The sequence below is a fragment of the Gobio gobio genome (assembly GCF_949357685.1).
Source record: "Gobio gobio genome assembly, chromosome: 25".
Lineage (NCBI taxonomy): Eukaryota > Metazoa > Chordata > Actinopteri > Cypriniformes > Gobionidae > Gobio > Gobio gobio.
In genome coordinates, this window is record NC_137121.1 from 42,058,450 (window position 1) to 42,202,628 (window position 144,179).

At 44.4% G+C, this 144,179-nt stretch overlaps 2 protein-coding genes across 3 annotated transcripts in view; both read left to right on the top strand.

The window, feature by feature from the left end:
• ptprbl (protein tyrosine phosphatase receptor type B, like) overlaps positions 1-1,222 on the top strand; it is a 36,540-nt gene extending 35,318 nt beyond the window's left edge. The window contains exons 29-32 of the mRNA XM_079809154.1: positions 2-165; positions 386-521; positions 760-880; positions 975-1,222. Of these exons, the coding sequence (XP_079665280.1) occupies positions 2-165; positions 386-521; positions 760-880; positions 975-997 (444 nt within the window). The 3' untranslated portion in view covers positions 998-1,222. The remainder of the gene's footprint in view (position 1; positions 166-385; positions 522-759; positions 881-974) is intronic.
• Positions 1,223-8,769: 7,547 nt separating this feature from the next.
• ano1b (anoctamin 1, calcium activated chloride channel b) lies at positions 8,770-68,198 on the top strand. Of its 2 annotated transcripts, XM_079809165.1 has the most exons (27): positions 8,770-8,879; positions 19,873-20,034; positions 27,489-27,812; positions 35,536-35,634; positions 35,714-35,865; positions 37,914-37,968; positions 38,050-38,101; positions 38,242-38,297; positions 38,432-38,473; positions 39,489-39,553; positions 39,624-39,758; positions 40,427-40,587; positions 43,951-44,033; positions 44,459-44,530; positions 46,174-46,248; positions 51,878-52,079; positions 52,171-52,282; positions 54,921-54,978; positions 55,056-55,156; positions 55,254-55,396; positions 55,583-55,735; positions 55,977-56,029; positions 59,653-59,837; positions 59,907-60,012; positions 60,179-61,277; positions 61,891-62,548; positions 67,721-68,198. In XM_079809165.1, the coding sequence occupies exons 2-25, from the start codon at positions 19,930-19,932 to the stop codon at positions 60,401-60,403; spliced, it is 2,814 nt and encodes a 937-aa protein (XP_079665291.1). In that variant the 5' UTR covers positions 8,770-8,879; positions 19,873-19,929; the 3' UTR covers positions 60,404-61,277; positions 61,891-62,548; positions 67,721-68,198. The 2 variants fall into 2 exon arrangements, with proteins under 2 accessions (XP_079665291.1, XP_079665292.1); XM_079809166.1 differs by lacking the exons at positions 8,770-8,879; positions 19,873-20,034 and adding an exon at positions 24,904-25,093.
• Positions 68,199-144,179: the final 75,981 nt, after the last annotated feature.

The window sequence follows — 144,179 nt, forward strand, 5'->3', positions numbered from 1 at the left end:
GGAGGAACACCTGAGCTACTCTAGAGTCGTGCGTCAGTTCCACTACACCGTGTGGCCGGATCACGGAGTGCCCGAGATCACGCAGTCGCTCATTCAGTTTGTGCGAACCGTGAGAGACTACATCAACCGCACGCCCTTCTCTGGAGCCACTGTAGTGCACTGCAGGTACAGCATCCCCTTCATCCTTCTCTACGGTGTCCCACAGGGAAGAGTCCGAATGCCTGAGAGAGAGTTCTGCTCTGATCTAGTGCACCTCAGCCTTGCCCTCACTCATGCTCACTGTCTAGGGTTGTTTATTTGTGAGTTGAGCAGATTGAACAGGAGGTGGGCAATGGGGTCTAAAAGCGATGTGCTGTAAGAGTTGTGTTGTGATTGTGTGTGACAGTGCTGGAGTGGGCCGCACCGGGACCTTCATCGCTCTGGACAGAGTCCTTCAGCAGCTGGACACCAGAGACACGCTGGACGTCTACAGCGCTGTGTTCGATCTGAGGCTTCATCGCACACACATGGTGCAGACGGAGGTGAGACACTCACGGGTTACTCTGTATTCACAGGGTCCACTTCAGACGTTCTACTAACTGTGTGTAAAGAGTCAAGTGCACGTCAACTAACTCTCATTAGAGTATTCGTAGACTGTTAGGTTAGGCTTCGGGTTAGTAGAATAAGCTGACATGTAGTTACTTGTAGTCGCTATAATGTCTGTTGAGGAGCCTCAGTAAAGTGTATGAAATCAAACATATGTGTCATGTGTCGCTCTAGTGCCAGTACTCGTACCTCTATCAGTGTGTGCGAGACGTGCTGCGTGCCAGAAAACTGCGCAGTGAACAGGAAAACCTCTTGTATCCCATCTATGAAAATGTGCATCCAGATCAGCACAGAGGTGAGTGTGTGTGTGTGTGTGTGTGTGTGTGTGTGTGTGTGTGTGTGATGAGTAGGTCTGTTCAGTCTAATCTGTGTTTGTGTTCTTCACACAGATGTGGGCTACTCCAAACGCTGATCTGACAGGGGATAAAAACACTTAAAAAATGTAAAGATTTATCTGAAATGAATTTAATATGAAGGTCATATGCTATGTTTATACCTAGATGTAACAGAATTATATCATGTACATATATTATTCAATATTAATTCAGAGTTTATGCTAATTCTTGCATAATATAATGTACATCACTAATTAAAAGTTGTAGCTTATTTTATATGAATAAAGATATTCTGAAACAACAGTATGAAGTGTTTTCCTGGAGCACGCAGATGAACACGATATGATAGATATGATATAGACATATCTCTGTTCCTGTATGAAGGATCAATACTTTTACATTCATACATTTAGCAAACACTTTTATCTAAAGTGCATTACAAGAGTCAACAATATCCATCAATCGTGTGTGTGCTGTGAGGTGGGGCGAGGCCAGAAGAGCTGAGGTTTATCTCACGTCTGTCTCTTCAGAGAGGTTTCCCAGTCAATCTGGTGGAGGACAAGAGGAACTTTATCAGGACAAGTATCAATAAAAGCTTGATATTCAAATTAAACTATATAAGCTATATAAATGAAACGAGTGGATGCTTTCTCTTCTCTGTACAGCACTTCTTCTCTCTGCTCCCAGTTTCTCCGCTCCCAGTTTCTCCGCTCCCAGTTTCTCTGCTCCCAGTTTCTCTGTTCCCAGTTTCTCTGTTCCCAGTTTCTCTGCTCCCAGTTTCTCTGCTCCCAGTTTCTCTGTTCCCAGTTTCTCTGTTCCCAGTTTCTCTGCTCCCAGTTTCTCTGCTCCCAGTTGCTCTGCTCCCAGTTTCTCCGCTCCCAGTTTCTCTGCTCCCAGTTTCTCTGTTCCCAGTTTCTCTGCTCCCAGTTTCTCTGCTCCCAGTTTCTCCGCTCCCAGTTTCTCTGTTCCCAGTTTCTCCGCTCCCAGTTTCTCTGCTCCCAGTTTCTCCGCTCCCAGTTTCTCTGCTCTCAGTTTCTCCGCTCCCAGTTTCTCTGTTCCCAGTTTCTCCGCTCCCAGTTTCTCTGCTCCCAGTTTCTCCGCTCCCAGTTTCTCCGCTCCCAGTTTCTCTGTTCCCAGTTTCTCTGTTCCCAGTTTCCCTCTGTTCCCAGTTTCTCTGTTCCCAGTTTCTCTGTTCCCAGTTTCCCTCTGTTCCCAGTTTCTCTGTTCCCAGTTTCTCTGTTCCCAGTTTCCCTCTGTTCCCAGTTTCTCTGTTCCCAGTTTCCCTCTGTTCCCAGTTTCTCTGTTCCCAGTTTCTCTGTTCCCAGTTTCCCTCTGTTCCCAGTTTCTCTGTTCCCAGTTTCTCCGCTCCCAGTTTCTCCGCTCCCAGTTTCTCTGTTCCCAGTTTCCCTCTGTTCCCAGTTTCCCTCTGTTCCCAGTTTCTCTGTTCCCAGTTTCTCTGTTCCCAGTTTCTCTGTTCCCAGTTTCCCTCTGTTCCCAGTTTCTCTGTTCCCAGTTTCCCTCTGTTCCCAGTTTCTCTGTTCCCAGTTTCTCTGTTCCCAGTTTCCCTCTGTTCCCAGTTTCTCTGTTCCCAGTTTCTCCGCTCCCAGTTTCTCCGCTCCCAGTTTCTCCGCTCCCAGTTTCTCTGTTCCCAGTTTCCCTCTGTTCCCAGTTTCTCTGTTCCCAGTTTCTCCGCTCCCAGTTTCTCTTTTCCCAGTTTCTCTGCTCCCAGTTTCTCCGCTCCCAGTTTCTCTGCTCCCAGTTTCTCCGCTCCCAGTTTCTCTGTTCCCAGTTTCTCCGCTCCCAGTTTCTCTGCTCCCAGTTTCTCCGCTCCCAGTTTCTCCGCTCCCAGTTTCTCTGTTCCCAGTTTCTCTGTTCCCAGTTTCCCTCTGTTCCCAGTTTCTCTGTTCCCAGTTTCTCTGTTCCCAGTTTCCCTCTGTTCCCAGTTTCTCTGTTCCCAGTTTCTCTGTTCCCAGTTTCCCTCTGTTCCCAGTTTCTCTGTTCCCAGTTTCCCTCTGTTCCCAGTTTCTCTGTTCCCAGTTTCTCTGTTCCCAGTTTCCCTCTGTTCCCAGTTTCTCTGTTCCCAGTTTCTCCGCTCCCAGTTTCTCCGCTCCCAGTTTCTCTGTTCCCAGTTTCCCTCTGTTCCCAGTTTCCCTCTGTTCCCAGTTTCTCTGTTCCCAGTTTCTCTGTTCCCAGTTTCTCTGTTCCCAGTTTCCCTCTGTTCCCAGTTTCTCTGTTCCCAGTTTCCCTCTGTTCCCAGTTTCTCTGTTCCCAGTTTCTCTGTTCCCAGTTTCTCTGTTCCCAGTTTCCCTCTGTTCCCAGTTTCTCTGTTCCCAGTTTCTCCGCTCCCAGTTTCTCCGCTCCCAGTTTCTCTGTTCCCAGTTTCCCTCTGTTCCCAGTTTCTCTGTTCCCAGTTTCTCCGCTCCCAGTTTCTCTGTTCCCAGTTTCTCTGCTCCCAGTTTCTCCGCTCCCAGTTTCTCTGCTCCCAGTTTCTCTGCTCCCAGTTTCTCCGCTCCCAGTTTCTCTGTTCCCAGTTTCCCTCTGTTCCCAGTTTCTCTGTTCCCAGTTTCCCTCTGTTCCCAGTTTCTCTGTTCCCAGTTTCTCTGTTCCCAGTTTCCCTCTGTTCCCAGTTTCTCTGTTCCCAGTTTCTCTGTTCCCAGTTTCCCTCTGTTCCCAGTTTCTCTGTTCCCAGTTTCCCTCTGTTCCCAGTTTCTCTGTTCCCAGTTTCTCTGTTCCCAGTTTCCCTCTGTTCCCAGTTTCTCTGTTCCCAGTTTCTCCGCTCCCAGTTTCTCCGCTCCCAGTTTCTCTGTTCCCAGTTTCCCTCTGTTCCCAGTTTCCCTCTGTTCCCAGTTTCTCTGTTCCCAGTTTCTCTGTTCCCAGTTTCTCTGTTCCCAGTTTCCCTCTGTTCCCAGTTTCTCTGTTCCCAGTTTCCCTCTGTTCCCAGTTTCTCTGTTCCCAGTTTCTCTGTTCCCAGTTTCCCTCTGTTCCCAGTTTCTCTGTTCCCAGTTTCTCCGCTCCCAGTTTCTCCGCTCCCAGTTTCTCCGCTCCCAGTGTCTCTGTTCCCAGTTTCCCTCTGTTCCCAGTTTCTCTGTTCCCAGTTTCTCCGCTCCCAGTTTCTCTTTTCCCAGTTTCTCTGCTCCCAGTTTCTCCGCTCCCAGTTTCTCTGCTCCCAGTTTCTCCGCTCCCAGTTTCTCTGTTCCCAGTTTCTCCGCTCCCAGTTTCTCTGCTCCCAGTTTCTCCGCTCCCAGTTTCTCCGCTCCCAGTTTCTCTGTTCCCAGTTTCTCTGTTCCCAGTTTCCCTCTGTTCCCAGTTTCTCTGTTCCCAGTTTCTCTGTTCCCAGTTTCCCTCTGTTCCCAGTTTCTCTGTTCCCAGTTTCTCTGTTCCCAGTTTCCCTCTGTTCCCAGTTTCTCTGTTCCCAGTTTCCCTCTGTTCCCAGTTTCTCTGTTCCCAGTTTCTCTGTTCCCAGTTTCCCTCTGTTCCCAGTTTCTCTGTTCCCAGTTTCTCCGCTCCCAGTTTCTCCGCTCCCAGTTTCTCTGTTCCCAGTTTCCCTCTGTTCCCAGTTTCCCTCTGTTCCCAGTTTCTCTGTTCCCAGTTTCTCTGTTCCCAGTTTCTCTGTTCCCAGTTTCCCTCTGTTCCCAGTTTCTCTGTTCCCAGTTTCCCTCTGTTCCCAGTTTCTCTGTTCCCAGTTTCTCTGTTCCCAGTTTCTCTGTTCCCAGTTTCCCTCTGTTCCCAGTTTCTCTGTTCCCAGTTTCTCCGCTCCCAGTTTCTCCGCTCCCAGTTTCTCTGTTCCCAGTTTCCCTCTGTTCCCAGTTTCTCTGTTCCCAGTTTCTCCGCTCCCAGTTTCTCTGTTCCCAGTTTCTCTGCTCCCAGTTTCTCCGCTCCCAGTTTCTCTGCTCCCAGTTTCTCCGCTCCCAGTTTCTCCGCTCCCAGTTTCTCTGTTCCCAGTTTCCCTCTGTTCCCAGTTTCTCTGTTCCCAGTTTCCCTCTGTTCCCAGTTTCTCTGTTCCCAGTTTCTCTGTTCCCAGTTTCCCTCTGTTCCCAGTTTCTCTGTTCCCAGTTTCTCTGTTCCCAGTTTCCCTCTGTTCCCAGTTTCTCTGTTCCCAGTTTCCCTCTGTTCCCAGTTTCTCTGTTCCCAGTTTCTCTGTTCCCAGTTTCCCTCTGTTCCCAGTTTCTCCGCTCCCAGTTTCTCTGTTCCCAGTTTCCCTCTGTTCCCAGTTTCTCTGCTCCCAGTTTCTCCGCTCCCAGTTTCTCTGTTCCCAGTTTCCCTCTGTTCCCAGTTTCCCTCTGTTCCCAGTTTCTCTGTTCCCAGTTTCTCTGCTCCCAGTTTCTCTGTTCCCAGTTTCTCCGCTCCCAGTTTCTCCGCTCCCAGTTTCTCTGTTCCCAGTTTCTCTGCTCCCAGTTTCTCCGTTCCCAGTTTCTCCGCTCCCAGTTTCTCCGCTCCCAGTTTCTCCGCTCCCAGTTTCTCCGCTCCCAGTTTCTCCGCTCCCAGTTTCTCTGCTCCCAGTTTCTCCGTTCCCAGTTTCTCCGCTCCCAGTTTCTCCGCTCCCAGTTTCTCTGTTCCCAGTTTCCCTCTGTTCCCAGTTTCCCTCTGTTCCCAGTTTCTCTGTTCCCAGTTTCCCTCTGTTCCCAGTAGGGATGGGTATCGAGAACCGGTTTCAAATTTTTAAAAACATTTTTAAAAATGTTATAGACTTCAAAATTGTTAACAGAAGTGTACATGAGAGAAAATAACAGCAGCATCTCCTGCATTTAAAGGTCAGATCCCACACTGAATGAACAGATCAGAGCTGAGATCAGGAAATGACAGCAGAATTCTCCAGCTGAGTGTGTGTGTGTGTGTGTGTGTGAGTAAACAGCGCCACCCAGTGGAGGATACAGTAATACACTGATTATTCAACACTTTCACACCCCAGCTGCTCTACTGTATAATCCCGTTCATTGGCCTGTGCTACTGCAGCAAGTGAGGGCAAAAACAGGCTTCCTGAGTCCAAGGACGGTTCCATGTAATGGATAATAAAGTCATTAATATTGTAATTACAGTAACCCATGCTGATTAATATTCATGATATTTCATATTCTAATTAGACCGTCTGTTTTGGGCCAAATGTTTGAGACTACAGAGTAATAATAATGCTGGCTTTGCTATATTTTGATCTGTGGCCCAAAACAGCTCAGATGATCTCATGTGCTCATAAATAGTCTCCATAAAGTCCATAATCCTGCAGCCGGATGTGCGTTTGGCATCAAATCACATTCATTTGATCTGCCATAATCTAATCAAGAACAGCTTAAATCACAGAAACGTGAAGCCTCCTGCAATCCAGTATAACTGTATCATTCACACATGTCATGTTAGCAGTTGTGATAGAATAAGTTATGATGAGGGTGTTTAATGCAGATGTTCCACTGTAACTGATGACTGTAAATCATCCTGACAGCTTTTTTATCTAGAGACTGTAAACAGAAGTTGTTGATTGTTTCCAACTCTAACATGGGATGCGATGATGTCCTTCCCACGGTCTGATTCATCCAGGGTCAGATCTCAGAGGAGTTCAGCCACTGCAGAGAACACACACACGCACATTAATAACACACACACGCACATTAATAACACATACTACTGACACACTATATGCTCAGCGAGAGAGATGGAGGGAGGATGGAGGGATGGGTGGGTGGATGGATGGGTGGGTGGATGAATGTGTGGATGGGTGGATGGATGGATGGGTGGATGGATGGATGGGTGGGTGGATGAATGTGTGGATGGATGGATGGATGGATGGGTGGGTGTATGAATGTGTGGATGGATGGATGGGTGGGTGGATGGATGGGTGACCGGATGTTGGATGGGTGTGTGGGTGGATGGATAGATGGGTGGATGTATGTATAGATGGGTGGATTGATTGACCGGATATTGGATGGGTGGGTGGATGGATGGATGGATGAGTGGGTGGATGGATGGACGGGTGGATGGATGGATGGATGGATGGATGGATGGATGGGAGGGTCGATGGACAGATGGATAGATGGGTGGATGTATGCATGGATGGGTGGATCGATTGACCGGATATTGGATGAGTGGGTGGATGGATGGATGGATGGATGGATGGATGGATGGGTGGATGGATGGATGGGTGGGTGGATGGATAGATGGGTTGATGTATGTATAGATGGGTGGATTGATTGACCGGATATTGGATGGGTGGGTGGGTGGATGGATGGATGGATGGATGTGTGGGTGGATGGATGGACGGGTGGATGGATGGATGGATGGGAGGGTGGATGGACAGATGGATAGATGGGTGGATGTATGTATGGATGGGTGGATCGATTGACCGGATATTGGATGAGTGGGTGGATGGATGATGGATGGATGGGTGGATCAATTGACTGGATTTTGGATGGGTGGGTGGATGGACGGATGGATAGATGGATGGGTGGGTGGTTGGTTGGATGGATAGATGGATGTTGGATGGATGGGTGGATGGATTGGATGGGTGGATGGATGGGTGGATGGATTGGATGGGTGACTGGATGTTGAATGGGTGGATGGATGGGTGGGTGGGTCGATGGACAGATGGGTGGATGTATGTATGGATGGGTGGATTGATTGACCGGATATTGGATGGGTGAGTGGATGGATAGAAGGATGGATGTATGTATGGGTGGATCGATTGACCGGATGTTGGATGGGTGGGTGGATGGACGGATGGATAGACGGATGGATGGGTGGGTAGGTGGGTGGATGGATAGATGGGTGGATGGATTGGATGGGTGGATGGATGGATGGATGGATGGATGGGTGGATGGATGATTGGATGGATGGATGGATGGATGGATGGATGGGTGGATGGATGGATGGGTGGGTGGATGGATGGGTGACCGGATGTTGGATGGGTGTGTGGGTGGGTGGATGGATGGGTGGGTGGATGGATGAGTGAGTGGATGGATAGATGGGTTGATGTATGTATAGATGGGTGGATTGATTGACCGGATATTGGATGGGTGGGTGGGTGGATGGATGGATGGGTGGGTGGATGGGTGGATGGATGGATGGGTGGATGTATGTATAGATGGGTGGATTGATTGACCGGATATTGGATGGATGGGTGGGTGGGTGGATGGATGGACGGGTGGATGGATGGATGGATGGATGGGTGGATGTATGTATGGATGGGTGGATTGATTGACCGGATATTGGATGGATGGGTGGGTGGGTGGATGGATGGACGGGTGGATGGATGGATGGATGGATGGGTGGATGTATGTATGGATGGGTGGATCGATTGACCGGATGTTGGATGGGTGGGTGGATGGACGGATGGATAGACGGATGGATGGATGGGTGGATGTTGGATGGGTGGATGGACGGATGGATAGACGGATGGATGGATGGGTGGATGTTGGATGGGTGGATGGACGGATGGATAGACGGATGGATGGATGGGTGGATGTTGGATGGGTGGATGGGTGGGTGGATCGATTCACCGGATATTGGATAGATAGATAGATAGATAGATAGATAGATAGATAGATAGATAGATAGATAGATAGATAGATAGATAGATAGATAGATAGATAGATAGATAGATAGATAGATAGAGGCGTGAAGAGAGGCGCGCGCTCTGGAGGGAGGCTGTCGCCCGCGCGCGCTCTTAAGAACGCGTAGTTTAGAGCGCGCGCTCCAGTGATGTGTCCTCGCGCGGACCCGCGTCACCTGCAGCTCCAGCTGTGAGTCTGAGGCACTGAATCAGATCTGACACACACACACGACAAACCTCGCTCAGACCAACAACTACAACAACTATAACAACTACAACAACTCTGACAACTATAATAACTTTCTGTAAGTTCTGTAAGTTCTGTAATCATAGGTGTGCGATTTAAAACTCTGGATATGTAGTTGTGGATATGATGCATCCTCGGGCTGAACAGGACGCGTGTTCTGGACTCAGCTCATCAGGTAAGCTCTGCTCATTATGATGATGATGATGATGATGAGGATATTACATATGAAGGCAGGACATTATTAGTATATCTTTATATCGCTACACACAGAACGCGTTTAGTTTCAAAACTCTGCTCTTCTGTCTCTGAGATTGGCGATGTGATATTTCACAGGAGTTATTGCATTAATATGACGTTAATCAGAATCACTGCTATAGGAGATTATGGGCTGAACATTATATCTGCTCTTTAAGCTCTGTCTTCACATCTGACCCTGGCTCTGATTGGCTAGAACACTATATCTGCTCAAACTGTGTTATATTAGTGACTGTCATGACTGTGCTTTAATAATCTTGTTCTGATGAACTGAACTGATTTACATTTAAAGCTATAATGGTTTAAATGATAACATCTGTCATTACAAATCATATCTAAATACATGTCATGTTGAAACAGAAAGACATTAAAGTATAGTTCAGCGGATCAGTGTTTATCATCTCATTAATATCCAGTCCGGTGTGAAGCTATATTCACGATGATATGTGTGTAGAATATACAGTATGTCCATAATGATGCTCTCGGGGAAAGTGTGTAAGGGAGGATCAGCTGTATGACTCTCCTCAAGCCCAGCATCAGGTGTGTGTAGAGTCCTCTAGAGCTGCAGATGTGTGTGTATAGAGTCCTCTAGAGCGGCAGATGTGTGTGTAGAGTCCTCTAGAGCTGCAGATGTGTGTGTGTATAGAGTCCTCTAGAGCTGCAGATGTGTGTGTATAGAGTCCTCTAGAGCTGCAGATGTGTGTGTATAGAGTCCTCTAGAGCTGCAGATGTGTGTGTATAGAGTCCTCAAGCCCAGCATCAGGTGTGTATAGAGTCCTCTAGAGCTGCAGATGTGTGTGTATAGAGTCCTCTAGAGCTGCAGATGTGTGTGTATAGAGTCCTCTAGAGCTGCAGATGTGTGTGTATAGAGTCCTCTAGAGCTGCAGATGTGTGTGTATAGAGTCCTCTAGAGCTGCAGATGTGTGTGTATAGAGTCCTCTAGAGCTGCAGATGTGTGTGTGTATAGAGTCCTCTAGAGCTGCAGATGTGTGTGTATAGAGTCCTCTAGAGCTGCAGATGTGTGTGTGTATAGAGTCCTCTAGAGCTTCAGATGTGTGTGTATAGAGTCCTCTAGAGCTGCAGATGTGTGTGTGTATAGAGTCCTCTAGAGCTGCAGATGTGTGTGTATAGAGTCCTCTAGAGCTGCAGATGTGTGTGTATAGAGTCCTCTAGAGCTGCAGATGTGTGTGTGTATAGAGTCCTCTAGAGCTGCAGATGTGTGTGTATAGAGTCCTCTAGAGCTGCAGATGTGTGTGTATAGAGTCCTCTAGAGCTGCAGATGTGTGTGTATAGAGTCCTCTAGAGCTGCAGATGTGTGTGTATAGAGTCCTCTAGAGCTGCAGATGTGTGTGTATAGAGTCCTCTAGAGCTGCAGATGTGTGTGTATAGAGTCCTCTAGAGCTGCAGATGTGTGTGTATATAGAGTCCTCTAGAGCTGCAGATGTGTGTGTATAGAGTCCTCTAGAGCTGCAGATGTGTGTGTGTATAGAGTCCTCTAGAGCTGCAGATGTGTGTGTATAGAGTCCTCTAGAGCTGCAGATGTGTGTATAGAGTCCTCTAGAGCTGCAGATGTGTGTGTATAGAGTCCTCTAGAGCTGCAGATGTGTGTGTATAGAGTCCTCTAGAGCTGCAGATGTGTGTGTATAGAGTCCTCTAGAGCTGCAGATGTGTGTGTATAGAGTCCTCTAGAGCTGCAGATGTGTGTGTGTATAGAGTCCTCTAGAGCTGCAGATGTGTGTGTGTATAGAGTCCTCTAGAGCTGCAGATGTGTGTGTGTATAGAGTCCTCTAGAGCTGCAGATGTGTGTGTATAGAGTCCTCTAGAGCTGCAGATGTGTGTGTATAGAGTCCTCTAGAGCTGCAGATGTGTGTGTGTATAGAGTCCTCTAGAGCTGCAGATGTGTGTGTGTATAGAGTCCTCTAGAGCTGCAGATGTGTGTGTATAGAGTCCTCTAGAGCTGCAGATGTGTGTGTATAGAGTCCTCTAGAGCTGCAGATGTGTGTGTGTATAGAGTCCTCTAGAGCTGCAGATGTGTGTGTATAGAGTCCTCTAGAGCTGCAGATGTGTGTGTAGAGTCCTCTAGAGCTGCAGATGTGTGTGTATAGAGTCCTCTAGAGCTGCAGATGTGTGTGTATAGAGTCCTCTAGAGCTGCAGATGTGTGTGTGTATAGAGTCCTCTAGAGCTGCAGATGTGTGTGTGTATAGAGTCCTCTAGAGCTGCAGATGTGTGTGTATATAGAGTCCTCTAGAGCTGCAGATGTGTGTGTGTATAGAGTCCTCTAGAGCTGCAGATGTGTGTGTGTATAGAGTCCTCTAGAGCTGCAGATGTGTGTGTATAGAGTCCTCTAGAGCTGCAGATGTGTGTGTGTATAGAGTCCTCTAGAGCTGCAGATGTGTGTGTGTATAGAGTCCTCTAGAGCTGCAGATGTGTGTGTATATAGAGTCCTCTAGAGCTGCAGATGTGTGTGTGTATAGAGTCCTCTAGAGCTGCAGATGTGTGTGTGTATAGAGTCCTCTAGAGCTGCAGATGTGTGTGTATAGAGTCCTCTAGAGCTGCAGATGTGTGTGTGTATAGAGTCCTCTAGAGCTGCAGATGTGTGTGTGTATAGAGTCCTCTAGAGCTGCAGATGTGTGTGTATAGAGTCCTCTAGAGCTGCAGATGTGTGTGTGTATAGAGTCCTCTAGAGCTGCAGATGTGTGTGTATAGAGTCCTCTAGAGCTGCAGATGTGTGTGTATAGAGTCCTCTAGAGCTGCAGATGTGTGTGTGTATAGAGTCCTCTAGAGCTGCAGATGTGTGTGTATATAGAGTCCTCTAGAGCTGCAGATGTGTGTGTGTATAGAGTCCTCTAGAGCTGCAGATGTGTGTATATAGAGTCCTCTAGAGCTGCAGATGTGTGTGTATAGAGTCCTCTAGAGCTGCAGATGTGTGTGTATAGAGTCCTCTAGAGCTGCAGATGTGTGTGTGTATAGAGTCCTCTAGAGCTGCAGATGTGTGTGTATAGAGTCCTCTAGAGCTGCAGATGTGTGTGTATAGAGTCCTCTAGAGCTGCAGATGTGTGTGTATATAGAGTCCTCTAGAGCTGCAGATGTGTGTGTGTATAGAGTCCTCTAGAGCTGCAGATGTGTGTGTTAAGGGTTGTGGAGGTCATGAGGTTGGTCAGGTGTGTGTGTGTGTGTGTGTGTGTGTCCAGAAATCTACTTTCCCCAAACTGGCTCTTTTCACCGACTGTGATGATGCGCTTAACGGTCATCGATATCGTAGATCCTGCAGCGTTTTTTGTATTTTCATTTTTTTTTAAATATATGTACATTTATAACACTAATACTTTGTATTTTATTACTTTTGCTTCAAAGTTCAAGTGATGGGAGTGATGGGCTACACCTCTAAAACATGTGCTTCACCCTCTGGGGCTCTTCATCTATGGCTCACACTCAGGGGCTTCGGGATTGAGATAAAAAAAGATTTGAGTAAAATCAATGCAATATAATTTTGTTCAATAATATTTTTTATTTTCTTTTTTTGGTGTTTTGAGATAATTTTATGATTAATAATTAATATTTATACAATAATTATGACCCATTTTTTCGCATTGAATATAATAAAACATTTATATATATATATAATTTTTTACTTTTTTTTTAATTAAAGCTGTATTTCATTTTAGAGTCAAGCCTAGGCCTCATGAAAGCAGTGTTTTTAATGAGATGGTGCCATCCGGTGGACACATTGAGCATTTCTATCACACAATAGCACATTTATACAACTATAGTGGATCTTGCGTTTTATAAAAAAAATGTATAAATCGTAGCTTCATCGGAATGGTCCAAAACTTGGTGACTTTATTGGTACTTGGTATATGAACACCCAAATAAAATTGGGGACAGGATTTGAAAAGTCTAAGTGGTCGTAAAACAAAATAGTCACACTCAGGACCTTCGGGTCAAAAATGACCCCCATAGGAAATGAATGGAGAATGAGTTTTTTTCTGCGTACAATCTACAAATCAGCCAGGATGCAGAAAAAAGACTCAACAGTGAAGATCTCTGAAACATCAAGAGTGCAAAACAGACAAAAAAACACACACACACACACACACACACACACTTACACACACACACACACACACACTTATACACACAAAAACACACGCACACACAAATGAACGCGTGCCATTCCAAAAGCTAATTTTGTTTTTGTTTGTGTGTGTGTGTGTGTGTGTGTGTGTGTTTTTTTTTTTTTGTGTTTTGCACTCTTGATGTTTTAGAGATCTTCACTGTTGAGTCCTTTTTTCTGCATCCTGGCTGATTTGTAGATTGTACGCACAAAAAAACTAATTTCCCATTCATTTCCTATGGGGGTCATTTTTGACCCGAAGACCCTGAGTGTGACTATTTTTTTACGACCACTTAGACTTTTCAAATCCTTTGTGTGTTCATATTCCAAGTACCAATAAAGTCACCAAGTTTCGGACCATTCCGATGAAGCTACGATTTTTAACATAAAAAAACTAAAAAAATTGGGGTCAGAAATGACCGAAGAGCCGCAGAGGGTTAACCTTCATATGAAACTGGCTTCGGCTTCGGCTTCATCCCGCTGTTTAATCCGCAGCGGCGTCGAGCAGAGTCAGAAGCAGAGGTGTGTGTGTGTGTGCTGATCTGAGCTCTCATTGGTCTGTCACCGCTCGTCAATGTCAACATATTTGAGGAAACCAATCAGATCAGAGTAGGCGGGCTTTATGTTCACAGAAGCTGCTGAGGCTGAGCGCGAATTTCAGCAGCGACTCGACGTCAAGTGTGAGATTTGACTAAAGTAAACGCTTCATATCTGAGCTGCTTCTGTACGTCAAACTAATGACAAAAATGTTCAGCCAAAATAATAAACTTGTGTCTAATTTCGCCATTTTTAATTCAAATAGGCCTATGTAATGTGATTTATAATAGAATTAACAAACAAGAAATACTAACAAAGCCGTTTTCTTCAGATTAGGCCTAAGATTAGTAATGAATGTGTGCATATTGTGAATTAATTTATTACATTTAGTTACCTAGCTTTCCTGGTAGCCTTCAGTAAATTAACATGTCTATGAAAATGATTTATAAAACATATAAATATCAGTTAAACATGTGTTTACGGTCTTCACTGATGAAAATGGAGAAACGTTATCAGTCATATCTGCCACTGATATGGTGTTCAAGCTATTGTTATATAATATTTTGGTGTTCAGAATATCTTAAAATGCACATGTGTAGATCATGGAAATCAACATTTTCTCGGGATCAAGCCCCCAAACCCCCTAACTACCTCACATGTGGGATCTCAGAGATTATAAACCTGCCTACAATGTATGATTATGGGATGTACAGTATGGTCATGCAGAATAAGGCATTTATATTTGCTTTATAAGTAATAATAAACAGCCAATATCCTAATATGCATACTAATAAGCTACTAGTTAATAGTGAGAATTGGACCTTAAACTAAAGTCTTACCATTATTTTACCCTCACTGAGGCTGAGCCAATAATGAACATCCTAGAATCGGCCCTCATAGTAAAAATAACTTCTTTCTCTCTTTTCACTGCCGTTATCAATCTCTCACTCTATTTTTTCCCTCTTTTTGAAAGTTGTGAAATCACTTCTGTGGCGTTTTTCTTTTGCTATGTGAGCAAATGGGCACACAAAACATTATTTAATGTATTCTCTCATTCACAGCTGTAATATTTAACCCAACTATGACGACTTCTGCTCAGAGAAACACGGAAATGTCAAAAGGTCTATTGTCACAAATTTGTCACACAGGTTAATGATGTCACACTGGCTAATGATGTCACACTGGCTAATGATGTCACACTGGTTAATGATGTCACACTGGCTAATGATGTCACACTGGTTAATGATGTCACACTGGCTAATGATGTCACACTGGTTAATGATGTCACACTGGTTAATGATGTCACACTGGCTAATGATGTCACACTGGTTAATGATGTCACACTGGTTAATGATGTCACACTGGCTAATGATGTCACACTGGTTAATGATGTCACACTGGCTAATGATGTCACACTGGTTAATGATGTCACACTGGTTAATGATGTCACACTGGTTAATGATGTCACACTGGTTAATGATGTCACGCTGGTTAATGATGTCACACTGGCTAATGATGTCACACTGGTTAATGATGTCACACTGGCTAATGATGTCACACTGGCTAATGATGTCACGCTGGTTAATGATGTCACACTGGTTAATGATGTCACACTGGCTAATGATGTCACGCTGGTTAATGATGTCACACTGGTTAATGATGTCACACTGGTTAATGATGTCACACTGGCTAATGATGTCACACTGGCTAATGATGTCACACTGGTTAATGATGTCACACTGGCTAATGATGTCACACTGGTTAATGATGTCACACTGGCTAATGATGTCACACTGGTTAATGATGTCACACTGGTTAATGATGTCACACTGGCTAATGATGTCACACTGGTTAATGATGTCACACTGGTTAATGATGTCACACTGGCTAATGATGTCACACTGGTTAATGATGTCACACTGGCTAATGATGTCACACTGGTTAATGATGTCACACTGGTTAATGATGTCACACTGGTTAATGATGTCACACTGGTTAATGATGTCACGCTGGTTAATGATGTCACACTGGCTAATGATGTCACACTGGTTAATGATGTCACACTGGCTAATGATGTCACACTGGCTAATGATGTCACGCTGGTTAATGATGTCACACTGGTTAATGATGTCACACTGGCTAATGATGTCACGCTGGTTAATGATGTCACACTGGTTAATGATGTCACACTGGCTAATGATGTCACACTGGTTAATGATGTCACACTGGTTAATGATGTCACACTGGTTAATGATGTCACGCTGGTTAATGATGTCACACTGGTTAATGATGTCACACTGGCTAATGATGTCACACTGGCTAATGATGTCACGCTGGTTAATGATGTCACACTGGTTAATGATGTCACACTGGCTAATGATGTCACGCTGGTTAATGATGTCACACTGGTTAATGATGTCACACTGGCTAATGATGTCACGCTGGTTAATGATGTCACACTGGCTAATGATGTCACACTGGTTAATGATGTCACACTGGTTAATGATGTCACGCTGGTTAATGATGTCACGCTGGTTAATGATGTCACACTGGTTAATGATGTCACACTGGTTAATGATGTCACACTGGTTAATGATGTCACGCTGGTTAATGATGTCACACTGGTTAATGATGTCACACTGGTTAATGATGTCACGCTGGTTAATGATGTCACGCTGGTTAATGATGTCACACTGGTTAATGATGTCACGCTGGTTAAAGATGTCACACTGGTTAGTGATGTCACACTGGTTAATGATGTCACACTGGCTAATGATGTCACACTGGTTAATGATGTCACACTGGTTAATGATGTCACACTGGTTAGTGATGTCACACTGGTTAGTGATGTCACACTGGTTAATGATGTCACACAGGTTAATGATGTCACACTGGTTAGTGATGTCACACTGGTTAGTGATGTCACACTGGTTAATGATGTCACACTGGTTAGTGATGTCACACTGGTTAGTGATGTCACACTGGTTAGTGATGTCACACAGGCTAATGATGTCACACTGGTTAATGATGTCACACTGGTTAGTGATGTCACGCTGGTTAATGATGTCACACTGGTTAGTGATGTCACACTGGTTAATGATGTCACACAGGTGGGGGAGTAATAATGCTGCCTCTGATGTCGTGTTTACCAATGGGAAGTTCAGAAATGATTTTGATACCCAAAGTCCCGAGATGGGCGTGTCGTAAGCTTTAAACATGCTGGCGGTGAGAACTACTGCTGTGGCAGGTGTGGTTTATTAGTTTTTTCCTCAAAACAGCGAGATCATCTTGTCTTGACATTAATGTAGTGCATATTTACATATTCGAGTAATCATCTGAAGCGTATTGTATGTTTCAGGGCTCGACATTAACACTTGTCCGATTAAAGGGGCAAGTCAAAGATCATTTTACTTGCCCGACCGGACAAGTAGTCTGATTATAACATCAAAAACAAAAAAATATCTAGGGAATCACCAAAATGTAAGAATGATTCTGCATTCATTAGTGTAAGTGGCGCTTGCGCAGCCTCAAGGAGAAATCTAAATAAACGAGCGCCGCTCACACACAGAAACTAGGTTAATATACAGCGGTAAAAATGTGTTTAAAAAATAGTTTTTTATATATTTATAACATATGATACAGTTAAGCAACACCACACGAGCAAGAGTTTTCCTGAATATCATCACGACTGAAACTGACACTGATTTCATATGCCAATTCCATAAATAATTCATTAACATCAAGTCACTTACACTTCAGATGCAATATGGACTGTTTTTGTTCTATTTCAGCAGCGAAAATAGTTCCAAACAAAGATCACAGCAGAACCATAACGCCTCTCACAGCAACAGTGTGTGTTACTGAATGATTCAGTGTTTGAATGAATCAGTTGAATCAAAGATTCAATGATCTGTTCATAAACGACTGCCTAATTCTTGAATGAATCATCCGTTTGAATGAATCGACTCAATGACTCGCTCATTAAAACCTGCGCCACCTACTGGTGCTTTAGTTTCATGTCTAAACATTCTTTTCTTATTTGTATATTCAAAAAATATTTACAACAATCTCATAACATTTTTTAATGCGGTTGTAATTTTTCAGTGTAAATTATTTTATTTGATTGGTAACAGCCCTATAGTGTCTTAATCTAGTTTAATTTATTGATCAAATTTAAGAATATAAATTTAAAGCTGAACCATAGCCTATATTTAACAAGATTATGGAAAAAAATGCCCTTTATAAAAGGTAAAAATATCACAAATATGCAGATTTAAATATGTCAAAGCTGATTGAACACTGGTGAGAATATTGCTTCAGAATAAATTACACACACACACACAAAGTAATAAAATAAAAATTTCCGGACAAGCAAATTTTTTACTCTGACAAGTGAATGACAGATTTACGAAGGACAAGCACGTGAACCGGCTTAATGTCGAGCCCTGTGTTTGATACACAGCGTAAATAGCCTCATTTGACTGAAATGACACTCGACAGAAAGCGGACTATCTGGAATGTTTATATGCTGGTCAGTGCATGGGACACTACATATAATGTTGGTTTTAATGATAAATAGGCAAGAATAAACCTGGGATCCTCCGTGATTCCTGTTCATTCCCACAACAAAGCTCTTGAATGCAACAAGCTCGTAATCACGACTTCTGAAGTGGGAATTAGGACATTTCGGATAGCATGTGAAGGCGGCATTACCGCTTCATTTCAGACCGAATTCATGCTAGATTTATTACTATAAATTACGGACATGAGGATATTATTATTATTAGGATTTATTTCCAGATTGAATCATGTGGTGTGTTCAAGTCATGTCGTGAAGATCGAGTTGAACGCACATGAACGGCACCATAAAGTCGTAAACACCAGTGGGGGAAGCTTTACGTGTTGGGGCGTGTCAGTGAGAAACATGCGCAATACCACAATACTTACTAGTGATACTGTCAGGCTTTTCTATTTACAGCAATAGCATATAGTAGTAGATTTTAAGAACCTTGCTGTATTTTTGTGTAATTAATTAAGAGAAAGTACACTGGTCATCTTACTCCGACGAAAGTGACTTGAACACACATGAGGTCGTAAATACGAACATCCCGGGAAGACTTGAACGCCCCATTATTTAGTGGATGCACCAACCCAGAATATTCCTCTAATGCTCAGGATTGGTGTTAAACTGCATTGTGTGAGTTTGTGTGATTGATGCTGCGTTCCAGGCAGGTTTTTGAGCCGGTAAGTCACGACTTCTAACCACGACTCACGACTTTGTAGCGGATGGGTTAGAAACTGATGATTGATGCTCACTGTATTTAAACGATTCATTAACACCACTGAATCAGGTTTCTCGCTCATGACTGCTTCATGTTAAATGGACTTGAAATGTTTTCATTTTGAAAGGACCTCTTTGGTCTTGGTGGTCTAGATCTGACCAATCAGCTTGTGCCATGCGGTGATGATGTGATTGCATGTAAAGAACTAGATATGAATCCAACAAATGGATTGTTCATTCAGTTTATTTGCTCCATTGAGTTATTTTATGCATTTTTAAGAACGATTAGTTCAAAAACCGGACATCAATATTTAGTTTCTACACAAAGACCTTTAAGAGGTGTACCTTTACGAGTGCTTCCAAGGAAGGTATTTTCCTGATATTTTTGACTCCATTAATACTAGGTTTTGTTTTGCATTGGGCATTTTCCATATATATAATGTCCAACCAACCACAAAACATCCCATATCTCAGATTATGATAAATAAGTTTCATTATACGTGGCTTATTATCCTTTAGTTCCTTGGTTTCTAGTCATCTCCTGGTGTTTAGTGTATTGTGTTGGGTAATGTTGAAAGCCGATCACCTCAACCTGAGAACAACTCTCATTTTCATTCTTTCTTGCTTGTGTGCACAAAACATTAAAGTTTGTTGCCATCAATGGTTCCATGGAAGAACCTTTAACATCCATGGAAACTTTCCATTGCAGAATAGCTACTTTATAGTGTAAAAAGGTTATTGTATTATGTAAATGTTCTGCACACTAAGAACTGATCACTGAAAGATTCTTTGAGGAACCAATGGCATTACAGAGAAAACGCCCATTTTGAAGCTTTATTTTACAGAGTGTATTAGACAATAAAGACAACTGGCTGTTCTGTTCTGTTATTTATCTTTTTAACACATGTATTATCCTCAGATGGAATTGGTAATTGTAGTTGTGATGTTTACCTGTATTTCATGTTGTTTTTTGTCTACAGGCTAAACTCTGATCCACAATCCATTGGAGTTCAGTGCTGGAAACACAAACAGCCATCATGAACAATGAGCAGTTTCCTTCAGTAACGATCAAAGTCAAGCAAATGAACATCGTCAGTATCAAAGCCATAGAAGATATTTGCTACGATCTTCCAGATTCTATAGTAAGTTTGTTTTTAAGTCTGTTCAAATTCATGTGCATATTTTATACAAGTTTTATATAAAGTCTGTTTACAACTCGCAATTGCAATAAAAAAAATTAAGAATTGTGAGATTTAACATCAGCATTGCAAGAAAAAGTTGTAAGAATTGCAAGATATTGTCATGGGGTGTGTCTGGTATTACTCCAAAAACAGAATGCAGAACGAAAGATAAAGATACTTTTAATTAAACACCAAGACCATAAAACACTACACACATAAACATTAACGTTACATTGATGAAGCAGAACATTGGACTGAAGAAACAGAAGGCTAAAATACACAGGGAGTGATCATTAATGAAATAGGGAACAGGTGTGCACTAATCAGAAACCATAGTAGCAAACAATGAACAAGAACTAAGGCAAGACAGAACATGACAATGAATCTAAACAAGACATGATCATGACATTACCCCCCTGAAAGCGCATCCTCGTGCCGCAAATGTCCAGCAGGTGCAGGAGGGGGGTTCCAGAGGTGGATGCGATGCAGATGAAGACTTATATGATCCAGGAGATGATAGAGGGAAACACTACAGTTGAGATGATGGAGGGATAAGCCAGGATGGAGCCAGGAGTCCGACCGACTGAGGTGATGATGTGAATGGTGGAGGATCATGGGCTTGGCTGACTGGGGCAGAGGCAGTGTGAGGCCAGTGTCAGAACTGGGAGGAAGAAGGAGCCCAGAAGAGCCAGAGGGGTAAATGGTCAAGGTGGAGCTGGAAATGTAGTGGCCCGAAGCATAGCCAGAGTGGAGCTGGACGGGACCATCCATGATGAAGGAGACTTGGAATTGGACGGGACCATCTGCCATAAAGGAGACTTGGAGTTTGACGGGACCATCCATGATGAATGATCCTTGGAGCTGGACAGGACCATCTGCCATGAAGGAGAATTGGAGTTAGACGGGAACATCCATGATGAAGGAGACTTGGAGCAGAACAGGACCATCTGCCATAAAGGAGACTTGGAGGTGGATGGGACCATGATGAAGGAGACTTGGAGTTGGACAGGCAACTCCTCGATGAAGGAGACTTGGAGCTGGACAAGAACATCCGTGATGAAGGAGACTTGGAGCTGGATGGGACCATGATGAAGGAGACTTGGAGTAGGACAGGCAACTCCTTGATGAAGGAGACGATGACCATCGGCAATGAAGGAAACTTGGACCTGGACAGGAACATCCACGATGAAGGAGAACCATTTGGACCATCCGTGATGAAGGAGCTGGACATGACCATCCTTGGAGCTGGACAGGACCATCTGCCATGAAGGAGAATTGGAGTTAGACGGGAACATCCATGATGAAGGAGACTTAGAGCTGGACGGGACCATCCGTGATGAAGGAGACTTAGAGCTGGACGGGACCATCCATGATGAAGGAGACTTAGAGCTGGACATGACCATCCGTGATGAAGGAGACTTAGAGCTGGACATGACCATCCGTGATGAAGGAGACTTAGAGCTGGACGGGACCATCCATGATGAAGGAGACTTAGAGCTGGACATGACCATCCGTGATGAAGGAGACTTGGAGCTGGACGGGACCATCCACTTGGAACTTGGAGGGACCAAGCACAATGAAGGAGACTTGGAGCTGGACTGAACATCCATGATGAAGGAGACTTGGAGCTGGACAGGACCATCTGCCATAGAGGAGACTTGGAGTTAGACAGGACCATTTGTGATGAAGGAGACTTGGAGCTGGTCAGGACCATCCACAATGAGGGAGAATTGGAGCTGGACGGGACCACGATGAAGGAGACTTGGAGTTGGATAGGACCATCCGTGATGACAGAGACTTGGAGCAGGATGGGACTATCCATGACGAAGGAAACTTGGAGCTGGATAGGCAAGTCCTCGATGAGCATCGGCAATGAAGGAGACTTGGAGCTGGATGGGACCATCCACTTGGAACTTGGAGGGACCAAGCACAATGAAGGAGACTTAGAGCTGGACATGACCATCCATGATGAAGGAGACTTGGAGCTGGACATGACCATCCATGATGAAGGAGACTTGATCTGGACATGACCATCCATGATGAAGGAGACTTGGAGCTGGACATGACCAGCTGTAATGAAGGAGACTTGGAGTTTGACGGGACCATCCATGATGAATGATCCTTGGAGCTGGACAGGACCATCTGCCATGAAGGAGAATTGGAGTTAGACGGGAACATCCATGATGAAGGAGACTTGGAGCAGAACAGGACCATCTGCCATAAAGGAGACTTGGAGCTGGATGGGACCATGATGAAGGAGACTTGGAGTTGGACAGGCAACTCCTCGATGAAGGAGACTTGGAGCTGGACAAGAACATCCGTGATGAAGGAGACTTGGAGCTGGATGGGACCATGATGAAGGAGACTTGGAGTAGGACAGGCAACTCCTTGATGAAGGAGACGATGACCATCGGCAATGAAGGAAACTTGGACCTGGACAGGAACATCCACGATGAAGGAGAACCATTTGGACCATCCGTGATGAAGGAGCTGGACATGACCAGCTGTAATGAAGGAGACTTAGAGCTGGACGGGACCATCCGTGATGAAGGAGACTTAGAGCTGGACGGGACCATCCATGATGAAGGAGACTTAGAGCTGGACATGACCATCCGTGATGAAGGAGACTTAGAGCTGGACATGACCATCCGTGATGAAGGAGACTTAGAGCTGGACATGACCATCCGTGATGAAGGAGACTTAGAGCTGGACATGACCATCCGTGATGAAGGAGACTTAGAGCTGGACATGACCATCCGTGATGAAGGAGACTTAGAGCTGGACATGACCATCCGTGATGAAGGAGACTTAGAGCTGGACATGACCATCCATGATGAAGGAGACTTAGAGCTGGACATGACCATCCGTGATGAAGGAGACTTGGAGCTGGACGGAACATCCATGATGAAGGAGACTTAGAGCTGGACATGACCATCCGTGATGAAGGAGACTTGGAGCTGGACGGGACCATCCACTTGGAACTTGGAGGGACCAAGCACAATGAAGGAGACTTGGAGCTGGACGGAACATCCATGATGAAGGAGACTTGGAGCTGGACAGGACCATCTGCCATAGAGGAGACTTGGAGTTAGACAGGACCATTTGTGATGAAGGAGACTTGGAGCTGGTCAGGACCATCCACAATGAGGGAGAATTGGAGCTGGACGGGACCACGATGAAGGAGACTTGGAGTTGGATAGGACCATCCGTGATGACAGAGACTTGGAGCAGGATGGGACTATCCATGACGAAGGAAACTTGGAGCTGGATAGGCAAGTCCTCGATGAGCATCGGCAATGAAGGAGACTTGGAGCTGGATGGGACCATCCACTTGGAACTTGGAGGGACCAAGCACAATGAAGGAGACTTGGAGCTGGACGGAACATCCATGATGAAGGAGACTTGGAGCTGGACAGGACCATCCATGATGAAGGAGACTTAGAGCTGGACATGACCATCCATGATGAAGGAGACTTAGAGCTGGACATGACCATCCATGATGAAGGAGACTTGGAGCTGGACATGACCATCCATGATGAAGGAGACTTGATCTGGACATGACCATCCATGATGAAGGAGACTTGATCTGGACATGACCATCCATGATGAAGGAGACTTGATCTGGACATGACCATCCATGATGAAGGAGACTTGGAGCTGGACAGGACCAGCTGTAATGAAGGAGACTTGGAGCTGGACAGGACCAGCTGTAATGAAGGAGACTTGGAGCTGGACGGGACCATCGGTGATGAAGGAGACTTGATCTGGACATGAATATCCGTGATGAAGGAGACTTGGAGCTGGACATGAATATCCGTGATGAAGGAGACTTGGAGCTGGACATGAATATCCGTGATGAAGGAGACTTGATCTGGACATGAATATCCGTGATGAAGGAGACTTGGAGCTGGACATGAATATCCGTGATGAAGGAGACTTGATCTGGACATGAATATCCGTGATGAAGGAGACTTGGAGCTGGACATGAATATCCGTGATGAAGGAGACTTGATCTGGACATGAATATCCGTGATGAAGGAGACTTGATCTGGACATGAATATCCGTGATGAAGGAGACTTGGAGCTGGACAGGACCAGCCGTAATGAAGGAGACCGACTGAGGTGATGATGTGAATGGTGGAGGATCATGGGCTTGGCTGACTGGGGCAGAGGCAGTGTGAGGCCAGTGTCAGAACCGGGAGGAAGAAGGAGCCCGGAAGAGCCAGAGGGGTCAAGGGTCAAGGTGGAGCTGGAGATAGAGATGCGGTAGTCCAAAGCAAAGCCAGAGTGGAGCTGGACAGGACCATCCGTGATGGAGGAGACTTGGAGCTGGACAGGACCATCCGTGATGGAGGAGACTTGGAGCTGGACGGGACCAGTGGAGACTGTAGGTCTTACAACATGACATAATCCAGCTCATCACATTGCAATAATTCAGCCCGAACCAGCTCATAGCATGAACCTCAGTGAAAGGGAGCGTGGGCGAGACAAGACATGATCGTGACAGATATAAAGTCTGAATTGCAAGGAAAAAAGTCTGAATTGCAAAAGTTGCATTTACATTTTTTATTTTTTTATTCCGTGGCGGAAACAAGTTTCCATATTACAGAGATTTTCCAGAGGCAAAAACTGCATACCTATCTATGTTGACATAATTCCAGAAGTCCCCTTTACTCAGACTGAGCTGATGTGTGTGAGTGAGGGCATCTTTTGAGGCTTTGATGTATGGCTTTATAGTTGAGTCTAATATTAGCTCCTGGCTCCTCTCACTCCTCTCAAGTAACAACAGGGATCAGTTGGTGACCTGCGGCTTGCTTCAACCTTAAAGACAGAAAGAACAGACAGACAGAGAGAGAACAGAGTTGACGATTAAGGGAGTGTGAGAACAGGTCGGAGGCAGGTATCTTACTGCGATCGGGAGATGGATTTAACCGAGAATGAAAGTGGCTTCTCTCAACCTCAGACAGCCTGCAAGCAAGCACACTTCTTACGGGATGTGCTCTTTCATGGCAAATTTCAGGTGCGTGTGGCATGTGTCAATGATTATTCAGGACGTTTATACCCCATATTTAATAGTGCATATGCAATATCTGCGATTAATGACGACTATTGATAGCTTAATTGACAACTTGATAAAAGTACATGAAGTACATACAGATCAATAGGTACAGTAAATGAGCATGTGCTAGATCTATATGTACTAATGCTTTTTGCTCTTAAAATATGAGTGCATGTTCTCATAAGATGAAGGCGGATGCCAGGGGAAATCTTACACCCCATGACACAGTCAGCAGTTGCTGGATCGGTTGCAGTCGCTCTACAAAAAAAGCTGACCTCATAAATTAGGACTTCACAAAATATTTTCTATCTAAGATTACTGTCGCATAGTGTGTTTGTGCTGGAGTCCAGAGCGCATTTTACAGGGAACACACTGCACCTAGCTGTCTAAACAGTGAAACAGAAACCTGCGTACTTACCTCACATGTGTATTGTCAACATTATATATAACTGTCATATTATTATTTATTAATTGTGGTTCCCGTAGCTGTAATAAGAGCCCATAGTTGACAGTCTCAAGTTCAAGGTAACGCATGTCGAACATGTTTTAACAGTGTATCAGCGGCTGCATGTCATCTTTACGGGAGCTGTCAGACCCAAAGATCAAAACAACATCTCCAGCACTAAAACAGTGTGGTCTTATTGTGTTTATGAAATATTACCGAATCTATAGGAGTAATAATTATGACTTTCACAAAAGGTAATGTTAAACTACACAGAGATGAATCTGAATGACCCTCACGTTGCTGGTCAACACCAGTCGGTTTATTCATAGATCATCATTGCATTGTGCAATATTACTCATGATTTTACTGGATAGAAGAGGAGGATGAGGAGGAGGAGGAGGACAGAGAAAGGCAGGCATCTAGCACACCATTTATTTCTTTGTTTTGTGTAAAATACATCAGTCAAACCTTTCATGATTAATAATATATTGATTTGGCAGATCAAAGAAGGCATATATAAAGCTGGCCCTTATTTTCTGCCATGGATTTATTACAGTACCAGTCAAAAGTTTGGAATAATATATGTATATATATTAGAATGTTTCTGTAATAAGTCTCTTCTGCTCATCAAGGCTGTATTTATTTGGTCAAAATACTGTAAAAATTAGTAATATAGTGAAATATTACAATTTCAGAACTGTGTTTTCACATAATCCATCAGAAATTATTGGTGCTCAATTATGAATAATGATCAATGTTGAAAACAGTTTTTGCTGCTTCATATTCATATTTTAAATTTTTTATTTACATAAAACATGTCACTTTTGATCAATTGAATGTGTTATTGTTGAATACAATTATATATAATTATTTATTTATTATTAATTTTCAACAATAACACTCCAAACTTTTGAATGGTAGTGTATCATACTTTCCACAAAAATAAAACATAAATATATAAGATATATTTTAAAATATTTTCACATAGAAAACAGTTATTTTAAATTGTTTTTACAGTCATTTTTTTAATCAAATAAATAAATATTTTAAATACAAATGAACATTTAGAAAAATATTCCAAACTTTTGACTGGTGGTTCTGAGTGCCTTATAAAGGCATTTACCAAATGCTTTTGTATTATTGGATATTGTGTGCATTTTCATTAACATAATATACTGTGTGCCTAACAACATCTGGTTGAGTTGCACATAATGGACTCATTTCCTAAGATTTCACAGGCTTCTCATCAATGCTTGTGTTTGTAAATACACACTCATCTCTTACACACTAGAGAGGTTAAATAACACTCACACACTGTATATATGCAGCGTGTCAAAAACTAAAACGATCACGTGTGCTTTGCTCCACACACACTGGTCAATGTCCTCCAGTTTGCTTTAAAGATAGAGATCCTGTCCCATGAGTCAGTCCATTTACATCTGTTAATATCAGCAAATCATTCCAGACAAAATGAAGTTTTCTTGAACAATCATTTCCCAGTTTGTGAAATAACGCAGGTCTGAGAATGATGACGCCTGAACCCTTTCTGCTGACTCAACGTTCACTCGTCCTTTTCATTCAACATCCACTGCAAACGTGCCTGTAGTTCTGTAAAGAATATGATAATAAGCCACAATTTCTGTCTGTCTGCCAGCTACTGATGAGCATTTGAGCCGAAGCCTTGAGCTCATGACAAACACAAATGCCATGAAGTGTGTCCAGAACTTCTGACGGGTAATGATCATCCTCATCTGAGTTTACTTGCTCAACTCATCATTCGGGACAATGAGGTCTCGCCAACACTTAGAGCTGATGTGTTGAGTTCAGACGCTGCGATCTTGACCTTTGACTGGCACACACACACACACACACACTCACTCACTCATGTTCTGGCCTCCTCTCTCCTCTCAGCTCCTGAAGTCTCTCACTCCCGAGGAGAACACTCAATGCCGGCAGGGTCTGTACTTCCAGGACGGCAGGAGGCGGGTGGACTACATCCTCACCTACCACATCAAGAAGAGCAGCAGAGCAGCGTCGTCCCGTCTGAGAGACAACGCCTTCACCCGCACCCTGAGGCGGGGCCGACATCCGCCTCCTCCGCCTCCTCCGCCCGACGCCGAGCTGGGCTCGCCCGACCATAGCACGGACCACCACGACGACGACAAGGCCCTGCGGCGGGAAGAGTTCGAGAGCAGCCTGCTGGAGATGGGCCTGGAGCTGGAGCGAGACGAGGAGGTACGTGTGTTTGTCCAGGGCTTTTGTTTGCCGCAGGTTTGTTTTGTCTTTCGGCTGAGCTCAGCTGTTTCTCTTCAGCACAAAACACACATTGTCATGTCACACAGCGGCACTGACTGTGAGACTCAAAACACACATGTTGTTTGCTGTGTCCTGAATGCTGATTGGTCAGTATTGTTCAGGATCGTTTCTGTACGGAGTATCTCCCGCTCTGAACACACGCCACATACCAACTACAGCTCGAATTAGGGGAGCAAGTTACACGTTACACACAGGAACGAATGAGTAAAGCAGTATTAACACTCTAGTAACTGCTAGCAAGAAACTCTGATTCATGAATTAGTAAGAAATAACGCTCTGTTGAATGTGGTAGTTCACTATCAGCTAATCAAGAACTACTATATGCACAGGTTCATAATTATCATGAATAATGCATAATTAATTCTAAAGTGAAGATCAATAGTAGTTAAGATATATAGTTAAGATATATAGTAGTTTTTAGTAATTCTTTGGGAGATTTTACTTTAAGGGGTAATGTCAATTTTTTTATACTGTTGTCTGAGGTCAACTTAATGACATTGGCGTGGTTTTTATATTCAGAAACATCATAATGAATAAGTAATAGGCTATTTTCTGCCCTGGTTTTGAGCCTCTCTCCTGGAACGCTCTGTTTTTATGGGCGTCACACTGAAGACTTGGAAGTAATAATAATAATAATAATACATTTTATTTGTACTGTACTTTACATTTGGAACAAATCTCAAAGTGCTACAGTTAAGATCATTTAAGAAGGATAAAATACTAATAGATTGAATAGTTAAAAGTCATAAGTTCTCCTAAAAAGAAATGTTTTTAGTCCTTTTTTAAAAGTCTCAGTAGTTTGAGGTGCCCTCAGATGGTCGGGGAGGGCATTCCAAATCCGAGGAGCGGCAGAACAGAAAGCCTGATCACCCATAGTGCTGAGCTTTGTCTTGGGGAGAAGGAGGCGGTTTGAGTTTGTTGATCGAGTTGTAGTTGAAGGTGTGAGTAGTTCTTTCAGATAGGGGGGGGCATTAAAGGTCCCATGGCATGAAATTTTCATTTTATGAGGTTTTTCAACATTAATATGAGTTCCCCTAGCCTGAATATTGTCCCCAAGTGGATAGAAATGTTGCTCGGTGTAAACCCGAGTTCTGGCAGTCTTTCTCTGCCTTTGAGAAAATGACAGGCCAGACTAGCCAATCCTGAAGTCTCCTGTTTTGACGTCCAAGCAGGAACGGTTTCCTCCCTTTCCTCCGCCCAGAGAATCTGGCACGCCCATGCAAACGCTCGAGAGATCATTGCGTGTGAACGAGTGAATGCTGGCAGTTTCTCAGTGTTTGGATGTACAAATGAAAACAGAAGTCTTTTTTCAGTTCCTTCTGATCTGTGATCAGTGATTTCTGATGTGTAGCTAATTATTTATTATTCGTGCACACGCAGCGGCTTCTCTCTCTCCAGACAGACAGAACGGTGTTTTCGTGTTTTCTATCTTGTGAGTCAGTGTTTTTGTACGTCCTCGTCGCATCTATCGGTTCTAAAATGTGCATACAGTCATGAGTTTCTGCTCAACATCAGCAGAGATAAACCTCACACACGCCGAAGCTCGGGCTGCACTCACTGGCCGGTGGCCTTCAACATCCCCGACCCCCAGTACTGCATCTGGCCCACAGCGGAGGCACCAAACGCTGCGCGAGATTAAGCAGAAGGGGGGTAAGCGTGAGCATATTCGGGCTAGCCAGCCTAGCCCCACAATAAACTGGATTACATTCGATTACTGCTGTTGTGTCTTTGTTTGCGCTGTGTACTCAACGCGCGTCACTGACGCTTTTATTTTATTTAAAAAATAATGCTATTATCAACACTTACTTTTAACTCGTTCATCTCGACAGCTGTAATGGTGCATTGCATGTGTTACAAAGTTGGTAATAATGATGAAGACGGACTCGTGTTTTTTCAGAACTCTCAGATACAAACACAATAAACTCGCGCTGACTGACAGCGCTCTCATACCTCAGTAGTTACTATAAATAATTTTGTTAGCAATTGCTGAGCTCCGTCTCTGGTACATTAGTGATGTCCGGTTCGCGAACGATCTTTCTTTTGAACCAGTTCTTTTTAGTGAACCGAACCAGTTCACCAAATCGTACTAAATCGTTCTAAACGGTTCGCGTCTCCAGTCAGCCCTGATCCATAATTTACTAAAGTTACTAACTTTCTGACATGAGTGACAGTCCCTCCGACTAGAAATAGACTAATAACCTGAAGTATATGCTGTAACTACAACAGTTCAGACATGCTGAGAACTGATGTGAAGTGAACTCAGGTCCATCATATCTCTGGCAGCAGCTCGTGCCTGCTCGTGCCTCGTAGACCTTGTTAAACCACGCCCCCTCCGCTCATTTAAAATGCAAAGATGTCAGCCAATCACAACAGTGGGCGTTTTTACTGAAGTCTCACAGCAGACACGCCTCTTGAAGCAGGGCCTTCAGCCACAGGGCAAACAGCAGTATAGAAAAAATGCCTTTTATTTCTAAATTATGACATTTTATGATGTAAAAATCATACTAACAATAGAAGTACACCTCAGGAAACATTATAAAATAATAGAAAAATGCCATGCCATGGGACCTTTAAGTAAACGCCCACTGCTATGATTGGATAACAGTTTTGCATATTATAATGAGCTTCGGCTCCCCTGTCAGTACATGTGGGGAATTGTTTTGAAAACTTCCAATGTGGAGAAACGGCAACCGGAATGATCCGCATGTACATGTTCGACCCGGAGTCTGATCCTGAATCGCAGGACAACAACACCTCAAACACAAAGGATACTCCAGCCTGTGACAGCTTGGAAGTTATCTTTAGTTAGACACGTACACAAAATCAATACGATCTGTAACAATGCAACACCTTCACATATAAAAAACATTTACTTACATAGGGGTTGCACCATTCCTGTCGGATCCAGAAGCCACAGCATCATTTTTAATCTCCTCCTGTCTGCAAATCCAGTCTCTTGTTTACAAACGAATCCGCGGTGAAATGAAGGAACAAGCGCTCAATGTCTTCCCCACATGAGCTGGATCTTCTGTAAAATAAAGTTCATCCATGCATTCATAATATTAGAATCCGAAGGAAGCTTATGCGGCATGTTTATTGCTTGGAAGTTTGATCCGGTTTAGCTCCACGCAGGCCTATAATCGGTGGGCGGAGCTACAGAATCAGGCGTTCTTCTTCTTCTGTCGAGGCAGCGTTTCTGACGTCACAGGGATGCACATTCGCAGATCTCTCGTTTGCTGAGCCAGCTGTCAATAAAAGCTTTTCTTTGACTTACAAGGAAGTTTTCAGCTCTGAAACTTAAAGTATATTCTTATATTACCATGACCTTTATATATCAAAAGCTCAAGGGAAAGTTGATTTCTCAATTCATGACTCCTTTAATAATTAGTTAATCAGAGTTTCTTGTTAGTTAATAGAGTGTTAATAATGTGATTCATTAATGACGGAACAGTGTTCTAAAGTATTACCCTACAATATAAAGCAGAACATTTGATTGGTCACCGTAAAGTAACTGCCCACCCACATCTCCATGCTTCCTTATTTCTGAATAGCCTTCCAGTGAGGAGGGGAGATGTTTTAAAGCGAACGGGTTTGGTCACCTGATAGCGGTTTGGCACAGCGTCAACAGTGGGACAGTAGCAACACATGATCCCAAATAACATTTAATCAGCTCCAAAAGGTCAAATCAAATCTGCTGTGAACATGTTTCTCTCTTTTTTGTCATTTGTTAGTTGGTGTACGGCCTTATCAGCAATAATGAAGCGTATTTCTGCGTTTAAAGTCCCCTCACACACACATGTGTTTAATGAATGAGCTGTAGCACATGGGTTATGAGGGCGTATGAGCAGGTATAGTCCGGGTCATGTGGCTGTGTCATTAAATGCCTCGCAAAGCTTCATGAATTTGTTAATTGGCCAGAGTAATGATGATAGCAGCTGTTTGTTTTTTTGGTCTTGGCTGTAAGACTCTGACATGGGATCCGCTGTGCTGGGGTCTATGTAGGGCTCATAGTAGTGCACATGCTCCACATGCAGTGTGTGACGCCTGTGTGTGCAGGAAACCCAATCTGACTCGCCTCGTTTCCTGATTCCAACACTTCTTGGCATTTCTTTATGGCCGTGCTTCCGTCTCTTTAAATACAGGCAGCAACAAGTGAAATACATGTTAGGTGTCATTCACACATGTGGCAGACACTATCACCTCAGTGTATGCAATAAAAACAACATATTCAGTGTGTATAATTATACAGAGTGTCTTTTTACACTAAGTGCAAATAGGCCGGCTTCCAATTTAGGCAGCATCCATTTAATAATTTAAATAAAGATAATCATATACACTCTGTTATTATTGCATATCGTTTAATGTACAACAACACTGTAGGGCAATTAATATCTGCCACTACTTATAAGTATAAATATCATCTAACCACTAGTTTCATGGCTCACAGAATATCTTCTATGAATATCGCAGGCAATATATCAGAAGAAAGAACAGATCCTCTGCTTTATTCTCACTGCACGCATTATTATTTTTCATCAACACTTGAATGTGGGTAAGTTTCATGAAAAAAAGCAAGATTTTGTGAAAAAAGCTGAGAAAATCTCGTATTTGTCAAAGACTAACGTTACATCAGAGCGATGATCAAACACAGATGGAGTAACAGATGGAGTCCATCAACACCCCAAAGCTTCACAGTCCTAGAGCTCGTTTTGATTTAGATGCTGTTTATTGCTGATTATCGTGTTATTTTCCATATGCATCTCCTTACATATGCGATCGCTTGTTTCTGCTTCTTCTTCTCGTGTGTTTTAATCAGGGGTTTCTGCGCCTCCTACCGTATAACAGGAGAACAGGGAAAACATGGAAATATCATCAATGGCAGGGAAGCATTTTCTCCTTTTATACACTCTATAGTTTTGTCACAAAAGACAAGATAACAAAAGAAAAAATTACCCACGGCTCTTGACTGAATAACTTTAATAAGGGTTAACCCTTAAAGACGAGACAGCCGCCCACGGCTAAAAATAACTATTGTTCTAAAATGTTTAATAACTTTTAAATCACTACTCCAATCTGTATGCTGTAAAATGCACCGTAAAGAGGATAATCTCAGCTTTTCAGATGTATCACGTATCTCGTGATTGATTATTCAGAGGCTCCGTGGTGAGCGTGGATGCGTCCTCAAAATCTGCAGCATTGATTCGTCAAGGGAAACGCATGTGGGTTGTTCTCCTGAGCCAAACAGAAATGATTGTTGATCATTAGTCCCACCCTCCCGTGCCCAGATTCGTTGAAACTGTCATCAACTCAACCAATAAACACAGTGTTTGCTCTTCTGAACCACCAATCACATGTTTCTCTGACACAACGTGAAAGTGGGTGTGTATTTGTGTGCATGAAAATAAACGCATGCAGAGCACTCTCACACATAGAACAGAACACACAAGTCAGTATATTTCTCTATTTGTATGTAGTTTGTGTTTTACACCATTTCAGTGTTCTGTTATTATATAACAATCTTTCTATTTACTTTACTCCCTGAACTTTTTTGGACACATCTACACATTGTCAGTAAATAAAATACACATGTTTTCACTCAAAAACGCCTAGAATAATATTATAATAAATGGCTATTACTTGCTGAGGGATTGTTACATGTAGACAAAATTTCATCTGGAAGTCTAAAACAACCAAGTCTAACTTTCTAAAGGAAAAATCCAAACTTCGTGAAGTTCTGTTTGAGCTCAAAGTAAAAACACCACTTTTTTGCTGCCGTTTTTCTGAAAATTCTATGAATTTAATCCATCTCAGACTAAATGTAAAATTGGGACTTCAAATGAGCTAGATGGAAACTTCAGGCCCTCCTGTTTAAAATGATATATGACACTTGATGCTAACTGCTAGAATGGGTGAGAAAAACTAAGACAAGTAGAGGCAAGTCAGGCGCCCCAAAAATGTTCTAGGTATTTGTATTTGTATTTATGCATTTGGCAGACGCTTTTATCCAGAGCGACATACAGTGCTCTTATTACAGGGACAATCCCCCTGGAGCAACATGGAGTAAAGTGCCTTGCTCAAGGACACACTGGTGGTGACCACTGGGATCGAACCAGCAACCTTCTGCGTATCAGTTCCATGGTTTAACCCACTGGACCACCATCTCACATATTTATTGAGGTTAGATGGATCAAAAACAATAACTAGGCCTATTTTATTTCATTTTATTTATTACTTTTTTAGTGGTGGGGCCATTAAAAATTTCAACCACTGGAAAAAATCATTAGCATTGAGCCCTGGTGCAAATAGCCATAGGATAAAATCACTTAGGACACTTTATTTCCACCTTTGGAATATTTTCCTCTCCGAGCTGATATGCGATGGGAAAAGGGAGAACAATGAGTTCAGAAAAGGGCAGATTCAATTACGGGTTATGTAATTCTGGCTTAATTAGACACTGGTGGGTGGAGCTACTGTAAACAGTCAATCAGGTGGCCTATCTGCACTTACTGTAAATAAACACTCCCCTAGCGGTACATATACATACATACATACATACATACTATAGCATATTTAAATGTTTCAATTACATAATATATAATGTAACGTTTATCAAAATATAATTTTTTTTACAAAACCCTGCATTTGTTTTACTTAGTGTGATTGTGAATAGCCAGACTGTCATAATACACATTTAAAATCCCCCTGCCGTCAATAATCGTATCCTTTAAAACTCATCTTTAATCATCAAAATGACAGTTTTTTACTGTGAAAAAAAAAGATTCATGCCTTAAAATAGCTTGAATGTAACTCTACACCCTTGCTTCATTTAATATACGCGGATATATGAATATGCAAATGAGCCCCGCCTCCACTCACTCGCTGCAGCTCAGAGATGCACTCGCTCAACTTTACTGTAGTAAACGCTGCACCCAAGCTCAAAAAAGATCTTTATTAGCTCAAAATGGAGAAAATCTGGGCAAAACCAAACACAGACATCAGGCAGAAGCGCTGGGAAACAAACGGCCTGTGGCAGGACAAAACACAACAGGGAACAGAAGAAGATTCACAGACTAGACCAACCGAGATACAAAACACACTGGACAGGACAGAAAACACACAGAGCATGAAAGACACAAGTGCTACATATCACGTTTTCATCTCTATATGTCATTTCATCATTACTGTTGTCTTTGAAATATGGTTAAAGTTTAATGAAAGTACTTAAGATAATCTAAAATAATGTCATGTATTTAAATATATTTGTAAATACACATTTTTAAAGAAGTTGAAATTCAATAAATGTCAAATATATTAATGTAATATTGCATAACACAGTTAAAATGATAATGAAGTAATGCGCTCTAGTATGTTAGTCAATCAAAATGAGCGTGCTCCTTTACAGAAGATTATGAAAACAATAATTACAGTAGGATTTTGAATGTGCATCAGTGGTGAATACTCCCGAATCATATCTGTGACGCTGGAGGTGTTGTGCTTCAGAAACACTGAGATACACCACATTCACACTGGATTTACATCAGTCCTCCAGGAAATCAAGTTTCCAGGTTTCCGTGTCAGTGACAGTGAAGAGCACACACTGTGACTGAAGCAAACACAGATTCCCCTGCTTGTGTGTTTCCAGACCAAGACTCCTGGAGTGGGCTTCGTGAAGATCCACGCTCCGTGGAACGTGCTGTGTCGCGAGGCGGAGTTCATGAAGCTGAAGATGCCCACCAGAAAGGTAAGGTTTGTGTAGCACACACACAGGGTGTAGAGCAGAGATGTGATGAGTGACTGCTGACGCTGTGCTCCTGCTGCAGGTGTATGAAGTCAAACACAGCAGCGGCGTGATGGAAAAGATCAACGCCTTCATCAGCAAACTCACAGATCCTCTCCATCCCAACCTGGAGGAGAACCGGACGCAGAAAGTGAAGCACCTGTCGTACCCGTTCTCCAGAGAGAAGCAGCATCTGTTAGTGTCCTGATGTCTGATGTGCTGTTAGAGACGCTCAGGCCTGTTCTTAGGGTTCCGCACAGTTTAGACCAAAGTATCCTTCAGTTTTGATGCAAACACAAGTATGAGTACAGACGAACACGCAGCAATATTTACTCCATCTGATAGTGTCCTTGTTACACGTTACATGTAGTTACCATATTAATAACTATACATTATGCATAATTACATGCAACTAACTCTAAGTACATGTAGTAAAGTACTATTACTCAGTAGTTAAATGTGTAATTACACAATAACAACGACACGTGTATCCATTGCACTCATTTAAACTAGTGTGCAATCGCTAGTAAACGCTGCCGTCTGTGGTACTCGTTTGTTTTTTGTTTCTCAGTTTCTTTTCTTGACTGTGCATTGCCGGCCCAGTCCAGTGTTAACTGAAGGAATTAGTTAGCTGAGCGTATAAATGATGTGTAGTTACATACAGTATGCGTGTACTATACTGATGATGACTATACCTGCATCACACACACCCTAGTGTATGTGTAAAAGCAGCCAGGCAAACTAACCTTACGGTAAAACATTTTTGCCTAAATGTCCTCACTCTCATGTTGTCACACGGATGGTTGCAGGATCCAATTGCAGCAGATTTCAGGGTTTCTTGTAAAACAGAACTCAGGATACATTGACAGGAACAACCACTTAAAGCAACGATAACAGACAACAAGACAGGACTAAACACAGGCTTAAATACACAGAGAACTAATCAAAGAAACAGTTGACGATACTAAATAACAAGACACAGGTGACAGGGATAACACAATAAGACACAGGCAAACAGGAATGAAAACTAAACTAGAAAAACACATGAACAGAACTCCAACCGTGACATTACCCCAATACATCAAATGGGGTGGGAGCCCTGGAGGCTGACGAGGGCGTGAATAAGTGGACCAGGAAGCCTTCAGGGTGGGGCCGGCAGTTCAGGGGCCCAGGGCGGATCAGCCTTCGTGGCTTTCACTCTTGGCTTGGCCCCTATAGCCGCAGACGTATAGCACCCCCCCAAAAATGTTCTTGGGGGGAGCCATGGGGTTATGAACAGGAGTGGGCTTTTGGGCGGGAGCAGATTTATGGACTGGAGCCATCTTGGGACTCTGGACGTGGACTGGAGCCATTTAGGGACTCTGGATGGGGAAGACCAAGTCCTCTCTGGACTCTGGATGGGAGATTAAGTCCTCTCTGGACTCTGGATGGGAGACGAAGTCCTCAATGGACTCGGGACAGGGTCTGGAATTGGTTCTGACCAAAAGTCAATGAGCCAGTGGTGCCCTGCTGGTTCGGGAGAGGACTGGTTCCTGATTCCCAGGTACGGTCCTCTTGGCTGAAGATTCAGGCGTGGCGGCCATCTTGGCTGAGGGCTTAAGCCTGGCGGCCATGATGGGACAAGACTCTGGGTTTGGCTGAAATCTGGATCGGGGGTACATGCTCACCAGATACTTGAGGACAGTGTCCCTCCAGCGAAGTCCTCAGGTGTCTGGAAGGTCAACTGGGTGGTAGTAGATCCAGTATAGTGTTCTGAGGGTCTCCTCGTCATAGGTGGATAGGGCGGTGAAACGGCAGAGTTCCACTGTGTAGTCCCCGAAGTTGAGCCCCTTCCGGGCCAAAGCAGCGAATTGTGCTGCTAAATCCATAAGAACGGTCCGTCATTCTGTCACAGGAATGGTTGCAATGGAAGTAGAGACAGGATCCAATTGCAGCAGATTTCAGGGTTTATTGTAAAACTGAACTCAGGATACAAGGACACGGGCAGAACAACCACTTAAAGCAACGATAACAGACAACAAGACAGGACTGAACACAGGCTTAAATACACAGAGAATGATTCAAAGAAACATGACACAGCTGACGAGACTAATTAACAAGACACAGGCAAACATGAACTGAACAATATGAAAACTAAACTAGACAAACACACGAACAGAACTCCAACCGTGACACATGTGAAGTCGGACAGGAGATTTCTAGTGATTTCTAAAAACCGTACTTGTGACCTCTTGTCTTTACAGGTTTGATTTGTCCGACAGAGATTCCTTTTTTGACAGTAAAACAAGAAGTTCATTAGTAAGTATAAAGTATTATGCACAGCAGTGAAGGCATATTAGATCATTTGAATGTTCTGAGTTGTATTGTGCATTGCTTTAGGTATGTGAAGTTTTGAAGCGAACCAAGTGCACAAAAGCCAAATTTAGCATGGGTAAGCTAATGCTTGATCTATACAGTTTGAAATCGATTAATTTTGTGGGGTTTTAATATTGAATAGCACCCCTTCAACATAAGTTTCAGCTGGCAGCAAACCTGTAACTGAGGGAATAATGCTTTTGATATGTTGTTCAGGAATCACTAGCCTGCTTGGGAGCGGCGTTTATCTGGCAGCGTATCCACTACATGATGTGAGTCTCCACTGTTTCTGTGGCTCTGTTCAGAGCTGATCGACACTGTGCCATTACTGTAGTGACACAGACTCAGTTGATTAATGGATGTATTAATAGCACTGGAATGATTTCACTCTTTTCTTCACTAACAGGGAGATGTTGAAGGGGAAAATGCTGAGCCAAATGACAGGAAGGTGAGTTTCATTTCATTTCATTTTAATTTACTTTACTTTACTTTAGCTACCATTGTTGAGTTTTGATGCGGAATGTTGAAGTCTGAGTGTGACTCAAGCTAGATATCGTCACAAATATAGAGGGGTTATATCAACCCAATTAAAAGTTTCACACAAGTGTTAGCAATAAAATTGTAAAAGATCATTATTCGATATGGAAAATAGACTAGTAAATGATTTAGTGAGAAGTTAGTTCACCTCTTAAAATCAACCTATTTATTACTTCCCTTCCTTTGAAACCAAACAACTGAGATTTCTTATTGCATCAAATTGCAAGAGCCCAACAAAAGGGAACACTGATCACCATAATGGTGAGTTCAAACAAAAATATGTGTTCTCTCAAAATGTTTATTTTTATTGACAATTCAACATTCAAGATGACTTTGGGAAATGAGTGAACTAAAGAAAGATAACTGCAGAAGTGGAGTGAAGTCCCACCTCCAAACTCTCTGGCACTCCAACCAATCAATTAATCTTAACCAATCTGATTTCATATTCATGGGATCAGGTGGATTGAGGTGTGTACATGAAGACTTTGCAGTCCGACTGAGCCATCAATCCAATCACTAACTGATTATCGGAGTGTGTGTAAACATAGCTAATGTGTCATCAACTTGAGGAAGCCACATGTGCAGAACACAATAGACGATCCATCCATCACAATATCCATCAGGGTCAATCCTGATCCTGCACTCTTAAAATAAAGGGCCGTTTTCTCAGTGATGCCATTTTGGTTCCCCACAGAACATTTCAGTGATCAGTTCTTAAAGTGTGAAGAACGTTTTAAAAATCTAAATAACCTTTTTTCACTATTAAGAAGAGGTTTCGTGGGATGTTCCTCATGGAAACATCAATGCCACTAAAAACCGTTATTGTTAAGAGTGTGGAGACCCACTGCACACGCTCAGTGCGGCTCATGAAGCTTTTCCTCATGAGCTGATGGACTGAATCAGGTCATCATGTGTCTGTGTTTCAGCTGCTGTATGAAGAGTGGGCCAGCTACAGCGTCTTCTATAAGTACCAGCCCATCGGCCTGGTCAGGTACGTCTCAGACTCTCTCAAACGGCTCTCAGCGCTCCAGCTTCAGCAGTAATCGCTCGCTTCCTTTCAGGAAGTACTTCGGGGAGAAGATCGGCCTCTACTTCGCTTGGCTTGGGGTTTATACCCAGATGCTGATCCCTGCTTCCTTAGTAGGCGTCTTCGTGTTCCTCTATGGATGTGTTACTGTCGACGAGGACATTCCCAGGTCAGTGGATGCCATTCAACACACAATCGCATATGCATTTATTATTATTAAAGTGTAATTACTCTCAAACAGAAAATGCACCCAGTGCTGTATATTGATAAACTATTACATTTGGTCTATTTATGAACCGAGCACTTTTAAAAATAACGCAACAGAACCCAGCAGTCTAACCCAGAGCACATTTTAGAGTCTAGTTCCCCAAAACATCTCTGACATGTTCTATTTTAATAACTGGAACTACTATTAACTCATGTCTCAGTCAAGCACAGTTCCTGAACAGTCTTCTTGCTTTGTGACGCCAAAATCCACTGCTGGGTAACAAAGTGCGAGCCGCCCATCCTGAGCATAAAGCCTCGAACTGCTCAAGAGGAAGTTCATCCTCTGAGAAAGAGCATATAAAACCAAACATCTGTCTGAAAGTCCCTCTGGAGTTTGTTACTGTCAGGATATTATGACAGTCTGAGAAGAGCCTGCTGGAACTGATCCTGCGCTTTTCATCCAGAAACTACACCTCAAACCGTTTCATAGTTATAAAATATGTGATATAAAATCACGATGCTTTGCCCATGAGAGTGGAGACAGAATGGGAGTTGGGAATTGAAATGTGTTAAAGTGTGTGTTGGGCTGAGCCTGAATCCACCTCTGGATGAGTTTCTTCTGTTTGTCAGTATGGAGATCTGTGACCAGCGGAAGAACATCACCATGTGTCCGCTGTGTGACCGCGTGTGCAGTTACTGGAACCTGAGCACCGCGTGTGGGACGGCCCGCGCCAGCCATCTGTTCGATAACCCCGCCACCGTCTTCTTCTCCATCTTCATGGCGCTGTGGGGTGAGATCTGCTCCTCCATCCGCATATAGCCTCTTACATCAGCACACACACACACACACACACACACAGATACATGCGGTTGGGACACGAGTAGGTGTAGGTGATTCACGGTTGACAGACAGGGTCCTTTAAAAGGGTTGCACTTAATTTTACAGTACGTGCACTTACATGTATTTACAGTGAGCCCTGCTAAGAGAGTACAGGGTAATATAAGGGCACTACATGGGTTCAGGGTTAGCACCTAGTTATTACCCAGTAAATGCTATAATAAGTAAATAGCATATGCATGCAGAGCAGGACTGTAAAATAAAGGGCTACCAAATAATGTGTTACCAAACTTCACACATAGTAGTTAAAGGATTAGTTCACTTCAAAATACTCACTCCATCTCATCCAAGATCAGGGTTCCCACTCGTCCTGGAAAACCTGGAAAACCTGGAAAATTGATGACAAATTTTCCAGTCCATGGAAAATTAGAGAAAATGTAAAATGTCCTGGAAAATCTTGTTGTCGTCTGGGAAAATTCTTTAAAAAAAAGTTATTTCTTTAGCCGAGTATAAAGAGTTCATCGCTGGCCCAAACAATTAGCACTAGCTGCAGAAAGCACATTTTCAGGAATGCTGAGTTTGATACGTGTGAGTAGTATTTTGAATAATGATGTTTAGTCTTGTGTTGCCACTTGCAGCCGTTAGATAATGCTATTAACTGCTCAAATGTATGCAGTGAATGTTAACTCGTAAGCTGCTAACTAATCACATCATTTTGAGATAAAGTCACATTTGTGTGTTATATAGTCAGAATTGCAAGATATAGTCAGAATTGCGTGATATAAACTCGCAAGTCTTTTCTTCACAATTGACTTTTTTTGCACAGTTGCGAGTTTATTTCTTGCAAGTCTGACTTCTTTTCTCAGAATTGTGAGATCTAAACTGCAATTGCAAGTTATAAAGTCAAATTCTGAGGAAAAAAGAATTGCGACAATTTTCGCGTTTATATCACAAATATGTAAACTCGCAATTGCGAGAAAGTCAGAATAGCGAGATAAAAAGTCACAATTACCTTTTCTTTCTATTCTGTGCTGTAAACAAGCTTCCATAGTCATAATGTATGATTAAGAGCTCATATTGAAAAATGCTGGATTGTTAAGTAATGGCAATAAACTGGACGGCTTTTAAAGACTTCGAAAGCAATATTTGGCATGATCCTTGTCTTTTATTCCCACCGTAGTAAAATTGAAAATGTCCTGGAAAAGTGCTGGAAAATGGTTGCTGAAATAGAATGGGAACCCTGAAGATGTTCATGTCTTTCTTTCTTTAGTCGGAAAACATTCCAGGGTTTTTCTCCACATAATGGACTTCAATGGCGACCAACGGTTGAAGGTCCAAAGGAAGGGCTTCATAGGCTCCGCACGATCCCAGACGAGGAATAGGGTCTTATCTAGACTAACCATCGGCCACATTTACAACACAAATAAACATTTATATACTTTTTAACCAAGAATGCTCATCTTGTGCTGCTCTGCGACGGCCACGGATTGCGTAATCACGTCGTAAAGGTCACGTCGAAACTAATATTGAATATTAGCCATACATTGTTCACTGCAAAAAAATGCTTTTCTTACTTTGTATTTTTGTCTTGTTTCTGGTCCAAACATCAAAAAATTCTCAAAACAAGAAGCATTTACTAGCCAAATAAAAATTATTGTCTGGTTTTAGGGGGAAATAACTTTAATAACTCTAAAATAATCTGCCAATGGGGTAAGCAAAATAATCTTAATTCAAACAGAAAACAAGATTATTTTGCTTACCCCATTGGCAGATTATTTTGCTTATTTTAAGCAAAAACTCCTTTAAAGCTCCACTGTGTGATATTTTCCTCCATCTAGTGGTGTAAAGGTATATGACCATCCAGTGAATATTAGTTTCTGTTCCTCTCAATTCCGATTTCGTTTACGGTGGCCGATTTAGTCCAAGATTAACATGGCTTCCAGCTCGACCTCGTCCACATTGGACACGGTGCCATCGAGTGTTAAAACGCCAAAGGCAAAGCTTGAATTTACGGGAATGTCCCTCTTTGGCTAATGTACTTTCAAGATGGAGGGGCAACATGGCGACCCGCATTCAAACCCTCACCCGTATGTGTTTACAATGGCATATTATAAACTTAAGAGAATACTTTATTAGTAAATATACATTAATGAGCACATATATTTTTGAAAGAACTAAGTGTTTTTAGCTAAGAATAAACTAAAAAAGTTACACAGTGTAGCTTTAATTTTGAGTTATTTCCCCCCAAAACAAGACAAAAACTTTTGCTTGTCTAGTAAATGCTTCTTAATGTAAGATTTTTTTGATATTTGGACTGAAAACAAGACAAAAATACTAAGTAAGACTAAGTGTGGCCCATAGTTGGAATTTGTGCTCTGCATTTAACCCATCTAAGTGCACACACACAGTAGTGAACACACACACACACACACACACACACACACACACACACACACACACACACACACACACACACACACACACACACACACACACACACACACACACACACACACACACACACGGTGAACACACACCCAGAGCAGTGGGCAGCATTTGGGGGTTCTGTGGCTTGCTCAGGCGTGGTATTGAGGAGGGCGCTGGTTATTCACTCCCCCACCGACAATTCCTGCCGGACCTGGGACTCGAACCCACAACTTTCCGCAAGACCGACTTTCTAACCATTAGGCCACGACTGCCCCTTACTGTCGTACGTTCGTCACATTGCAGCTCATTTTCTGTACATTGCCTTAGAGGTGCGATCAATAATCAGATGTGTTTTAGTGTTTTTGCCCTTTGTGTTAGTTGGAGAATCTAGAGCTGAACGGACAGTGTGTGTGTCCGTATCTCACCGTCCTCTGTTTAAACTAAACATCTCTGGTGTGTTTTATCATCCGTGTGTGGTTTCTCTGCTCTGCTCAGTGTCGTGAGCGCAGGGATTTGGACAGGAAGTCGTGACTTCGGCTCTGTTTGCAGGGCAGAAGTTCACACAGCAGATTTACTGCGCTTCCATCTGTTTGGAAGAGAGACATGACAGCTGTTGAACACAGAGATATGAGTATCAGCGAGGGTTTTGAAGAGCCGCTGGTCTGGATGAACACGCCGCTGTTCTTCACTCGGGCATTTGAACTCTCATCTGTGGATTCGATTGCGTGAAAGTCTGATTTAGCTGCTCTCATCGTTATTAATCAGCCTAATAATCGAAACGTTAATATTTGATCACGTCCTGCTACATTTAGCAGCAGTTCCTCAGGTGTGTGATGAGTTCATTTCCTGCTGTCGGTGTGATTAATGTGTGTGTGTGTGTGTGTTTCAGCTGCTTTCTTCATGGAGCACTGGAAGAGGAGACAGATGCGTCTCAACTATGAGTGGGATCTCACGGGCTACGAGGACGAGGAGGTCTGATCACATGACCACACACACACACACACACACACACACAGTCACATGATCAGCTCATCTCTCTAGTCTGTCATTTAATGTTGTCATCCTCTTCTTCCCCCGCCGTGTGTGTAGGAAGCGCTGAAGGTTTGAACATATTAAAATCTCTGACCTCTGACCCTTTATCCTCAACCTCCCTCTCGAGTCTTTCACAGGATCTCTAGCATGAACACTCACCTGAAGAAAAGCCTTTCTTTCTCTCTTTCTGTCTTTCTTTCTTTCTTTCTTTCTTTCTTTCTTTCTTTCTTTCTTTCTTTCTTTCTCTTTTCTTTCTTTCTTTCTTTCTTTCTTTCTCTCTCTTTCTTTATTTCTTTCTCTCTTTCTGTCTTTCCGAATGTTTTTGAGTCAGTTTTATCATATATATTGTCATTTGTTCGTGTCAGGATCACCCGCGAGCCGAATATGAATTCAGAGTCATGCAAAAATCTCTGAGGAAAGACCACAAATCACAGAAGGTAATTTTGTTATGAATATGTTTCTGTAAAGGGAATAATTACAGTTTAATATTTGCAATATTTGATAGTACATCTATTATTTAAAGGATTTAATAAGAGTTTTGATTTAATATTTTAGCCATAGATTACTAGATTAAAATAAGACACCTGACCTTGCCAACACTAAAAATACTCCTCTCTGATGTGAGAGAAATTATGATCTTTCTGTCTTGTTTTCCAGCACAAATATCAAACATTCTTAGTCTATTATTTGTATTATGGTTTTCAAACATCAAAAACAGACAATGAGACCCTTCATATAACAGAAATCTGTGCAATATGGAAAATGAAACAAAAATAATACCAAAAAAAGGGTGACGATATACAAAACCAACCTCTGCTACAAAGTATAATGACAATAATTGCAGAAAGTGATTGATAAATAAATAATTAGTCCTTCTGGTTCGACAAAAAAGTAAAAACTGGTTCCCACATTTGGTCAAATTTTCCAGAATTCCCAGAAATTCCCGGAAATGGAGTGTCTAATTCTTTCCAGATGTAATGTGGAAGTGAGTCCAGTTAAAGAAAAGAGGGGCCTGGTGTTTTTCTTCCACTAAAGCAAGATAACGTTCTTAGCCACAATCATACCATAATAAACAGGTGACCGTACCTTTGGACTGAGAGACACCAATGAGTCTGACCAACCAAGAATTGCTGTCATTGGGTCAGGAAGTAAAACACAGTTATAACCTTGGCAAAAAACTGGAACATTTCTAGCCAAAAACTCTGAATTAGAACCAGAAAAAGATGTGCCAGCTTTACACTCATCACATATAGGGGTGTGTATCTGTGTAATACCTTGTACTGAATAAATTGGTGTTCTGTTGAATTTACAGAACAAGAGTAAAGGCGTTTGTCCCAGTTAGTCTCAGAAACCTGAATCCCTAAGTCTTCGTCCCAAGCAATTATCAAATGAAGGGTCTGTATTATCTTTAAAAGCATTTACAAATAGGGATGTTAGGCCCTTAGCATTCGGAGAGTAAGAAAATAAATCAAACATTTTACATTCTGAAGGCAAAAAGCGTGTAATATTTAAACAAACATAGATCCTGACTTGAAGATATCTGAAGAAATGAGAAGAGGAAGGTCAAATCTCACTGTGTTGAGAAAAGGAGGGAAATGCATTATTAATATACACATCTTTCATTCTGAGAATTCCTTGCCATTCCCTAAAAACTGTATCTGTGAGCGAGGGTTTGAATGCATGATTATAATAGAGGGAAGTACTTAACATTCTCAAATCAAGACACATTTACTGGAGAAGAGAAGTGACTGAAGATATTAAGTCTTGTTTTATGAAAAATGTCTCAAAATGAAGTGAGTTTTTGCTGAAAACAAGAACAAATATCTGCCAATGGTGCCAGAAAAATAACTTTGAGTTAAGGTTATTTTTCTGACCCCATTGGCAAATATGTGTTCTTGTTTTAAACTTAAACAGTTTTGATATTTATTCATAAAATAAGACTTACTGTCATCAGTAATTATGCTTCTCCAGTAAATGTGTCTTGATGTAAGAATGTTTCGATATTTGAGCTGGAAAGCCAGACAGAAGCACTGAGGAAGAAGCTGCTCTATCTGACATCTCTTGATCTTTTCTCCTTTAGCCAGAGAAAGAGAAGCTGACATGTAAAGACCGGTTCCCAGCGTACATGACAAACCTCATCATGATGCTTCTAATGGTAAGGCTTGTTTCATATGAATCCTTACATCCACGCCTCCGGGGAACACTTTACCATAAAGTCTTATTTGTTAACATTAGTTCATGCATTAGCTAACGGCATTGCTTAACCTTCATGTTATTAATAGAGTTGTGTTCATTCACTAATGTTGACATAATGTTTGATACAACATTTAAATTTTGTTTTAGTATTAACAAATGCTGTAAAAGCATTTGAACTAATGTAGTTAACTAATGCTGATAAATGAAACCTTACTGTAAAGTGTTACCCCCATCAATATTCATATTCAATCCCGCATGTGAATATGAATATTTAGTCATAAACACACGTCATGATTTCATGTAACCCTCTGATGCATGGTGTCCACTAGAGATCTTTACAAACCATTTTAACCATCCAAACCACCACGGGTGATGAGCTTTGACCCTTACCCATCGCTCTATATGACTGTCCTCTTTATATGTCGTTGTGTTCTTTATTTATGACAACGTAAATTCAACATGGCTGACGAAAGTGCTGAAGCATCAACTGCCTCTGGATTATCAGCTTCTGTCTTTTATTCCAGGAGATCCAGACAGGTAAAAATACACTTTTCAATAAGAATAAGATCTAAGGAACACTGAGTATTATTAATGTGTTTGTTGCTGTTCACCAAAAACACATCTGTTGTAGTGGGCACCATGCATCATGTACATCTGTTCACTGGACATTTACAATATATACTAGCATTCAAGAGTTTGGGGTCAGGAATTAAGACTTGGATTTAGCATTCAATTGATAAAGTCAAAAGTGACAGTAAAGAAGTTTTAATACAGTGTTAAAAACATACAGATATGACTGTAACCCTGGTTCCCTTAGAAGAGGAGCAATATGCTGTGTCTTAGTATTACGCTATGGGGAGCACAAGTCAACTAACGCCAATAATCATTGGCAGACGGCATGATGTCACATGATGTAACTCAGGGCGCCTGAGTTACACGTCATCAACTCGTTTGTCTAAAGGAGACCATTCCCCTTCGTGCCACCGTCTCAGTCGTAACTTGAGATGTTCCCTTTAAAAGTGCTTCTTGGTATTGACGCTATAGGGAACCAATACCCACTACACCATACTGAGGGAATGCCTGCCGCACTAGGCTGTGAATATGCACAAACATAGTGAGCATAGCATACATTGACTACGGATTACCCAGTAGCAGTCAGCACCAATGTGACTCATATAGTGGTGCTACTGATACACCCCGATGCTAGGAAAGATCCCCAAGCTTCTATGCTCTACATCAAAGAAAGTCCCGGCTGTTACACCTTCCTCCCTCCTTTATGGGACAGGCCTCAGCCCTATACGTCCCCAAGAGCAGAGCTCTAAGGGGAAAATACCCAGCATAGCCTCAGCTATATCAGGCACATCTCAGCCGTAGAAGACTCTTCTCCTTTACTTATATAGCACTCTTTACAATGCAGATAGTTTCAAAGCAGCATCACAGTTATAACAGGAAAATAATGCAACAATATTTGTTTCGGCTGTACAGCCGCTCTGTCCAGCTCAGTTCAGTTCTCATGTGATGGCAATGCAGGCAGATCAGTAATTTAGTTGAATATTTAGTGTCCCCAACTAAGCAGGCCAAAAGCCGAAGGCAACAGAGATGACGGTGGCAAGGAACCAAAACTCCATCAGTGACAGAGAAAAAACCTTGCGAGAAACCAGGCTCAATCGGGGTGCCGGTTCTCCTCTGGCCAACGAACATTGTATGATTATGAGTCAGGCAACATTACAGGTCAGAAGTCATATTAGATCAGAATATTATGAATATTTGTCCAGTTCCATCTGATTGAAGATCAGAGTCATCATCTATTCTGGATATGCCCCGGACCCGACTACAGTAAACCTCGGGATAAACAGAGAGACTAACATTAGCGTAGATTTTTATCTTTTTCTGATGTAACGAGTACATCAGGTGTTATGGGAAGTGTTCCCAGTTCCGGATGACCTAGCTAATGCAGTCTAACAATCATTTAACTGATTTGAATAATAGAAATTGGTAATGTTCTATGTGTATGCCATAGTAAAGAGATGTGTTTTTAGTCTAGATTTAAATTGACAGAGTGTGTCTGCTTCCCGAACAATGCTAGGAAGACTGTTCCAGAGTTTAGGAGCTAAATAGGAAACGTATCGACCGCCTGCAGTTGATTTCGGTATTCTAGGTATTATCAACTGGCCAGAGTTTAGAGAGCGCAGTAGACGTGATGGAGTATAATGTGTTAAGAGCTCGCTCAAGTACTGGAGCTAAACCATTTAGTGCTTTGTAAGTAATAAACAAGATTTTAAATGTTATACAATGTTTAACAGGGAGCCAATGCAGTGGCACTGGAGTTTGTTTATTAAGCTTGCAGGGCAACCACCTAGTAAAGCATTACAATAACCTAGCCTTTTAGGGAGCAGCCTACCGCAGGAGAGCTTCTACTCCATGTGAATGATCCTAGAGTGATTAGGGGAGAATATCTCATACCCTGACTTGAGTAAAGGCACTTCTCCAGGACTATATAGCTAAACTATAGAATGCTACATTAGCCGTGTTTCCACCTTTGAGTGGAAGACTTTGTAGAGTAAGTAGACACTTTTGGGTGGTACTCTGTGTGTTTTGACCGCTGGGACCTTTGGTCTAAATGAAGTTCCGGGTAAAAAAAATCGGTAAAAAATTCCCCCTCAAAAAGTCCCTGCTCATGAGGTAGTACTTTTTCAAAGTTCAGGAACTTTTGGGGGTGGGACTTGTGCACTGAAGATGTTGATTGGTTCACGCGGCATTTTATTTCAGCCACCATTTTGAAAAGTATTTTGCGGTGCGTGCAGTAAGAGTTGTTTGCTATTCGAATCAACAATAGAGTTAAAACAACGGGAACTGGAAAGTCTAATTTGCCTTATCTCCACAGTACTTTAGACCGCGATGGAAATACAGACAGCAACAGGTCTGGAGGGGGAAAGTTCCTGGGACAAATTGTTCTGGGTAATTTCGGTGGAAACGCGGCTAATGATAAGGTGGGACGCCATCAGTAATCCACCTCTACTCATTAGTTTGTACCACTGATCATCCCTAGAGAAGCTCCCCACTAAAGGGGAGCATATATCCCTTCTTCAAGGGCAGTCATGGCCTAATGGTTAGACAATCAGGTAACCCGAAGGCTGCAGGTTCAATTCTTAATTCCCTAGACTGAGGTGCAAGGCAAGGCACCTAACCAACAATCACTCCCCGGGCGCCACAGCAAAAAAGGCTGCCCACTGCTCTGAGTATTTGTGTCCACGGTTTGCTGTGTGTCTGTTTACTACTTGGATGGCTTAAATGCAGAGGACAAATTGTCACTTAAAAGACCAAACAACAGTTGGGGAGGGAGGTAAACGAAACAGTGATTGCCCATTGTAGTTCTGTTCACCCTGCCCTACCCTAAGGGTACTTGAATAGCCCACCAAAGGGAGCATGTAAGGTGTTAAAAACCTCAGCAATTTGCTCCTCCCTTTGGTGCTGCCACTCATCCAAGGGGGAGCACACATTCTTACCTTTACTCAGGAAAGGGAGGCAAACGAGTGCAGGACATAATGCAGTTTGTCGAATAACTCTCATCAGCCAGGGAAGGAATCCACAGGGGAGCACTTCTTAAAGTGCCCCAATGTAACTGGGGAAGAGCAGCTTATACCCTGCCTAGAGTCAAGGCTCTCTACCTAAGCACTAGACCACAGTATGTGACAGAGAAGGAGGGATTCCCAACAGGTGAACTTCCTCTACTTATTAGTATTGTCGAACCAGGGCTATAATAGAGCACCCATCCAAAGGGGAGCATACATCCCTACTTCAAAAACCAAACATATTTGGGGAGGGAGGTAAATGAAGTAGAGGGAATCAGTACTGTCCTACATAACTCTGTTCACCCTGCATCAACCCTAAGGGGGTAGCCTTCAGCCCTCATGGACCCCCAGAGAGGGACATATCTCCTGAAAGCTGCTGACTGAGACCCCAGCTCTGTAAACTTCTCTATGACTGCTTTATCGGCAGACCGACAAGGTCAGAGTGTGGGATCAAAACATCGAGGAGAAAGATTCTTACCACAAATGCAACATAATGAGCGCATCCAGTCGAACGCGATCTTACACGTGCCTACAAACAAGCATATCCTGAAGTCAAAAAAGCTGATGACGTGTAACTCAGGCACCCTGTTATACGCACTGATTCTGTCCATGAGGAACTGATTGGATGGCTGTGGTTTGCTATTGGGGGATCTCATGTGAGTGACAGGTTGCCCCGCCCTCATCTTCAGAGAAAAGATGTCGCTGCGAGGGAGGGGAAGTTATTCTGATTCAAGATTACGAGACACATGAATTTACAACAATGATGTGCACGGATGAATCACTTAGAATAAACAGAGCTCAACGCTGCAAATACACATTATAAATAGGAACCTTTGCACAAACACAAATAGTGCTTGGAACTACTAGTATCGTTAAATATATTTCAGTATTGAAAATTTACCTCAGTATTAAGTCAGTCGTTGATTGTATTTTTGATTAAATAAATGCAGACTTTGTCAGCATAAAATACTTTTTTCAAAAACATTTGAATGGTAGTGTGGGACAATTCTTGTTGGCCACTGAAACCTTGATCTTCATTTTTTCAATATTATTAGCTGTTTATTCTCGAGTCAACACATTAATGTGTCTGAGGTGATCCAGATTCCAGATAGTCTTCCAACTAGTTTGCTTTATATGAGGTTCCAGCTGTCTGTTGAAAGTCTTTGATAAGTATTCCTATATACAGTTGTGTTCTTATCCTCAAATATGTCACACAGTTTGTTTTGGGCTGGTAAAGAGGGCAGACATTGCTGGTTTGATTCCCAGCATGTAGTCATAAGTTCTCCTGCAGAATGTCCAGGCATCTGCTGTTATCTCAAACTCACAACAAATGGCAATAAAAGCAAAACACTGGCCCAGAATCATGACCTTATGGTCAAACACTGAAGCTTTTGAGACATCCCAAAAATACACATGAACAGAAATAGTTCAGTATAGCGAGGACTGGGCCAAAACGCCTCCAGCTTCTCAACACAATCTGAGGAGCAGCTACACGAAGAGTCTGGCACACCCTATTGACCGTTTCAATGTCAAGTACAGAGCAGGGTTATTATCCTTTACTAGAACTATTAATAACATTTAATAAAAACTGAAGATATGACAAAATTTATGCAGAATTGTAATGCTAAAGGAATTACATTATTGATGGATTCATCTGTCAGTGCCTCTCATAAAATCATTTATGTTTATGATATTGAAACTGACACTTAATTACTATTAATTAACAACAAGTACTTAGGGTTAGGGTTTGGATGAGGGTTTGGTTTAGGGTTAGTTGCATGTAACTATGCATCATTTACTGTTATTGCTATAGTAAGAACATTTCACAAGTGCTTATTTCCATCATCATTATCATATCATGGCATATCATTTTAATAATTTTATCTTGTTTTTCATGCTGGTGTTTATCTTTTGTACTTTCCGTTGTGTACTCACGAGAGCTGTCTTCATTGAAACTAAAACACATGTATGTTCTTGAAAACACACTGAATGAAGTGCATCCTCACTGTTTTACAGATCGGTGTGACGTTTGCTATTGTGTTTGGTGTGATTTTATACCGGATCTCCACCAAAGCCGCTCTGGCTATGAGCTCGAACCCCATGACCCGCTCCAACGTCAGGCTGACGGTTAAAACCACAGCGGCCATCATCAACCTGGTGGTCATTCTCATCCTGGATGAAGTGTATGGGGCCGTGGCACGCTGGCTCACTGTCCTCGGTCAGTCGCTTAATGCAACTGAGTGCTGTTGATCTTTGACATTGGACCTCTGTTGGTCATGTGTGTATCTGTCTTATGTTGTTCTTCTCAGAGGTTCCTAAAACAGACAAGAGCTTTGAAGAAAGGCTGATCTTCAAAACCTTCATCCTGAAGTTCGTGAATGCGTTCACTCCCATCATATACATCGCATTTTTCAGAGGCAGGTGGGTATTCAATATCCTATGGACACTTGTTTCCACCACAAAATAAAAATAAAAAAGGTAATTGCAACTTTTTATCTCACAATTCTGACTTTTGTCTTGCAATTACAAGTTTATATCTTATAATTCGGAGTTTATACTTATATACGAGAAAATTGAAATTGCGAGAAAAAGGTCAGAATTGTGGGATATAAACTTGGAATTGTGAGGAAAATGTACGTTGTACGAAATAAAGTCAGAATTTTGAGATATTAATTTGGAATTGTGAGAAAAAAATAAATTATACGAAATAAAGTCAGAATTGTGAGATATAAATTTGAAAATGCAAGAAACAAAGTCAGAATTGTAAGAAATAAAGTCAGAAATGCTGGATATAAACTTAGAATTGTGAGAAATAAAGTCAGAATTGTAAGACAAAAGTCAGAACTATAAGAAATAAAGTCAGAAATGCTAGATATAAACTTAGAATTGTTAGAAATAAAGTCAGAATTGTGAGAAATAAAGTCAGAATTGCAAGAAAAAGTCAGAATTTCAAGATATTAATTTGGAATTGTGAGAAAAAAAAGTAAATTGTAAAAAATAAAGTCAGAATTGTGAGATATAAAGTCACAACTGTAAGAAATAAAGTCATAATTGCTAGATATAAACTTAGAATTGTTAGAAATAAAGTCAGAATTTTGAGCTATAAACTTAGAATTGTAAGACAAACTTGGAATTGCGAGGGAAAAAAAGTCAGAATTGTGAGAAATAAAGTCAGAATTGTAAGACAAACTTGTAATTGTGAGAATTGTAAGAAAAAGTCAGAATTGCGAGATATAAACTTGGAATTTCAAGAACAAATTCAGAATTGTTAGAAATAAAGTCAGAATTGTGAGAAATAAAGTCAGAATTGTGAGAAATAAAGTCAGAATTGTAAGAAATAAAGTTAGAATTGTGAGAAAAAGTCAGAATTGTCAGATATAAACTTGATATTGAGTATTAAGTTAGAATTGTGTGTTATAAATGCGTAATTGCAAAGTAAAAGTCATAATTGTAAGAAATAAAGTTAGAATTGTGAGAAATAAAGTCAGAATTGTAAGAAATTAAGTTAGAATTACGAGATTTAAACTTGGAATTGTGAGAAAAAAGTCAGAATTGTGAGAAATAAAGTCAGAATTGTAAGACAAACTTGGAATTGTGAGAAGAAAGTCAGAATTGTGAGAAATAAAGTCAGAATTGTGAGAAATAAAGTCAGAATTGTAAGACAAACTTGGAATTGTGAGAAATAAAGTGAGAATTATAAGAAATGAAGTTAGAATTACGAGATATAAACTTGGAATTTCAAGAACAAATTCAGAATTGTGAGAAATAAAGTCAGAATTGTAAGAAATAAAGTCAGAATTGTAAGAAATAAACTCGATATTGAGTATTAAGTTAGAATTGTGTGTTATTAATGCGTAATTGCAAAGTAAAAGTCATAATTGTAAGAAATAAAGTTAGAATTGTGAGAAATAAAGTCAGAATTGTGAGAAATAAAGTCAGAATTGTGAGAAATAAAGTCAGAATTGTGAGAAATAAAGTCAGAATTGTGAGAAAAAGTCAGAATTGTCAGATATAAACTTGATATTGAGTATTAAGTTAGAATTGTGTGTTATAAATGCGTAATTGCAAAGTAAAAGTCATAATTGTAAGAAATAAAGTTAGAATTGTGAGAAATAAAGTCAGAATTGTAAGAAATTAAGTTAGAATTACGAGATTTAAACTTGGAATTGTGAGAAAAAAGTCAGAATTGTGAGAAATAAAGTCAGAATTGTAAGACAAACTTGGAATTGTGAGAAGAAAGTCAGAATTGTGAGAAATAAAGTCAGAATTGTGAGAAATAAAGTCAGAATTGTAAGACAAACTTGGAATTGTGAGAAATAAAGTGAGAATTATAAGAAATGAAGTTAGAATTACGAGATATAAACTTGGAATTTCAAGAACAAATTCAGAATTGTGAGAAATAAAGTCAGAATTGTAAGAAATAAAGTCAGAATTGTAAGAAATAAACTCGATATTGAGTATTAAGTTAGAATTGTGTGTTATTAATGCGTAATTGCAAAGTAAAAGTCATAATTGTAAGAAATAAAGTTAGAATTGTGAGAAATAAAGTCAGAATTGTGAGAAATAAAGTCAGAATTGTAAGACAAACTTGGAATTGTGAGAAATAAAGTGAGAATTATAAGAAATGAAGTTAGAATTACGAGATATAAACTTGGAATTTCAAGAACAAATTCAGAATTGTAAGAAATAAAGTAAGAATTGTAAGAAATAGTCAGAATTGTAAGAAATAAAGTCCGAATTGTAAGAAATAAAGTCCGAATTGTGAGAAATAAAGTCAGAATTACGAGATATAAACTTGGAATTTCAAGAACAAATTCCGAATTGTAAGAAATAGTCAGAATTGTGAGATAAAAAGTCGCAATTACCTTACTATTGTTTTATTCCGTGGCAGAAAAGAGCCTCCATCATTTCCAGAGCAGGTTTATCTCTCAGTGTTTTTGACATGATTAGCAGAGCTGCATGTGCTTCTGTCTGTTGATTTATGGATTATTAAAGACTTGTGCTGCGTATGAATGTGATGCTGCTGAAGCCAGACTCTGACTGCCGTGTTTCCGCACAGACTCGGCGGGCGTCCAGGCAGTTATCTCTACGTGTTCGAGTCCTATCGCATGGAGGAGGTATAAACCCTGATCACGTGAGTTGTGTAATGAGCGGTTGATTGCGGCGGGTGAGTGACTGTGCTGTGTTTGATCAGTGCGCTCATGGCGGCTGCCTCATGGAGCTCTGCATCCAGCTCAGCATCACAATGCTGGGAAAACAGCTCATCCAGAACAACCTGTTCGAGATCGGCGTGCCGTGAGTACCGCGCTAACACACACTTTATCATCACAGGCTTTATGGACATGCTGAATTTGTCGTTGCTGTGGTTTGGGTCGTATTTGCTTTACTGCAGTAAACTCAAGAAGCTGATCAGATACATTAAGTCCAAGAGACGCTCTTTCCAGGAAGAGGAATATGAGAAGAAGTTACAGCGTTACGAGACGGATCATTTCCTGGAGCCCTTTGCTGGCCTCACGCCCGAGTACATGGAGATGAGTGAGTGTCCTCAGACCACATGCACTCTTCACTCTTTTTCACATGTGTTTCATTGGAACAGAACGGAGCGGTTCTTTTCTCAGTCCTTATGAAGAACTGCTGTGATGACGCTTCAGCTGTAAAGCAGTGTGACGAAGGCTTGTTTCTGGTGTTGCTGCAGTAATTATTACTGTTCCATTCCTGCAGTAATCCAGTTTGGCTTTGTGACTCTGTTTGTGGCATCTTTCCCGCTGGCGCCTCTGTTCGCCCTCCTCAACAACATCATTGAAATACGTCTGGATGCCAAGAAGTTTGTGGCAGAACTCAGAAGACCAGATGCGGCCAGAGGCAAAGACATCGGTCTGTATTTACACCTTCACCTCTCACAATCATAGAATTAAACTTGTGTCATCTCATTACCTTGATCTTGACCTCCAGTTTGAGAAAAAGAATTGAATATTTATGGAATAAAGATTATATTATTGAGCTGGAATATTCCTGCAAACCTTTACATAATGTCAATAACTCCATTGGGTATGTTATAAGATGTTCTCCTCAAAGTCCTGATAAACTGATGGTGTTCTTCATGATGTCTTTACAGGAATCTGGTATAATATTCTCAGAGGAGTCGCAAAAGTTGCCGTTATTGTCAATGTAAGTCTGTCTGTGTGATCCTTCTAATGCTAGTGAATCACATTTACCTTTGGATGGTGAAATTACACCTCTTTTTCTGCAGCACTTTATATTCTTGAACATGATGCCACTTGAATTACTTCTATTGGTCGGCACTGCAAATTCACATGTCAAACCCAACTTAATAATGTCTCAGCCAGTGATCTCTATTCTATATTTCTCATGGGGACGTCTGTACAAATAAATCTGATTCTACAACCAGATCCTGTAACAATTGGACAATTAATAAATTCATATTTAATTTAACAATAGGAATATACACCGATCAGGCATAGCATTATGAGCGGTGAAGTGAATAATACTGATGATCTCTGTTAGTGGGTGGGATATATTAGGCAGCAAGTGAACATTTTGTCCTCAGAGTTGATGTGTTAGAAGCAGGAAAAATGGGCAAGCGTAAGGATTTGAGCAAGTTTGACAAGGGCCAGATTGTGACGGCTAGACGACTGGAGTGGTCAGTCTCTATCAAAAGTGCTCCAAGGAAGGAACAGTGGAGAACCGGCCACAGGGTCATGAAGGACCAGTGGAGAACCGGCCACAGGGTCATGAAGGACCAGTGGAGAACCGGCCACAGGGTCATGGAGGACCAGTGGAGAACCGGCCACAGGGTCATGGAGGACCAGTGGAGAACCGGCCACAGGGTCATGAAGGACCAGTGGAGAACCGGCCACAGGGTCATGGAGGACCAGTGGAGAACCGGCCACAGGGTCATGGAGGACCAGTGGAGAACCGGCCACAGGGTCATGGAGGACCAGTGGAGAACCGGCCACAGGGTCATGGAGGACCAGTGGAGAACCGGCCACAGGGTCATGAAGGACCAGTGGAGAACCGGCCACAGGGTCATGGAGGACCAGTGGAGAACCGGCCACAGGGTCATGGAGGACCAGTGGAGAACCGGCCACAGGGTCATGAAGGACCAGTGGAGAACCGGCCACAGGGTCATGGAGGACCAGTGGAGAACCGGCCACAGGGTCATGAAGGACCAGTGGAGAACCGGCCACAGGGTCATGAAGGACCAGTGGAGAACCGGCCACAGGGTCATGAAGGACCAGTGGAGAACCGGCCACAGGGTCATGGAGGACCAGTGGAGAACCGGCCACAGGGTCATGAAGGACCAGTGGAGAACCGGCCACAGGGTCATGAAGGACCAGTGGAGAACCGGCCACAGGGTCATGAAGGACCAGTGGAGAACCGGCCACAGGGTCATGAAGGACCAGTGGAGAACCGGCCACAGGGTCATGGAGGACCAGTGGAGAACCGGCCACAGGGTCATGAAGGACCAGTGGAGAACCGGCCACAGGGTCATGGGCGGCCAAGGCTCATTGATACCCGTGGGGAGTGAAGGCTGGCCCGTGTGGTCCGATCAAACAGACGAGCTACTGGAGCTCAAACTGCTCAAGAAGTTAATGCTGGTTCTGATAGAAAGGGGACAGAATACACAGAGCATCTCAGTTTGTGGAGTATGGGGCGGCACAGCCGCTGACCCCTGACCCCGCCCAAAGCACCAACAGTGGCACGTGAGCATCAGATCTGGACCACGGCGCAAAGGAACAAGGTGGCTTGGTCTGATGCCTTGACGGGTCAGCTAATGGGGGACCAACACAATATTAATAATGTTGTGGTCATAATGTTATGCCTGATTAGTGTATGATCATATGTATTATTTTATTATTTAACTATTATGGTTTGAAATGGTTTTCTAGCATTTTATCCCTCAAAAGGATGTCATGATTTAGACGGCAGTTAAATCACCTCCCGACCTTGGCGCTTGACTGTAATTCGACTAGAATTTTTATGAGGATGGCTGAAGAAAAACACTAACATTCTGGATTCTGGCGGCAATAAAATCACTGACTAACCCCTGTAAATGCTGAAATTACCTTATGTCCCCATGAGAAACAATTACAACCCAAATAGGCTATAGTCCATCAGGTCTCAAACACTACTCCGGGAGATTTTAGCTCCGACTCACTGGCCTGGAAGTTTCTGCACTTTTAGACATGCATTGGCAAACTTCCCTGAGCACTTCCCCTCGGGGGAATCCCCACCGCCATTTTGAAGTGCAACCAACTTCATCAAGTGGTCGATGGAAGTTTATTTGGACAGTCCATCAACCCCTTGATTTTGACCGAGGGAGAGAGTCTACTCAACATGTACACAGCAGGTCATGCTTAATTTCTATAAACACTTTTTCTTATACAGGTTAAAACTCTCTTCACATCCTGATACCAATCAATAATAGAAGTGGTCTAAATATGAAAACATGCACATACACTATATCACCAAAAGTGTTCTGCCGCCTGCCTTCACATGCACATGAACTTTAACGCCATTCCATTCTTAATCCGTAGGATTTAATATGGAGTTGCAGCTCTAACAGCTTCAGCTCTTCTGGGAAGACTTTCCTCAAGGTTTAGGAGTGTGTTTATGGGGATTATTCTAGAAGCGCATTTGTGAGGTCAGGCACTGATGTTGGACGAGAAGGCCTGGCTTTCAGTCTCCGCTCTAATTCATCCCAAAGGTGTTCTATTGGGTTGAGGTCAGGACCTTGTGCAGGCCAGTCCAGTTCCTCCACACCAAACTCGCTCATCTCATTTATGGAGCGACGCTTTGTGCACTGGAGCGCAGTCATGCTGGGACAGGAAGGGGCCGTCCCCAAACTGTTCCAACAAAATTGGGAGCATGAAATTGTCCAAAATGTCTTGGTGAAGCATTAAGAGTTCCTTTCACTGGAACTAACCCCTGAAAAACAACTTCTGTGACCCTCAGCATGCGCTGACCCCGCTCTGTGATTTCACTTCGTGGCTGAGTTGCTGTTGTTCATGGCTGTTATAATCCCACTAACAGTTGAGCGTGGAATATTTAGTAGTGAGGAAATATCCCGAATGGACTTATTGCACAGGTGTCCACCGATCACAGTACCACGCTCGAGTTCTCTGAGCTCCTGAGAGCGGCCCATTCTCTCACTAATGTGTCTAGAAGCGTCTGCAGGCCTAGCGCTTGATTTATACACCTGTGGCCATGAACACCTGAACTCAGTGAGGGGCGGCACAATACTGTTGGCGATATAGTGTATGCCGTCTGTGGAAGTCTCAGGACCATAAAATGTTTGTCCAATCATCAGTCCGAATGCAATGCTACGATGTCCTACCTGCCTGTCAACTTACCTCTGCACACCTGCTCACACACCTACCCTGCCTTTAATACCATTAAAATCTAAAATCGTAGCACTAGGAGTCTGATATGAGTTTCTGAAGAGCTGTTGTCATACTCACATCCGATCCAGAGATATCTCCCGACAAACACAATTGTACTGTAAGTGATGATTGTGCAACAAAATGTTTTTTTCTAGATTTCACTTAAGCTTATTAACAGACTAAAACTAGAAAGTGGAGGCAGAACAGTCCAACTTACTCCACATATACTCGGAACGTCACATCGCCTGCTGTAAAACTCTGAAAGCTAAAGATTCTACACATTAATCATGATTCATCAGTTCATCAGTTTTCAAAATGTATGAATTTTTCTATCTATGAACTTTTACTTCGTCCAAAACGTCTTATGACCCGTCATCTTTCCTGCAGGCGTTTGTGATCTCCTTCACTTCAGACTTCATTCCAAGGCTGGTCTATCAGTACATGTACAGTCCAGACGGCTCAATGCACGGCTTTGTCAACCACACGCTGTCTTACTTCAATGTCAGTCACTTCCAGAACGGCACCGCTCCTGTGGATCCGTTCCACCTGGGCTTCCGTGTGAACATCTGCAGGTATGGAGTGCTCACTATTAGAACGGCTCCATTAACACTCCACACACGTTTAATGATGTTCTCCTCCAGGTATAAAGACTACAGAGAGCCTCCGTGGTCTCCGACACCATACGAGATCTCGAAAGAGTTCTGGGCGGTATTGGCAGCCAGACTAGCATTTGTCATTGTCTTTCAGGTGAGTGTCTAATATCTAAAGGCTCATCTGTCCGAGACTTACAGTATCAGGGCAGCTCTACCTTGAAAGATTCCTAAAGAGAGAAAAAATGAGTCGCTCAAATCAGACAGAACGGACATTTTTTAAATGCTTAAGTTCTGGTGAACTTTGTGATTTATGTGTGCAGAATGTGGTGATGTTGATGAGCGATGTTGTGGACTGGATCATCCCAGATATCCCCAAAGACATCAGCTTGCAGATCCACAAGGAGAAGATCCTCATGATGGATCTGTTCATGAAGGAGGAGCAGGGAAAGACACGGACCGAGGACGGCGTGATGAGTAAGGAGACGCGCCACAGTCCTCTAACGCGCTCGCGCTCCATATCGCACACGCCCTGCAAAAACAACTGACCGCGTCAGCTGCCTCAGAGTTCCTGTCCTTACATTCCCCTGACGAAGACGTGCCGTTAGGTCTAAAGGAAAGATTCTCGCCAGTGCACACTGCCTTTGCCTTCATTGTACAGTTCTTCACGCTGATTTGTGTGCGCAACTCTTCTTTCTATTATATTCAGTTGTTCTCTTTCAACGAATGTGCCAGAGCTGCCATGAACTTTACTAATGACAAAATATGTTCTAAGGACGTTTTGTTCCCACTAAGCTATGAAAATGTTATTTCGGAATGTTCTCTCAACATTCGAAACTTACAGTTATGTTTTAAAAATGTTTCTTCTTGGTTGTGTGAACGTTAAGGGAACATTCCATTGTATCATTCTTCAAACATTATGGGAACGTTACTTTTTTAAAACAAGTAACATTTAAAAAACGTTAGACGAAAGTGTGTTGAGAACGTTTTTAAAGACCAGATAACTTTGAAAGAACCTTGCCACAACATTAGCCAATGTTCTGAGAATGTTCCCGTTTGGCTGGGAAAGAGCAAAGGCCCGAAACATACTCATACTCTAAAACATTTCTGGCTACGTGAGCTTGAGTTCGTGCATCATTGCTTTCGAGAGTGATTGATAATGCAGCAGGTTCTCAGCCGGACATCAGTGTAAAGCAGTTTACCTGCCTGTAATGTTCGAGGAGCCCTGATGAAATAAAAACACACTGTAACTCTATCACCCCAGATTGATACCAAGATCAAACGTTACAGTAAGTACGGTACGAAATCACATGCTTGCAATGAGTTGGCCAAGCATTCACGCTGGCATACCTGAGTATGTTTCTAGCCTATGAGTAATTATTGCTACTGATTGATTCTCTAAACCAGGGGTAGGCAAGTTCGGTTCTAGAGAGCCGCTGTCCTGCAGAATTTGACTCTTAAAACCCCTCGCCTGCTTGTAGCTTTAGTCATAGATATACACAGTAAAGGCTAGATGTCTTACGGCGGAGTCTCTAGCATCATCAGCGGCGACCATCTTGTCACAGGCAAGCTTTCTGGCGGGCTCCTGATGTAAGGTGAGTGATCTGAACACAAATACTCTTATCTCGCTGAAATCTTGACGGATTTACAAATGGTTTGGTTTCTTACAAACATTATTAACGTGGCTATAATTCTGGATGCTTGAACAAATTATGAATAATTATTCATAAGTATGCAGTGTCATAACTACATCTCTGACATTTATAACAAACCAAACAGTTTGAAAATCTGTATAAAATTGAGCAAGTTATGGTTATTTAAAAAGTACATGCACCATTAAATACAACGTTACGAGTGAGCTAGCTGACTGTGACAAAATGGCCGCCAGGCGCGGACGTCGACCTCCATTGGCCAGCAGTGCGGACGAGACATCTAGCCTTTATTATGGATATCTATGGCTTTAGTAATCCTGAAGACACTGATGAGCTTGTTCAGGTGTGTTTGATTAGGGCTGGAGCTAAACTCTGCAGGACAGCGGCTCTCTAGGACTGAACTTGCCTACCCCTGCTCTAAACAAATCATCACATTAAAACTAATTGAACCGCTTTTATACATGCCTATGAACATTTTATCAATCAAATTAACAATTGACCATTTTGACCATAAAATGGGCTGCTAGATGTTATGATTGAAACATGATATTTAATTTAATATTTCAACCCTTAAGGTTCTGGTTGTTTTGTTTGCAGTTTTATGTGATTGGAAATATCGCCCATCCTTAATTTTTAACAAAGCCTAAATATGGGAAAAATCATAAGGATCTTTAGACAACTCTTTAACTTTAATTTCAATTATTAGAACAAATTGATGTCAAAATGTAATCAGAAGTCACGATGCAATTAGATCCTAGTCTGATACTTATAAATATTCATTTTAAACATTTATATTATTTTTTGGAATTTTGAAACGTCCAAGCTTCTTTTAAGTGGACAGCCTTTAAATCTTTCAATCGAATGTACCTTGATATTTCACGTTTTCACATTCGTTGTATGATGGTATTTTTCTAATGCCTTTAATTCTTTTGTACATTTGACGCTTTTCATATTCAATGGTGCTTGATAGGATATTCATTATATGTGCATTGAGCAAGCATTAACTTTGTGGAACATTATTCACAGTTTTGTTCATAGAGAGTAACAGACTTGAAAACTGCTCGGGTTATGTATATAACCCTTGTTCCCTGAGAAGGGGAACGAGCACTGCATCGGGACGACGCTTTGGGGATGCTCCCTTAGCATCAGCGAATCTGAAACCAGAATGCCAACTAGGCCAATCCGATTGGCGTGCGTGATGACGTCATTGTGACGGCATACCCGGAAGTATAAAAGGGGAGCTGGAACGTAATGGCGGTAGTAATTGCTCTGAAGCATGCGCTCCAGGCGCGCCGAGGTGTGGCGTCGGGATGCAGTGCTCGTTCCCCTTCTCAGGGAACAAGGGTTATATACATAACCCGAGCAGTTCCCTTTCGAGGGAACTCGCACTGCATCGGGACGACGCTTTGGGGAACGAGTACCCACTAGGCCACACCGAAGGGTAGCGCCTGCCCTAGTGTGAAGCCGGAAACCGGGCACAGCTAGGACTGGAGCACCCTAGCACCAGGCGTCGTAGGGAGATCCAGGCTATAAAACCTGATAAAAGTGTGTGGGGTAGCCCACCCGGCCGCCTCGCAGATATCCTGCAAGGGGACCCCAGAAAGAAGGGCCACCGAAGAGGCCATGCCTCTGGTGGAATGAGCCCTCACGGCCACAGGTGAAGGCAAACTGCGCACCTGATAGGCCATGGTAATCGCCTGGACAATCCAATTACTGATTGTCTGAGTAGACGCAGGCAATCCCTTCTTAGGTGAGCCAAAACACACCAACAGTTGTTGTGATCTCCTCCACTGTGCAGACTTCGCCAAATAAACTCTGAGCGCCCTAACCGGGCAGAGTAGGTGAAGTCTCCCCTCTTCCGCCGTCACATGAGGCGGAGGATGAAATGCCTGCAGGACCAATGACCTGACCACCCTTGATGGCACCTTAGGCACGTAGCCCGGCCTAGGGTGTAAGATGGCTTTTACTCCTCCCGGGGCAAACTCCAGGCAGGTCGGCGTTACCGCCAAGGCCTGGAGATCTCCCACTCTCCTGAGAGAGGTAATGGCAAGGAGAAAAGCCACCTTAAGGGTCAGATCCTTTGGTCCAGCCGACTCCAATGGTTCGAAGGGGGCCTCAGCCAATCCTTCGAGAACCACTGCCAGGTCCCAGGTTGGAACTCTGGACCGAGCCGCAGGCCTCATCCTCCGAGCCCCACGGAGGAATTGTACAACCAGCTGGTGCCTACCCAGAGGCCCATCACCCAAAGGAGTGTGGAAAGCCGCAATGGCAGCCACGTACACCTTGAGTGTGGACGGGGTAAGCCCTGCAGAGAAACGATCTTGGAGGAACTCCAGCACTGAAGCCACTGGGCAGTTAACTGGGTCCACCTCACGTTCTCTGCACCAAGTGGAAAATACATTCCACTTGAAGCTGTACAGTCTCCTCGTAGACGGAGCCCTGGAGCTGAGTAAGGTCTCTATCACGTCTGCCGATAGGCCAGCCTCTATGAACCTGGTCCCCTCAGGGGCCAGACCCACAGGTTCCAAATCTCCGGGCGGGGGTAAAATATCGTACCCGCCGCCTGAGATAGGAGATCCCTCCTCAGAGGAATCTCCCACGGCTGACCTGCTAGCAGAGCTATGATATCCGAGAACCAAACTCGAGTCGGCCAACGGGGTGCTACCAGAAGTAGACTGACCCCCTGTCGACGGACCCTTTCCAGGACTCCCGGGAGCAGAGCAATCGGGGGAAATGCGTACAGACGCAGCCTCGGCCACGTCTGCACCATGGCATCCAGCCCCAGCGGAGCTGGATGCGTGAGGGAAAACCACAGTGGACAGTGGGACGTCTCTCGAGACGCAAACAGATCCACTTCCACTGGGCCGAACCTCTTGCATATGGCCTCCACCACCTCTGGGTGGAGTCGCCACTCCCCGGGCCTCAGCCCCTGCCTCGACAGGATGTCTGCTCCCTGATTTTGGACCCCCGGGACATACATTGCCCTGATGGACAACAGTTTCCCTTGGGACCACAGGAGGATGTGATGCGCCAGTCTGCAAAGAGGGCGCAACCTCAAACCCCCCTGCCGTGCCCCAACCAGTGAGGGAGGCGTCTGTTGAAACGGATTTCCGGCAACAGGACGCTCCCAACACTGGCCCTTGGGACAGAAACCAAGGTTTCTTCCATATGACTAGGGAACGAAGGCCACTGCGCGTTACCCTGATCATACAGAATGGATTTCCCCTCAAGGAAAGCCACCTGGTTTACCTCCGTATCAGTACATGGTGGCCGCGGAGGTCCGGGAAAAAGCTCCTCAGAGCTTTGTAGACCGCCAGCATTTCCAGGCAGTAGATGTGCCAGGAGAAATGCCTGGTCTCCCACAGACCTCTCGCAAAGCGGCCGCCATGACCACGTCACAGCCAGTGAGGGAGGCATCTGTTGAAACGGATTCCCGGCAACAGAACGCTCCCAACACTGGCCCTTGGGACAGAAACCAAGGTTTCTTCCATATGACTAGGGAACGAAGGCATCTGCGCGTTACCCTGATCATACAGAATGGATTTCCCCTCAAGGAAAGCCACCTGGTTTACTTCCCATAACCACGTCCCAGCCAGTGAGGGAGGCGCCTGTTGAAACGGATTACCGGCAACAGAACGCTCCCAACACTGGCCCCTGGGACAGAAACCAAGGTTTCTTCCATATGACTAGGGAACGAAGGCATCTGCGCGTTACCCTGATCATACAGAATGGTTTTCCCCCCCGAGGAAAACCCCTTGATTCCCAGCTACCACTGTAAGGGTCTCATGCAGCAGGCCAAGAGATATTCTGTTGGACGCAGCCGCAATGAGCCCCAGCAGCCTTAAACTGCTTCACAGTGATGCTGTGGCCTAGCTTCATTTTAGAGACCAGGCCGCCTGGAAGAACCCGATATTGGTACGCTTTGCCCCAAAAAGCGAACCTCAGGAACTTCCTGTGACACAGAAGGATGGATACAGGGAAGTATGCGTCCTCTTCAGACCCATCGTGACAGACCAGTCCTCAGACTGGATCTGAATCACAATGGAGGAAATGCTAAGCATCTTGAATCTGAATCTCCTCAGAGAACGATTCAAGTACCTCCGGTCTAAAGTTGGATGCAACTCGCCATCCCTCTTAGGAACTATGAAGTACTGGCTGTAGAACCCGGACTCCCTGTCTGGCGGAGGAGCACATTCTGTGGCCTCCTTACCAACAGGGAGTGAACTTCCTGTTCCATTACCCGAACCTGCCCAGGGACCACTGCCGTCCAGACCACCCCACTGAACTTCAGGGGAAGGTAACCGGACTGCAGTCTGTATGCCCCTTCCTACAGTCGCAGGCCCCAAGCTGATATATTCGGAGGCATAACCATGCGCCGAGATAATCTGCTAAGGGAACCAGCCTCTCGAGGCCGGTCTCGGGTGTCAACCGAGCCTCCTCCCCGACCCCCTGAAGCGGCTTACCGGCAGGGCGAAATCGAGGAAGATTTTCGGTGTGCGTACGCGTTTGCTGGACCACCGCAAGTCTTGCTAGAGGCGGCTGGTGCAGCACGCGTGCACGGGGAAACGATGTGGCCCGAAGCGTACTAGACGGCGGGAACACAGCATCGATTCCCGAAAACTCCACAGGGGAGGCGACCTCGATCGCTCCTACCCGGGAGAGGGGGCTGGCCAGCAGGGGGCCTCATCTAAGGGAGCAGCTCAACAGGGCCACAACCCTAGAGCGGACACTGCGATTAGCAATTGCCTGAAACTGATGTGTCCCGCAGGCCACAAGGCGGCGAGAACGACATCAACTTCAGGAGGGCTCCATCTTAGATGAATATCCAGTTCACAAGTTAAACACGCTTGGGTGACAGAATTAAAGTATCCAACTTATCAAAGTCGGATAACATGACACTCAATTCCTCGGAATTAAATGCCATCATAATCACCAAACCCGTGCAACCTGATCTGAATAATAGGCTGAATAAAAAATATATCTAACTCCTCAAAGTCAGATAATATTTTAATTTAATTCCTCAGAATTAAATGCAGCCACAATAAGGTGAAACATAGTCTGAATGATAGGCTGAATATCTAACTCCTCAAAGTTAGATTATATTTAATTTTAATTCCTTAGAATTAAATGTAGCCGTAATTAATCAGACGACACTGTTTTATTTGTATTTATACGGACTCATAGACCCCGCGTTGCCTCAGCAACGTGGTTCAAGCCGTCATAATACAATTGGCTTTCATCCCTCAAGAAAAAAGCCAAACAGTGTCACACAATACAGTGAAACATGGTCTGAAATGACTGAATATCTAACTCCTCAGAGTCAGATAATATCTCATTTAAATCCTCAGACTTAAATGCAGCCATATCAGACAAATACTGATTTATTTTACTATACGGACTCGTCCGTTAAGCCAACCAGTATCTCATGCACACCGATCGCGTGTGTTCACATTAATTGCAGACCCATAACCTGCGCGCTGCCTTTTTTTCCTTTTTTTTTCCAGCAATCGCGTGGATGGAATCTTGCATATTTAAGAAGTGCTTATGACTTTGACTGCCTCGATGCTGAGTACGTCTAATTCCTCAGAATCAGACCTCTCACACATCGCGTCCTCCGCCCCGGGGGAAGAAGCCGCAGCGCGGGCTTCCACACGGGGAAGAAGAACATCTGAACTGTCAGATAAAGACTGGGAAAATGCCTCAGCAGTCCCAGTCCCGCTGACAGTCCATCCGTGAGCCCCATGACCAGCCTCGCCGCACCGCCTCGGCGGATGCGGGACCGATCCACGGGGCTCACGCCGAGAGCGGAGCACTCTGAGCGTCAGCTTTCATAATGCTCACAAGCGGCTCCCTCGAGAGCCGCTCGAGCATGCTGAACGCCCAGGCAGTGCACACACAGCAGGTGTGTATCCGAGCCCGACATGTAGCGAGGGCAAGGATGCACACACTGCTTGAACTCTCTCACTTTTTCACACTTCATTTCAATCACACACTTTCACTGACATACAACAGTAAATAGACAGACAGTTTGACAGATAGCGCTTGCTGAAGAGCAATAACTACCGCCATTACGTTCCAGCTCCCCTTTTATACTTCCGGGTATGCCGTCACAATGACGTCATCACGCACGCCAATCGGATTGGCCTAGTTGGCATTCTGGTTTCAGATTCGCTGATGCTAAGGGAGCATCCCCAAAGCGTCGTCCCGATGCAGTGCGAGTTCCCTCGAAAGGGAACCATAAATTCCATGATAGGTTTTAGCTTTTATACGGAATCACTGAAATAAACCACTTAGACTGTTAGCTTTCTAAAGCATCTGTACACTGTCCTGAGATTTCTGGGTTTGATCGACATTTACTTTCTGCACCAAATGGATTGTACAGTAAAAGCAAACTCAGCTCAGCCTCACGAAGAACCATGTAAAGATACAAATGAACTTTCATACTCCAAAGATAAACCATTTCTGTGCTGTTATATTTTTATGGTCTTAAATACCAAGCAGAACAATCATATTGGTTTTTTTAAAGTATGATGTTTATTATTTACTGCCTTATATGTCTACTAAATTAACGCATATAAATTATATCTTCTGTTTTATTGCCTTAAACCAGAAACACAATGTTCTTCAGTGATTTGTGTAGCTGTGGACTGTAATGTAACACTAAAAAGAAATAAAGTCTACTTCAGTTGTCAAGTTTGTATTGCTGACGGTTCCCACATGTAGCTGATAGTTTGACCGTTTTTTTGGTCATTTAGTTGTAATTTAATAAGTGATTATGTATACTGTAGGTGGGTTGTAATGTCAGATTCTTCATAAGCCGGACAGCTGCAATTTTGTTTGAATATTCTCTGAGACGGATTATACCATCTTTGATTAATTTAAGGATGTCATTAATTAATTTTAAATGTAACAACAACCAAAAAGGAGTCAGATTTGATTCATTAAAAGAGCTGGCTCTTAGAGTCACACTGTGTGTCTGCATGGTTGTTTTTACGTAAAACAACCCAAAGCCAGACAAGACAACTCAATGGAAAGATGAGTTTTCATGCTATTATTGTGCGCTCTCTGTCACGGCCATGCCAGGCTCTACCTCCACATACACACAGGGATCTCACCCCTCAGAATCCTACTCAATGTCACCCATTACTCAGTGACTGGCCTCGATTTGGACTTACCTGTGCTCCAATCCAAAGTCCTGTAAGGCAGTGCTTATCAAACCTGTCCTGGAGCAGCCCACCATCTCATCTGCTCATTAGTATAGACTGCAAGTCTTGAGCTGGCTGTGTCCGATAAGGGAGACGTCTAAAATGTGCAGTAGTGGGGGATTGAGAAGCACAGCTGTAAATTACAAGATTGTTAGTCTACAGTCTACATGTCAAGATTGTGGTGTTCTATTGTCGAATTCAATAAATACCTGCATTTGGGTGGCAACTCTAACTCTATCTCTCTCCAAGTCTGGTGTATCCTGACAGAAGGCCAGACCTCTCATGAACATGGCAGGTTTCCTCGATTTCCTCGATTTCCTCCATGATTTCCCTGCTCAACGGGAGAGTGCTACGGTGGGCCGATACGATCTGGCAACAGGCCAGCCAGGTTACACTCTCACAGAAAAATTTCCCACTTCAGAGAGGATTCAGGGATGAACGCAGCCAGTGTGCTCACCACAGACCAGCTATAGGTGGAGAGGAGAGAGAGATAGAGGATGATCAGTTGATGGGGATTATTAGGAGGGCCAATGGAGGGAATGTGGCAAGGACAACAGGGTTACCCTTTTTACGAGAGGTGACATGGGATTTTTAATGACCACAGAGAGTCAAGACCTCGGTTTAACATCTGGAGGATAGTCACCATACTAGGACATTAGGACCCAAACAGACCACAGGATGAGGACCACCTGCTGGCCCCACAAACACCTCCAACAGCACCCTAGTTTTCCCTTGAGGCCTCCCATCCAGGTACTGACCAGGCTCAACCCTGCTTAGCTCCAGTGGGAAGCTAGTCTTAGGCTACAGGGTGATATGGCTGTGGCAGAGAGCCCCGGAGATGAAGATACCTGCTAATGACTCTATGAGTATATATGAATCTATGAGCCTTGATGTAAGGCTTGGATGAGCTGCTCGGCCATGGAAACCCATTCCATGAAGCTCTACGCACTGTTCTTGAGCTTATCTGAAGGCCACAGAAGTTTGGAGGTCTGGAGCTCTTGACTCTGCAGAAAGTTGGCGACTTTTGGCAATATAGTGTATCTCTGACTTTTCCAGATCTCATTGACTTATTAGCAGGTAACTTCATCTCCGGGGCACTCTGCCACGAGCTCCGCCTCCATGAAAAAAACCTGATGTAAAACCTGGTAACAATACACTTCATAATTGGCAAACCTCTGGGCAGAAGTCTTATCCGTCAGTGTGAGGCCCAGTCAAGGTGGGCAGTCTGTGCAAGAGAATATCACTCTCTGGATTCTGGAGTGATTGACTGCTGAGATCATCCCAGGAGCATCCAAAGGCATATCCAACCATCACTGAAAGCCCTATCGATCTGACTTCAGCTGAGAACCCGAGAACTGTTAAGAGGAGCGGCTGGCTTCACAAAGCTGGACCTTTGCAGCGTCTACAACCTCATTCAGATCCAGAAGGGGAAGAGTGGAAGACCGCATCTATGAAACCTACAGGCCACTATGAATACCAGATCGTGCCAATTCTGTGTTCCAAGGCTTCATGAATGAATATAATCTGTGGAATATAAAGCTATTTTGATACTTATTATCAATTATTATTATCATGATTTTTGGCTTCCTTATGATAAACACAATTGCTCATTTCAAGTAAACACTATACTATGTTGACTCAGTATTTTGAATGTCATCACTTGAAAACACTGTTTGTACTCTGCTTGCTCAGTGGAATAAAGCTAAGAATGAAAGATCAGAGCTCAGAAGACTACAGGACTGCTGAGAGAATGATTGGTACTCCTCTTCCCTCTCTCTAAGATCTGTCCTCATCCAGAGGGAGGAGAAGGGCTCAGGAAATCACTCTTCACATCACAGTCACTTCCTCTTTAAACTGTTGCCCAGCACCAGAACAATCAGACACAAGAACAGTTCCTCTCCTCAGGCCATCTTTCTCACCAACAGTTCATGTTCTACCTACTGAGAAATAAACACATGTGCAATACCAACACTATTTACACACATTTATTCAATATAGCATAAATATTATTCACATTCCCTGGCAATGTTGTATATAACAGATCTGCACATACTTGTCTATTTTTGTCTACTGTGTACTTCTGTCACTAAGACACATTCCTTGTGTGTGTAGAGATACTTGACAGTAAATCTCATTGTGATTCTGAAAACTGACCTCAGTACAGGTGAAGTGGTAAGAGCTCATATTAGGAGTAGAATGAGCCCATCAGTGATGCTCTGCTGCCCTCTACTGCTTACAATGGACATTCATGTGTCTATTTCCACAAGAAATCACCAGTAAAACACCCCCCCACACACACATGCACACACACTTTTTCCAAGTTTTCCCACAATTTTCCAGGTTTTTCTTTTTTTTCATTGACACTTTCAGACAGTTTTGTTGTCATCAAACTAATAATGATTCTGGAGTGGACTGAGTTTTGTTCCTCGTCTGTGTTTGTGGACAGTATTTATGCAGAACGGAACTCCAACTCACTGCAGACGGTCACTGGAAATATTTGTTTCAACAATCTGGACTGTGTTAATTAGGGCTGGAACAAATTATTATTTTTCAACTGAATCGATTAATCTATAGATAGTTGATTAATCCTAGGGTTAATGTAACCAACAATTTATGAATAAATAATACCAGTAACTACTCTATATATGAACTTTTATCTAATGATATTTTTTATCACAAAAGATAAGGTTTATTATATCCATGTACGATCAAACAGCTAAGGTCATTCTAACTATCCATAGTGGTAACTAAAGCAACAATCAAACATGGCAGGGTCAAAAAAACATGTTACCATGATTAACAGCTCGTAATTAATCGAGGTGTGTGTTCATCTTTAAGATATTATAAATAACCAACAGCATTGTCTTGTCAAATGTCTGCCAGCACTCCTGATCTAAAGGTGCTCGACCAGTGAGAAGGGATGCAAAGCTCAGGCAATAACCACTTCGCACCAGAGATGGGTTCCCTGAGGAGCTGAGGACCCTCAGAGTGAGGGGAGGCCAATATTTATCCAAGACTGATCCCCGACTTAGACTAGAGGTGCATCCCAATCCGCATACTTATGCACTATTCTATAATGGTTTTAAGTATAAATAGGGTCAGTAGTGTGTCCACACTGAAAATTCCAAAAAGAAAAAGTGCACTTTAAATACCCGGATGATGCACTAAATGAACGGAAAAAAACGAAGTGTGGAATGTTGGACACTTCATGCACTCGACTGTTGCAGCTTTAATTACGTAGCGGAGGGGGCGCTTCCAGATTCAGATGATGAATGACAAAATAACCATGTAAAGTTCATACATTACACGGTTGAGTACATAGTGTATAAGTACATAGTGCATAAGTACAGTGTATAGTGCGTCATTTGGGATACAGCTTAGGTTAGAACCAAGGACGATAGACCCAGATAAAGAAACCCTTTAAGGGAGGGGTGAACTATGCCCTTTAGAGGAAACTAGAAAATGGCTGCAAAGTGTTAGCCGTGCTATAGTCTCCGAAGTCTGCCTGAGTGTGGAGGACCCAAGAGAATTATCTCAGTAATGAGTGTATTATTTAGAAAAGACACTAGAGTCGTGGATCACTTTGAACACATGTGGGTCAATTTTTATTCTTTTTCCATTTCTTCCATCACTGCCTCACCTCATATCTCCTCACCCACTGCCCCCTAGAGCCGATATGCAGGAACTGCTTGACATGCATGATATTTTTGTACAATCAAGACCCTGTGCAGCCAAATCAACTTTAATATGTAAGGGAAAAAAAACATTCACTACAAACAAAATAACATTTACATTTATTCATTTAGCAGACGCCTTTATCCAAAGCGACTGACAACTGAGGAATACAGGAAGCCATTCATCTTGAAGAGACGAAAAATCACAAAAAGTGCCTGAAATACTAAGCTTTGGACATTCCTTAGAGTAGCATAAGCTAGAATAGGGGGGGATAGAGGAAAAATATAGTGTCTTTTTGTTTGTTTTGTTTTATAAGATGAGGTTAAGTGCTCATGGAAGAGATGAGTTTTCAGCTGACTTCTGAATGTTGTCAGTGATTCTGCATTCCGGATGAAGGTGGGAAGATCGCTGTGCCGGAGTGCAGTGGAGAGGGAATGCAGATTGAAGAAATGATTTACATCTTCACATTGGTCAGTGGAAAGATGCACCCATGTTCCCTGCCACTTGATCTTGAAAGTGTTTTTGGGTATTGAGAGCTTGTTCTGCCTGCACAAAAGAGAAAAGACCAATATAAGGCCATTAGAAGCGGATGTTCCATGTGCAGGGTTATTATAGTGCTGTGGTAATGTCAGGTCTGCATCAGGTTCTGTTTGTAATCAGAGTTATATAGAATATGATTTTAAATGTACCTGTAGTGATAGGGCAGTCCCGTAGCGAATACGCGTGGCTAGGGGCTCACAGTTGTTGCCGATTACATCGTATTTTCCGGCGCCATCACGCAAAATATTTGCAATCGTTGCTTTCATCTCTGCTTCAGATTTTGGTTTTAATTTCCCATCTAATTGATTGTTGACTTTGCCACCAGGCTCGAGCAGTCCTGCCTCCACCTTGGCTCTTGCTTTATCGAGTGATCCAGGTTCACCTAAAGGAAATATTGAACTGTCAAAGCCAAACTGTTTCCCCATTCCTAGAGTGATCCAGTAAAAACCCAACTGGGTAAATGTATGTAAAAATAATAATGTGATATAACTAACAACTAAAAGTCGCCTGACCACGTCTGGATAATACATTTAGATTTATGCATTTGGCAGAAATGTAAATGCATTATCCAGACATGGTCAGGCGAACATGGTCATAATTAACTAAATTTACCAGTGAAAAGCACATCCTGCACAGTGTACTTTATACAGTTATCCAGAGAGCAGAATGTTTAAGAACGATCACTCAACAGGCTATGAAACGCACGTCTTATTGTTTAAATGCATTTTTAATCCTTAATCAAATACATATTACTGCAATACACACTTCAGAATATGTGCTCATGTTCAAAATATGTTGCTAGGTACTATTGTTTAATTCTGCATTATGTAGTTTCAAACATTGCAGTGGTGCAGTGCATTTACATTCAGTCTTGCCTATGACAATAAGAATGAGGACATGGGTGATAGAGGAAGAGCTTTGAGACAGGAATGTTTAGGTGATAACAGAAAATACTGACCACTGTTGCAGTTAAAATAACAAGTGGATGTTCGATAATCAACATTAATTTCATTTTTGCATTGAGTGCATATAGACCATGAATACAATTATGCATGCAAACACTTGTGAAACAATGCTTTTGAAAGCTCTATAGTGGCTGAAAATAAGATAAATGTTTTTAATCCTTTACTGCATAAAGCAGCAGCTGAAACACAGACGTTAACAGATGTGCCGAATGAGTGTGTCCATGTTTTAAAAGTATTTAAGAAGCACTTTTAGTAAGACAGAGGCTAGTCAGAGATAGGAAACCATGATTTCTACAGAGAATCACTGTACCTGTAAACTGGACAACCGTATCTTGTCCATTTGTATTCTTCCCAGTGTACACCGCCCAGTGTGTGTACAAACCACGAGAGTATGAAAGGAGGTCTCCAAATTTCATGGCCTAGAAAAAACAACAACCTTTTGGCAAATATACAGTACTGAACGAAATCCAATCAACTTGTGCTTCCATGTAGGATAACACATAATAGCAGGTTTATTCCAAACTGAAAATAAAGTCTTACATTACTTGTATAGTGTAGGAAAAAACACAACATACCTTAGCTTGAAGTTTGAAAAGTGAAGAGTGTAGCAACAGTTATCTATTGACAGGAGAATTCCTCTGCTGCAACTTCTGCAATGGTTCAACTAGTCCCGTAAAGCTGTGGTGTTGCCCATTGTTTCAAGCTCATGACTCATGATGTTTCAGATTGCTGACCTCAGTACAGGGATTGCTTATGATCTACTGTGGACTATCACGCACGCACGCACGCTATTGTTTTGAAGTTCTGGCTCTAAATATTCAACAATATTATCAATCTGACTGCACTGATATTATTGGATGAGAACTGAGCTGAGAACTGAGATGACATCACTGTTCTTCTGCAGAACTGCCTTATAGATTATATGTAATAATTGATGATTGTCACAACCAAACCAAATCTGAATCAACACTGGGCAGATAAGAGTCATAGGAGCTAAGCTCATGATGAAGTGGAGTGTGTAAAGAAATAGAGGCTACATGCCAGTTTATACAACTTCTTCTTGAGAGTGTTTATTCAATGAACACCGTGAGTACACTGTCCTGTGATAGTGTACTTTAAATACCCGGATGATGCACTAAATTAACGGAAAAAAACGAAGTGTGGAATGTTGGACACTTCATGCACTCGACTGTTGCAGCTTTAATTACGTAGCGGAGGGGGCGCTTCCAGATTCAGATGATGAATGACAAAATAACCATGTAAAGTTCATACATTACACGGTTGAGTACATAGTGTATAAGTACATAGTGCATAAGTACAGTGTATAGTGCGTCATTTGGGATACAGCTTAGGTTAGAACCAAGGACGATAGACCCAGATAAAGAAACCCTGTAAGGGAGGGGTGAACTATGCCCTTTAGAGGAAACTAGAAAATGGCTGCAAATTGTTTGCTGTGCTATAGTCTCCGAAGTCTGCCTGAGTGTGGAGGACCCAAGAGAATTATCTCGGTAACGGGTGTATTATTTAGAAAAGACACTAGAGTCGTGGATCACTTTGAACACATGTGGGTCAATTTTTATTCTTTTTCCATTTCTTCCATCACAGCCTCACCTCATATCTCCTCACCCACTGCCCCCTAGAGCCGATATGCAGGAACTGCTTAACATGCATGATATTTTTGTACAATCAAGACCCTGTGCAGCCAAATCAACTTTAATATGTAGGGGGAAAAAAACATTCACTACAAACAAAATAACATTTACATTTATTCATTTAGCAGACGCCTTTATCCAAAGCGACTGACAACTGAGGAATACAGGAAGCCATTCATCTTGAAGAGACGAAAAATCACAAAAAGTGCCTGAAATACTAAGCTTTGGACATTGCTTAGAGTAGCATAAGCTAGAATAGGGAGGGGATAGAGGAAAAATTGAGTTTTTTTTTGTTTGTTTTGTTTTTTAAGATGAGGTTAAGTGCTCATGGAAGAGATGAGTTTTCAGCTGACTTCTGAATGTTGTCAGTGATTCTGCATTCCGGATGAAGGTGGGAAGATCGCTGTGCCGGAGTGCAGTGGAGAGGGAATGCAGATTGAAGAAATGATTTACATCTTCACATTGGTCAGTGGAAAGATGCACCCATGTTCCCTGCCACTTGATCTTGAAAGTGTTTTTGGGTATTGAGAGCTTGTTCTGCCTGCACAAAAGAGAAAAGACCAATATAAGGCCATTAGAAGCGGATGTTCCATGTGCAGGGTTATTATAGTGTTGTGGTAATGTCAGGCCTGCATCAGGTTCTGTTTGTAATCAGAGTTATATAGAATATGATTTTAAATGTACCTGTAGTGATAGGGCAGTCCCGTAGCGAATACGCGTGGCTAGGTGCTCACAGTTGTTGCCGATTACATCGTATTTTCCGGCGCCATCACGCAAAATATTTGCAATCGTTGCTTTCATCTCTGCTTCAGATTTTGGTTTTAATTTCCCATCTAATTGATTGTTGACTTTGCCACCAGGCTCGAGCAGTCCTGCCTCCACCTTGGCTCTTGCTTTATCGAGTGATCCAGGTTCACCTAAAGGAAATATTGAACTGTCAAAGCCAAACTGTTTCCCCATTCCTAGATTGATCCAGTAAAAACCCAACTGGTTAAATGTATGTAAAAATAATAATGTGATATAACTAACAACTAAAAGTCGCCTGACCACGTCTGGATAATACATTTAGATTTATGCATTTGGCAGAAATGTAAATGCATTATCCAGACATGGTCAGGCGAACATGGTCATAATTAACTAAATTTACCAGTGAAAAGCACATCCTGCACAGTGTACTTTATACAGTTATCCAGAGAGCAGAATGTTTAAGAACGATCACTCAACAGGCTATGAAACGCACGTCTTATTGTTTAAATGCATTTTTAATCCTTAATCAAATACATATTACTGCAATACACACTTCAGAATATGTGCTCATGTTCAAAATATGTTGCTAGGTACTATTGTTTAATTCTGCATTATGTAGTTTCAAACATTGCAGTGGTGCAGTGCATTTACATTCAGTCTTGCCTATGACAATAAGAATGAGGACATGGGTGATAGAGGAAGAGCTTTGAGACAGGAATGTTTAGGTGATAACAGAAAATACTGACCACTGTTGCAGTTAAAATAACAAGTTGATGTTCGATAATCAACTTTAGTTTCATATTCGCATTGAGTGCATACAGACCATGAATACAATTATGCATGCGATTCACGTGTTAAACAATGCTTTTGAAAGCTCTATAGTGGCTGAAAATAAGATAAATGGATTGTCTGTCAAATATCGACTATAGCTGTGGTTTTTAATCCTTTACTGCATAAAGCAGCAGCTGAAACACAAACGTAAAAAGATGTGCCGATGAGTGTGTGCGTGTTTAAAAAGTATTTAAGAAGCACTTTTAGTAAGACAGAGGCTAGTCAGAGATAGGAAACCATGATATGAAATTTCTACAGAGAATCACTGTACCTGTAAACTGGACAACCGTATCTTGTCCATTTGTATTCTTCCCAGTGTACACCGCCCAGTGTGTGTACAAACCACGGGAGTATGAAAGGAGGTCTCCAAATTTCATGGCCTAGAAAAAACAACAACCTTTTGGCAAATATACAGTACTGAACGAAATCCAATCAACTTGTCCTTCCATGTAGGATAACACATAATAGCAGGTTTATTCCAAACTGAAAATAAAGTCTTACATTACTTGTATAGTGTAGGAAAAAACACAACATACCTTAGCTTGAAGTTTGAAAAGTGAAGAGTGTAGCAACAGTTATCTATTGACAGGAGAATTCCTCTGCTGCAACTTCTGCAATGGTTCAACTAGTCCCGTAAAGCTGTGGTGTTGCCCATTGTTTCAAGCTCATGACTCATGATGTTTCAGATTGCTGACCTCAGTACAGGGATTGCTTATGATCTACTGTGGACTATCACGCACGCACGCACGCTATTGTTTTGAAGTTCTGGCTCTAAATATTCAACAATATTATCAATCTGACTGCACTGATATTATTGGATGAGAACTGAGCTGAGAACTGAGATGACATCACTGTTCTTCTGCAGAACTGCCTTATAGATTATATGTAATAATTGATGATTGTCACAACCAAACCAAATCTGAATCAACACTGGGCAGATAAGAGTCATAGGAGCTAAGCTCATGATGAAGTGGAGTGTGTAAAGAAATAGAGGCTACATGCCAGTTTATACAACTTCTTCTTGAGAGTGTTTATTCAATGAACACCGTGAGTACACTGTCCTGTGAAACAACGAAGATGGATGCTGTTAAACCACCGGAATCATTGAAACTTACCGGGAATGTTGATAGCAGCTGGTAGACATTCAAGCAGCAATTCACACTATACATGCAAGCAGTTGATCTGGATAGCGAGCCGGATTCACTGAAAATAGCGCTGCTCTTGACAGTTGCTGGACCTCAGGTTATTGAAGTATACAATACTTTCTCGTTCGCGGCCGCTGCCGCTGCGGACAGAGAAATATATGATGAGGTCATGAAGAAATGTGATGAGCACTGCTCACCCAAGAAAAATTAAACATATGAGAGGTATAAGTTTCGCTCACGCATTCAATCACAAAAACATGCAACTTCGTAATCAGTGATCAGAGATCAAATCTTCTTTGGAATTCATTACAAGAACACCAGGTGATGAAGAGGTTCCACTTCAACGCATAGGCGTGTCGTGTAGACTCGGCCCTAGCGAAATTGATGGTAGCCACCACCGGAGGTGGTAGGGTACTCAAACCTGCCGCGTCCCGTCCAAGAGCCACAGAGCCACACATGGAGGTTCCACAGATCGGGACGCGGGTGCCATAGGGTGCCCCGTCTCTGAGTGGAGATCCTCAGAGGGATAGGCCAGGGAGGGGCTGTCGCAAGGAGTAAGAGTTCGGGGAACCAGGTCCGGCCATGCCAGTACGGGGCGACCAGAAGGACCTGCTCCTTGTCCTCCCTGATCTTGCACAGTACTCGTGCGAGAAGGCTCATTGGGGGGAACGCATATTTGCGCAGGCCCCGCGGCCAGCTGTACGCCAATGCCTCTGTGCCGAGCGTGCCCTCGGACAGGGAATAGTACAGGCTGCAGTGGGAAGAGTCGTGGGAGGCAAACAGATCTACCTGTGCGTCGCCAAACTGTTCCCAAATCAGCTGGACCGTCTGGGGATGGAGTCTCCATTCTCCGGGGAAGGGCCGAGACCGCGAGAGCTCGTCGGCTGCACGGTTCAGTTCTCCCAGGATATGGACAGCATGAAGGGACCTCAGGTGCTTCTGACTCCACAGAACGAGATGGCGGGCGAGTTGAGACATACGGCGGGAGCGTAGAACGCCCTGGTGGTTGATGTACGCTACTGTGGCCATGTTGTTTGTCCTGACTAGTACATGTTGACCCTTCAGCAACGCTCGGAAGCGAACCGTACTGCCAGCAACTCCAGGCAATTGACATGCAGAAGGCGCTGGGGTCCTGTCCAGGAGCCCGCGACTGCTTGTCCATTGCACATGGCACCCCAACCCGTGGCAGAGGCATCCGTCGATACGACAACATGCCTGGAAACTCGTTCTAAGGGCACACCAGCCCGTAAAAAACTGAGGTTCGACCACGGGGTGAGTCACTTGGACCCAGTGTGTGCCAGACCGCCATGCCCATCTCGGGACTCGATCGTGAAGCCAGTGCTGAAGCGGTCTCATATGAAGTAATCCCAGCGGCGTTACCACGGCTGCAGATGCTTTATTTCAGGAGCCTCTGAAATAAGAGTGCGGTTCCACTGATGTTGCTGTCGATCTGACGGAGGCAAGTCAGCAGTGACTGCGCGCGCTCGCTCGAAAGCTGCACGTACATGGCGACCGAGTCCATGTCCATACCGAGAAAAGAGATCCTCTGCGCTGGGCAGAGTTTGCTCTTCTCCCAGTTGATGTCTCCCAGACGGGCTAAGTGTTGGAGCACTAAATCTCTGTGTTCACACACCTGCGCTCGAGAGTGGCCCAGTATGAGCCAGTCGTCGAGGTAGTTCAGGATGCGAACCCCATGCTGCCTGAGTGGCGCAAGGGCTGCCTCGACAATCTTCATGAAGACGCGAGGGGACAGAGCTAGCCCGAATGGGAGGACCGCGTACTGATATGCCCGCCCCTCGAAAGTAAACCGTGGGAACGGTCTGTGTCGAGGAAGGATGGAGACATGGAAGTAGGCGTCCTTCAGGTCGATCGCTGCAAACCAATCGGCTGGACGAACGCATTCAAAAAGGCGTTTTGCAGTCAACATCCTGAACGGAAGCCTGTGAAGGGATTGGTTCAGGACGCGCAGGTCCAGGATCGGTCGTAACCCACCGGTTTTCTTGGGTACAATGAAGTAGGGGCTGTAGAAGCCGGACTTCATCTCGGCCGGAGGGACAGGCTCGATCGCACCCTTCATCAGCAGGGTGGCAACCTCTGCACGCATGACGGGGGCATTGGCCCTGACCATGGTATGGCGGACTCCCCGAAAGCAGGGAGGAACCTGCGCGAACTGAATCGGGTTCAGTGTGGGGGCACGGTTAACAGCTGTGTCCTGACAGAGGAGACAAGGGAAGGACGCGCGTTCCACTGGGGTCTGCTCTGAGAGGAGGTTGGCGACAGAGAGGGATGCGAGTGGCGGGACCCAGGGGTGGCGCACACTGTCATCACCGGTCTCTGGCTGCTCAGGGACGGGGGTGTCAGTTCTTTCTTTAACCACATTGGGGTGCTGCTGACCCGAGGGGCAGCAGCTGAACAAAAGATTCTCCCCCGGCCCTCCACCGGGGGAAGGAGTGGCCCTGCTGCCATCTCATTGAAAGAACTGCCCATCCCTGAGCTGTCCGCATCAGGAGCGCCGCTTGGCCTGACGTTTTTTCGCTGTATGTGTTTTATGACCTCAGTCTGCTTCTTGGCGGCTGAGAACTGTTGGGCGAAGCTCTCAACTGCGCTGCCGAATAGCCCATCCTGGGATATGGGACCGTCGAGGAACCGGGTCCGCTCGCGGTCACACATATCAGCCAGGGTGAGCCATAGATGTCTCTCCTGGACCACAGCTGTGGACATCACCTGGCCCAGGGAGCGCGCGGTCACCTTAAGAGGAAGCTTCATTACAGAATGAAGTCCAAAAGTCAGGCCACCCGAAGGCCTGGAACCAACAACTTCAACAGAAGGGGTTCCTTTAAGGGAATGTGGCTAGGGAGCCCGAAGGAGCCCCAGCCAAATCACTACTCAGGGATCACGTCCTCTCACCCGAAATGCCACCAGGGAGGCCTGACCTGGTACGTGTTCCTAAAATGGACAGTCTAGTCTGGCCAACCTCTCTGTTTAGAAACAGAGCCTCCGGATATTGCCTCAGTGAGGCATCCAATCTGAGAGACTGCAAGACTGGCAGTAACCAACTCAGACCGGATCTCAGAGACGGGTATCCCGGAGAGCAATACTCAGCATAGCGCTTTAAACCCTTGCTAGTGAGGGGAGTTTATATGCTCGATCCACAGATCTACAAAGCACCTATGTTTCAAGGTACTAAGGAGGCCAGAGAGGCCTAAGGGACTGATCTAACTGAGAGGCCTCACGAGAGGCCTGCGACCGCAGACTCAGGCGGCTGCGCGCCCACAGGTGACCCTCAGCGAGGGGAGCACAGCGCCTACCCAGATCAGGCTGTAGACTGAACACGAATAGGTACCCTCCTGTAGGGACCTAGTAGCAGAAAAACTACAATCCTTGTTGTGCTGGGATGCAGACTCGCCTTCAAAAAGCCACCGGCTAAGGCGAGGCATCCACTGGCTGTCAGAGCAACAGCAGCTGATAGTGCTCAAACTCTGGGACTTGTGGCTTCAGGGAGGCCTGGAGAGGCCTACTAACTGGAAGCAAGTCAAGCTAGCAGCCTTCAGGGAGGCCTAAAGCGGCCTATTGCCTGATAGCAAGTTATGCTAGCATCCCTCAGGGAGGCCTGGAGAGGCCTACTAACTGGAAGCAAGTCATGCTAGCAGCCTTCAGGGAGGCCTAAAGCGGCCTACTGCCTGATAGTGTAGAAGATTTTATTATTCAAAAATTAGTACTTTATTACAAAATAAGATGTATGAAAATCCACCATTATGTTTTAACTGTGACTTTGTAAAGGAACTTTGTGAAGTCTGCTGACCTAGAGCTGTGACTTGAGAAATTTGGTGAGCTGTTGCTTTGAGTACAGAAAAAGACTGTGAAGACACATGACATGTAAGCCAGGAAAACAACGGCCATATAGGGAAACAACTATGGTATATATTTGTGAGTAGGAGTTTGTGAGTGGTCTTCTGTGGGAGGGCCCCTGCGGGGTTGTCTCCTGCAAGAAGGGACTCAGGCTTTATTGGGATTGAATCAAGTCTTTTCTGAAATCAAAAATCCTTGAGAAGTAATTTCCCACAAGAAAAAATCTTCAACAATAGCAAGTTATGCTAGCATCCCTCAGGGAGGCCTGGAGAGGCCTTCTACCTGATATCGAGCTATGCTAGCTGCCTTCAGGGAGGTCTAAAGTGGCATCCTACCTGATAGCATGCTATGCTAGCAGCCCTCAGGGAGGCCTGGAGAGGCCTACTGACTGATAGCGAGCTATGCTGGCTGCTTTTAGGGAGGCCTAAAGCGGCCTATTACCTGATAGCATGCTATGCTAACAGTCCTCAGGGAGGCCTGGAGAGGCCTACTAACTGATAGCGAGCTATGCTGGCTGCTTTCAGGGAGGCCTGGAGAGGCCTACTACCTGATAGCGAGCAATGCTAGCGAGCTTCAGGGAGGCCTAAAGTGGCCTCCTACCTGATAGCATGCAATGCTAACAGTCCTCAGGGAGGCCTGGAGAGGCCTACTACCTCATAGCGAGCTATGCTAGCAGCCTTCAGGGAGGCCTAAAGCGGCCCCCTACCTGATAGCATGCTATGCTAGCAGCCCTCAGGGAGTTCTGGATAGGCCTACTAACTGATAGCGAGCTATGCTGGCTGCCTTCAGGGAGGCCTAAAGCGGCCTACTACCTGATAGCATGCTATGCTAACAGTCCTCAGGGAGGCCTGGAGAGGCCTACTAACTGATAGCGCGCTATGCTAGCAGCTTTCAAGGAGGCCTAAAGTGGCCTCCTACCTGATAGCATGCTATGTTAACAGTCCTCAGGGAGGCCTGGAGAGGCCTACTACCTCATAGCGAGCTATGCTAGCAGCCTTCAGGGAGGCCTAAAGCGGCCCCCTACCTGATAGCATGCTATGCTAGCAGCCCTCAGGGAGGCCTGGATAGGCCTATTACCTGATAGCGAGCTATGCTAACAGTCCTCAGGGAGGCCTGGATAGGCCTACTACCTGATAGCGAGCAATTCTAGCGAGCTTCAGGGAGGCCTAAAGTGGCCTCCTACCTGATAGCATGCTATGCTAACAGTCCTCAGGGAGGCCTGGAGAGGCCTACTACCTCATAGCGAGCTATGCTAACAGCCTTCAGGGAGGCCTAAAGCGGCCTCCTACCTGATAGCATGCTATGCTAGCAGCCCTCAGGGAGGCCTGGATAGGCCTATTACCTGATAGCGAGCTATGCTAACAGTCCTCAGGGAGGCCTGGAGAGGCCTACTAACTGATAGCGAGCTATACTAGCAGCTTTCATGGAGGCCTAAAGCGGCCTACTACCTGATAGCATGCTATGCTAACAGTCCTCAGAGAGGCCTGGAGAGGCCTACTACCTGATAGCATGCTATGCTAACAGTCCTCAGGGAGGCCTGGAGAGGCCTACTAACTGATAGCGAGCTATGCTAGCAGCCTTCAGGGAGGCCTAAGGCGGCCTACTACCTGATAGCAACTATGCTGGCTGCCTTAGGGGAGGCCTAAAGCGGCCTACTACCTGATAGCATGCTATGCTAACAGTCCTCAGAGAGGCCTGGAGAGGCCTACTACCTGATAGCATGCTATGCTAACAGTCCTCAGGGAGGCCTGGAGAGGCCTACTAACTGATAGCGAGCTATGCTAGCAGCCTTCAGGGAGGCCTAAGGCGGCCTACTACCTGATAGCGAGCTATGCTGGCTGCCTTAGGGGAGGCCCCGAGGGGCCTACTACCTTATAGTAAATAATGCTAGCTGCCCGAGCGCGCAGACTCAAGAACTCGCCTTCAGAGAGGGCTGGTGAGGCCTACTACCTGATAGCAAGCCTTCAGGGAGGCCCGGTGAGGCCTGCTACCTGTTAGCAGTCAATGCTAGCTGTCAAAGTGACTGATACCCAGGAATCTACATCCAGGGAGGCCTGGTGAGGCCACTGCCAGAAAGCGAATGGTGCTAGCTGCCCGAGCATCCAAACTCAAGGACTCGCCCTGAGGGAGGTCTGGTAAGGCCTATCACCTAATAACAAGCTTTCAGGGAGGCCTGGAGGAGCCTACTACCTGCTAGCAGCTCATGCTAACCCTCAAAGTGACTAATGCCAAGGAACCTACATCCAGGGACCACCTGATAGCACATTATGCTAGCAGCAAGGGATCCAAACTCTGGAACTCACCATCGGGGAGGCCTAGTGAGGCCTGCTGCCTGATAGCAAGCCTTCAGGGAGGCCTGAAGATGCCTGCTAACTGATATCAAATTCCGACTGGTTGCTCTGAGCCTAGGCTCTCTGTGGCTCAGTCTCGGGGTGGCCTGATAAGGCCATCTCGCTGACATTGAGTCTGCTGGCTGATGAATAAATACCCAACTACTGGGGACTTGTCCTCAGGGAGGCCTGAAGGGGCCTGCTAGCTGAAGCCTAAGTCTTCTGTTACGAAAGACCAACCTCATTGGGAAACATGCCACACCAATGCGTACAAGGCTAACTACCTGGTAGCCGCTACTATGCATGTCCGCCATGGTTGGGACTCATTTGCCAAAGAGGCCTGATAAGGCCTACTACCTGACCAAAAAGTCTACTGCCCAAACTGCCCAAGCCAGCTGCTCATAGACAGCTGGCCTAACAAGCCCTCCTGGGGCCGGCTGTGATAGAGGCCTGCTAAGGCCTACTACATAACCGCGCAGTCTTAACTGGCAGAGATACTGTTTACACAGCGCCTACAGACCTGGTACCTAATCACATTGCCCATGGTAGTGTACTCAGCAATAAACCGCAATGAACCCTTTCTAGCAAGGGGAGTACAACTTACGCCATCCTGTCTCAATGGAGGCCCTGAATTAGTGGCCTACCAATTGCGTACATGGGAGTCAGCTCATGGCAATGCTCTGGCTACAAGGGAGCGTACTTCCAGAACCAATATAAACAAGGCCCCCCGCTCGACCCGAGCCATAATGGTGAGAGCAGAAAGATTCAGAGCTAAGAGTGGAGTACTCAAATAAAACCCTCCTTTATTAGGGGAGTACCAACCACGTCACCCTGAAAATCACAGGGTGAGGGCCTGCCATGTCCATGAAGCTTGCTCTGGGAGGCGGGTTTAAGCAACGAACAGTCTCTTTGTGAAGCGAAAGACGGCCAAACCCAGCCTGATGACCACAATCTGTGTTGTTATCAATTTCTGTTCTACTCCTAACTGCATTACTCATTTTGCCCCAAAATGTAGAAAAAAGGGGTGGGTCTTGGCCGGACGACTCAGAGAGGAGGCTAACACTAGGGATGCTAAAACCTACATTCACATATTGAATGGCAATGCAATAGCAAGCGCCTCTGCCATCCCTAGTAAGCCTAGGCCAGCTACCGAGGCGGCCCTGGGGCCTCATTTATCAACCGTGCGTATGCACAGATCTGTGCGTAGTGAGTGCATAAGAACAGTTTCACGCAAAGTGTGAGATTTACCAACTTGTACTTATACGTAGAAATGTGTGTAAATTTAACCACACCTCTGAGCATGCTTACACAGAGAATCTAGTGGTAGAATAGTAATTGGTAATGTAACGTAACGTAATTGGTTTCAAACCCTATAAAAGACAGCTGTGACAAAAAAAATTTTCAGTGCAATGGCTTATCTTGCGTTATTGGAAGACTTAGCAAACAATGCGCTCCGCAGAAAGTGCGTTTTCCAAGATCGTGCTGATCTGTTTGGCGAGAGCACAGAGTGGCTTCTAAGTAGGTACCGCTTTCCCAAAAATGTACTGCTGGATTTGTGTCGTGATTTAGGACCAATGTTGGAAAGAGAAACAAATCACACGAAAGCCATTCCCGTGCACACCCAACTCCTGTCCACCCTTGGATTTTTAGCTACCGGCACATTTCAGCGTGAGGTTGGAGACAAATGTGGTATGTCCCAGCCATCAGTGAGTAGGATCATGCTGGCGGTGCTGGAGGCAATTATTTCCTTGGCCCCAACCTACATCCAGTTCCAGTACCAAAATCCTCAACAAGCTGAAATAAAACGGGGCTTTCATTCTATTGCCAGATTCCCAAACATAATTGGAGCCATAGACTGCACCCACATCGCCATAAAAGCACCATCAACCAATAAATTTAATTATATAAATAGAAAAGGGTTTCATTCTGTTAACGTGCAAATAATTTGTGATGCAAATTTGTTGTTGTTAAACGTCGTTGCGCGGTGGCCTGGAGGAACACACGACTCATTCATTATGCAGAACAGCTCTGTGGGTGTGCGTCTCCAAGAAGGCGCTGTTGAGGATGGCTGGCTCATTGGTGAATTTAAGGCAACAATATGTTTAAAATGCTATTGCAGGGCTATGTACAATTATTTAAAATGATCTCATCGTTAGGTGATCAAGGTTACCCCCTAAAGCCATGGCTATGACCCCCTAACCAACCCAAGAACTGAGCAGGAACAGGCCCACAACCGTGCCCATGCGTGCTCAAGGGGCACAGTTGAGCGTGCAATAGGCCTGCTGAAAGGACGATGGCTGTGTCTGTCAAGCACGGGGGGGGGGAGGGGGGACACACACACACACACTGCAGTATAAGCCAGAAAAAGCGTGCAAAATCATCATGGCTTGCAGTGTGCTACACAACTTGGCCATCAGACAGGGCATCCCTCTGCAGGAACCCCCCAGACCAGACGGCCCAAAGCCCGATGCAGTGCCCCTGCTACCCCCTAATGCCACTGCCATTCAGACAAGACAGAGGATCATACAGACATTTTAGGTGAGGCTGAGCTCAGAAACATTAGATATTTATTTAATTTTTTGTTTTGCAGCTTGGTGGGAACAAATAACTGAAATCACATTAGTCAGCGGTTTATGGTTTATTAGCAATTTTATTTGCGCAAGAGGCAATCTGTTTCAGAGACTCGTTGATTTGAACCAATACATTTGTTAGGTGGCTCAGTTCACCCTTTAGGTCAATAATGGCTTTTTTTGTTTCCTCTTGATTTTGTAGCACTGCCTCGGTCAGCACTCTTGGCGCACGGTGCATGGAAGAGGCAATGGACGGGCCCGGCTCCTCAAGCTCCTCGGGCACAATGGGTGTCGCTATTAAGGACACACATGTTCACATTAATTGAGTTTATCCTAAAAATTATTTCATTAAAACGTTTTACAAATTGAAATAAAATGTTTGCAAACAGTAGCCTATTCCAGTAGGTTTGTTTTACCTTCACTTTGGGTGTTAGAGGGCCCGGCTTTTTGTGTTGCGAGAGTGTCAGTGTCACCATCCTTAAGAATCCCAAACAGAGCTGTGTCACCGATGATGCAGGCTATGTGGTTGTCCAAAGGGGAAAGTTCCGTTGTTGTCTGTCCTCCTCCAGTTGCGGACATTCCGTGTCTGTGTGCTGTGACACGTTTTTTAGCCAATACTTTAATGTCAAACCATTTATTTCTGTGACACTTCTCTCCTCAGACCCAACAGAATTAACAGCATTGGTGACATTCTCCCATGCAGCATTTTTTCTTTTGTTTGTAATTCCTCCTGCAGTGAATGAACTAAACAATATTTGTTGGTTTGATTCAACTTCATCTACCAGTACCTCCAATTCGGTGTTTGTGTAGTTCCTCTTTTTGCTCTCTTTGCCATTATTGCGGTGAGGAAAAAACACAATCACGTGATTTTTAAAGGGAAGTTTTGTGACCATATATGGGTAAGTAGAGGCGTTTCCGATTGCTAATGACCGTGAATGTGAACGTGAACGTGAACGCGTATGGTACTTATGCACATCGGGGATTTCACGAGTTCACACTTACATATAATTTATGGAGAGTAATTTAAATGCATATTTGGCGTGCTGTCCGGGGGGAGGGCTTTGAGCTCGGAATTTGGCCCGAACCCAGAGTACCCCCCCTGAATGTAAGTGGTTGATAAAATAAAAGTGTGGAGAAGGGGTGGTGGAGGGATGCTGGAAAACTGTCAATGAATGGAGGTAAGACTGCTGCGTGTATGTATACACCTCTTACTGTTGATTAGCTGAGTGCTCTCCACCTGTGTCAATTATCTGAACGTGCTCCTCCCGAACTTTGTTTATAAAACATCATTTCACGAGTTCACACTTACATATAATTTATGGAGAGTAATTTAAATGCGTATTTGGCATGCTGTCCGGGGGGAGGGCTTCGAGCTCGGAATTTGGCCCGAACCCAGAGTACCCCCCAAAATGCTAAAGCATAGGACAGCCGCCTGCCTAAATACCCCCCAAGAAGTGCAGAGCTTGGCGGGCTGGCATTTGAGAAGGGGCCTGGTTGCTTGACCGGTAGGCCCCTGAGGGTGGTTGTGGCGCATCGTGCCGGTGGATTGCCTGCAAGAGAAAATGGGAAAAGAGAAACATGGGAGAGACAACAATATTAAAAACATTATTAAAACATTTCCTTGCTGCGTGGAAACCTTCCACTCTGCGTGGAAACATCAACTCTTCATACTACGTGGAAACTTTCCACTCTTTCACACTGCGTGGAAACTTTCCACTCTTTCACACTGCGTGGAAACTTTCCACTCTTTCGTACTTTCCACTCTTTCGTTCAGCGTGGAACTTCCTCTCTTTCGTACTGCGTGGAACTTCCACTTTTTCGTTCTGCGTGGAAACTTTCTACTCTTTCGTACTGCGTGGAACTTCCACTCTTTCATACTGCGTGGAAACTTTCCACTCTTTCATTCTGCGTGGAAACTTTCCACTCTTTCATACTGCGTGGAACTTCCACTCTTTCATACTGCGTGGAACTTCCACTCTTTCATACTGCGTGGAAACTTTCCACTCTTTCGTACTGCGTGGAACTTCCACTCTTTCATACTGCGTGGAACTTTCCTCTCTTTCATACTGCGTGGAAACTTTCCACTCTTTCAAGCTGTAAGGAACTTCCCGCTGTGCTGCGTCCATGGAAACTTTCCATTTCATACTGGAACCTGAGAACATAAAGGAGAAAAAAATATGAGTGTTTGATCGGGAGATTCTCACTGTGTACTAGTCAATAAGGGTTTGGCGGGCTGGCATTTGAGAAGGGGTCTGGTTGTTTGACCGGTAGGCCCCTGAGGGTGGTTGTGGCGCATCGTGCCGGTGGATTGCCTGCAAGAGAAAATGGGAAAAGAGAAACATGGGAGAGACAACAATATTAAAAACATTATTAAAACATTTCCTTGCTGCATGGAAACCTTCCACTCTGCGTGGAAACATCAACTCTTCATACTACGTGGAAACTTTCCACTCTTTCGTTCTGCGTGGAACTTCCTCTCTTTCGTACTGCGTGGAACTTCCACTCTTTCGTTCTGCGTGGAAACTTTCCACTCTTTCGTACTGCGTGGAACTTCCACTCTTTCGTACCGCGTGGAAACTTTCCACTCTTTCATACTGCGTGGAAACTTTCCACTCTTTCATACTGCGTGGAACTTCCACTCTTTCATACTGCGTGGAACTTCCACTCTTTCATACTGCGTGGAAACTTTCCACTCTTTCATACTGCGTGGAACTTTCCACTAGTGGTGTCAACAATAATCGATTCAGCGATGCATCGCAATGCGGGGCATGCACGATTCAGCATCGATGCGTCAAAGTGCCATAATCGATTATGTCATCGTTTATTTTCTGGCCTTGAGTTGGACAATAAAGTTGTGAAGTTTCAATTACTTCCAGGGTCATAACAACAACAATCAAGATGGCTGAGGCGGAGGGAGATGACCGAGATAGACGGGTAATTAAAAACGCACCCAAAGCTTGGAAAGCGGACATCTGGGCACATTTCGGATTCTGACGCCGGCTTCACACCGCACGCGGAGCGGTGGGTATGGAGAGCCGGAGCCCGCGCCCCCATTGTGGATTCACACTGGCAGCGTTTGTCTCGCGCAGATATTGCAAATACAGACAAATATTGTACATTATGTCACATTTTCCGGTCTTCTCCTCCGAGCCCCGTCTGTCTCGTGCTTTGATTTATGATGGGCAGCATATGCTGCAAATGCGACCGTGTTCCCCTCTGTCCTAAACACACATGCATATAACTTGTTGTATATAAGTAGTTCACATGATAAATGTAAGTTAACATTAAAGTGAACATATGCTTCTAGTTTTAATCAGGCTTTTGAAGTTTGGGCAAAAACTTCTGGCAGTGTTGTGTTTTTAATTGTTTTAACAGCTCTGGATGTCATATGGTGATTGTGAAACACACGGGGCACTTCACTAGGCAAGGCAAGGCAAGGCAAGGCAAGTTTATTTGTATAGCACATTTCATACACAGTGGCAATTCAAAGTGCTTTACACAGAAATGAAATAAAAATATTACAGTTATAATAGGAATTTAAAGAAATAAAAAATAAAGAAAATATTGAAAGATAAAAATAAAGAGTATAATTAAAAATAAAAATATAAACAGGGTTAAATTTAAGCATATAAATTAAAATGCAAGCAGTTCGGACAAAGCACGTACAGTGGCACAGCTCATTCAGTAAATGCACAGCTAAACAGATGTGTTTTGAGTCTGGATTTGAAAGTGGCTACTGTTGGAGCACATCTGATCTGTTCAGGAAGCTGGTTCCAGCTACGGCTGGCATAATAGCTAAAAGCAGACTCTCCTTGCTTTGAGTGAACCCTTGGTATTTCTAATTGACTTGATCCTGATGATCTGAGTGATCTGTTGGGTTTGTATTTAATCAGCATATCTGCAATGTATTGAGGTCCTAGGTCATTGAGTGATTTATATACAAGTAATAGCACTTTAAAATCGATCCTAAATGTAACTGGAAGCCAGTGTAAAGATCTGAGGACTGGTGTGATATGGTCATATTTTCTGGTTCGGCTCAGGATCCTGGCAGCAGCGTTCTGTATGAGCTGCAGCTGTCTAATGGTCTTTTTGGGAAGGCCGGTGAGAAGACCATTACAATAGTCCACCCTACTGGTAATAAAAGCATGAACGAGTTTCTCTAAGTCTTGCCTGGAAACAAAGCATCTAATTCTTGATATATTTTTGAGATGATAGTAAGCGGATTTAGTTATTGCTTTGACATGACTATTGAAACTCAGGTCTGACTCCAAAATCACACCAAGATTCCTGACTTGATTTTTTGATTTCAGGCCTTTAGCCTCAAGATATGCATTCACCTTCAGAATTTCATCTTTGTTTCCAAATGTAGTAATTTCAGTTTTGTCTTTGTTTAACTGAAGAAAGTTTTGGCACATCCAACTGTTAACTTCATCAATGCATTTACATAGAGAGTCAATGGGGCTGTAGTCATTAGGTGACAGGGCTAAGTAGATCTGGGTGTCGTCAGCATAGCTGTGGTAAGCCATTTTGTTATTTTTCATTATTTGGCTGAGTGGCAGCATGTACAGGTTGAATAGGAGTGGTGCAAGAGTTGACCCTTGTGGGACTCCGCATGTCATGGATGTCCACTCAGACTTATGGTCACCTATACTCACATAATAACCTCTCCCTTCTAAGTATGACCTGAACCATTTGAGGACCATTCCAGAAAGCCCAACCCAATTTTCTAGCCTGTCAAGAAGTATTTTGTGGTCAACAGTGTCGAATGCAGCACTGAGGTCCAGTAGTACCAGAATTGATGTTTTGCCTGTATCTGTATTGAGGCGAATATCATTTATAATCTTTATGAGCGCCGTCTCTGTGCTGTGATGCGGTCGGAAACCAGATTGAAAATTGTCAAAGTATCCGTTTGAGCTTAAGAATTTGTTCAGCTGACTGAAAACAACTTTTTCAATGATCTTGCCTATGAAGGGGAGATTTGAGATTGGTCTGTAGTTGCTCAATATGGAGTTATCCAGATTTCTCTTTTTCAGGAGAGGCTTAACTACTGCGGTTTTAAGGGAGTTTGGAAAAGTCCCAGAAAGAAGTGAGGCGTTTACCACTTCTAGGAGATCTGCTTCTAAACAGTTAAACACACTTTTGAAAAAAGAAGTGGGGAGTGTGTCAAGGGCGCAGGTTGATGTTTTAAGGTGCTGTACTGTTTCTTCTAAAATTTTACCATCAATTGCTTCGAAATCAGTCATAGTAACTTTCTGAGGCTGTGGTCTGATCTGATTCACCTCAGAGCAACTAAACGATGTGCTGATCGCATTTCTGATATTAATGATTTTCTCGGAGAAGAAGGAAGCAAACTCACTGCATTTGCTGTCTGAGAGCATTTCACTGGGAATGTGACTCGGGGGGTTTGTTAGTCTCTCAACAGTAGCAAAAAGAGTGTGCGTGTTGTTTATGTTTCTGTTTATAATATTTGAAAAGAAGGTCTGTCTAGCTTTGCCTAGTTCCACATTGAAAGCACGAAGACTGTCTTTATAGATCTTATAATGGACTACAAGTTTTGTCTTTCGCCACATGCGTTCCGATTTCCTGCATTGTCTTTTCATTAATTGCACTGCTGTTGAGTTTCTCCAAGGTGCTTTTTGTTTGCCACTCTTTTTCCTGGCTTTTACAGGAGCAATATCATCAATTACACCCTTAACTTTTGAGTTAAAAGAGTCAAGGAGAAAATCAACAGAGTCTGCAGATATGCTTGGTGTTAGAGATATAGCCTTCATAAACAGCACACTAGTGTTCTCATTTAAGCATCTCTTTTTGACAGAGACAGATCTAGTTTCAATGGCAGGAGAGATTGATATATCAAAGAAAATACAGAAATGATCAGACATTGCCACATCCTTAATAACTATTGATGAAATGTTTAGCCCCTTACTGATAAGTAAATCTAGAGTGTGTCCACGATCATGTGTGGGTCCGTGAACATGTTGTGTCAAATCAAAAGTGTTAAGAACAGTCATGAGATCTTTTGTTGTACTGGATTCAGCATTGTCAATGTGAATGTTAAAATCCCCAGCAATAGCAAAACAGTCATACTCAGATGAGATTGCTGATAACAGCTCTGTAAAGTCATCAATAAAGGCCGGAGAATATTTCGGAGGCCTATAAATAATGATAAGCAGGATGCGTGGAGCACCTTTTAGCACAATGCCCAGATATTCTAGAGACAAATAGTCACCAAACGATACTTGCTTACATTGATAGACATCTTTAAATAGTGCTGCGACCCCCCCACCCCTTCTGACTGGTCTGCAGACACTCATAAAAGTAAAGTTAGGAGGGGCTGTTTCATTGAGGACTGTTGCACTGCAGCTGTCTTCTAGCCACGTTTCATTTAGCAGCAAAAAATCTAGGTTGTTTGTGGATATTAAGTCGTTGACTAGAAATTATTTGTTTTTAAGTGAACGGATGTTTAAGAGTGCTAACTTAACAGTATTAATTTTAATTTTTTCCCCCATAGTAATCTTAGTTTGACAATTAACAGGCAGCAGATTAGATGGGTTTGCCATACGGCCTGAGAAAGCCTTGGACTTTCTATCACGTAACAGAACAGAAATAGAGAAAGATAGAGGCACACTGGATTCACGCATGTTTTGTAAACATTTGATAAGATTGCTGTTGACGTTGCGAGGACCCAGAACACGTCACTGAGAGCTGGTATCAGTTGTTTTTGGTGCAGATGGAGGAGGGTGTGTGCCCTGGCGTTGTGACCGAAGAAATCTCACAGGAGGAGGGGCAGAGCGAGCTGGGCCCACAGTCTTTGGTGGTTGTGGGGCTCGACGCTCTTTGGTTGATATCTGGGGGCTCGCAGTGATCGAGTATGATTGTCTGTTTCCAGTATAAACAAAATCCATTTTCTCTGTGAAGCTCAGAGGCGGGGATGCTGTAGAGCGGGATAACATGTCTGGTGAGGGGGGCTGTTTCTCTGGTGTTACCGGAAACTGCAATATGTTATCGTCCGGTTCAAGGATTGACATTTCTTCCAGCCTATTGCTTATATTACATATAAGTTTTAAAAGTTCACCAGTGTCACTCCTGATGGTCCCCATTTTTACCAGTGCCTCCACAGACTCCACAGTATGGGCTGAGATGTTACTGTTTAGTGGCTCGATCTGTGTCACTTCGAGCTGTTCTAATCCATCACAGTCTATCTGTGGTGAGCTCTGAGGGCGGGGTTCAGCTGGGAGTGTGTCCATGAGAAGTGGTTGTTGTGGCTGCGTGGTGTTATCATTGTCCTTGTGGGGTGTATCAACCGCATGTCCATTCAGATGCTGAAATGAAGTCCTGTGATCGTACTTTACTGGTGTGTGTGTGCTATCCAGGTTGAGTGGGTTAGCACACACAGCTGAAGGATGATGAAGGGAAAAATAAATATTGTCCTTTAGCACTCTTGCACCGAGTTTGTTTGGGTGGAGGCCATTTGATGTAAACAGTTGTCTCTGACTCCAGAAGAGATTAAAGTTGTCGATAAAGTTCACTCCCTTCATGTTGCAGGTTTTTTGCAGCCATGTATTAAGCCCAAGTAGCCGTGAAAACCTATTTGTTCCTCTTGCTGGAAGTGGTCCACTGATGAACGGCTGAACTTTCAGTTTTCTAAGTGTTTCAAAAAGTTCATTAAAATCCCTCTTTAGAAGTTCTGACTCCTCTCTCTGAATATCGTTCTTTCCCACATGAATGATAAGTCGATTTGCAGTCTTATGTTTCATCAGAATGTTCTTAAGTTCCCTGTTTACATCAGAGACTGTTGCTTGTGGAAGGCAGCATGTAGTTGTATCCCTGCTGCTAATGTTTCTGATTGTTGAGTCCCCCACTATGAGAGTCCTGGGCTCGGCTGCGCTCTGAGCTGAGGGCCGCTGTCTGCTTGACCTTGAGCGCCTGTTAGCAGTGTTAGCTGCGGGCTGATTCAATCTGTGTTCGGTCATATTCATCACATTTGGGGATTCCTCACCCACATTCATTAGCACTTCAAATCTGTTTTCAAGATGTATATTTGGTGGTAGAAAACTAGTGTTTGCAATCCTTGTGTCTGGGGTAGAGCATGCTACTGCGGCAATATGTGATGCTCGTGACAATCTGATGTCTCGAGTGCCTTTGGGTCTTGCTCCCTGTTTGTTCCATTGATTAGTGTGTTGATCAGTTACTTGTTTCTCTACATGTTGAGTAGCACTACATTTATGGGACTCACCGGCAGTGTGCAGAGGGCGATCATGATGAAGCTCTGCTGTGTGATTCGTCTGGTTGGATGGTTCCGCAAATAACTTTGTTTCAAGAACTGCAATCCTTTGTAAAAGTCTGTGGCAGTTTGTGCAGCAAGTAGATTCTAGAAGAGGCATTTTCTTATCCTTTTGAATGTAGGCAGCTGTGTTTTCCCTTCTCCGGAATGTAAGCTGAAGGCAGTGGGAGGCTGGTCGGTTGAAATATTCCGCTTTTTGTTTAGGAATTCAGTCACCAGAGTTTCTAATTTTATCATTGGAGTCAAGCTTTGTCAATGTGCTGATTTGCTGAAGTTGTAAAATATAGAAGCGATAGAGCAAAGCGCGGAGCAGTAAGCAAGAGCGTCCGAACAGTAGCGAACAGTAGCGAAGCAGGAAGTATCACTGTAACCACTACATGATTTCATGGTGAAATTTGTTATTTTCCATGTTAATCTGGTCAGTTTTGCCTGTAATAACGGATTAATATTTGCACAGGAGTTCATGAAGTGCCCTGTCTTAGAGCTTTTTACTGTGTGTAAAAAAAAACACTTATGTCCACTGCTGGAAAAAGTTGGCTTAGTTGGTTATTTATTGCTCTATATAATTTCAAATGGTTCTAAAGCAGAGAGAAGAGAAACATTTCTCATTCAAAGCACTGAAAGTAGTGATTTATGTTTTCTTTTTCCGGTTTGAAAATGCCATATCCAATACCCTGTACCATTCAATTTTATTTTATTTAATGACATTTATGTCAAAGATACAGGAGAGTGATAATACACACATAGCAGCCAATACAATCTGTTGTTCAATATCTGACTGCTTGTATTGCCTCATGACTGATTAAAAATTTGCCTTGTTGTGTGCAGTAGAATTTTGATGCATCGCAATGCATCGTAGAATCGAATTGAATCGAATCGTTACCTGGTGAATCGTAATCGAATCGAAATTGTGAGGGCAGTGCCAATGCACACCCCTACTTTCCACTCTTTCATACTGCGTGGAACTTTCCATTCTTTCAAGCTGTAAGGAACTTCCCGCTGTGCTGCGTCCATGGAAACTTTCCATTTCATACTGGAACCTGAGAACATAAAGGAGAAAAAAATATGAGTGTTTGATCGGGAGATTCTCACTGTGTACTAGTCACACTGCATGAAAAGTGGGATTTTCGTCAGTATGTGACACTGTAGATTGCCGTGAAACTTCAGGTTTACGACTGTGCACGGCAATTTGCAGGCAACACCGAAAACTGCCGTAAATTGTCGTAAATTGACGTGGGCCTTGCTTGGCAGTTGTCCCCCCATTACCCCCCCTCCCCTTAATTCTAGGGGAGGCTTTATCATGTAAATGAACATGCTGTGAGCTACACAAATGCAAATCAGAGTAGCAGCAGGGGGAGTTTTATCTAGGTTCTGAATTTTTTTGACTAAAACAAGTTTAAAGTTTAAGTTAAATGTACTCGTTTTAGTTCACATTACTAAATTTTTAGGGCAACCAGTTTGCTCCAATTTTTTAAGTAGATTCAACTTGTCCGGGCTCACAGTGTAGATTAATTAGTCTATATGTCATTAGCAATAACCAATGTTATGTAAAAAAAAAAATACAGGACAGCAGTTCATGTCTTCAACCTTTAGAGAGGTTATGTGATGCAACAAGACAATGAACCAAAGCACACAAATAAATCAAGTAAAGCATACAGTTTACATACCAAAATTAATTTTTCCACCCTGCACTGTGAATGATTTCTAAATGGCTATTAATCACAAATGTGAAACGTACAAGTTTGAGTGTTTATAGTTAAGTCAGATTGTGTTTTTCTGTAATTGTCATTTAAATTGAGCTCACACCACATTTTATGAATTATCAATGCAGATTTTCAAGAGGTGGTTTCCTGGACAGGGTTTAAATTATGCCAAGAGTAGGCCTTAATCTAGTTAATCGTGAGTTAAAAAATTGTTGCCTGGAACAAAGATTAAGCACAGATTACTAACACCTGGACTATGAGTCCTGAACTAAAATAAACTGGATTCATTTACAGTTTGATCTAATTGCTTACACACAATTTCTGAAAATATGGCTCCATTTCTTGTAACTCAACACACAAAACACACAACATGCAAAACATCAGACATCGCTTGCAAAAGCAACACTTTGTGCAAAACTATTTTAACTCTTCCAAAAATGTTGTTTTTGCATATATCTAACTACACACAAATATGCACAACTGAGGACTTTACAGTTGAACTGAAATCAACTGAACTGAATCAACACTGAAGTCACTTGAGCTGAATATTGACATTATATTGGCTTGTTAGAGCCGGTTTACAGCAGAATTTGTTTTGAACTTGTTACTGAAGCTGCTATGAAACAATATATTTTGTTGTATGCATATTCTTTCTTTCTCAAACCTTAGTTTTGATTTCTAAGTGATAAATTTATGTATAAGTGTTTTCACACATGATCATTGGCTGTATGGGTCCTCAGTAAATTAATGTGGCATTTAAATGGCAAAAGTTATTCTTGTCTCTATAACTTATGGCTTCCTAAAGACACGTTTATGGGTAAATAAAATATTAATAATATAAATAAAATGAATATCAAAACATATTTTAAATATAATTAAGTCATTTTATTATAGCACTCATCAGATGTTCCTGGAAATAAAACAGAGACAGAACAGTATAAACAAACTATACAATAAACTAAACACCAAATTACAAAAACATTACTATGTGAAAATGAATAAAGTTGTGTGTGTGTGTGTGTGTGTGTGTTTTTAGTTATAAATATGTGCTGTGTAAATTAGCCTATACTTTTAGAAATTATATATAGCCTAACTTTAAAAAACAAACAATAACCCATATAGATAAATTATAATAATTGTATAATATTAAGCATTTACTTAATATACATTGTAAAATTAGGCTACTTTACTCTAGCACAGTAGTCAGTTAAGCAATTAATTAATATCTTATATTAATATACATAGCCTAGGCTACATCTAAAGGTAAGTCTGCTTTAAAAAAAAAAAATATTACACTTCGACATGTACAGAATGTGCGCGTTAAGAAACACGTTCAAATGTGTCTTCTTAACATGTTAAAACTGTGCGTCGACTGTGTGTGTATGCCTGTTACACGACCAGAATGTGCGTGTCTACACATACAAAAGAAACACGTAAAAAATTGCTGCGTTGAAGCGGAAAACAGGGCGTGTTGAAACGGTCTTAAGTCACGCGTTTCGTATAAAGAGATTTGGCCCCGGGCGCGTTCCATATTAGAGCCCTAGTCCAATGACGTGCGAGGTCGAGGTCATGGCCATGACGCGTAGAAGACGTGCTTTAAACTTTTTTTACAATTCCTATGTTTTTTGCTGCTTTCCTTTTTCGTGATCAACAATGACAGGACACCGTCTTCAACTCAATCTCTGCATGGGCGCGACAAACTCTTTGGACTCATTTTCAGGAGGCTGTCTTCGTCTTCACAACTCTGAGGCAAACTGCAGGCGCTATGAACCACAGCATGGGTAATGTAACGTTACGATTGAAAGAATATGCTTTTATTCAGCTGTATAAGGAAATGGATGCGTTAATAGACCCGAGCTTAAAACTGCACATTTTGTTTTCACAGACTATCCTCGCCTCATAACGAAGCCGTGAACTCTTATCTGCTTGGAGCGATTTCCGCGAGTCCAGATTTAACCGCTGATCAAGACGACATTGTGTGTAACTTAAGTATAACTTCTGTTTTTCTCATTCCTTGTTTAATTTTACCGTGACTGTTTTTATTAATACCAGTCTCATGTAATTGTTTTTCAGCTGCCTGTAAGACGTATTATGAATCGACACGCCGGAGCTTCAGATACAAACAACCTGAACTTACATCGCAGGCGGAAACTGCGAAGTTTAGCTCGGAGTCGATCAAGAAGAAAAAGGGTAAGATTTATTATATTAGATCCGTTTTTTGTCAATGTGAGTATTTTTCAGGTTGCTTATTGTCTTTATGGATTGTATTACAGTTGCTGGAAGCGAGAGTGTGCTGGATGAGGTGGACATTTGGAAGTCCGCGACCATTGAACTCATGTTTGACGAGGAAGACGCTTTGTTGACGGGGTGTCTGGATGGATTGTGCGGCCACCACCCTCTCGCAGCCTGGAGCACGCCGAACTTTACATTACATTACGAGACATTACTGCTGCACTGTACATAGTTGTGTGTTTAACAATAAAGCTCTTTCTTTGAGTAAACAGCTGTGTTTTATAAATGAAGCCCTTTCTTTGAATGAACAGCTGTATGCTTATAAATGCTCTTTCTTTGAATAAACGGCACGGTCCGTATAATTTTCCCATATATTCCTTGATGGTATGAATACTTCATAGCTAGGGTTGGGAATCGTGAGAAATTTTTCGGTTCCGGTTCCGGTTTCGGTTCCGCCTAACGATTCCGGTTCCGATTCCGGTTCCATTAAAATTATTACACAAATAGTGGTAAAGGAAAAAGGCACAATACGCAACTCAAACTATCCATTTTGTGTTTATTACTTGCTCTAAAATTAATTTACAGGTTGGCAATGTCAAAAAAGTCCTGTACTGTACATATATTACAGTATTAATTAAGCCATTCTTGCAACACATTGTTTTTCAAATGAACACCTCTGAAATTGTCTTATTACATTTTATCTCTCTGTCTCTGAATAAAACCAAGTTATAAATTATATTTATTAGTTATATTTATTAATTAGTTGTATATTAATTTAATAGTATTTCAGTTATTCAGTGAACTTGTAAATAATAAATTGCAATTCAGCATTACAAAGGTAATTGTGCCTAAACGCTTACCTAAACCATGGTGACTCAACGGTTGACATATATATATATATATATATATATATAGGCCTTACACTATTAATCTGGTATAAGCCCTGAGGCACTTTGTGCTGTAGCAAATGTTTTGTCAAATTGCTAGTGCAGCCTCCTTTGCATGTTATTAACTTTTCACATTTTGCTTCATTATCATTCATTCTTTGGAAATGAATCCATACTTGTGACTTTCTCTTCGCCATGCAGGTGGTCAACGAGAAAATATCTGACGCAAAACCGTAAATGTGTAGCGCGAGGGCTTTCAGTGCTGAACTGCTGCACTCCTGGAAGCGGCAGGCAACGTAATTAATATTCATGATGAGGTGAGCCAGGGTTGCCAGGTTTTCACAACAAAACCCGATCGCTTCAACCCGCGGACATGAAACACAGCCCGCGGCAACAGTGGAAAACGGGAAAGCGGGAAAACCACGGACTTGGCAACACTGGCTGTCACTCGCTATGAAAGGATACGCTTCCAGCGCTTCGCACACACATTGCACCAGAACCGTTTTCGGAACCGAAACTTAGGAATTTCGCGCGGTTCTGGTATTTTTCAAAAATCAGTTTCGGTTCTGAATAAGAACCGGTTCTCGGTTCCCAACCCTATTCATAGCACAATAACATTAATATAAAACAAATTATTACAACATTAATTATATATTTATTATTATTATTGGGGTTTACATTTATAATGAGCCAGGGGGACCAATAATGATTGGTTTGCAGTGATCTGCCAACCAATCAAGAGGGATTTTTCTTTTTTAAATGTAGTGGCTTCAGCCAATAGTGAGTGAGTAAATTCAAGTCAGGCCGTTGACTCTCTGGTTTCGCTGCTATTCATATGTTAATTAGAGGCGTCGCACCTCCGCGGGCTCTCTCAGCGGGGGGCTCTCCACCTACATCATGGTTCGTTTACGACAATTTGTGGCACAGACGAACGCGACGTTCGCTGCCTCTAAATTGTCGAAAACTGCCGAAAATTAGGGAGATTTCCGGGAGTATACAGGCGTTTACGGGGTCGAAAATCCCACTTTTCATGCAGTGTCAATAAGGGTTTGGTGGGCTTTTTTGATGTGGAACCGATTGGTCCTGATATAGCTTTGCAAAGCGTCGGAGGATCATCTCCTGAGAGCTTGGATCGCTGTTGGGAGAGGACTTTTTGAGCTGCTGAGGTTGCTGCCCCTATACGGAAGGAGTGGCTTGAAAAGTTCTTTGTTGGGACCCCTGATAGTTGGAGAACGGATTTGAGGTGTTTCTGGAACCAAAAGCGTGTCACAGGTTTGTTAGATTCATCTGAAACTGGGGTTCCAGGGGAGAACTTCTCAATTTAAATTAAGGTAGAACTGACTGGACAGTCATCTCGCCTTTATTTATAGCGATGCCAATTGGTTCAAAGCAGCTTCACAGTGTTAAACAGGAAAATAATACAGAATTTGATTCTGACTGATATGATTAGATTGGCGACGAGAGGTTTAAAATGTAGATGAAATCCAAGCATCTAAGGAAACCAGAAAAGGCTAGGAGGACATGGCGTTGAGTGTTCGGGCGGTATTGAGGGGCTGCTAGTCTGTGCGGAGGGTGTCAATACCTTTGAGGATACCAGCGTTATAGGTTGTCCAGTGTCGGGACGGGTGGGCTGGGATCTTTGAATCCCTTTGATCAGAGAGAGGTTGGTGAATTGTTTATTTCGGGGGAGGAATCGCCGTACATCAATTGTGGAAAAACTGGATGCAGCTCAAGTAACCTTTGATGTATTAAGATAGAAAGTAAATGAGGTGATTGAAAGGAGAGAAAAATAGGGGAACGGTATGTTTATAAGAGAAGGGAAATGCTTTAAACATCTCCAGGCCGTCATGTAGGATTGAGGTTTCTGGGAAAGAACATCACTGCTTTGGCAGTGGAGAAAATTAGCCGGAGAAACTGAGCTCCTGTGAGAGCAGAGAGAACAGCACTGCTGTAGTAGTGGAGAAAATTAGCCGGAGAAACTGAGCTCCTGTGAGAGCAGAGAGAACAGCACTGCTGTAGTAGTGGAGAAAATTAGCCGGAGAAACTGAGCTCCTGTGAGAGCAGAGGGAACAGCACTGCTGTAGTAGTGGAGAAAATTAGCCAGAGAAACTGAGCTCCTGTGAGAGCAGAGAGAACAGCACTGCTGTAGTAGTGGAGAAAATTAGCCAGAGAAACTGAGCTCCTGTGAGAGCAGAGAGAACAGCACTGCTGTAGTAGTGGAGAAAATTAGCCGGAGAAACTGAGCTCCTGTGAGAGCAGAGGGAACAGCACTGCTGTAGTAGTGGAGAAAATTAGCCGGAGAAACTGAGCTCCTATGAGAGCAGAGGGAACAGCACTGCTGTAGTAGTGGAGAAAATTAGCCAGAGAAACTGAGCTCCTGTGAGAGCAGAGAGAACAGCACTGCTGTAGTAGTGGAGAAAATTAGCCAGAGAAACTGAGCTCCTGTGAGAGCAGAGAGAACAGCACTGCTGTAGTAGTGGAGAAAATTAGCCGGAGAAACTGAGCTCCTGAGAGAGCAGAGAGAACAGCACTGCTGTAGCAGTGGAGAAAATTAGCCAGAGAAACTGAGCTCCTGTGGGAGCAGAGGGAACAGCACTGCTGTAGCAGTGGAGAAAATTAGCCGGAGAAACTGAGCTCCTGTGAGAGCAGAGAGAACAGCACTGCTGTAGCAGTGGAGAAAATTAGCAGGAGAAACTGAGCTCCTATGAGAGCAGAGGGAACAGCACTGCTGTAGTAGTGGAGAAAATTAGCCGGAGAAACTGAGCTCCTATGAGAGCAGAGGGAACAGCACTGCTGTAGTAGTGGAGAAAATTAGCCGGAGAAACTGAGCTCCTATGAGAGCAGAGGGAACAGCACTGCTGTAGCAGTGGAGAAAATTAGCCGGAGAAACTGAGCTCCTGTGAGAGCAGAGGGAACAGCACTGCTGTAGTAGTGGAGAAAATTAGCCGGAGAAACTGAGCTCCTATGAGAGCAGAGGGAACAGCACTGCTGTAGTAGTGGAGAAAATTAGCCGGAGAAACTGAGCTCCTGTGGGAGCAGAGGGAACAGCACTGCTGTAGCAGTGGAGAAAATTAGCCGGAGAAACTGAGCTCCTGTGAGAGCAGAGGGAACAGCACTGCTGTAGTAGTGGAGAAAATTAGCCGGAGAAACTGAGCTCCTATGAGAGCAGAGGGAACAGCACTGCTGTAGTAGTGGAGAAAATTAGCCGGAGAAACTGAGCTCCTATGAGAGCAGAGGGAACAGCACTGCTGTAGTAGTGGAGAAAATTAGCCGGAGAAACTGAGCTCCTGTGGGAGCAGAGGGAACAGCACTGCTGTAGCAGTGGAGAAAATTAGCCGGAGAAACTGAGCTCCTGTGGGAGCAGAGAGAACAGCACTGCTGTAGTAGTGGAGAAAATTAGCCGGAGAAACTGAGCTCCTGTGAGAGCAGAGGGAACAGCACTGCTGTAGTAGTGGAGAAAATTAGCCGGAGAAACTGAGCTCCTGTGGGAGCAGAGGGAACAGCACTGCTGTAGCAGTGGAGAAAATTAGCCGGAGAAACTGAGCTCCTGTGAGAGCAGAGGGAACAGCACTGCTGTAGTAGTGGAGAAAATTAGCCGGAGAAACTGAGCTCCTATGAGAGCAGAGGGAACAGCACTGCTGTAGTAGTGGAGAAAATTAGCCGGAGAAACTGAGCTCCTATGAGAGCAGAGGGAACAGCACTGCTGTAGTAGTGGAGAAAATTAGCCGGAGAAACTGAGCTCCTGTGAGAGCAGAGAGAACAGCACTGCTGTAGTAGTGGAGAAAATTAGCCGGAGAAACTGAGCTCCTGTGAGAGCAGAGAGAACAGCACTGCTGTAGTAGTGGAGAAAATTAGCCGGAGAAACTGAGCTCCTGTGAGAGCAGAGAGAACAGCACTGCTGTAGTAGTGGAGAAAATTAGCCGGAGAAACTGAGCTCCTATGAGAGCAGAGGGAACAGCACTGCTGTAGTAGTGGAGAAAATTAGCCGGAGAAACTGAGCTCCTGTGAGAGCAGAGAGAACAGCACTGCTGTAGTAGTGGAGAAAATTAGCCGGAGAAACTGAGCTCCTGTGAGAGCAGAGGGAACAGCACTGCTGTAGTAGTGGAGAAGATTAGCCGGAGAAACTGAGCTCCTGTGAGAGCAGAGAGAACAGCACTGCTGTAGCAGTGGAGAAAATTAGCCAGAGAAACTGAGCTCCTATGAGAGCAGAGAGAACAGCACTGCTGTAGTAGTGGAGAAAATTAGCCGGAGAAACTGAGCTCCTGTGAGAGCAGAGAGAACAGCACTGCTGTAGTAGTGGAGAAAATTAGCCGGAGAAACTGAGCTCCTATGAGAGCAGAGGGAACAGCACTGCTGTAGTAGTGGAGAAAATTAGCCAGAGAAACTGAGCTCCTATGAGAGCAGAGGGAACAGCACTGCTGTAGTAGTGGAGAAAATTAGCCAGAGAAACTGAGCTCCTATGAGAGCAGAGGGAACAGCACTGCTGTATTAGTGGAGAATATTAGCCGGAGAAACTGAGCTCCTATGAGAGCAGAGGGAACAGCACTGCTGTAGTAGTGGAGAAAATTAGCCGGAGAAACTGAGCTCCTGTGAGAGCAGAGAGAACAGCACTGCTGTAGCAGTGGAGAAAATTAGCCGGAGAAACTGAGCTCCTGTGAGAGCAGAGAGAACAGCACTGCTGTAGCAGTGGAGAAAATTAGCCAGAGAAACTGAGCTCCTGTGAGAGCAGAGAGAACAGCACTGCTGTAGTAGTGGAGAAAATTAGCCGGAGAAACTGAGCTCCTATGAGAGCAGAGAGAACAGCACTGCTGTAGTAGTGGAGAAAATTAGCCAGAGAAACTGAGCTCCTGTGAGAGCAGAGAGAACAGCACTGCTGTAGTAGTGGAGAAAATTAGCCGGAGAAACTGAGCTCCTATGAGAGCAGAGAGAACAGCACTGCTGTAGCAGTGGAGAAGATTAGCCAGAGAAACTGAGCTCCTGTGAGAGCAGAGAGAACAGCACTGCTGTAGCAGTGGAGAAAATTAGCCAGAGAAACTGAGCTCCTATGAGAGCAGAGAGAACAGCACTGCTGTAGTAGTGGAGAAAATTAGCCGGAGAAACTGAGCTCCTATGAGAGCAGAGGGAACAGCACTGCTGTATTAGTGGAGAAAATTAGCCAGAGAAACTGAGCTCCTGTGAGAGCAGAGAGAACAGCACTGCTGTATTAGTGGAGAAAATTAGCCAGAGAAACTGAGCTCCTGTGAGAGCAGAGAGAACAGCACTGCTGTAGTAGTGGAGAAAATTAGCCAGAGAAACTGAGCTCCTGAGAGAGCAGAGAGAACAGCACTGCTGTAGCAGTGGAGAAAATTAGCCGGAGAAACTGAGCTCCTGTGAGAGCAGAGAGAACAGCACTGCTGTAGTAGTGGAGAAAATTAGCCGGAGAAACTGAGCTCCTATGAGAGCAGAGGGAACAGCACTGCTGTAGTAGTGGAGAAAATTAGCCAGAGAAACTGAGCTCCTATGAGAGCAGAGGGAACAGCACTGCTGTATTAGTGGAGAATATTAGCCGGAGAAACTGAGCTCCTATGAGAGCAGAGAGAACAGCACTGCTGTAGTAGTGGAGAAAATTAGCCGGAGAAACTGAGCTCCTGTGAGAGCAGAGAGAACAGCACTGCTGTAGCAGTGGAGAAAATTAGCCGGAGAAACTGAGCTCCTGTGAGAGCAGAGAGAACAGCACTGCTGTAGCAGTGGAGAAAATTAGCCAGAGAAACTGAGCTCCTGTGAGAGCAGAGAGAACAGCACTGCTGTATTAGTGGAGAAAATTAGCCGGAGAAACTGAGCTCCTGTGAGAGCAGAGAGAACAGCACTGCTGTAGCAGTGGAGAAAATTAGCCGGAGAAACTGAGCTACTATGAGAGCAGAAGGGACAGCACTGCTGTAGTAGTGGAGAAAATTAGCCAGAGAAACTGAGCTCCTGTGAGAGCAGAGAGAACAGCACTGCTGTAGCAGTGGAGAAAATTAGCCGGAGAAACTGAGCTACTATGAGAGCAGAAGGGACAGCACTGCTGTAGTAGTGGAGAAAATTAGCCAGAGAAACTGAGCTCCTATGAGAGCAGAGAGAACAGCACTGCTGTAGTAGTGGAGAAAATTAGCCGGAGAAACTGAGCTCCTGTGAGAGCAGAGGGAACAGCACTGCTGTAGTAGTGGAGAAAATTAGCCGGAGAAACTGAGCTCCTGTGAGAGCAGAGAGAACAGCACTGCTGTAGCAGTGGAGAAAATTAGCCGGAGAAACTGAGCTACTATGAGAGCAGAAGGGACAGCACTGCTGTAGTAGTGGAGAAAATTAGCCAGAGAAACTGAGCTCCTGTGAGAGCAGAGAGAACAGCACTGCTGTAGCAGTGGAGAAAATTAGCCGGAGAAACTGAGCTACTATGAGAGCAGAAGGGACAGCACTGCTGTAGTAGTGGAGAAAATTAGCCAGAGAAACTGAGCTCCTGTGAGAGCAGAGAGAACAGCACTGCTGTAGTAGTGGAGAAAATTAGCCGGAGAAACTGAGCTCCTATGAGAGCAGAGAGAACAGCACTGCTGTAGTAGTGGAGAAAATTAGCCGGAGAAACTGAGCTCCTGTGAGAGCAGAGAGAACAGCACTGCTGTAGTAGTGGAGAAAATTAGCCAGAGAAACTGAGCTCCTGTGAGAGCAGAGAGAACAGCACTGCTGTAGTAGTGGAGAAAATTAGCCGGAGAAACTGAGCTCCTGTGAGAGCAGAGAGAACAGCACTGCTGTAGTAGTGGAGAAAATTAGCCGGAGAAACTGAGCTCCTGTGAGAGCAGAGAGAACAGCACTGCTGTAGTAGTGGAGAAAATTAGCCAGAGAAACTGAGCTCCTGTGAGAGCAGAGAGAACAGCACTGCTGTAGCAGTGGAGAAAATTAGCCAGAGAAACTGAGCTCCTGTGAGAGCAGAGAGAACAGCACTGCTGTAGTAGTGGAGAAAATTAGCCAGAGAAACTGAGCTCCTGTGAGAGCAGAGAGAACAGCACTGCTGTAGTAGTGGAGAAAATTAGCCAGAGAAACTGAGCTCCTGTGAGAGCAGAGAGAACAGCACTGCTGTAGCAGTGGAGAAAATTAGCCGGAGAAACTGAGCTCCTGTGAGAGCAGAGAGAACAGCACTGCTGTAGTAGTGGAGAAAATTAGCCAGAGAAACTGAGCTCCTGTGAGAGCAGAGAGAACAGCACTGCTGTAGCAGTGGAGAAAATTAGCCAGAGAAACTGAGCTCCTGTGAGAGCAGAGAGAACAGCACTGCTGTAGTAGTGGAGAAAATTAGCCAGAGAAACTGAGCTCCTGTGAGAGCAGAAGGGAACATCACTGCTGTAGTAGTGGAGAAAATTAGCCGGAGAAACTGAGCTCCTGTGAGAGCAGAAGGGAACATCACTGCTGTAGTAGTGGAGAAAATTAGCCGGAGAAACTGAGCTCCTGTGAGAGCAGAGAGAACAGCACTGCTGTAGCAGTGGAGAAAATTAGCCGGAGAAACTGAGCTCCTGTGAGAGCAGAAGGGAACATCACTGCTGTAGTAGTGGAGAAAATTAGCCAGAGAAACTGAGCTCCTGTGAGAGCAGAGAGAACAGCACTGCTGTAGCAGTGGAGAAAATTAGCCGGAGAAACTGAGCTCCTGTGAGAGCAGAGAGAACAGCACTGCTGTAGTAGTGGAGAAAATTAGCCAGAGAAACTGAGCTCCTGTGAGAGCAGAGAGAACAGCACTGCTGTATTAGTGGAGAAAATTAGCCAGAGAAACTGAGCTCCTGTGAGAGCAGAGAGAACAGCACTGCTGTAGCAGTGGAGAAAATTAGCCAGAGAAACTGAGCTCCTGTGAGAGCAGAGAGAACAGCACTGCTGTAGCAGTGGAGAAAATTAGCCAGAGAAACTGAGCTCCTGTGAGAGCAGAGAGAACAGCACTGCTGTAGTAGTGGAGAAAATTAGCCAGAGAAACTGAGCTCCTGTGAGAGCAGAGAGAACAGCACTGCTGTAGCAGTGGAGAAAATTAGCCGGAGAAACTGAGCTCCTGTGAGAGCAGAGAGAACAGCACTGCTGTAGTAGTGGAGAAAATTAGCCAGAGAAACTGAGCTCCTGTGAGAGCAGAGAGAACAGCACTGCTGTAGCAGTGGAGAAAATTAGCCGGAGAAACTGAGCTCCTGTGAGAGCAGAGAGAACAGCACTGCTGTAGTAGTGGAGAAAATTAGCCGGAGAAACTGAGCTCCTGTGAGAGCAGAGAGAACAGCACTGCTGTAGCAGTGGAGAAAATTAGCCAGAGAAACTGAGCTCCTGTGAGAGCAGAGAGAACAGCACTGCTGTAGTAGTGGAGAAAATTAGCCAGAGAAACTGAGCTCCTGTGAGAGCAGAGAGAACAGCACTGCTGTAGTAGTGGAGAAAATTAGCCGGAGAAACTGAGCTCCTGTGAGAGCAGAGAGAACAGCACTGCTGTAGCAGTGGAGAAAATTAGCCAGAGAAACTGAGCTCCTGTGAGAGCAGAGAGAACAGCACTGCTGTAGCAGTGGAGAAAATTAGCCAGAGAAACTGAGCTACTATGAGAGCAGAGAGAACAGCACTGCTGTAGCAGTGGAGAAAATTAGCCGGAGAAACTGAGCTACTATGAGAGCAGAGAGAACAGCACTGCTGTAGCAGTGGAGAAAATTAGCCGGAGAAACTGAGCTCCTATGAGAGCAGAAGGGACAGCACTGCTGTAGTAGTGGAGAAAATTAGCCGGAGAAACTGAGCTCCTGTGAGAGCAGAGGGAACAGCACTGCTGTAGTAGTGGAGAAAATTAGCCGGAGAAACTGAGCTCCTATGAGAGCAGAGAGAACAGCACTGCTGTAGCAGTGGAGAAAATTAGCCGGAGAAACTGAGCTCCTATGAGAGCAGAGAGAACAGCACTGCTGTAGTAGTGGAGAAAATTAGCCGGAGAAACTGAGCTCCTGTGAGAGCAGAGAGAACAGCACTGCTGTAGTAGTGGAGAATATTAGCCGGAGAAACTGAGCTCCTGTGAGAGCAGAGAGAACAGCACTGCTGTAGTAGTGGAGAAAATTAGCCGGAGAAACTGAGCTCCTGTGAGAGCAGAGAGAACAGCACTGCTGTAGTAGTGGAGAATATTAGCCGGAGAAACTGAGCTCCTGTGAGAGCAGAGGGAACAGCACTGCTGTAGCAGTGGAGAAAATTAGCCGGAGAAACTGAGCTCCTGTGAGAGCAGAGAGAACAGCACTGCTGTAGTAGTGGAGAAAATTAGCCGGAGAAACTGAGCTCCTGTGAGAGCAGAGAGAACAGCACTGCTGTAGTAGTGGAGAAAATTAGCCAGAGAAACTGAGCTCCTGTGAGAGCAGAAGGGAACAGCACTGCTGTAGTAGTGGAGAAAATTAGCCGGAGAAACTGAGCTCCTGTGAGAGCAGAGAGAACAGCACTGCTGTAGTAGTGGAGAAAATTAGCCGGAGAAACTGAGCTCCTGTGAGAGCAGAGAGAACAGCACTGCTGTAGTAGTGGAGAAAATTAGCCAGAGAAACTGAGCTCCTATGAGAGCAGAAGGGACAGCACTGCTGTAGTAGTGGAGAAAATTAGCCAGAGAAACTGAGCTCCTGTGAGAGCAGAGAGAACAGCACTGCTGTAGTAGTGGAGAAAATTAGCCAGAGAAACTGAGCTCCTGTGAGAGCAGAGAGAACAGCACTGCTGTAGTAGTGGAGAAAATTAGCCGGAGAAACTGAGCTCCTATGAGAGCAGAGAGAACAGCACTGCTGTAGTAGTGGAGAAAATTAGCCAGAGAAACTGAGCTCCTGTGAGAGCAGAGAGAACAGCACTGCTGTAGTAGTGGAGAAAATTAGCCGGAGAAACTGAGCTCCTATGAGAGCAGAGAGAACAGCACTGCTGTAGCAGTGGAGAAAATTAGCCGGAGAAACTGAGCTCCTGTGAGAGCAGAGAGAACAGCACTGCTGTAGTAGTGGAGAAAATTAGCCAGAGAAACTGAGCTCCTGTGAGAGCAGAGAGAACAGCACTGCTGTAGTAGTGGAGAAAATTAGCCGGAGAAACTGAGCTCCTGTGAGAGCAGAAGGGAACAGCACTGCTGTAGTAGTGGAGAAAATTAGCCAGAGAAACTGAGCTCCTGTGAGAGCAGAGAGAACAGCACTGCTGTAGCAGTGGAGAAAATTAGCCGGAGAAACTGAGCTCCTGTGAGAGCAGAAGGGAACAGCACTGCTGTAGCAGTGGAGAAAATTAGCCGGAGAAACTGAGCTCCTGTGAGAGCAGAGAGAACAGCACTGCTGTAGTAGTGGAGAAAATTAGCCGGAGAAACTGAGCTCCTGTGGGAGCAGAGGGAACAGCACTGCTGTAGCAGTGGAGAAAATTAGCCGGAGAAACTGAGCTCCTGTGAGAGCAGAGAGAACAGCACTGCTGTAGTAGTGGAGAAAATTAGCCAGAGAAACTGAGCTCCTGTGAGAGCAGAGAGAACAGCACTGCTGTAGCAGTGGAGAAAATTAGCCGGAGAAACTGAGCTCCTGTGAGAGCAGAAGGGAACAGCACTGCTGTAGCAGTGGAGAAAATTAGCCGGAGAAACTGAGCTCCTGTGAGAGCAGAGAGAACAGCACTGCTGTAGTAGTGGAGAAAATTAGCCGGAGAAACTGAGCTCCTGTGAGAGCAGAGAGAACAGCACTGCTGTAGCAGTGGAGAAAATTAGCCGGAGAAACTGAGCTCCTATGAGAGCAGAGAGAACAGCACTGCTGTAGTAGTGGAGAAAATTAGCCGGAGAAACTGAGCTCCTATGAGAGCAGAGAGAACAGCACTGCTGTAGCAGTGGAGAAAATTAGCCGGAGAAACTGAGCTCCTGAGAGAGCAGAGAGAACAGCACTGCTGTAGTAGTGGAGAAAATTAGCCGGAGAAACTGAGCTCCTGTGAGAGCAGAGAGAACATCACTGCTGTAGCAGTGGAGAAAATTAGCCAGAGAAACTGAGCTCCTATGAGAGCAGAGAGAACAGCACTGCTGTAGTAGTGGAGAAAATTAGCCGGAGAAACTGAGCTCCTGAGAGAGCAGAGAGAACAGCACTGCTGTAGTAGTGGAGAAAATTAGCCAGAGAAACTGAGCTCCTGTGAGAGCAGAGGGAACAGCACTGCTGTAGCAGTGGAGAAAATTAGCCAGAGAAACTGAGCTCCTATGAGAGCAGAGAGAACAGCACTGCTGTAGTAGTGGAGAAAATTAGCCGGAGAAACTGAGCTCCTGTGAGAGCAGAGAGAACAGCACTGCTGTAGTAGTGGAGAAAATTAGCCAGAGAAACTGAGCTCCTGTGAGAGCAGAGAGAACAGCACTGCTGTATTAGTGGAGAAAATTAGCCGGAGAAACTGAGCTCCTGTGAGAGCAGAGAGAACAGCACTGCTGTAGTAGTGGAGAAAATTAGCCAGAGAAACTGAGCTCCTGTGAGAGCAGAGAGAACAGCACTGCTGTAGTAGTGGAGAAAATTAGCCAGAGAAACTGAGCTCCTGTGAGAGCAGAGAGAACAGCACTGCTGTAGTAGTGGAGAAAATTAGCCAGAGAAACTGAGCTCCTGTGAGAGCAGAGAGAACAGCACTGCTGTATTAGTGGAGAAAATTAGCCGGAGAAACTGAGCTACTATGAGAGCAGAGAGAACAGCACTGCTGTAGCAGTGGAGAAAATTAGCCAGAGAAACTGAGCTACTATGAGAGCAGAGAGAACAGCACTGCTGTAGTAGTGGAGAAAATTAGCCGGAGAAACTGAGCTCCTGTGAGAGCAGAGAGAACAGCACTGCTGTAGTAGTGGAGAAAATTAGCCGGAGAAACTGAGCTCCTGTGAGAGCAGAGAGAACAGCACTGCTGTAGTAGTGGAGAAAATTAGCCGGAGAAACTGAGCTACTATGAGAGCAGAGGGAACAGCACTGCTGTAGTAGTGGAGAAAATTAGCCGGAGAAACTGAGCTCCTGTGAGAGCAGAGAGAACAGCACTGCTGTAGTAGTGGAGAAAATTAGCCGGAGAAACTGAGCTCCTGTGAGAGCAGAGAGAACAGCACTGCTGTAGTAGTGGAGAAAATTAGCCGGAGAAACTGAGCTCCTGTGAGAGCAGAGAGAACAGCACTGCTGTAGTAGTGGAGAAAATTAGCCGGAGAAACTGAGCTCCTGTGAGAGCAGAGAGAACAGCACTGCTGTAGCAGTGGAGAAAATTAGCCAGAGAAACTGAGCTCCTGTGAGAGCAGAGGGAACAGCACTGCTGTAGCAGTGGAGAAAATTAGCCAGAGAAACTGAGCTCCTATGAGAGCAGAGAGAACAGCACTGCTGTAGCAGTGGAGAAAATTAGCCAGAGAAACTGAGCTCCTATGAGAGCAGAGAGAACAGCACTGCTGTAGTAGTGGAGAAAATTAGCCGGAGAAACTGAGCTCCTATGAGAGCAGAGAGAACAGCACTGCTGTAGCAGTGGAGAAAATTAGCCAGAGAAACTGAGCTCCTATGAGAGCAGAGAGAACAGCACTGCTGTAGTAGTGGAGAAAATTAGCCGGAGAAACTGAGCTCCTATGAGAGCAGAGAGAACAGCACTGCTGTAGCAGTGGAGAAAATTAGCCAGAGAAACTGAGCTCCTGTGAGAGCAGAGAGAACAGCACTGCTGTAGTAGTGGAGAAAATTAGCCGGAGAAACTGAGCTCCTGTGAGAGCAGAGGGAACAGCACTGCTGTAGTAGTGGAGAAAATTAGCCGGAGAAACTGAGCTCCTGTGAGAGCAGAGAGAACAGCACTGCTGTAGTAGTGGAGAAAATTAGCCGGAGAAACTGAGCTCCTGTGAGAGCAGAGAGAACAGCACTGCTGTATTAGTGGAGAAAATTAGCCGGAGAAACTGAGCTACTATGAGAGCAGAGAGAACAGCACTGCTGTAGTAGTGGAGAAAATTAGCCGGAGAAACTGAGCTACTATGAGAGCAGAGAGAACAGCACTGCTGTAGTAGTGGAGAAAATTAGCCGGAGAAACTGAGCTACTATGAGAGCAGAGAGAACAGCACTGCTGTAGCAGTGGAGAAAATTAGCCAGAGAAACTGAGCTCCTGTGAGAGCAGAGGGAACAGCACTGCTGTAGTAGTGGAGAAAATTAGCCAGAGAAACTGAGCTCCTGTGAGAGCAGAGAGAACAGCACTGCTGTATTAGTGGAGAAAATTAGCCGGAGAAACTGAGCTACTATGAGAGCAGAGAGAACAGCACTGCTGTAGTAGTGGAGAAAATTAGCCGGAGAAACTGAGCTACTATGAGAGCAGAGAGAACAGCACTGCTGTAGCAGTGGAGAAAATTAGCCAGAGAAACTGAGCTCCTGTGAGAGCAGAGAGAACAGCACTGCTGTATTAGTGGAGAAAATTAGCCGGAGAAACTGAGCTCCTGTGGGAGCAGAGAGAACAGCACTGCTGTAGCAGTGGAGAAAATTAGCCGGAGAAACTGAGCTACTATGAGAGCAGAAGGGACAGCACTGCTGTAGTAGTGGAGAAAATTAGCCGGAGAAACTGAGCTCCTGTGAGAGCAGAGAGAACAGCACTGCTGTAGCAGTGGAGAAAATTAGCCGGAGAAACTGAGCTCCTATGAGAGCAGAGAGAACAGCACTGCTGTAGCAGTGGAGAAAATTAGCCAGAGAAACTGAGCTCCTGTGAGAGCAGAAGGGACAGCACTGCTGTAGTAGTGGAGAAAATTAGCCGGAGAAACTGAGCTCCTATGAGAGCAGAGAGAACAGCACTGCTGTAGTAGTGGAGAAAATTAGCCAGAGAAACTGAGCTCCTATGAGAGCAGAGAGAACAGCACTGCTGTAGTAGTGGAGAAAATTAGCCGGAGAAACTGAGCTCCTATGAGAGCAGAGAGAACAGCACTGCTGTAGTAGTGGAGAAAATTAGCCGGAGAAACTGAGCTCCTATGAGAGCAGAGAGAACAGCACTGCTGTAGTAGTGGAGAAAATTAGCCGGAGAAACTGAGCTCCTATGAGAGCAGAGAGAACAGCACTGCTGTAGTAGTGGAGAAAATTAGCCGGAGAAACTGAGCTCCTGTGAGAGCAGAGAGAACAGCACTGCTGTAGCAGTGGAGAAAATTAGCCAGAGAAACTGAGCTCCTGTGAGAGCAGAAGGGACAGCACTGCTGTAGTAGTGGAAAAAATTAGCCGGAGAAACTGAGCTCCTATGAGAGCAGAGAGAACAGCACTGCTGTAGTAGTGGAGAAAATTAGCCGGAGAAACTGAGCTCCTGTGAGAGCAGAGAGAACAGCACTGCTGTAGCAGTGGAGAAAATTAGCCAGAGAAACTGAGCTCCTGTGAGAGCAGAGAGAACAGCACTGCTGTAGTAGTGGAGAAAATTAGCCGGAGAAACTGAGCTCCTGTGAGAGCAGAGAGAACAGCACTGCTGTAGTAGTGGAGAAAATTAGCCGGAGAAACTGAGCTCCTATGAGAGCAGAAGGGACAGCACTGCTGTAGTAGTGGAGAAAATTAGCCGGAGAAACTGAGCTACTATGAGAGCAGAAGGGACAGCACTGCTGTAGTAGTGGAGAAAATTAGCCGGAGAAACTGAGCTCCTGTGAGAGCAGAGGGAACAGCACTGCTGTAGTAGTGGAAAAAATTAGCCGGAGAAACTGAGCTCCTATGAGAGCAGAAGGGACAGCACTGCTGTAGTAGTGGAGAAAATTAGCCGGAGAAACTGAGCTACTATGAGAGCAGAAGGGACAGCACTGCTGTAGTAGTGGAGAAAATTAGCCGGAGAAACTGAGCTCCTATGAGAGCAGAGAGAACAGCACTGCTGTAGTAGTGGAGAAAATTAGCCGGAGAAACTGAGCTCCTATGAGAGCAGAGAGAACAGCACTGCTGTAGCAGTGGAGAAAATTAGCCGGAGAAACTGAGCTCCTATGAGAGCAGAGAGAACAGCACTGCTGTAGCAGTGGAGAAAATTAGCCGGAGAAACTGAGCTCCTGTGAGAGCAGAGAGAACAGCACTGCTGTAGCAGTGGAGAAAATTAGCCGGAGAAACTGAGCTCCTGTGAGAGCAGAGAGAACAGCACTGCTGTAGCAGTGGAGAAAATTAGCCAGAGAAACTGAGCTCCTGTGGGAGCAGAGGGAACAGCACTGCTGTAGTAGTGGAGAAAATTAGCCGGAGAAACTGAGCTCCTGTGAGAGCAGAGAGAACAGCACTGCTGTAGTAGTGGAGAAAATTAGCCGGAGAAACTGAGCTCCTATGAGAGCAGAGAGAACAGCACTGCTGTAGTAGTGGAGAAAATTAGCCGGAGAAACTGAGCTCCTATGAGAGCAGAGAGAACAGCACTGCTGTAGTAGTGGAGAAAATTAGCCGGAGAAACTGAGCTCCTGTGAGAGCAGAGAGAACAGCACTGCTGTAGTAGTGGAGAAAATTAGCCGGAGAAACTGAGCTCCTATGAGAGCAGAGAGAACAGCACTGCTGTAGCAGTGGAGAAAATTAGCCGGAGAAACTGAGCTCCTATGAGAGCAGAGAGAACAGCACTGCTGTAGCAGTGGAGAAAATTAGCCAGAGAAACTGAGCTCCTGTGAGAGCAGAGGGAACAGCACTGCTGTAGTAGTGGAGAAAATTAGCCGGAGAAACTGAGCTCCTGTGAGAGCAGAGAGAACAGCACTGCTGTAGCAGTGGAGAAAATTAGCCAGAGAAACTGAGCTCCTGTGAGAGCAGAGAGAACAGCACTGCTGTAGTAGTGGAGAAAATTAGCCAGATAAACTGAGCTCCTGTGAGAGCAGAGAGAACAGCACTGCTGTAGTAGTGGAGAAAATTAGCCGGAGAAACTGAGCTCCTGTGAGAGCAGAGAGAACAGCACTGCTGTAGTAGTGGAGAAAATTAGCCGGAGAAACTGAGCTCCTGTGAGAGCAGAGAGAACAGCACTGCTGTAGCAGTGGAGAAAATTAGCCGGAGAAACTGAGCTCCTATGAGAGCAGAGAGAACAGCACTGCTGTAGCAGTGGAGAAAATTAGCCGGAGAAACTGAGCTCCTGTGAGAGCAGAGAGAACAGCACTGCTGTAGTAGTGGAGAAAATTAGCCGGAGAAACTGAGCTCCTGTGAGAGCAGAGAGAACAGCACTGCTGTAGCAGTGGAGAAAATTAGCCGGAGAAACTGAGCTCCTATGAGAGCAGAGAGAACAGCACTGCTGTAGCAGTGGAGAAAATTAGCCGGAGAAACTGAGCTCCTGTGAGAGCAGAAGGGAACAGCACTGCTGTAGTAGTGGAGAAAATTAGCCGGAGAAACTGAGCTCCTGTGAGAGCAGAGAGAACAGCACTGCTGTAGCAGTGGAGAAAATTAGCCGGAGAAACTGAGCTCCTATGAGAGCAGAGAGAACAGCACTGCTGTAGTAGTGGAGAAAATTAGCCGGAGAAACTGAGCTCCTGTGAGAGCAGAGAGAACAGCACTGCTGTAGTAGTGGAGAAAATTAGCCAGAGAAACTGAGCTCCTGTGAGAGCAGAGAGAACAGCACTGCTGTAGTAGTGGAGAAAATTAGCCGGAGAAACTGAGCTCCTGAGAGAGCAGAGAGAACAGCACTGCTGTAGCAGTGGAGAAAATTAGCCGGAGAAACTGAGCTCCTGTGAGAGCAGAGAGAACAGCACTGCTGTAGTAGTGGAGAAAATTAGCCGGAGAAACTGAGCTCCTGTGAGAGCAGAGAGAACAGCACTGCTGTAGTAGTGGAGAAAATTAGCCAGAGAAACTGAGCTCCTGTGAGAGCAGAGAGAACAGCACTGCTGTAGCAGTGGAGAAAATTAGCCAGAGAAACTGAGCTCCTGTGAGAGCAGAGAGAACAGCACTGCTGTAGTAGTGGAGAAAATTAGCCGGAGAAACTGAGCTCCTGAGAGAGCAGAGAGAACAGCACTGCTGTAGCAGTGGAGAAAATTAGCCGGAGAAACTGAGCTCCTGTGAGAGCAGAGAGAACAGCACTGCTGTAGTAGTGGAGAAAATTAGCCGGAGAAACTGAGCTCCTGTGAGAGCAGAGAGAACAGCACTGCTGTAGTAGTGGAGAAAATTAGCCGGAGAAACTGAGCTCCTGTGAGAGCAGAGAGAACAGCACTGCTGTAGTAGTGGAGAAAATTAGCCAGAGAAACTGAGCTCCTATGAGAGCAGAGAGAACAGCACTGCTGTAGCAGTGGAGAAAATTAGCCGGAGAAACTGAGCTCCTATGAGAGCAGAGAGAACAGCACTGCTGTAGCAGTGGAGAAAATTAGCCGGAGAAACTGAGCTACTATGAGAGCAGAAGGGAACAGCACTGCTGTAGCAGTGGAGAAAATTAGCCGGAGAAACTGAGCTCCTGTGAGAGCAGAGAGAACAGCACTGCTGTAGTAGTGGAGAAAATTAGCCGGAGAAACTGAGCTCCTGTGAGAGCAGAGAGAACAGCACTGCTGTAGCAGTGGAGAAAATTAGCCGGAGAAACTGAGCTCCTGTGAGAGCAGAGAGAACAGCACTGCTGTAGCAGTGGAGAAAATTAGCCAGAGAAACTGAGCTCCTGTGAGAGCAGAGAGAACAGCACTGCTGTAGCAGTGGAGAAAATTAGCCGGAGAAACTGAGCTCCTGTGAGAGCAGAGAGAACAGCACTGCTGTAGCAGTGGAGAAAATTAGCCGGAGAAACTGAGCTACTATGAGAGCAGAGAGAACAGCACTGCTGTAGCAGTGGAGAAAATTAGCCAGAGAAACTGAGCTCCTGTGAGAGCAGAGAGAACAGCACTGCTGTAGCAGTGGAGAAAATTAGCCGGAGAAACTGAGCTCCTGTGAGAGCAGAGAGAACAGCACTGCTGTAGCAGTGGAGAAAATTAGCCGGAGAAACTGAGCTACTATGAGAGCAGAGAGAACAGCACTGCTGTAGTAGTGGAGAAAATTAGCCGGAGAAACTGAGCTCCTGTGAGAGCAGAGAGAACAGCACTGCTGTAGTAGTGGAGAATATTAGCCGGAGAAACTGAGCTCCTGAGAGAGCAGAGAGAACAGCACTGCTGTAGTAGTGGAGAAAATTAGCCAGAGAAACTGAGCTCCTGTGAGAGCAGAGGGAACAGCACTGCTGTAGTAGTGGAGAAAATTAGCCAGAGAAACTGAGCTACTATGAGAGCAGAGAGAACAGCACTGCTGTAGCAGTGGAGAAAATTAGCCGGAGAAACTGAGCTCCTGTGAGAGCAGAGAGAACAGCACTGCTGTAGCAGTGGAGAAAATTAGCCGGAGAAACTGAGCTCCTGTGAGAGCAGAGAGAACAGCACTGCTGTAGTAGTGGAGAAAATTAGCCGGAGAAACTGAGCTCCTGTGAGAGCAGAGAGAACAGCACTGCTGTAGTAGTGGAGAATATTAGCCGGAGAAACTGAGCTCCTGAGAGAGCAGAGAGAACAGCACTGCTGTAGTAGTGGAGAAAATTAGCCGGAGAAACTGAGCTCCTGTGAGAGCAGAGAGAACAGCACTGCTGTAGTAGTGGAGAATATTAGCCGGAGAAACTGAGCTCCTGTGAGAGCAGAGAGAACAGCACTGCTGTAGTAGTGGAGAAAATTAGCCGGAGAAACTGAGCTCCTGTGAGAGCAGAGAGAACAGCACTGCTGTAGTAGTGGAGAAAATTAGCCGGAGAAACTGAGCTACTATGAGAGCAGAGAGAACAGCACTGCTGTAGTAGTGGAGAATATTAGCCGGAGAAACTGAGCTCCTGTGAGAGCAGAGGGAACAGCACTGCTGTAGTAGTGGAGAAAATTAGCCGGAGAAACTGAGCTCCTGTGAGAGCAGAGAGAACAGCACTGCTGTAGTAGTGGAGAAAATTAGCCAGAGAAACTGAGCTCCTATGAGAGCAGAGGGAACAGCACTGCTGTAGTAGTGGAGAAAATTAGCCAGAGAAACTGAGCTCCTGTGAGAGCAGAGAGAACAGCACTGCTGTAGTAGTGGAGAAAATTAGCCAGAGAAACTGAGCTCCTGTGAGAGCAGAGAGAACAGCACTGCTGTAGTAGTGGAGAAAATTAGCCGGAGAAACTGAGCTCCTATGAGAGCAGAGAGAACAGCACTGCTGTAGTAGTGGAGAAAATTAGCCGGAGAAACTGAGCTCCTGTGAGAGCAGAGGGAACAGCACTGCTGTATTAGTGGAGAAAATTAGCCGGAGAAACTGAGCTCCTGTGAGAGCAGAGAGAACAGCACTGCTGTAGTAGTGGAGAAAATTAGCCGGAGAAACTGAGCTCCTGTGAGAGCAGAGAGAACAGCACTGCTGTAGTAGTGGAGAAAATTAGCCAGAGAAACTGAGCTCCTGTGAGAGCAGAGAGAACAGCACTGCTGTAGTAGTGGAGAAAATTAGCCGGAGAAACTGAGCTCCTGTGAGAGCAGAGGGAACAGCACTGCTGTAGTAGTGGAGAAAATTAGCCAGAGAAACTGAGCTCCTGTGAGAGCAGAGGGAACAGCACTGCTGTAGTAGTGGAGAAAATTAGCCGGAGAAACTGAGCTCCTGTGAGAGCAGAGAGAACAGCACTGCTGTAGTAGTGGAGAAAATTAGCCAGAGAAACTGAGCTCCTGTGAGAGCAGAGAGAACAGCACTGCTGTAGTAGTGGAGAAAATTAGCCGGAGAAACTGAGCTCCTGAGGGAGCAGAGAGAACAGCACTGCTGTAGTAGTGGAGAAAATTAGCCGGAGAAACTGAGCTCCTGTGAGAGCAGAGAGAACAGCACTGCTGTAGTAGTGGAGAAAATTAGCCGGAGAAACTGAGCTCCTATGAGAGCAGAGGGAACAGCACTGCTGTAGTAGTGGAGAAAATTAGCCGGAGAAACTGAGCTCCTATGAGAGCAGAGGGAACAGCACTGCTGTAGTAGTGGAGAAAATTAGCCGGAGAAACTGAGCTCCTATGAGAGCAGAGGGAACAGCACTGCTGTAGTAGTGGAGAAAATTAGCCGGAGAAACTGAGCTCCTGTGAGAGCAGAGAGAACAGCACTGCTGTAGTAGTGGAGAATATTAGCCAGAGAAACTGAGCTCCTGTGAGAGCAGAGAGAACAGCACTGCTGTAGTAGTGGAGAAAATTAGCCGGAGAAACTGAGCTCCTATGAGAGCAGAGGGAACAGCACTGCTGTAGCAGTGGAGAAAATTAGCCGGAGAAACTGAGCTCCTGTGAGAGCAGAGGGAACAGCACTGCTGTAGCAGTGGAGAAAATTAGCCGGAGAAACTGAGCTCCTGTGAGAGCAGAGAGAACAGCACTGCTGTAGTAGTGGAGAAAATTAGCCGGAGAAACTGAGCTCCTATGAGAGCAGAGGGAACAGCACTGCTGTAGCAGTGGAGAAAATTAGCCAGAGAAACTGAGCTCCTGTGAGAGCAGAGAGAACAGCACTGCTGTAGTAGTGGAGAAAATTAGCCAGAGAAACTGAGCTCCTGTGAGAGCAGAGAGAACAGCACTGCTGTAGCAGTGGAGAAAATTAGCCGGAGAAACTGAGCTCCTGTGAGAGCAGAGGGAACAGCACTGCTGTAGCAGTGGAGAAAATTAGCCGGAGAAACTGAGCTCCTGTGAGAGCAGAGGGAACAGCACTGCTGTAGCAGTGGAGAAAATTAGCCGGAGAAACTGAGCTCCTGTGAGAGCAGAGAGAACAGCACTGCTGTAGTAGTGGAGAAAATTAGCCGGAGAAACTGAGCTCCTATGAGAGCAGAGGGAACAGCACTGCTGTAGTAGTGGAGAAAATTAGCCGGAGAAACTGAGCTCCTATGAGAGCAGAGGGAACAGCACTGCTGTAGTAGTGGAGAAAATTAGCCGGAGAAACTGAGCTCCTGTGAGAGCAGAGGGAACAGCACTGCTGTAGTAGTGGAGAAAATTAGCCGGAGAAACTGAGCTCCTGTGAGAGCAGAGAGAACAGCACTGCTGTAGTAGTGGAGAAAATTAGCCGGAGAAACTGAGCTCCTGTGAGAGCAGAGAGAACAGCACTGCTGTAGTAGTGGAGAAAATTAGCCGGAGAAACTGAGCTCCTGTGAGAGCAGAGAGAACAGCACTGCTGTAGTAGTGGAGAAAATTAGCCGGAGAAACTGAGCTCCTATGAGAGCAGAGGGAACAGCACTGCTGTAGTAGTGGAGAAAATAAGCCGGAGAAACTGAGCTCCTATGAGAGCAGAGAGAACAGCACTGCTGTAGCAGTGGAGAAAATTAGCCAGAGAAACTGAGCTCCTGTGAGAGCAGAGAGAACAGCACTGCTGTAGTAGTGGAGAAAATTAGCCGGAGAAACTGAGCTCCTATGAGAGCAGAGAGAACAGCACTGCTGTAGTAGTGGAGAAAATTAGCCGGAGAAACTGAGCTCCTGTGAGAGCAGAGGGAACAGCACTGCTGTATTAGTGGAGAAAATTAGCCGGAGAAACTGAGCTCCTGTGAGAGCAGAGAGAACAGCACTGCTGTAGCAGTGGAGAAAATTAGCCGGAGAAACTGAGCTCCTGTGAGAGCAGAGAGAACAGCACTGCTGTAGTAGTGGAGAAAATTAGCCGGAGAAACTGAGCTCCTGTGAGAGCAGAGAGAACAGCACTGCTGTAGTAGTGGAGAAAATTAGCCAGAGAAACTGAGCTCCTGTGAGAGCAGAGGGAACAGCACTGCTGTAGTAGTGGAGAAAATTAGCCGGAGAAACTGAGCTCCTGAGAGAGCAGAGAGAACAGCACTGCTGTAGTAGTGGAGAAAATTAGCCGGAGAAACTGAGCTCCTGTGAGAGCAGAGAGAACAGCACTGCTGTATTAGTGGAGAAAATTAGCCAGAGAAACTGAGCTCCTGTGAGAGCAGAGAGAACAGCACTGCTGTAGCAGTGGAGAAAATTAGCCGGAGAAACTGAGCTCCTGTGAGAGCAGAGAGAACAGCACTGCTGTAGCAGTGGAGAAAATTAGCCAGAGAAACTGAGCTCCTGTGGGAGCAGAGAGAACAGCACTGCTGTAGCAGTGGAGAAAATTAGCCAGAGAAACTGAGCTCCTGTGAGAGCAGAGAGAACAGCACTGCTGTAGCAGTGGAGAAAATTAGCCGGAGAAACTGAGCTCCTGTGAGAGCAGAGAGAACAGCACTGCTGTAGTAGTGGAGAATATTAGCCGGAGAAACTGAGCTCCTGAGAGAGCAGAGAGAACAGCACTGCTGTAGTAGTGGAGAAAATTAGCCGGAGAAACTGAGCTCCTATGAGAGCAGAAGGGAACAGCACTGCTGTAGTAGTGGAGAAAATTAGCCGGAGAAACTGAGCTCCTATGAGAGCAGAGGGAACAGCACTGCTGTAGCAGTGGAGAAAATTAGCCGGAGAAACTGAGCTCCTATGAGAGCAGAGGGAACAGCACTGCTGTAGTAGTGGAGAAAATTAGCCGGAGAAACTGAGCTCCTGTGAGAGCAGAGAGAACAGCACTGCTGTATTAGTGGAGAAAATTAGCCAGAGAAACTGAGCTCCTGTGAGAGCAGAGAGAACAGCACTGCTGTAGCAGTGGAGAAAATTAGCCGGAGAAACTGAGCTCCTGTGAGAGCAGAGGGAACAGCACTGCTGTAGCAGTGGAGAAAATTAGCCGGAGAAACTGAGCTCCTGTGAGAGCAGAGAGAACAGCACTGCTGTAGCAGTGGAGAAAATTAGCCAGAGAAACTGAGCTCCTGTGGGAGCAGAGGGAACAGCACTGCTGTAGTAGTGGAGTAAATTAGCCGGAGAAACTGAGCTCCTATGAGAGCAGAGGGAACAGCACTGCTGTAGTAGTGGAGAAAATTAGCCGGAGAAACTGAGCTCCTATGAGAGCAGAGGGAACAGCACTGCTGTAGTAGTGGAGAAAATTAGCCGGAGAAACTGAGCTCCTGTGAGAGCAGAGAGAACAGCACTGCTGTAGTAGTGGAGAAAATTAGCCAGAGAAACTGAGCTCCTGTGGGAGCAGAGAGAACAGCACTGCTGTAGTAGTGGAGAAAATTAGCCAGAGAAACTGAGCTCCTGTGAGAGCAGAGAGAACAGCACTGCTGTAGTAGTGGAGAAAATTAGCCAGAGAAACTGAGCTCCTGTGGGAGCAGAGAGAACAGCACTGCTGTAGTAGTGGAGAAAATTAGCCAGAGAAACTGAGCTCCTGTGAGAGCAGAGAGAACAGCACTGCTGTAGTAGTGGAGAAAATTAGCCAGAGAAACTGAGCTCCTGTGAGAGCAGAGAGAACAGCACTGCTGTAGTAGTGGAGAAAATTAGCCGGAGAAACTGAGCTCCTATGAGAGCAGAGGGAACAGCACTGCTGTAGTAGTGGAGAAAATTAGCCGGAGAAACTGAGCTCCTGAGAGAGCAGAGAGAACAGCACTGCTGTATTAGTGGAGAAAATTAGCCGGAGAAACTGAGCTCCTGAGAGAGCAGAGAGAACAGCACTGCTGTAGTAGTGGAGAAAATTAGCCAGAGAAACTGAGCTCCTGTGAGAGCAGAGAGAACAGCACTGCTGTAGCAGTGGAGAAAATTAGCCAGAGAAACTGAGCTCCTGAGAGAGCAGAGAGAACAGCACTGCTGTAGTAGTGGAGAAAATTAGCCGGAGAAACTGAGCTCCTGTGAGAGCAGAGAGAACAGCACTGCTGTAGTAGTGGAGAAAATTAGCCAGAGAAACTGAGCTCCTATGAGAGCAGAGGGAACAGCACTGCTGTAGTAGTGGAGAAAATTAGCCGGAGAAACTGAGCTCCTGAGAGAGCAGAGAGAACAGCACTGCTGTATTAGTGGAGAAAATTAGCCGGAGAAACTGAGCTCCTGAGAGAGCAGAGAGAACAGCACTGCTGTAGTAGTGGAGAAAATTAGCCAGAGAAACTGAGCTCCTGTGAGAGCAGAGAGAACAGCACTGCTGTATTAGTGGAGAAAATTAGCCGGAGAAACTGAGCTCCTGAGAGAGCAGAGAGAACAGCACTGCTGTAGTAGTGGAGAAAATTAGCCAGAGAAACTGAGCTCCTGTGGGAGCAGAGAGAACAGCACTGCTGTAGTAGTGGAGAAAATTAGCCGGAGAAACTGAGCTCCTGAGAGAGCAGAGAGAACAGCACTGCTGTATTAGTGGAGAAAATTAGCCGGAGAAACTGAGCTCCTGAGAGAGCAGAGAGAACAGCACTGCTGTAGTAGTGGAGAAAATTAGCCAGAGAAACTGAGCTCCTGTGAGAGCAGAGAGAACAGCACTGCTGTAGCAGTGGAGAAAATTAGCCAGAGAAACTGAGCTCCTGAGAGAGCAGAGAGAACAGCACTGCTGTAGTAGTGGAGAAAATTAGCCGGAGAAACTGAGCTCCTATGAGAGCAGAGGGAACAGCACTGCTGTAGTAGTGGAGAAAATTAGCCGGAGAAACTGAGCTCCTGAGAGAGCAGAGAGAACAGCACTGCTGTATTAGTGGAGAAAATTAGCCGGAGAAACTGAGCTCCTGAGAGAGCAGAGAGAACAGCACTGCTGTAGCAGTGGAGAAAATTAGCCAGAGAAACTGAGCTCCTGAGAGAGCAGAGAGAACAGCACTGCTGTAGTAGTGGAGAAAATTAGCCGGAGAAACTGAGCTCCTGTGAGAGCAGAGGGAACAGCACTGCTGTAGCAGTGGAGAAAATTAGCCGGAGAAACTGAGCTCCTGAGAGAGCAGAGAGAACAGCACTGCTGTAGTAGTGGAGAAAATTAGCCGGAGAAACTGAGCTCCTGTGAGAGCAGAGAGAACAGCACTGCTGTAGTAGTGGAGAAAATTAGCCAGAGAAACTGAGCTCCTGTGAGAGCAGAGAGAACAGCACTGCTGTAGCAGTGGAGAAAATTAGCCGGAGAAACTGAGCTCCTATGAGAGCAGAGAGAACAGCACTGCTGTAGCAGTGGAGAAAATTAGCCGGAGAAACTGAGCTCCTATGAGAGCAGAGAGAACAGCACTGCTGTAGTAGTGGAGAAAATTAGCCGGAGAAACTGAGCTCCTGTGAGAGCAGAGAGAACAGCACTGCTGTAGCAGTGGAGAAAATTAGCCGGAGAAACTGAGCTCCTATGAGAGCAGAGAGAACAGCACTGCTGTAGTAGTGGAGAAAATTAGCCGGAGAAACTGAGCTCCTATGAGAGCAGAGAGAACAGCACTGCTGTAGTAGTGGAGAAAATTAGCCGGAGAAACTGAGCTCCTGTGAGAGCAGAGAGAACAGCACTGCTGTATTAGTGGAGAATATTAGCCGGAGAAACTGAGCTCCTATGAGAGCAGAGAGAACAGCACTGCTGTAGTAGTGGAGAAAATTAGCCGGAGAAACTGAGCTCCTGTGAGAGCAGAAGGGACAGCACTGCTGTAGTAGTGGAGAAAATTAGCCGGAGAAACTGAGCTCCTATGAGAGCAGAGAGAACAGCACTGCTGTATTAGTGGAGAAAATTAGCCGGAGAAACTGAGCTCCTGTGAGAGCAGAGAGAACAGCACTGCTGTAGTAGTGGAGAAAATTAGCCGGAGAAACTGAGCTCCTATGAGAGCAGAGAGAACAGCACTGCTGTAGTAGTGGAGAAAATTAGCCGGAGAAACTGAGCTCCTATGAGAGCAGAGAGAACAGCACTGCTGTATTAGTGGAGAATATTAGCCGGAGAAACTGAGCTCCTATGAGAGCAGAGAGAACAGCACTGCTGTAGTAGTGGAGAAAATTAGCCGGAGAAACTGAGCTCCTATGAGAGCAGAGGGAACAGCACTGCTGTAGTAGTGGAGAAAATTAGCCGGAGAAACTGAGCTCCTATGAGAGCAGAGGGAACAGCACTGCTGTAGTAGTGGAGAAAATTAGCCGGAGAAACTGAGCTCCTGTGAGAGCAGAGAGAACAGCACTGCTGTAGTAGTGGAGAATATTAGCCAGAGAAACTGAGCTCCTGTGAGAGCAGAGAGAACAGCACTGCTGTAGTAGTGGAGAAAATTAGCCGGAGAAACTGAGCTCCTATGAGAGCAGAGGGAACAGCACTGCTGTAGTAGTGGAGAAAATTAGCCGGAGAAACTGAGCTCCTATGAGAGCAGAGAGAACAGCACTGCTGTAGTAGTGGAGAAAATTAGCCGGAGAAACTGAGCTCCTGTGAGAGCAGAGGGAACAGCACTGCTGTAGTAGTGGAGAAAATTAGCCGGAGAAACTGAGCTCCTGAGAGAGCAGAGAGAACAGCACTGCTGTAGCAGTGGAGAAAATTAGCCGGAGAAACTGAGCTCCTGTGAGAGCAGAGGGAACAGCACTGCTGTAGTAGTGGAGAAAATTAGCCGGAGAAACTGAGCTCCTGAGAGAGCAGAGAGAACAGCACTGCTGTATTAGTGGAGAAAATTAGCCGGAGAAACTGAGCTCCTATGAGAGCAGAGAGAACAGCACTGCTGTAGTAGTGGAGAAAATTAGCCGGAGAAACTGAGCTCCTGTGAGAGCAGAGAGAACAGCACTGCTGTATTAGTGGAGAAAATTAGCCAGAGAAACTGAGCTCCTGTGAGAGCAGAGGGAACAGCACTGCTGTAGTAGTGGAGAAAATTAGCCGGAGAAACTGAGCTCCTGTGAGAGCAGAGAGAACAGCACTGCTGTAGCAGTGGAGAAAATTAGCCGGAGAAACTGAGCTCCTGTGAGAGCAGAGAGAACAGCACTGCTGTAGCAGTGGAGAAAATTAGCCAGAGAAACTGAGCTCCTGTGGGAGCAGAGGGAACAGCACTGCTGTAGTAGTGGAGAAAATTAGCCGGAGAAACTGAGCTCCTGTGAGAGCAGAGAGAACAGCACTGCTGTAGCAGTGGAGAAAATTAGCCGGAGAAACTGAGCTCCTGTGAGAGCAGAGAGAACAGCACTGCTGTAGCAGTGGAGAAAATTAGCCGGAGAAACTGAGCTCCTGTGAGAGCAGAGAGAACAGCACTGCTGTAGCAGTGGAGAAAATTAGCCAGAGAAACTGAGCTCCTGTGGGAGCAGAGGGAACAGCACTGCTGTAGTAGTGGAGAAAATTAGCCGGAGAAACTGAGCTCCTGTGAGAGCAGAGAGAACAGCACTGCTGTAGCAGTGGAGAAAATTAGCCGGAGAAACTGAGCTCCTGTGAGAGCAGAGAGAACAGCACTGCTGTAGCAGTGGAGAAAATTAGCCAGAGAAACTGAGCTCCTGTGGGAGCAGAGGGAACAGCACTGCTGTAGTAGTGGAGAAAATTAGCCGGAGAAACTGAGCTCCTATGAGAGCAGAGGGAACAGCACTGCTGTAGTAGTGGAGAAAATTAGCCGGAGAAACTGAGCTCCTGTGAGAGCAGAGAGAACAGCACTGCTGTAGTAGTGGAGAAAATTAGCCAGAGAAACTGAGCTCCTGTGGGAGCAGAGAGAACAGCACTGCTGTAGCAGTGGAGAAAATTAGCCGGAGAAACTGAGCTCCTATGAGAGCAGAGGGAACAGCACTGCTGTAGTAGTGGAGAAAATTAGCCAGAGAAACTGAGCTCCTGTGAGAGCAGAGAGAACAGCACTGCTGTAGCAGTGGAGAAAATTAGCCAGAGAAACTGAGCTCCTGAGAGAGCAGAGAGAACAGCACTGCTGTAGTAGTGGAGAAAATTAGCCGGAGAAACTGAGCTCCTGTGAGAGCAGAAGGGAACAGCACTGCTGTAGTAGTGGAGAAAATTAGCCAGAGAAACTGAGCTCCTGAGAGAGCAGAGAGAACAGCACTGCTGTAGTAGTGGAGAAAATTAGCCAGAGAAACTGAGCTCCTGAGAGAGCAGAGAGAACAGCACTGCTGTAGTAGTGGAGAATATTAGCCGGAGAAACTGAGCTCCTATGAGAGCAGAGGGAACAGCACTGCTGTAGTAGTGGAGAAAATTAGCCGGAGAAACTGAGCTCCTGAGAGAGCAGAGAGAACAGCACTGCTGTATTAGTGGAGAAAATTAGCCGGAGAAACTGAGCTCCTGAGAGAGCAGAGAGAACAGCACTGCTGTAGCAGTGGAGAAAATTAGCCGGAGAAACTGAGCTCCTGAGAGAGCAGAGAGAACAGCACTGCTGTAGTAGTGGAGAAAATTAGCCGGAGAAACTGAGCTCCTGTGAGAGCAGAGGGAACAGCACTGCTGTAGCAGTGGAGAAAATTAGCCGGAGAAACTGAGCTCCTGAGAGAGCAGAGAGAACAGCACTGCTGTAGTAGTGGAGAAAATTAGCCGGAGAAACTGAGCTCCTGTGAGAGCAGAGAGAACAGCACTGCTGTAGTAGTGGAGAAAATTAGCCAGAGAAACTGAGCTCCTGTGAGAGCAGAGAGAACAGCACTGCTGTAGCAGTGGAGAAAATTAGCCAGAGAAACTGAGCTCCTGTGAGAGCAGAGAGAACAGCACTGCTGTAGCAGTGGAGAAAATTAGCCGGAGAAACTGAGCTCCTGAGAGAGCAGAGAGAACAGCACTGCTGTAGCAGTGGAGAAAATTAGCCGGAGAAACTGAGCTCCTATGAGAGCAGAGAGAACAGCACTGCTGTAGTAGTGGAGAAAATTAGCCGGAGAAACTGAGCTCCTATGAGAGCAGAGAGAACAGCACTGCTGTAGTAGTGGAGAAAATTAGCCGGAGAAACTGAGCTCCTGTGAGAGCAGAGAGAACAGCACTGCTGTATTAGTGGAGAATATTAGCCGGAGAAACTGAGCTCCTATGAGAGCAGAGAGAACAGCACTGCTGTATTAGTGGAGAAAATTAGCCGGAGAAACTGAGCTCCTGTGAGAGCAGAAGGGACAGCACTGCTGTAGTAGTGGAGAAAATTAGCCGGAGAAACTGAGCTCCTATGAGAGCAGAGAGAACAGCACTGCTGTATTAGTGGAGAAAATTAGCCGGAGAAACTGAGCTCCTATGAGAGCAGAGAGAACAGCACTGCTGTAGTAGTGGAGAAAATTAGCCGGAGAAACTGAGCTCCTGTGAGAGCAGAGAGAACAGCACTGCTGTAGTAGTGGAGAAAATTAGCCGGAGAAACTGAGCTCCTGTGAGAGCAGAGGGAACAGCACTGCTGTAGCAGTGGAGAAAATTAGCCGGAGAAACTGAGCTCCTGTGGGAGCAGAGAGAACAGCACTGCTGTAGTAGTGGAGAAAATTAGCCGGAGAAACTGAGCTCCTGTGAGAGCAGAGAGAACAGCACTGCTGTAGCAGTGGAGAAAATTAGCCGGAGAAACTGAGCTCCTGTGGGAGCAGAGAGAACAGCACTGCTGTAGTAGTGGAGAAAATTAGCCGGAGAAACTGAGCTCCTGTGAGAGCAGAGAGAACAGCACTGCTGTAGTAGTGGAGAAAATTAGCCAGAGAAACTGAGCTCCTGTGAGAGCAGAGAGAACAGCACTGCTGTAGTAGTGGAGAAAATTAGCCAGAGAAACTGAGCTCCTGAGAGAGCAGAGAGAACAGCACTGCTGTAGCAGTGGAGAAAATTAGCCGGAGAAACTGAGCTCCTGTGAGAGCAGAGAGAACAGCACTGCTGTAGTAGTGGAGAAAATTAGCCAGAGAAACTGAGCTCCTGTGAGAGCAGAGAGAACAGCACTGCTGTAGTAGTGGAGAAAATTAGCCAGAGAAACTGAGCTCCTGAGAGAGCAGAGAGAACAGCACTGCTGTAGCAGTGGAGAAAATTAGCCGGAGAAACTGAGCTCCTGTGAGAGCAGAGAGAACAGCACTGCTGTAGCAGTGGAGAAAATTAGCCAGAGAAACTGAGCTCCTGTGAGAGCAGAGAGAACATCACTGCTGTAGCAGTGGAGAAAATTAGCCGGAGAAACTGAGCTCCTGTGAGAGCAGAGAGAACAGCACTGCTGTAGTAGTGGAGAAAATTAGCCGGAGAAACTGAGCTCCTGTGAGAGCAGAGAGAACAGCACTGCTGTAGTAGTACCACTTTATTAACTTCCTAAAGTGTCACAATAAGTGGGAAAAACGAGTCCAAAAAGACGTATAATAGGTGGATCTGGCAACACGGAGGTTTCACCCGCGCCCTCACAACACGCTCTCAAGCCCCGTTCACTGTTCTAACGATACCTTCTCGCAGCGACATGAATTACAAACACTCATATGAAGTGGTTTAAAAGGCTAATTAATCATTCAGAGAGCTTGAAATTTTATTTTTGAATATAAAAAAAATTACAGAGGCCCGGACCTCGGTGACCTGACCTCATAGCTGGCTACGGCCATTCACCCTACCCACGACAGACATTTCTGGAGTTTGATATTTACTAACATTTATAACATTTGACTTTATTCACCAGTCCAGCAAAGACAGCAAACTCACCTGTTGGCCACTCATCTTGTTCAAAAAACGTCCCCCACGCTAGCGTTTCTTCTTCTCTTCTCTTTCCATGTCCGTGGCGGCGCCAAGCAAGTCGGTAACAGCGCCACCTGCTGTCGTGGAGTGCGAATTACATGACCGTTTACTAGCATGCGTGTGGATCTGAAGGCATTTGCGTGTGGATCAGCAAGGCGAAAAATTAGTGCCAAAAGTCACGTGACAGTTTTTCCGTACTTGTAGAATTTTGTTTTGTACTTGAAGGATTTTTTTTTGTACTTGAAGGATTTTGTTTTGTACTTGTAGAATTTTGTTTTGTACTTGTAGAATTTTGTTTTGTACTTGAAGGATTTTGTTTTGTACTTGAAGGATTTTGTTTTGTACTTGTAGAATTTTGTTTTGTACTTGTAGAATTTTGTTTTGTACTTGAAGGATTTTGTTTTGTACTTGAAGGATTTTGTTTTGTACTTGTAGAATTTTGTTTTGTACTTGTAGAATTTTGTTTTGTACTTGAAGGATTTTGTTTTGTACTTGAAGGATTTTGTTTTGTACTTGTAGAATTTTGTTTTGTACTTGTAGAATTTTGTTTTGTACTTGAAGGATTTTGTTTTGTACTTGTAGAATTTTGTTTTGTACTTGAAGGATTTTGTTTTGTACTTGAAGGATTTTGTTTTGTACTTGTAGAATTTTGTTTTGTACTTGTAGAATTTTGTTTTGCACTTGAAGGTTTTTTTTTTACTCGAAGGATTTTTTTTTGTACTTGAAAGATTTTAGTTTGTACTTGAGGGTATTTTTTGTCATTGAAGAAATACGTTTCTTTGTATATGTAAAACGTACTGTATTTTTGATAGGTACGTTTTTTTTATTTGCAGAACAAAATGCATTAGTTTGTGAGTGATGTTTTGCATTTGCAAACCACGCTGAGTTTGTTTGTGAATCGTTGGGTGTGAGTAAAACACGTTGTGTGTGTGTGTGAGGTTTTGGCATGATTCTAACTCCATAGTTAGCAGCAATAAAGATGACAATTTTACCAAAAATCAATTATCTATTCTCAATGATTCCAACCCACCCCACACTCGCCTGGTTTAAATCACTAGACTCGATTATCACTCACTTCTACTGGAAAAATAAAACGCCAAGGATAAAACTACTACACTACAAAAAAACAAGGTTCAAGGAGGACTAGAAGCACCAAATTTTCATTATTATTCAATGGCTAACCAACTGCAATACATATACAAATGGATCCACCCCACCCAATCTGATATTATATGGCTAGATATAGAACAATCACTATGCAAAGAATTAAATATAGCTGACATACCATTCCTCACCAAATCAATCAAACAACACACATGTTTTAATGCTGTAACTATAGCTTCCACTCTGACAGCCTGGTGGAAATTTCACCAAATCAAAAATTCTATACTAGCTCCATCTAACCTCTCCCCACTGTGGAACAACCGTGACTTCATAAGCAATAAAAACACTGAATTTTCGCACATGGGCTGAAAGGGTATCACCCATATTTTCAAATCTAACACATTCACAACATTCCCGCAATTGGCCCACGAGTTTGGCATCGGGAGCAATGAATTTTTAAAATACCTACAACTCAAATCTTCTGTTCTGGCAAAAATAAATATCAGAGCCACACATTTAGAACTTCCACCGGCAATATCAGACTTGGTTAACATTTCCTCTCCAAAGAAACTTCTCTCAAAAATATACAAAATCATTTCAAATCAACTTCAGACCATATACTTACCAACAATAAAATGGGAAAACTATCTCTCAATAGCTCCTGATGCCAACTTCTGGACCCAAATCTGTAAAAACATCTATCTCATGTCCAAAAATGCTAATCTTCAATGAATACAGTACAAAACACTTCATAGAACACATTACACGGGCAATAGATTAGCTAAAATGGGTTTCACATCAGAAGTCTGCACACATTGCAATCAGAAAGCTACAGATACATACATCCATGCAACCTGGCACTGCACTCCAATCAAACACTTTTGGGAAGAGGTCACACAGTCACTATCTAATACAGTGGGATGCCGCATCCCACTATCGCCATCTCTTTGCTTGCTGGGGGACCTCACAATAATTTCTGATAAAAATATAAACTCTAAAATGCTCCTCACAGCTCTAACCATCGCCAAGAAAACTATCCTCATGAACGTAAAAATACACATTAACCACTGGAAAACCCTTATTACAGACTTCATTTCAATGGAATACACATCTCCCCCTTATAATTACACATCTGAAACCGACCTCTGCCATCCAACACTTTCTGACCTCTTACAAATATGAATCCCCTCGATCCTCACAACTCTGATTCCTTCCACAGTTTAATCAACCCACGGATATTACTGCATTTTTGTTATTATTGTCATCATTGTCATTATTTTCATTACTGTTATTGTTATGATTACTAGTATTATTTTTTATGGTTGTAATTGCTGTTGTTATTGTCCTTGCTCTCATCATTGTTATCACTATTGCCATCATCATCATCATCATCATCATTATTATTATTATTATTATTATTATTATTGCTGTTTTGAAATTACTAACCTGGTTTTCATTGCTATCACTACTGCTATAGTTAAATCAATTGATTATTTCCAATTCCCCCCTAATCTTTTCATGTGTTTTTAATGCACCACAACGTAGAAGAGAGATAGAGAAAAATAAATAAATAAATATATATATATATATATATATATATATATTGAAAAACCTCATAAACACTCAGGCAGGCAAGACAGGTGATAAGTGGTTTTCCTAGGACAGCATCTCTGTCCCAAGTTGAGACACTCTCACACTGTACCCCTTCTTTTAATGCACCTTAGACACTACACATAACATACAAAAAAAAGTATAGGAGAAAATAGGGACTGAAGAGATGTGGGGGGAGGGTTATCTTATATTCTCTTATTACAGTATATTATCTTCTATTATTAACTTACTATCTAAAATTAATTTATCTATACAAAGTGGTGACAATATAGAAAGTGGTCACAATGGTGACAGTGGTGACAATTTATCTATGTAAAGTGGTGACATTACATAGGAGAAAAAAGAAAAAAACAAAAACAATTATTATACTTTTTTTAAAACTAATACAATGATGGCAGTATGATGGTAGTGAGGAGTGGTGGTGATGGTAATGAAGATGGTGATAAATAATTAATGGTTACTTTGCTTATGCACACACACACACACACACACACACACATACACACACACACACACACACACACACACACACACACACACACACACACACACACACACACACACACACACACACACACACACACACACACACACACACACACACACACACACTTACAAATTTTTATTTCACTTCTGGAATTATGGAATTACTAGATTGTTTGTTACTGCACTATTTTGGTCTGTATGTCAGTCTGTTAAATAAAAAAATAAATAAAATAAAATAAAGGAAAGCCATATACACATCATCATATTATAATAATACTATTATATTAATATACTAGGTGGGGCTGAAGCCCCTGGGCCCGAGCACGCAGGGGGCCCGTGATTGGTCAAGGAAATGACTGACAGCCAATCGGGAGCACCTGAACTTTTCCTGGTGCATGGGCCGCTCGCCAAACCTGTTTCCTTTGACCTCATATCTGGAGATAATGTGTTTATGCTGTTAATGTGTTGCAGCCTGGAATATTTATATATAGGCCTACTTGATATTAAAACTGAATATTCAGACAGTATATACTCATTGTATCTCTGTGCTTTGACAATTTAAAAAATAATTAAATAAATAAAATAAAAAAATGTCTGTGGTAGAAAACATTGTGGCACCAAGATCGCCTACTATAGGGGGCCTTGGGTTTGTTATAGCCCCAGGGCCCTACATGTTTTTAATCTGGGCCTGATACACACACACACACACACACACACACACACACACACACACACACACACACACACACACACACACACACACACACACACACACACACACACACACACACACACACACACACACACACACACACACACACACACACACACACAATACAAACTGTATCTGTTTTTGGTTGGGGTAATAATTTGGTTAAAATGGGCAGAAATTCTGTTGAATGTTTTTCTGGTTTGAATTAAATTAAGTTCTTTATATTTGTCCCCTAACTATACCATCTGTGCCAACCAACCCTCATACTGGAGCACAACATGACTTTAATGATGAATAAAACAATCTTAGGAATCATTTGTGAACATTGAACGTATCTGTTACTGGTTATTTTAACATATAGCATGACTGAGAAATATGACAGAGGTGAAAAGTGTGCCAACCAACCCCGCACTCACACAGATTTACCCCAAAAAATAAGTTATTGTTATAAATTGTTACTACCCAGCTCTGCATTTGTGATGTAAAGAAGTGGTTATTAATTGAGTTGATTTATCTGGAGAAAGCAGAGGTCATCGTCCAGCTCGGGTCAGTTCTCATGTGGTGTCACTGCAGGCGGGTCAGTGATATAGATCAATATTTAGTGTCCCCAACTGACCAAGCCAAAAGCCACAGGTTGAATAAATGCTTTACATGTTTCATCACACATTTACACACATTTACACACTGATTATATATCCAGCCTTTATTCAATCATAATAATCCAGTAACAGTGAAACAGTGAAGTGGATAAAGATGGAAAGAGATGTTCTCTAAATGACAGAAAGGCAGGTCAGGATCATGAAGTCATGAGTATGAAGAACTGATATCAGCTCTTAACAACCCCAGTCAAAGATAGATATGAAGGCTATGAAGTTGATATGTGACTACTTATTGTCTGCTTGATAGACTGAGTCAAATGAGCCCAGCCTCAAGTCTCTATGACCTTCTGATCCGAATATATGATCTCACAAATGTTTGCCAATGTTAAGTCTATGAGAGTTTTTCGGGTGATTTTTCGCCCGTAGAAAACAAACATCGTACACCAAGCTGCCTCTTTAAGTTTGGTAAATAAGTTCAGGAGACACAGAACTGTTTAAATTCAACTACACAAACATGTAGAAATGTAATATTATGATGAATAAGATTTGGTGGCAGGTCAGTTGGACATTGTAAGAAACTGAAAATCTCTCATTAATTGTTGGTGTTTGTGTTGACTTTTACATTAGGTCGCTAAAGACACAATAATCTGATGTTACAATGAAAAAAGACAAATGGAGGAAAATGTAAAGTTCAGAAGAAAAAGTTTAAGCTTGCTTGAGACGGACTCTTAACATGCGACCAGTGTTCATTGTGACCACAGTGTAGCAGTTTAACATGTTCACACCACTCCTTATCTCTTCAGACGCTTGGGTGTTGAGTCAGCAAAACGCTTTCTGAGCAGAATTTGGGTATTAAAGGTTTATTCCTCTCTACCAACCAAAGACAATAACAACCCTTTTTAGCAGCTGGATGTGTGTTTTTATGTTTTATGACACATATGGCTTAATATCTAACATGGACTATCAGTGATTGTCGCATACACTTCACTTAACTGTAATGTTGTGTGTTAGGTTTTTGATTGTTATAATGGTGATGAAGTTCAGAATGACTCTTCCTCTCATCTTTCTGCTCATGACTTATAAATGGCAGTAACTGTGACTCACCATATGTCATTTTAAGAGTGCTGTAAGTGACAATATTTTTGTGTTTTGTAATCATGCATTAACTTAAGTATCCATGGTCCACCAATAAGAAATACTTTCAGCCTGTCAGTCATTTTGCAAGTTAACAAAATGTCTGAAATGGCTTCCACACCGTTAAATGGTTGATGTGTTTGTTTTTCACAGTTCAATGTCAGCATGATCATTTCTGCTTTTCCACAACAGCAAAACCCTCAGTATTTGTGTGTGTGTGTGTGTGTGTGTGTGTGTCATCTCATTATCATCTCATTATTATGTTTAATGAAAATGAAAAGAGGCAGAGTGGTGTTTTATGACATATTTCTCCTGGAGTGCCTTGAACGCGCGTCAATTTCGCTTCAAACGCTCGATTTCTACGCGCGTCCAACTCGCTGCGGACGCGCGAATGCATTCAAAATGTTCGCGCGTGAAACTAGACGCGGTAGACGCGATTTTGACGCTCTATTCGCGTTTGGTGTGAACGCAGCATCAGGTAGAGCAAAAAGAAGAGAGTTACAGTAGTAGATGCAGGAGGTGACAAGGCTGTGTACTATGGAGTCAGATTAGACTCATTAATAATTCACGCAAAAAACAAGATGCACACATGTGTAAACAATTTCACATGCATAAAACCAAATTCATGTGCACAAAAAACAATTCACGTGCGCAAAATAAAATTATATATTCATAAAATACATTTCACAAATGCAAAACACAATTCGTAGATTTCCCACTGTGCACAAAAACTTTCGAATGTTTAAAATTTACATGTTCATTCTTTTATATTTATATACTTTATGAGTATGAAGAACTGATATCAGCTCTTACCAACCCCAGTCAAAGATAGATATTTATATCAGCTGATCGATCCATTCCAGCTCACAGGAGAAAGAGAAACTAATTACAACCTTTGAAAATAACAACTCTTCCCACCTTGTATTCTTTGGCCAGAACTTTCTGTAGCTCTGTAATTGATAATGTCACCACTTTGCCATTGTTATCAGGTCCATAGTAACCCTTCCCTGTGAACACACCCAGCCTTACACAACATGTGGCACTCCAGTAATACTTTGAGATAGTAACTCTAGGGTTATCTTTAGGAATTTTTATGTTGACCTCAGGAACTACACCAGTCACCACAAAAGCCTTATTACAGTCTTTCAGAGCTTTAATAACAGCCTCCTCATGGACACTCCATGGACCCTGATTGAAACGTTTGACCTGTGGAGCGGCGTTGGTCAGGGTGGAGGTGGCCAGCATGGAGAGAGTATTATCCGTGTGCTGGACTGGGTACAGGTGACCTTTGTCATAGTCAGGATCCTTATAGTCAGGATTCACAGCCTGATTTTTACCAATAGCTGGATTGCCAGGATTACCTTGAGGTCTCATGCATGAACCAGCAACTCCATCCAGCTAAAGGACAGGAGAGGAAAATTTACAATAAAAACAAAAAGACATAAAAAATACATAGAGACTGTTTCAGGGATAATTAAAATGTATTATTGTAAACAATATGATAATATTATAACTATAATAATAAACAGTTGAATAATTACCTGAGGTTCAATGTACCAAGGATCACATCTCGCAGTTTTTGCACTCTTAAACAAATATGCAGAGTAGACGGGGATCCTTAATGCTGTGTTGTACAAAGTTGCATAAAAATAAACTTGCTGAAAATCGTCGTACCAAAGACACTGACAGATGTGAGCTGTTGATCTCAGTGATGGTGTGAATTGAGGAGGGACACCATTCAAAAAGAACTGTTTGCATTTAATAAAATCCGGCCCAACCTCACTCAGAGAGAGGCAAGGCAACAGAAGAAACACGAGAAGCTTCATGATGAGCTCAAACTGTGAGAGCAGAAACTGAATCTGGAGAGTAGAGAATATAGATGTGCTCCGTGTTTTATAGAGATTAACACACAAGAGGAGGGACACAATCACATGTTCATATTAAAGAAAGCTTTCACTACAAACACACGTTACATAAACAGCTGAAGTGGTTAACAGTAACATGCTAAACTAAGATCATCAGCAGGGCAAAGAGTTGGTTGTGGTTAACAGCAAAATGCCCAAGCTGTGTTCTATGAACTTGTGAACATTATTGTCACGCCTGTGTAATGGCATTGAGAACACATTTCACATATCGTGATGCTCTCATCTCACAGTATAATAGTTTACAGTTTTAATCCTCTATGGTCCACAATTTGAAAGAAGAAACAAAAGAAAGGAAAAAAAATCAAGTTCGCCTACATAATTTTTTAAAAATGTGTTTTATGTGCATCATGATTTTTGACCTTTGACCCCTAGTCCCTTATACTGTACATGACAGTAAACGGTCACATGATCAATGGAAAGGGTTCTCCATTTCATGGGAGTGGTTGGCTGAATAAAGTCACACAAACTGAATCTATGATATCTGCTCGGGTTATGTATATAACCCTTGTTCCCTGAGAAGGGGAACGAGCACTGCATCGGAACGACGCTTTGGGGGATGCTCCCTTAGCATCAGCGAATCTGAAACCAGAATGCCAACTAGGCCAATCCGATTGGCGTGCGTGATGACGTCATTGTGACGGCATACCCGGAAGTATAAAAGGGGAGCTGGAACGTAATGGCGGTAGTAAATGCTCTGAAGCATGCGCTCCAGGCGCGCCGAGGTGTGGCGTCGGGATGCAGTGCTCGTTCCCCTTCTCAGGGAACAAGGGTTATATACATAACCCGAGCAGTTCCCTTTCGAGGGAACTCGCACTGCATCGGAACGACGCTTTGGGGAACGAGTACCCACTAGGCCACACCGAAGGGTAGCACCTGCCCTAGTGTGAAGCCGGAGACCGGGCACAGCTAGGACTGGAGCACCCTCGCACCAGGCGTCGTAGGGAGATCCAGGCTATAGAACCTGATAAAAGTGTGTGGTGTAGCTCACCCGGCCGCCTCGCAGATATCCTGCAAGGGGACCCCAGAAAGAAGGGCCACCGAAGAGGCCATGCCTCTGGTGGAATGAGCCCTCACGGCCACAGGTGAAGGCAAACTGCGCACCTGGTAGGTCATGGTAATCGCCTGGACAATCCAATTACTGATTGTCTGAGTAGACGCAGGCAATCCCTTCTTAGGTGAGCCAAAACACACCAACAGTTGTTGCGATCTCCTCCACTGTGCAGACTTCGCCAGATAAACCTCCCCTCTTCCGCCGTCACGTGAGGCGGAGGATGGAATGCCTGCAGGACCAATGACCTGACCACCCTTGAAGGCACCTTAGGCACGTAGCCCGGCCTAGGGTGTAAGATGGCTTTTACTCCTCCCGGGGCAAACTCCAGGCAGGTCGGCGTTACCGCCAAGGCCTGGAGATCTCCCACTCTCCTAAGAGAGGTAATGGCAAGGAGAAAAGCCACCTTAAGGGTCAGGTCCTTTGGTCCAGCCGACTCCAATGGTTCGAAGGGGGCCTCAGCCAATCCTTCAAGAGCCACTGCCAGGTCCCAGGTTGGAATTCTGGAATGAGCCGCAGGCCTCATCCTCCGAGCCCCACGGAGGAATTGTTCAACCAGATGGTGCCTACCCAGAGGCCCATCACCCATAGGAGCGTGGAAAGCCGCAATGGCAGCCACGTACACCTTGAGTGTGGACAGGGTAAGCCCTGCAGAGAAACGATCTTGGAGGAACTCCAGCACTGAAGACACCGGGCAGTTAATTGGGTCCACCTCACGCTCCCTGCACCAAGTGGAAAATACATTCCACTTGAGGCTGTACAGTCTCCTCGTAGACGGAGCCCAGGAACTGAGTATGGTCTCTATCACCTCCGCCGATAGGCCAGCCTCTAGGTACCTGGTCCCCTCAGGGGCCAGACCCACAGGTTCCAAATCTCCGGGCGGGGGTAAAATATCGTACCCGCCGCCTGAGATAGGAGATCCCTCCTCAGAGGAATCTCCCACGGCTGACCTGCTAGCAGAGCTATGATATTCGAGAACCAAACTCGAGTCGGCCAACGGGGTGCTACCAGAAGTAGACTGACCCCCTGTCGCCTGACCCTCTCCAGGACTCCCGGGAGCAGAGCAATCGGGGGAAATGCGCACAGACACTGCCTCGGCTACGTCTGAACCATGGCATCCAACCCCAGCGAGGCTGGATGCGTGAGGAAAAACCACAGTGGGCAGTGGGACGTCTCTCGAGACGCAAATAATCCACTTCCACTGGGCCGAACCTCTTGCATATGGCCTCCACCACCTCTGGGTGGAGTCGCCACTCCCCGGGCCTCAGCCCCTGCCTCAGCAGGATGTCTGCTCCCTGATTTTGGACCCCCGGGACATACATTGCCCTGGTGGACAACAGTTTCCCTTGGGACCACAGGAGGATGTGATGCGCCAGTCTGCAAAGAGGGCGCAACCTCAAACCCCCCTGCCGTGCCCCAACCAGTGAGGGAGGCGTCTGTTGAAACGGATTTCCGGCAACAGGACGCTCCCAACACTGGCCCTTGGGACAGAAACCAAGGTTTCTTCCATATGACTAGGGAACGAAGGCCACTGCGCGTTACCCTGATCATACAGAATGGATTTCCCCTCAAGGAAAGCCACCTGGTTTACTTCCATATCAGGACATGGTGGCCGCGGAGGTCCGGGAAAAAGCTCCTCAGAGCTTTGTAGACCGCCAGCATCTCCAGGCAGTAGATGTGCCAGGAGAAATGCCTGGTCTCCCACAGACCTCTCTCAAAGCGGCCGCCATGACCACGTCCCAGCCAGTGAGGGAGGCGTCTGTTGAAACGGATTCCCGGCAACAGAACGCTCCCAACACTGGCCCTTGGGACAGAAACCAAGGTTTCTTCCATATGACTAGGGAACGAAGGCCACTGCGCGTTACCCTGATCATACAGAATGGATTTCCCCTCAAGGAAAGCCACCTGGTTTACTTCCCATAACCACGTCCCAGCCAGTGAGGGAGGCGCCTGTTGAAACGGATTCCCGGCAACAGAACGCTCCCAACACTGTCCCCTGGGACAGAAACCAAGGTTTCTTCCATATGACTAGGGAACGAAGGCATCTGCGCGTTACCCTGATCATACAGAATGGTTTTCCCCCCGAGGAAAACCCCTTGATTCCCAGCTACCACTGTAAGGGTCTCATGCAGCAGGCCAAGAGATATTCTGTTGGACGCAGCCGCAATGAGCCCCAGCAGACCTTAAACTGCTTCACAGTGATGCTGTGGCCTAGCTTCATTTTAGAGACCACCGCCCGTATGGACTCGATACGTTCGGGAGACAATTGTGCCCACAACGTAGAGAATCCCATACGACTCCCAGGAACACAGTTCTCTGAGAAGGCGTCAACACGCTACTGCGTGTAGAGTCTCAAAGGGCTAGGCCGCCTGGAAGAACCCGATATTGGTACGCTTTGCCCCAAAAAGCGAACCTCAGGAACTTCCTGTGACACAGAAGGATGGACCCATCAGACAGACCAGTCCTCAGACTGGATCTGAATCACAATGGAGGAATTGCTAAGCATCTTGAATCTGAATCTCCTCAGAGAACGATTCAAGTACCTCCGGTCTAAAGTTGGATGCAACTCGCCATCCCTCTTAGGAACTATGAAGTACTGGCTGTAGAACCCGGACTCCCTGTCTGGCGGAGGAGCACATTCTGTGGCCTCCTTACCAACAGGGAGTGAACTTCCTGTTCCATTACCCGAACCTGTCCAGGGACCACTGCCGTCCAGACCACCCCACTGAACTTCAGGGGAAGGTAACCGGACTGCAGTCTGTATGCCCCTTCCTACAGTCGCAGGCCCCAAGCTGAGGCATAACCATGCGCCGAGATAATCTGCTAAGGGAACCAGCCTCTCGAGGCCGGTCTCGGGTGTCAACCGAGCCTCCTCCCCGACCCCCTGAAGCGGCTAACCGGCAGGGCGAAATCGAGGAAGATTTTTGGTGTGCGTACGCGTTTGCTGGACCACCGCAAGTCTTGCTAGAGGCGGCTGGTGCAGCACGCGTGCACGGGGAAACGATGTGGCCCGAAGCGTACTAGACGGCGGGAACACAGCATCGACTCCCAAAAAATTCCACAGGGGAGACAACCTCGATCGCTCCTACCCGGGAGAGGGGGCTGGCCAGCAGGGGCCTCATCTAAGGGAGCAGCTCAACAGGGCCACAACACTAGAGCGGACACTGCGATTAGCAATTGCCTGAAACTGATGTGTCCCGCAGGCCACAAGGCGGCGAGAACGACATCAACTTCAGGAGGGCTCCATCTTAGATGAATATCCAGTTCACAAGTTAAACACGCTTGGGTGACAGAATTAAAGTATCCAACTTATCAAAGTCGGATAACATGACACTCAATTCCTCGGAATTAAATGCCATCATAATCACCAAACCCGTGCAACCTGATCTGAATAATAGGCTGAATAAAAAATATATCTAACTCCTCAAAGTCAGATAATATTTTAATTTAATTCCTCAGAATTAAATGCAGCCACAATAAGGTGAAACATAGTCTGAATGATAGGCTAAATATCTAACTCCTCAAAGTCAGATTATATTTTATTTAATTCCTTAGAATTAAATGTAGCCGTAATTAATCAGACAACACTGTTTTATTTGTATTATACGGACTCATAGACCCCGCGTTGCCTCAGCAACGTGGTTCAAGCCGTCATAATACAATTGTTTTTCATCCCTCGGGAAATAAGCCAAACAGTGTCACACAATACGGTGAAACATGGTCTGAATGACAGGCTGAATATCTAACTCCTCAGAGTCAGATCATATCTCATTTAAATCCTCAGACTTAAATGCAGCCATATCAGACAATACTGATTTAATGTACTATACGGACTCGCCGTTAAGCCAACCAGTATCTCATGCACACCGATCGCGTGTGTTCACTTTAATTGCAGACCCATAACCTGCGCGCTGCCTTTTTTCTGCAATCGCGAGATGGAATCTTGCATATTTAAGAAGTGCTTATAACTTCGACTGCCACGATGCTGAGCACGTCTAATTCCTCAGAATCAGACCGCTCACACATCGGGTCCTCCGCCCCGGGGGAAGAATCTGCAGCGCGGGCTTCCACACGGGGAAGGAGAACATCTGAACTGTCAGATAAAGACTGGGAAGATCCCTCAGCAGTCCCAGTCCCGCTGACAGTCCATCCGTGAGCCCCATGACCAGCCTCGCCACACCGCCTCGGCGGATGCGGGACCGATCCACGGGGCTCACGAGGCTGGCCGGCCTCATCGAGCACGGCCAGCCGAGAGCGGAGCACCCTGAGCGTCAGCTTCTTGTAATGCTCACAAGCGGCTCCCTCGAGAGCCGCTCGAGCATGCTGAACGCCCAGGCAGTGCACACACAGCAGGTGTGTATCCGAGCCCGACATGAAACGGGGACACGGATGCACACACTGCTTAAACTCTCTCACATTCTCACATTGTTCCATTTTTGCAATCACACACACTTTCACTGACATACAACAGTAAATAGACAAACAGTTTGACAGATAGCGCTTGCTGAAGAGCAATAACTACCGCCATTACGTTCCAGCTCCCCTTTTATACTTCCGGGTATGCCGTCACAATGACGTCATCACGCACGCCAATCGGATTGGCCTAGTTGGCATTCTGATTTCAGATTCGCTGATGCTAAGGGAGCATCCCCAAAGCGTCGTTCCGATGCAGTGCGAGTTCCCTCGAAAGGGAACTAGTAAATCAGTTAAAATTACCACTGTGCCATCATGCAAGTTAGTCACAAAAAGGTTAGTCACTAAAACAGAGACAATGGATGTTTTTTTCAGCAGCCCTGAACCACAGCACTTTCATATTCAAATGTAATCACATAGGAATGCAATCTGAGACATTTTAACCCTAAAAAAGAAAATTTGACACCTTTTGCAGAATGAACACTTTGACAAATAAGTTGTTCCACAAACTCTCCTGAAACCAGAAATAATATTTTTAATTGATATTCTTTTTAATATAATAATATTATAGATAAAACTATACATTGTATTATAATTGCCAAGCAGGGCATTCCATAGGGAAAGATTACATGATTTATAAACTGTTACGTTTGATTTCATTCTGATTTAATCTGAAATTTTAGTGAATTACGTTGTATCCATTGGTTACCGCAAGTCTGTGTCAGGTTAGTAACTGTTCCAGACTAGTGTAGATGAAACTCATGAAGGCGAAGGAGAACTTGGAACAGGAATTTAATAAACAAAATGACTCGAGTAGGCGCGTCCTCGTGCTGTAAAAGGAACATCTGAGGAGGGAGGGTGTGGGCTCTGGAGGGAGCAGCAAAACACACAAACACAAAAAAAAGTCCAAAGGAACAAAAAAAACAGTCCAACAGAAA

Coding starts and splice junctions, on each gene's coding strand:
- ano1b (XM_079809165.1), top strand. CDS start 19,930: ATGAACAATGAGCAGTTTCCTTCAGTAACGATCAAAGTCAAGCAAATG. Junction 35,866..37,913: donor TCCAGAGAGAAGCAGCATCT/GTTAGTGTCCTG, acceptor TTGTCTTTACAG/GTTTGATTTGTCCGACAGAG. Junction 46,249..51,877: donor TCATCATGATGCTTCTAATG/GTAAGGCTTGTT, acceptor ACTGTTTTACAG/ATCGGTGTGACGTTTGCTAT.